Source organism: Lycorma delicatula, chromosome 1, assembly GCF_047948215.1.
Source record: "Lycorma delicatula isolate Av1 chromosome 1, ASM4794821v1, whole genome shotgun sequence".
NCBI lineage: Eukaryota > Metazoa > Arthropoda > Insecta > Hemiptera > Fulgoridae > Lycorma > Lycorma delicatula.
Window position 1 is genome coordinate 183,106,179 of NC_134455.1, and position 108,442 is coordinate 183,214,620.

At 29.8% G+C, this 108,442-nt stretch overlaps 1 protein-coding gene across 3 annotated transcripts; it reads right to left on the reverse strand.

Annotated features, from left to right (window-relative positions):
• Positions 1-8,207: 8,207 nt before the first annotated feature.
• LOC142326044 (zinc finger protein 385B-like) lies at positions 8,208-104,493 on the reverse strand. Of its 3 annotated transcripts, XM_075368159.1 has the most exons (10): positions 104,357-104,476; positions 74,438-74,520; positions 65,411-65,627; positions 56,075-56,164; positions 44,478-44,628; positions 42,399-42,467; positions 39,128-39,201; positions 28,658-28,802; positions 17,091-17,158; positions 8,208-11,894 (listed from the first exon to the last, which is right to left on the reverse strand). In XM_075368159.1, the coding sequence occupies exons 3-10, from the start codon at positions 65,561-65,563 to the stop codon at positions 11,634-11,636; spliced, it is 1,011 nt and encodes a 336-aa protein (XP_075224274.1). In that variant the 5' UTR covers positions 65,564-65,627; positions 74,438-74,520; positions 104,357-104,476; the 3' UTR covers positions 8,208-11,633. The 3 variants fall into 3 exon arrangements, with proteins under 3 accessions (XP_075224274.1, XP_075224257.1, XP_075224265.1); XM_075368142.1 differs by lacking the exon at positions 74,438-74,520 and having other exon boundaries at positions 104,357-104,493; XM_075368150.1 differs by lacking the exons at positions 74,438-74,520; positions 104,357-104,476 and adding an exon at positions 74,521-74,660.
• Positions 104,494-108,442: the final 3,949 nt, after the last annotated feature.

The window sequence follows — 108,442 nt, forward strand, 5'->3', positions numbered from 1 at the left end:
GAGTGGAATGTTAGAACTCTTAAAAAAGGTAAATGGACAGATTAAATGTAGTTCTAGTAGGAATTAGTGAAGTTTAGTGGTAAGAGAAAACAACTTTTGGTCAGGTGATTTTAGAAACACAGCTTCAAATAAAGGGCAAGCAGGAGTAAGTTTTGTAATGAACAAGAAGATAAGGAAGAGAGCAGAGTATTTCAAAAAGCTTAGTGATAGAATCAAAACCTAAGCCAACAATGATTGTTAACATGATGATGATGAGGTAGTGAGTATATGAAGAAATTGATGAAGGAATTAAACACATAAAAGGGGATGAAAATTTAATAATAATTGGAGATTGGAATGCAAGCATTGGAAAAGGCAAGGAAGGAAATATTGTAGGTGAATATAGGCTGGGCAAAAGAAATGAAAGAGGGAACTGATTTATTGAGTTTTGCACGAAGTATAATCTAGCAATTGCCAACACTCAATTTAAAAATCACAACAGAAGATTATACACATGAAAAAAGTCAGGTGATACTGCAAGGTATCAGATAGATTATATCATGGTTAAGCAAAGATTTAGAAATCAACTCGTCGACTGCAAAGCTTATCCTGGAGCAGACATTGATAGCAACCATAATTTAGTGATAATGAAATGTAGATTGGGGTTTAAAAACTTAAGAAAGGGTGGAATTTAGAGAAGCTTGAGGAAGAGGAAGATTTTTGAGGACATCGCAAGAGGTCTGAGTAAAAAAGATAAGGTAGAAAATGTAGAAGAAGAATGGGAGAATGTTAAAAAGGAAATTCTTAAATCAGCAGAAGCAAACTTAGGCGGAACAAAGAGAACTGGCAGAAAACCTTGAATTTCAGACGACATATTGCAGCTGATGGATGAATGTAGGAAATATAAGAATGCTAGTGATGAAGAAAGTAAAAGAACTATCGACAATTAACAAATACTATAAACAGGACGTGCAAACTATTAAAAGAAAATTGGATTAAAGTAAAGTGTTCAGAAGTGGAAAGAGAAAAGATCATTGTTAAAATAGAACATACAGGAAAGTTAAGGAAAATGTTGGGGTACATAAATGAAAATCTAACAATGATACACCAATTTATAATACAAAAGGAAAGGCCAATACATGGGTGGAATATATTGAAATTATATGGAGGAAATGAATTAGAAACTGGTGTTATAGAGGAAGAAGAGGATGAAAAGGGAGATACAATACTGAGATTACCTACAGAATTATTGCGCAAGGCAAGTGAGGAAGCGATAGATAGATTATACAAACTGGTGTGTAATATTTACGAAAAAGGGGAAGTTCTGTTACTGTTATTGCCATGATACCAAAGAAAGCAGGAGCAGATAAATGTGGAATAAATATGGATAAATGGAAGACGAGTTAGGAGAAAACCAATTTAGTTTCAGGAAAAGTATAGGGATAAGAGAAGCAATTTTAGAGCTCAGATTAATAGTAGTAGGAAGGTTAAAGAAGAAAACCAACATACTTGGCATTATAGATCTAGAAAAGGCATTTGATAATGTAGACTGGAATAAAATGTTCAACATTTAAAAAAAAATAGGGTTCAAGTACAGAGATAGAACAATTGCTAACATTTACAGGAACCAAACAGCAGTAATAATTGAAGAACATAAGAAAGAAGTCGTAATAAAAAAAGGGAGTCTGACAATGATGTTAAAGAACAATTTAGATCTGAAGTAACAGTGCAATGTGTAAAAGATAAGGATATTACGATTTTCTGATGATATAGTAATTTTAGTCAAGAGTAAAAAAGATTTAGAAGAAACAATGAACGGATGAAGTCCTACGCAAGAACTACCGCATGAAAATAAACAAGAACAAAACAAAAGTAATGAAATGTAGTAGACAATGTAGATGGACCACTGAATATAAAAACAGGAAGAGAAAAGATTACGGCGGTAGAAGAATTTTGTTATTTGGGGAGTAGAATTACTGGAGATGGAAGAAGCATGAGCGATATAAAATGCAGAATAGCACAAGTAAAATGAGCCTTAAGTCAGAAATATAATTTGTTTACATTTAAAATTAATTTAAACATCAGGAAAACATTTTTGAAAGTATATGTTTGGAGTGTAGCTTTATATGGAAGTGAAACTTGGATGATTGGAGTACCTGAGAAGAAAAGATTAGAAGCTTTTGAAATGTAGTGCTACGGGAGAATGTTAAAAGTCAGATGGGTGGATAAAGTGACATATGAAGAGGTATTGCAGGAAATTGAGGAAGAAAGAAGCATTTGGAAAAATATAGTTACAAGAAGAGACAGAAATTAAATATATTTCTACATATATTAAGGCATCCTGGAATAGCTGCTTTAATACTGGAGGGACAGGTAGTAGGGAAAAATTGTGTAGGCAAGCAACATTTAGAATACGTAAAAAAAAAAATTGTTAGGGATGTAGATATAGGGGGTGCACTAAAATGAAACAACTGGCACTAGATAGGGAATCTTGGACAGCTGCATCAAACCAGTCAAGTGACTGAATATATATTGATGAAAAAATGTATAAATAATTATGAATTAGAACATCTTGAGGAATTATAAATTTAAAAAAATAAATATATTTATGAATCAACAAATTAATTATGAGAATACTGGTTTGCTTAAGTTGGTAACACTGTTACAATAACATGTACAGAGAGATCTCGCTGTTCTACTAGCTATGATTGGAACAATTGTATAACAGAATGTTTTAAAATTTTGATGGAAGGATGTTTATTAACTTAGTTTTCTTAGAAATCTGAGTAAATGTTTGATCCTTTTTTTTTAATTTCTGGAATTCAAAAAATTTAGGAATAAGATTAGATGGTTTTTCTAAAAAATGTTGTTTTTAATTTAACAAGATTTACATTACAATAGCTAGTTTTTAAAGAAATAATATTGAAATTGAAACCAAGAAGATGATAAGGCTGTTTCTGCTATACTAAATCATGTAATATATAACAATATGGCATCTGATTTTAAATATTAATCATATTTACCTTTCATCTGGAAAGTCTCATTTTGGCTGGAATTGCTATTTCTACTACATTTTTTACTAGAGAAAGCTTTGATCAATGTGGTGGCTCATATACAATAAAAGTACAATAAAGTATATACAATAAAAGTACACAATAAAAGTACAATAAAGTATATACAATAAAAGTACACAAACAATTTAAAATATCAACACTTTTGCATAGACCTCCACAAATAAGAGGATTTTTGGAAGTGAAATGGATGTAAAAATCCATCTTTCAGGGAAGAATAGATTACTGAAGAAAGTCATTACTAACTACAAATAAAATGAAATAAAAAAAAATAAGCAATAAATCTCATACATAATTGCAATTTATCAAGGAGGGAAGGGGAAATGGCCCCCTGCTAAAACGAAGTTATAAAAAATAACTAATTGTAAGAAATGAAAAGATTTTTAATTATGTCTGCACCATCACCCAGAATGCTACTAATTTTGTATGCTAGTTTGGACTTATAATGTGTAAATTCAATTATATCTGATAACCTGAACACTAATGACAAAAGGCAACTTCCGTGATAAAACAGCAGCTTCAGATCATAACTTATGGTGAACGACTGTTATCAGTCATTCTGTCAAGCTGCTATCAGTCAACATGTTTTTAGTTATAGCCTCCTTAGCAGTTACTAATATGCTGATTGGTTAGGATTCCTACATGACAAGGTACCCAGAAAAATTACATATATATTACAGTTGCTGAGAAGAAATAGGTACATGAAATGTCTGCATTTATTTGGTGGTACATAAAATTTACACAGTAATTATAAATCACTGAATTACAGCTCCTGAAGCATATAGGGGAGTCCATCAGTGACATGACAAGGATCATCAGTATGACAATATGGTAAAGAATATCAAACATTCAATTGATGTGACCAACTAAAATAATAGTCAACATACTCATCTTGCTCAGAATCATTGAGTGTGTAATTAAGACTGGGTTTACATGGGAATGAAGTCAGGATGCAATATTCCTATTGTAGATAAGCACATTCATGAATGGTGAATATAGTATTTATATTTACAAAAACTTCAGACAGATATAAATCATATTTACTATATTAAATTCATTATTTTACTGTATTTCAATTAGTAACTTTTAAAATTCATTCACTGTAATACTACAGAAATATATTTATGTCATTATAATGAGATCTGGAAAATTTAAAGGTTTTAAACTATATCATGGTGTTTGGCAACAAAAGGATTATAATCTTATATTAAATAACAATAGTTTTTAAATTACGTGCAGTTAGACTGCCAATTATGTATGATGTACGAGGGTTATTTTATTTTCAAGGTCTGATCAGTCACGAAATTAAAACCACAGTGAAAATAAAAAATTTTTTATTAGTAAAAAGTACTTACATAGTTACGCTATTTCTCTACATAGTCGCCACTCTGATTTAGATATTTGTCGTAGCGTGGTACCAACTTTACAATACCCTCGTCATAGAACGGAGCCACCTGTGTTTTCAGCCATGTTTTTACGCTGGTCTGCAGCTCGATGTCTGTGCCAAAATGTTGTCCTCCTAGCCAGCGTTTCATGCGAGCAGAGGTGAAAATCGGATGGAGCCGAGTCTGAGCTGTACGGTGGGTGATCAAACACTTCCCAACGAAAACGCTGCAGGAGCTTCTTTGTTACAGCTGCAGTGTACGCCCGAGCATTGTCATGGAGAAATACAATGCCTAATGACAACATTCCTCTCTGCTTATTCTGAATTGCCCTTCGTAGACGTTGAACAGTCACGCAGTATGAGGCTACAGTGATGATCATGCCACATTCCATGAATTCCACCAAGAGAACATTCCGGTCCTAGAACACAGTAGCCATACATTTCTGTTGGAGAAGGTTTGCTTGAACTTCTTTGGTTTACTAGGAGAATGAGAATGCATCCACTGTTTGGATTGTTATTTTGTTTCTTCAGTTTCGAAATGGAGCATGTCTCGTCCCCTGTGACAATTTGTTCAAAAAATCTTCTCCTTCATTGTGGTAGCGCAGGAGAAACGTTAGGGAGGCATCCATTCTCATTGTTTTGTGATGGTCGGACAGCATCTTGGGAACCCATCTCGCACACAGTTTGTGGTACTCAAGTCTCTCACTCACAATGGTGTAGAGAGCAGATCTTGAAATTTCAGGAAACGAATCACTCAATACAGAAATTGTGAACCGATGATTTTCTTGAATTCCCTCATCCACTCGCTCAACGAGATCATTGGTTGATACTTGTTTCCTTCCCTGACTGCCTGCATCATGAACAACTGTACGTACTGCTTTAAAGTTCCTGCACCATTGTCGCACTTTGTTGTCACTCATTGAAGTTTCACTGTACACATTACTTATTCGTCTATGAATTTCAGCTGCATTATACCCCTCAGCCTGAAGAAATCGAATTACCGCACGTACTTCACACTTGGCGTGATTGAAGGCCATGCTAGAGACGCTGTGCAACACACATGTGCAAAGGTTCATCCTATTTTTGCACGGAATTTTATTTCGCGACCGATTGGACCTTGAAAAAAAAATAACCTTCGTATTACTAAGATAACAAGCAGTACCTATGAAATCAGATATGTTTAGAGTTAAATTGATATGATACAAAAATTTATTGGTGGAAAATAACTAAAACAATGCAGTGTTTGGATTACTGTTTTAATGAGAGAGTAAATTAAAAAAATGACCCCTTAATAAGTAGTTTGGATTATGAAGAATTAGTAACAATTATGCTTGATTATCCTTTCTGCACATTAGAAATCCTTCAGGTGGAAGAAAATGTAATCCTTCAAATGGAGTGTAGTATATGTTAGGAGAGTTTGTGATATTAGTTAAATATATTCATATGTTATTATTTAGGATAAATGTGAATTTAGAAGCTGACAAACAAATCTATCACCTAATCATTTATACTCAACTACTGTCTAACATTCAGCAGTTTCATGCACAGCATGAGTTAAGTGGTATACTTAACCAGTCATCTTTAACACCCAGAACAATTTCATTGCAGGAATGATATACAATAAAATTCATTTTCATCTACACATGTACAATTCACACGTTTACCAAGTACCTCCTTAATCCAACATTGAGAACAACATAAACGACTGGAAATTATTTAGTATTACGGTAATTATAGTGTTTTTTACTTCCTTGTACGAAGTAAAGTACTGTCATCATGAAAAAAATGTCAGTTTTCAGATTTCAATGGAGTATCCATTTTGACTAGTTTTGGCATGACATCTGTACATACGTATCTCACATAACTCAAAACAATTAGCAGTAGGGTGTTGAAATTTTGGATTTAGCACTGTTGTAACATCTACTTGTGCACCTCTTCTTTTGATTGCAATCGACTGGACCAGAAGTGTCCAAAAAAGCCCAAAATCAAAAGAAATTTGGATTTTGGACATTTTCTTAACTACAGTAATGTCCTTATTAAGAGTTTTTGCAACATAAGATGACAGCTTTTAATTAAATGGAATTTTTAAAGATGAAGTCAAATTTAGTGGCTTTACTAAAAATCACAAATTGTTTTTTGATAACTGATAGCATACTAAAAAAAAAAAAATCAACGAAACAACCTTAACCTTATTTTAGAATATTAAAGGACTGGAGAAAGTATGGTAGGAATTATATAAATATTTTCCCATATAGGAAAAGAAAATTTTTTTTTAAATTCCAACTTTAAAGTTATCACTGTTACATCTAAATTTACGTTTGAAGACAATAACTGTAATTTAGGTTAAAAAGAGTAAATTAAAAGAAAGAGTTAAACTAGAATAAAGAAACATTTAGTTCATTAAACATTTAGAAGACCATAGAAATTAGCTGTAGCGTAGCATTGCATAGAACTAAACTAACTGGTTACAACAAAATCAATTTTTCAAGACCATAGTTTTAAAAAAATGTAAATAATAAAAAGGGATTAGATAGTTGGAGGTGACACTTACTTAATCAATAGTGATGCAAAATCTTCATTGTTTAACTAATGTGGATCAATATCAAAAGCAGTTTTGAATTTAAATTTATTAACCCTTTTTTTTACGAGTTTTCAACATAAGAGCATTAAATGGTTATCCCTTTCCTTAAATTGACCTCATAGCTGGGGATATCTGCAACTGTTTGAGGTAATGCTACATTTTATCTTTTAATCAATTCAATCTATATTGCATTATATCATAATGGATAATCAAGATTTTTACACTTTGTAAAAACATCTGTTAATTAATATTTATTATTAATCACTTCTCTTTTATTACTGTATTGTCCATAGTGCCTACTCATAATGACTGTTTCAACAGTCATTCAACAATTTGAGTGGCCATGTGGATTTACAATTCAAGTTAAATTTTTTTGAATATTTTTTGAACATAATCTTGTTTCCCAATACATAACTTAAAAAATAATTAAATGTTATGTTTTTAACTACAGTTGAAAGGGTTACAAACCCTTTCTAACTGCTTGTAAATTGAATTCAATATAATAAATAATACATAACAATAATAAACAAAATTTTAATTAAAATAATTTACAGCTATGGCACTTATATGGAAGATTTGTGATATACAAGTTATGTTGGTATTTTAAAATCTCTTGGGAAATCATTTTACAATGAAATCACTGATTCATGTAATATGGGGGGGGGGGGGGGGTTGAAGCAATTCAATTGAGTTTAGTTACCCCATGACTATTTCAAGGTATACCTTAGAGAAATCCTGATAGGCAATAGTCAAATCAAAGAAAAGAAAACTTTGCACTAGACTCAACAATTATTCTAAAAAAATTGGAAAAATCCTTTCGGGATTTATGACTACTATTTTAACCAGGTAAAAACTGAGAAGTTTACTGTGATAACACTATTATATTTTATTTACATATTTTTAACATTTTAAAATAAAAGTTTATTAATTTTCAACCCTACTTATTTTTTAAATCTATAATTAATGAAAAATAATTTTAAATTATTCCTTTCGACTTGTAGAATACTCTTGCATTTACTTGTATTTTAAAATGTTAAAAATATTAATTTTCAAGAAATATTAATTAACTTTTACATAAATTCTTGGAAAGTTAAGCAATGCTAGTTTCAGTATTTTTTTTTTATGTATCATTTCAATTCTGTTGGTTAATATATATAAAATGAAATGAATTTAAATAAGAAAACAAACTACATTCCTCTATGTAAATGATATTTATTAATAATTTAGAGGTAATATTATTACATTTCTCTATTAAATTAAAATAATAAATTTTATGTGATCATCACTACATGTTACAAAAGTTGAAAACAAACCTAATAATTTATAAAAATTTTTAAACAATAAAAAGTTCAACATGAAACTACAAAATTTATGTCAGCAAAATGAAGTAAAGAACTTCAAAATAAATTATATATTTTACATTAATACATAATAAGACACTCAAGTCTGTTTAAAAAAAAAATTCCTCCGAAAATGAAAAGGTGAATTTATTTATTATTATTGGTAAATTTATGTCATCTAACATTTAGAGACAATTTACATATACATTTATATTTATAAACAAAACTGAAAATCTAATCACAACATTTAAAAATCAGCACTTCTGGTAAAACTAGTTAAAAATTATAAAAATAAATAAAACACAATACAAATTATAATATAATTTAACAGATTGACTCCCATGAAGTTTTGATTTTCTGAAGTTATTTCACCTAATATTAGTGAGTATTACGTGAAATAATTACTCACTAGATGTAACCCATGAGGTCCAAAATAGTTCCTCAGCTTACACTAATGTAAGCTGACCTCTTGCGGTACAAATTGGATGCTCAGTTTCATTTGATTTTATAATGAACTAAATGTAGACAGCTCACTGAACATTTCTCTCATAGCCAGGCTTCTTAATAGTACATTGGTTCTTTTGATACAGTTCAGGAAAGAGTTACACAAAATCATTCTCATCATTGAGGTTATGTGTAGAAGTATAGCATGAGTTTGTTCTTAGTGACAAACTAAGAACTTTGTCATTCTGACAAAGATCCAACATTTGTAAGATCAGTGAATGCTAACACATCATAATAGAGTGAATGTGCAAGTTCCGAAAATAGAACTTGCATTAAATTTTTATACAATTCAATATAAGATATATTCAGGAAAACAAATGTATAATAATAGATCTGAGATGCTTGTATCTATGAAAATTTTTATGGAATTAATGGACCCATATTTGGATTGTGCTTGCTCTTCTTGTGAAAGTGAATGTTGGAATAGATTACTATGACAGTAAAGCTTTAACAGATTGTAGAAATCAGTTGGGCTCCTATACCAAACCATTGTCGTTCTCTAAAATAGTATAGAAAAGTTGCATTTGATATACTTTTGTGTACCTCAATTGTAAATGCTTATCATTGTTCCATACAGCTATGATAAATAAAAGTGTATTACAGATTTTAAGGAATATATTATGAAAATGCTAGTGAATGATACCATGTGATGCACTTGATCTTCCTGCAGTTCCAAATAGTAATACTAATCAGATTTTAGTTAAATTCAAAACAGGAAGATGTACAATTATAAAATAATTACAGAAAAAGGATATAACGCAGCACGGAATAAATTCCTGAAACCTAATACAAAATAATGGAATAATTGTTTACAATGTTGGAGTGCTTTTTTGAAGACTATAGTGCTAAATTCTTAAAAAAACTTTAGTTGTTTGTTGTACTTTTCATTTTTACCAATTTTTGAAAGTTTTTGTCATAGTAATATGTAATTATTTCAATAATTTCATTCTTTTTCTAAGTAATAATATTGATTTTAATTTATATTTACAATATTAAGTAATTTGAGTTGAGCAGAGCTTTTCTGTGGTTTCTTTTATTACTAGAGTTTTATTGTGTTTTCCTTACAACTGTAGTTTCATTTCATATTGTATAATTTTTTTACAGTTATGTAAATTTCCTATTAATTTTTATTATAGTTTGTTAGAATTACGAGTTTTATTACTTTAAGAATTGTGGTTCTTCTTTAAGAATTTTTACAACTTTTTATTACTTTAATTTTTTGTTGAGAAAAAGAAAATATTAATTTTTATTGTTATAAGAAAATCATCGGAATTTTTATTTTATTTGTTGTCCGCATGAGGTACATGTTAGTTACACAAGAGTTCAATGTGAAAAAACTTTAGAATAAACTTTCTGTTTGAATTTTTGAGGGACAGACTCGTCCCTCCCTCTGACCAAGGCAAATTAACACTTTTATAGTATTTATGGGTTTAGATGTGGCAGGAAATATAACAGAATGATAGAAAATAGTCATAAAACTGGTATGATATTCCTAGGCAATAGTAGTAAATTATAGTTCAGTCACATTTCAATAGCACATGAGGGACAAAAAAGTATTTTAAAAGATATTGGCAACATGCAGCGAAGGACAATTATGACATTCATGGGAGTCAACCTGTCAAACATTATTTGAGAAATATAAAACAAATGAATACCATGTAACAAATAATACTCTTCAAGATGAAACAAAAAATCTATTTTATGCTTCACAAAAACATTATCTCTAAGGGGTACACATCTTTTGTTTTACAGTACTTTATTTCAATGAAATCACAATAATCAACAGTTTACAGCTACATACAAAATATAGTTTTTGTTTTTAAATAACTACATTTTAATCATAAGTTAAACATCAAAACATTCATTAACTCAATTAATTTTAATGGTGCTTGAAGCAGTAACAAATAAATTAATAAAGGTGATTTTAAATCAAAATAAGTTTTAACGATACAATTTACAATGCTGATAAAATTTAGCATTTTCATTACTATATACAATTTTTTTTTAGAACAACTTAGCAGTGGATTAAAAGAAATCTTCTTATTCCTATTTTTCTTGACATGTTAAAAAAATCATGAAAAACCATTTCACATGATTATACTAAAATTTAGTTTACATGTGAAAGGCATATAAAAAAGAAACTAAATCTTCAATATTCAATAAAGAAAAACTATACAATCTAACGTATTAAAAATATTACAAGTATGAAATACATTCCAATAAATAAAACACTAATGAAAATTAAGGGGGACTTCATTGTTGTATCTGAAGAGCTACTATCTACTCAGAATCTTCCTGTAACTTCCAACATTTCCTGAATTTTTATTTACCGAGATTACAACAAGATAACTTCATCATTATAGTTTTAAGTAATACTGATCATTCTGATATTCTAATTTACAGCATTGAAAAAACTTTCAATTAGTACTAGACACAATCAATCGGTAAATCCTTTGCTCGGCTACATTTATATACAGGAAAAGGCTTTTGCATTATAACATTTTTAAAATATTAAATACCATCGAATTTCAATCATCAAAAGGAAAATAAAAGATACAACAGAGAAGTGTATCATCACAGAATCAATAACAAAGAAATAAAAACAATTCCTACCATGAAGGCAGGGGACAATACTCTTTTCACTCAATAAAACAGAAGCGGTTGTATGTTGTAATCAGCGTACAGTGTTCACAAAGTAACACAATCACTTCTACCAAACATTGACATGTTCTTCTGAACAATATATAAAAATGAATGTTAATAAAAAAAAATTATTAATAACGATTATAACCTCCATGCTGTGATCGCTGGAATGATGGCCCAGACCACTTCGGGGTGTAAACGTTCATTGCATTGTATCCACCGCCACCACCTGGACCGGCAGGTGCATAAGAATATGAGCCGAGATCATTTTGTGGATTTATCCATTCCTTCTTTATGAAAGGTGGAGGTTGTAATGAAGGCTGCTGTTGTGTTTCCATTGGTTCACATCCTTTTTGCCCAAGCTTCTCCTTGTGTTTCCTTGAAAAATTATGCTAGAAAAAAAATTATGAGTATGGTAAATTGTTAAATAAATATTCTTTTCTATTTCAATAAACAATATTAAATCTATACATAAAGATAAATAAAACGTGCACTAAATAATCAGTTTGATCATACTTCATTTCACTGTGTAAAAATTAGAATGGTAGTGATTGTTATAATGAATAATTCTCTTGGTACAAACTCAATGCTACAAAGATAGTTATGATACTATGAAGAGATTTGGTTTACTGTAGTATATGTTGTCATTGTTAATTTACCTGAATGACGTTTACCGTATAATATATTAATTTTTTAATACTGTTTTTTCAGTTACACTTTCCAACCGTCGCCAAATTTTGTTTTATTAATTAATGTTTTTCTAGAAAAATACTGATTAATAAAAAAGATTTCTGTTAGTGGCACTAATTATTTACCAGGTATTAAAACATAACAGACCTTGCTGATTAAACCAGCTGTACATACCTGATTTAACCATACCTCTATACCAGCTGTACAAAAAAAGAATATTGGGTATTTAATTTACTACTATAATATCACTTGGATGAATTGTGCAGTATTGATTTAACACTAGACTTAAAGAGCAAAAAGGACAGTTTTAGTTATGCTCATGGCCAGAAATTGATTCCCTATTTGACAGTGCCACTAGCAAAAACTATTCCTGATCAGAAAGCCTTCTGTGTTTAACAATTTCTTAAATGTGATTCTGAAGTTGCAGTTTGCTGAGTGTTTTGTAGTTTAATTATGATCAACTGAGTGACAATGACATTTGTTGTCTGCATAATCTGCTTGAAACAATTGGATGTCTGTGTAAAGAAAAGAGTGCAGGATGACTGAGGGTTTCTGAAGAAAATGCTTTCACAGCTGTTATAGGCTTTGAAGCCTATAGACTGCACTGTGTTTAGAGATGAGTCGATAATTCATCTTGGTGGAATATGCAGTTTATATTTGGTGATCAGAAAATCCTCCTGAACTCTTACAATGTGAAAGGGACTCCGCAAAATTAAATGACTTCTGTGTAATATCCCGATGGCACGTTTGTGGGCTGTTTTTTTGTTGAAGTAAATGTAAGGAGTTGCATATTTGGATAGGCTCTTTCCTCAACTGCAAGAGGACCAGAGAATTATATTTGACAACAAAATGGTATTTTCTCATCGACATAACTCTTTACAGGATCAGTAGAATGATGTTTTTCCTAACTGCTTAATTGGTTGGCATGGACCCGATGACAGTGCTTGTTTGCGGTGGCCTCCAGGTTATCCAATCTGACCCCATCTGAATTTTTCTTCAGGGTATGTTAAAGTTTCATCTGAACATGCCTCCACCACCAAATGATTAATCTGATATGATCACCTAGATTGAAACAGCTGTCGCTTCCATTACTACAGACATGCTGGTTAAGGTGTGGGATGCACTCTCTTACTGGTTGAATAACTGCCATGTTATGAAAGGTGCTCATATTGAAAACATACAGGGGAAACTGTATGAGTTACTCATACATTTATCACTGCAAATCAACATTAAGGAACAGTAAATAGCTTTTTTAAAATTAAGATATTCTTTTTTGTAAACCTGTTTTTTAAAAGCTATACTGTTATGGTTGTAGGTGACCTGAGTTAAAAAAATAAGTCAGTCTTAAAGAGTAAAAAGCACCTAAAAATGGAAAATGAGGAATGAAGTAGTTTCCTTGTAGTATCTTCATTTTGTTGGAACAGACATCATAATTAACATCATTAATCTCACAAAAAAGCATTAATTGTTTTTTTGAGATTAAAATCAAAAATCTAATCTTTGAAGACTTTACATGCACCACAGCAACTAACATACCCCTTTCTTTTGTGAAAACAATGTGTAAAAAAATTAACATAAAAAAGTCAATATTTAAACCAACCTTCACAAAGAAAGGCAGTTTAAATAAAATTTGGTTTTGTAAATGTAATTATTAAATACTTTCTTTTATTATATAAAAATCTTTTTTAATCATTCAAATTTTATGTAACTTTTATACCTATGATAATTCATTATTCTTTTTTTTATGTATTATATGCTATATTAAAAAACTTAATCGAGATTATTTATCATTAAATATATTTTGTTGGTCCAATTTTTATGTATTTTTTACCTTTTTACATTACAAAACAGATTTTAATTACCACAAAAAAATTGGCTGTCACAATCAGTCTGGGTGGTTGATGCAGCTGAACATCTGGGCGAGTTCCTACAGTAATAGTTACATATTTTTTCTTGGTTACATTTTTCAAACACAAAGATAAGATATATATTCTAAGTTAATAATAATACAACTAAACAGTTTAATTTTTGGCGGCCTCCGTGGTAGCATCTCAGCTTTTCATCCGGAGGTCCCGGGTTTAAATCCCGGTCAGGCATGACATTTTCACATGCTACTTAATCTCATCCTTTGAAGCAATACCAAAGTTAAAAAAAAAATAGTTTAAATTAAAAGGAAAACCGATTAATTAAAAAAGGAATTTTATTTAAATTTATTGACAATTTTACTGCAGATTATATAATAGTTTTTATACTCAAGCTACTAACATAAACTTTATGTAAGTTTATTCAGATTAAGTCTGAATTTAATTTCACTTATTGTCTCCAGTGTAAAAATAGAATATGATCTAAAAAAAAATTGGAGATCAATAAAATATTGTTTTAGGGCTATTAAAATTTTAATTTTTGAATTAATAAGAGGAAATTTGTAGCAAGGACAAATTGTTGTTTTTTGACTACTGCCCAGTCTTTCAATTTGGTTCAAGTCTGGGGAGTTGCCTGGCCATGCGAGCTTTAAAAACTCACAGTGTGACAACTTTAAAAACTGAAAGTTACAAATCACACCAACAGTTTTTTCCAGTGAGGGACTGTTCAAACATCCATTTCTTTCAGAAGGAAAAACAGTAAGTAAGGAGGATTATCTTGAAGCAATTAAATATCTTTGCGAAGCTATTAGAAAGAAAAGCCACAAGCTTAGAAGTGAAACCATTGAATGCTCCATGCTGATAAACTTGCATATAAATCACTATTAATTAAGTCTCTATTAATTAAATCGCTAAGTTTTTGGTGAAATAAGAAACAAAAATTGTTCCACATTCTCCTTAATTATATGATTTAGCACCAGCAAACTTTTTTATTTCCTAAATTAAAAATTGTGTTGAAAGGTCAAAAGTTTTCTGTTGATTAACATGTTAAACAAAGATTCATTAGCCTAACTGTGCAGTCTCTTGAATGAAGAGTTCCAGAAATGTTTCGAAGGATAGAAGAAACATTGGGAATTGTGTATTCAAAATGGAGGATACTACTTCGAAGGAGACAAGGCTAAAAAGCTTCTAAGGTAATGGAGCATTTTTTATTTAATCATTTCAGGAATTCCAAAGGTAGGTGTACAAAGTGTATTTAACTTGCACACTTATTCTTCTTTGTTTTTACGGAAAAAAAAATTGTTCTAAAGAATGTTTCTCACTCACAGTTGAAACTCATGTTTTTCACAAACAGTAGCGTGCAAATTAATTTAAACACTTAAGTTATTTAATAAAAAGTAACTATTTAGAAAAAAAAAATCTTACCTGTATAATCTGTGAATATGTAGAAATTAAATATGCTCTCCTTTATTCTTATCTCACTTCATGTATACGATTTGGTATTGTTTCAACAAGTGTATATATATATATTTTTATTTTTTCATCATGAAACCGTACAGTTTTCATGAAAATCTTTTGGTACAAATCATTTTTGAGTTGTTATTTAACTAATGCTCAAAGTCAATGTTTTGACTTCCAAAAATTTTTCTATTTTTTTGGCAATATGATATGGTGCCAAATCTTGTTGAAACACTCTTGTTGTTTTATGAGAACTGTCGATTATGAGCCAACAATATATTTTCATCTGATGCTTTTCTAAAGTATGGAATCCTTTGACCCTGAACATAAAAATGTGACATCAGAAAATGTAACATTTCTCCAGTCTTCTTTGGTCCAGTTAACATACACCTTGGCTCACAAGAGCCTTTTTCACATTGCTGGTATTAAAAACTGCTTTTTAGTTGGCTAACGAGCTTTCCGGCCAGCTGCAAGATGTTGGTGTATATAGTTGATATGTGTATATTTGTTCACTGGATGGTAATTCATGATTTAAGTTCACAGCAGATAATTTTAGATCAATTTTACTTTTTCTCACTATAACTAATCCTATTTGGAGTAGTTTTCTTTTACAGCTACATTTTCCTTTCTTTTGATGTGAAAAGGAACCAGTTTCTTTGAATTGTTTTAAAATAGCATTAACTGTCCTAGTCCAATACCGTACTCAGGAACTACTATTTGTCATTTTGTCATACTGGTATACTCAAAAAGGAAAACAATTTCTAAACACTTTCTATGAGTTATGTCTGTTATTATATATTCAAGACAAACAGAACAAAAAATATGATTTAAAATTTTATAATAAAAAATGAAATAAACTTTCACAAAACACTATAACATGAAAACTGCTAAATAACAAAAGAACAATAACCTCACATTACACAAAAACTTAAAGAATGGGTATGGTCAAGCAGTGTAGCCACAACATAAAAATAAACAAAAAAATTCCTGTTGGATTAATTTGCACGCTTCTGTAAGTAATGTTCAATTGTACATAAAAACATTTATAACATTACTAGAAAAAACTAAATTCATTTTTAAGCACTTAACGCCTGAACAACCTATTTCTAGAATTAAGAAGAAAATAGTTTAGAAAAACCCACAGATGTCATAAACAAATAAACTTATTCAATTATTAAAGCTAAATTAACAACACGTTTAGCTAAGCACAGAGGTAACTGATGTCCAATTACGTATGTGTATAATCTCAAGTACAGAGTCTAAGGTAACAGTTTGAAGTACATATCATTATAATGATGTATTATAAGTCAGAAATAATGAAACTGAGCACAGCTTACTCCTTAATCATGTAATGAACTTCCTAAGAAATAAATAATTTACATTTTCTAAATGAAAAACTGGAATTAAGAAAATCTGAAATATGGATAATAATATCCTCCCAATAGTTTTTTAACAGTACGCATGGAAGAGGGATATATTTAACTAGAAATAAATGCAATACATTATTTTATAGTTTCTTCCTTTTTTCTATATTACTTATATATGTTTCTATAAATCTGAAAAAATATATACAATTACCTGCTGAAGCTGAAGAGCAGAATTTGCACTCACATTACAAACATTACATCTTAAACTTCCTTCTGTACCTATTAGAACATTAAAAGAAGTTTAAATAAGAAGCTGTCTATATCCTATGTTTTAGTTAGTAAGAAATCAGTAACATAAATCCCTCTGCCATTTTTAAGAAAAAAAAAAAAATTATGAAACATTTTTATAATATTCACCACAAGGCTAATGAATGATTAAGCAGAACAATTTTTTTTTAATTAAAAAATGTAGCAAACATCACAATTTTCAATTTTTTGTGTCAAGGAATTCTTTCATTCACTTTAAATGGTTTCACTGAAATCAGTTTTATTTTTTCAGATGATTTTTTTTTTAATAGTTCACTTTGCAACATACGGTTGTTATGTTGCAAGGTATAATGAGGTACTTTGGCCTTGATAAACTATTTAAGTGGAACACTAAAGTATGTAAAAATAGAAGTAAAGAATTATATAAAAAAAAAAAAAAAAAAAAAAAATTGAGTTACAGGGTGGTGAGTATAACCAAAATTAAATATCAGTGACATGTACTTAGAAATAATTGCACGATATTTAATAAAAATCAGATAATCCAATACAAAGACATCAACCAAAACAATAACTGACAAAAAAAGACCATATAATAGAGTTTTTTATTTAGCTCCTATCCCTGAATCAGACTGCCCAAATACATAACTGAAGAGACATACTTTAGTTATACATATGTATAACCTCAAGAGATTTACTACAGCAAATAGATTATTGGAATAGGTTCAGAAAAATATGTAAAATAAAAGTATATTAAAATAAACTATATTTAATATGTTAATTAGATTAAGAAAAGTTTCGCCAATAGTAGCTTAACTTACTTAAAAAGCCCCAATAGATAGCTGAGGAATTTCGCTTAAAAAACCTGCTGGGTACTTTTTACTATGAGCAAAACTAAGGGCAGTGAATTTTACAATACGCACCAAAATTGCGCTGCAGCTATCATAGATTAGGTAGTGTAACTCAAGGACATACAATAAATAAATTTCCATAACTATGTTCCTATTAGAGATAATTAAAAAATTCAAAAAGATAAGGACCCAAGCCTAAAAATTAGGTCAAATTTTCAAAGTATTTTTAATTTCTGATTGCCTGTTAATCTGGATCTACTGTGAAAAACTGTAAGTTTTTGATAAAACAACTATAATATATAACATGTAATAAACACAAATAATGTATAAAAAAGATTGCAAAAAATAAGTCAATATTAATATTCTGTTTTTGAACTACTACCTACTCAATCCATAATAGACCGATCAAAATAATTTATTTAGAAGGAAAAAACTGTTACCTGGACTTTTATAAGTGGAAACTGTAAAGGGGCTTATAATAAAAGTAAAAAAAAATAAAGCGTGAATGGTGGTGGTGATGGGTTGAAAAGGGGGTGCAAAATGGTATTATTGCCATTCTGGCGGAAGTTATATCAAAATAAAGTATCCAATACAAAAGTTGTACATCATGCAAAAATCTAAAACTTTTGTAGAGGTCACTTTTTAAACATAACATCAAAATTTTAAAGAAAAATGTGAAAAATATTTTTTTTTGTTTTTTATTTTTCATTTCCACAAAAATAATCTAATTTTGATGAAACTTGGTGAAATTATACCTTACTGTGTCTTTAAAACCACAAATTTTTATAGATAAAAAATTCAAGAAGTTTCTGAGATATTCATCTTTTCTGGACTGAAACTTTTAAAAAAGAAAATTCTACTTTAAAAATGTTCGTACAGAGTTCTGCCGGTGCTCATTTCTCATTTTTTTCATTTTGACATATACTTTTTGGTAAAATTTAAAAAAATCTATAATTACAATTCAAAAACATGATCAAAAATGTAAAAAAAAAAAAAAAAATGACTTACAACAATAAATTTTTCAGTAATTACTGATAATTTGTTTAAATTTAAAAAAATTCAAAACTGATTACACCATTCAATTGTGTGGAAAAAAATACAAAAGAAACTAAGTTTCATTGTTTGACCTGAAACTTTATTTTTGTTCAGTATTGCTATAAGCATCTAAGTCAAATAATTTTGTGTATCAAAAAATATTTGTCTTTTGTACGCAATCATTATGTAGACAATAGCTGAATAGTATTTGATGGTTATCTGGACAAAGAGACTGGTAATGAAAACTCAACTGCATCTTCAACAAAAACTGCTGAACACTTAAGGCGAAAAAATTCTTTTGTGTTCCTTTTTATAATATTGAACCGCACACAAAAATAACAAAAAAAAAAAGAAAAAGAAAAGCATTTAGATTTGAAGGATATACAATTAAAACAAGCAGAAGAAGATGCGGATTCATTAATTATTAATATAGCAATAGAAATTGCTGAAAAAAAAGGTTATAAATCCAGCAACAGGAGTTGCAGAATATAAAAAAACTGTCGTTGTTGTTGGCCAAAATATTGATCTTTTGGTTCTATTAAATCAATTAAATTCGATGAATGTAACAATTACCTTCTCAAGCCAGGTGCAGGTAATGTAAGCGATTCAATGTATTCGTCATATAGTCTCTTAAGTAGAAGATTATTGTTCTATTGTTGGTTTTTTATACTGTTTTATGGGCTGTGACACATTTGCTTTTGCAAGCAAAGAAAAAAAACAACTACAAATTCACTGATTAAAACTCCCGAGTTGACAGAGTTTGTAAAGCCTTTTTATCAGACTAATACAGACCCAAAAGTCATTTGCTCGAAATGGTTGTAAATTAATTTCATCTATTTACAAATGCACAAATGATAAATTATCTCTGGATGATTTGAGATTTCAGCAATAGAAAGTATTAACAGCAAAGTCTACTTTTAAATTAGAAAAATTGCCACCAACTGTTGGAGCAGCTACATAACACTCCGATAGAGCATACTTTGAGCTTCAAATGTGGCTTGGAAACAAAATAACTGCAACTAAGTGGGGCTGGAATAAAGTAATTGTGAATAATTCTAAAATATTCACGCCTTGCTTTACAGAAGTCTCAGTCATGTCTGAAGATTTATTAAAAACAATCTCTTGCAGCTGCAAAACCAGTTGTGAAGGTAATAGATGCGGTTGTCGAAAACATGGACTGCACAATGTACAGATTTATGTACAAAATGTCAATGTTCGGATAATTGTTCGAACATTGACAAAATTTTGGAAGATTTCAGTGATTCTGAAGACATTTCACATGAAATCAAGCAGCCAAGACTTTATTGAATCCAGAAAATTAATTACCCGAGGAATTTAGTGATATCGAAGAAACTTTTGAAGCTCAGGATGAAACCCAGTCTAATGAAGGATCAGACAATGGAGATTAAGTTAAAAAGTTGCCAAAAAGACCAAGATTGGCCTAGTATTATTTAATTGTAAATATCCATTGTAAAATTTTGAAAAATATAATTTTGAAAGCAAAAATCAAAATTTGAAATAATTTAATTAAAAAAAATCACTCATACATCTATGAATTCATCAAAATCTTTAAAAAAATAAGTACACTAATCGATTCTAAGATAAACAAATAAAAAAAAATTATTTTTTTTATTTATCTGAAGCTTCATTTATGAATTGAATATTTATAGCAATACTGCACAAAAATAAAGTTTCAGGTCAAACAATAAAACACAGTTTCTTTTGTATTTTTTCTGTATAATTGAATGGTGTAATCATTTTTTGAATTATTTAAAAATCTTAAATTATCAATAATTATTGAAAAATTCATTGTTGCAAGTCATTATTTGTATTTTTTTAAAATTTTTAATCATATTTTTGAATAGATTTTTTTTATTTTACCACAATGCATAAGTCAAAACAAACAAAATGAGCACTGACAGAAAAATGGATGATGATTTTTCTAAATAGAATTTAAAAAAAAAAAGTATTTCGAACCGGAAAAAATGAATCTCAGAAACTTCTTAATTTTTTTTATCTAAAAAAATTTATTGTTATTTAAGACACAGAACAGTATACTTTCACCAAGTTTCATCAAAATTAAATTATTTTTCTGGAAATGGAAAAAAAAAAAAACAAAAAAAAGACTTCACAATTTTCTCGGAAATTTTAAATTATATAAAGTGACCTCTACAAAAGTTGTAGATTTATGCATGATTACAACTTTTGTATTGGATACTTTTTTTTGATGTCAACTTTTGCCGGAAATTGTGATTTCCGGCAAAAATTTCTTTTGCCGGAAATCACAATTCTTTTTTTAGCCTCCGTTGATTCAGCTGGTAATGGAATCATCTTATAAGTATGAGAACATGACTTGAGTCCAAAAACAACAAAAAGAGAAAAAACTAATGTTTATGTTTTTCGCCTACACTCCTTTATTGGGGATTGAATAAGGCCAAATACTATCAGAAAGTGTCTTAGCTACCTAATGAGCATTAATTAAATTATGTGAAAAATTTACTCTGCTTTGAGTAAATATTGTATGGGAATCAAAAGGAGATCTGTTATCTTCCCAGGGAACAGGACTTGTAACTAAAAGGGATGCAAAATGGTATTATTGTGATAATACCATTTTGCATCCCTTTTCAGCCCAAATCAACCACCACCTCCGCTCACACATTTATTTTTTTTAATGTTATATAAGCCCCTTTACCATTTCCACTTATAAAAAGCCCAGGTAACAATTTTTTTCCCAAGTGTAATTTGATTGGATTAAAAGGGATATCTTTATATCTTATTTAATTGTTTATTTATCAACATTTGAAAATTGCATTTTTTAGAAAAGCATGTTTTGGTACCTTCCCTAACACTCAAAACCAATCATTATTAATTCAGTTTTTCAAATATAAAAGTATTTTAATTTTTACTTGTAAGGTAAAACATGTACTTTAAGACTTCAGAGACGGTTTTTCAAAAACTTAAATCATTCAATGAGTTTTAAGAAGTAATTGTTGGTATACTTTGCAAACACATGAAAATGATGCTATAAACATTATTATAAAAATTTTTATGAAAATAAATATTTTTATGCAACTTCGTAGATTTATGTAAAAATATATCATTTATCAATATTTAACTTTAGATTTGATTAATTTTGCAAATTTTTTGCTGTTTGTGGAGAAAACTGTTTTTTTGAAAAAATATCTAGTTTTTGTTTTGTTTATTTTTAATCTTAGGAAAAAATAAACACCACCGGAAGAAAACTAAGACAATTCTGCATAAAAAAGCTCCCAACACTTTTTTCTAAAAGAAAAATTAAAAGATTATGTATAAATTATTAACTTATGCGTTTAGTCATTGTATATGAGAAGGTACCCAGCTTCCAAGCTACTCTACCATAGTGCTATTTTGATGCTTATTGTAAAATTCACTAGCGCCCTTAGTTTTGCTTGTAGAAAAAAGTACCCGCATCGTTTTTTACAAAAAATTTCTTCAGCTAAATATTAGTGCTTTTTATTTTTACATGTGATTAGGAATAAAGCTGCTACTGGTGAAAAACTGAAATTTTTTTCTGAACTTGTTACTAAACAGATTAAATAGTTATTTGCTCATGTCTGCTAGGGCACACTTTTATTCTACATACTTTTCCAAACCCATTCCAATAATTTATTTGCTGTAGCGAATTTTTTCAAGGTCAAGACCTTTTTTTAGCCTCCGTTGATTCAGCTGGTAATGGAATCATCTTATAAGTATGAGAACATGACTTGAGTCCAAAAACAACAAAAAGAGAAAAAACTAATGTTTATGTTTTTCGCCTACACTCCTTTATTGGGGATTGAATAAGGCCAAATACTATCAGAAAGTGTCTTAGCTACCTAATGAGCATTAATTAAATTATGTGAAAAATTTACTCTGCTTTGAGTAAATATTGTATGGGAATCAAAAGGAGATCTGTTATCTTCCCAGGGAACAGGACTTGTAACTAAAATCAAATGGAATCAGTGTCCCCATAAACAGAAATTCTTGTGCTAAATTTCATTCAAATCTGTTCATCCAATCTGAAGATATCAAGCAAAAAAAAAAAAAAAAGAAGCCAAATACAAGATTCTTTTGACATTTTTCCATATTAAAAGCTTTTTTTTTATTTTTATTTAGAGGCCATTTGCAAAAAAACTAAACTTGTAAATTTTGATCCGATTAGCCCCTTCTTTCCCTTGAATAGTATACCGAATAACTTTATAATGTGGAAAGTAAAGGTTTTTCAACTGTGGCTGTTCAAATTTTGGTAAAGGAAATACATGAAAAAAAAGGATTTGTTAAAACAAAAGAACACTAGCAATGTGATCACAAAGCTTTATTAGTTACATAAGGTCATCCAGGTGGAAAGGGTTGGAAATTACACTGCCCTTTGTCTGATTTTTCCAAACATTTAACAGCATCAATCCCTCACCAACATGATTTATCACTAATTTATAACTTTATAATTTACTTTAATTTATAACTAATTTCATCCATTACACATTTATCTGATTCAGAAATATTAAGCAAGACATATGCCAACACATACATCCATAAATATATAATTATTCTTCAGTTTTGCATTTTTGTACCGAAGGATCCTTAATATGTTGAGAACTGCTACAGATTAGAAAAGTAACAAAGGCAAAATCTGACATATGAGTAAATATGTGTTGGCATCTTATTTGATTAATATATCTGAAATAGGCAAATATACAAAGTGTGTCCAGAAAGTTAGGTTACAAAGACCTTAAAGTTTTATTAAAATGTAGCCCTACAAATCTTTAACTGAAATTTATATACATAGATTCATTTTTCAACATAATCACTTCTACTGCCCAAACATTAAGTCTGGAAATAGCTTTACTTCTATCATATCATCATCATCATCATTGAGCTTTTTACCTTGTTAGATCTTTTTTAAGGTGAAAAAGCAAATATTTTAGACGGTTCAAAAGATATTTCTAATTGCTAGGCAATATTAAAGTGATTGCTCTACCAGGGTAAGGCAGAACACTGACGTGGTACAGTATAGACATTATATATCAGCATTGCTCCTCTTTTTTTTTTAACCCATTGAAGACAACTCACTGGCTCAAAATACATATCAGCAGTAATTGATATATATATATATATAGAATATATTTGTGAATGTAGCTGTTTTGGAATTAGGACTAAATTTTGTTGTTGCGAGCAACATTTTTTGGTGGTACATTGTGTTTACATTTGTCTTGAATTTTGAGACATTCACAGAAATTGGCTCAATAAAAGTAGAACTAGGCATGAGGTTTGTGCTTCCGCGAACTTGGTTAGCTAGTTCAGAGGGATACAAGGTAGGATTCAAGGTGTCTGGACGAGGCCTACAGCAAAGGCAAAATCTGAGTTAATAAATCACCGATATAAATGTTTACTGAAGCATTTACATCGGTGGCATCCCAACGAGGCCAGGCTTATTACTATGAAATGTAAAAAGTCAGAGGATGATAGATGACTCCCGTTAAAGCCCATCAGGAACAGGGGGGGGGCAACTGGAACGTCACTAAGCGGGTGTCTTCCCCTACGGGGTTGGGATGTTACCATCAACTACTCTGAATTCACTGTTATTGCTTCCTCTAACTTTTTGGTTTTCAAAGAAAAATTAAACTATTATGTCAGTTAAAGAAATGAATGTTCAAGCAGTGGCCTGGGATTTTCATTCGAATAGAAATGATTGTGTTGAAAAATGAAGATGTGTATAAATCCCAGTTAAAAATTTGAAAATGTATATTTAAATAAAATGTTAAGGTCTTTGTAACCTAATTTTCTGGACACACTTTGTATATTTTCCCATTTCAGATATATTGATCAGGTAAAATCTTTGATGAATAAAAATAATTCTGTATATCTTAAACTACTTAAATTGATAATGTGTTTCAGACATTCATTCACATATGATGAATTTACAATTGAGCATTTTTATTATCAATAAAAATCACACTTACTGCTTTTTGTTTCTTTAATATATATTTATATACATTAAAGCACTTTCATAGAGATCACTACTTCATCAGATGTAAAAAAAACATTTTGTTACAAAATTAAAACAGAAAAGAAGTTTGTTTCATCTTCTAGATCAATTAATTAAGTAGCAATTGAATGAATGATGAAAAATCACTGACAATAATTCCATAACTATTATTATTAGATAACCTTATATTAAATAAATTTTATAATTTGTTTAAACCATTCACTATCTTTAAAATTTAACTATTCATTTATAATGCCATTATTTTTTATTATGGTTTTTTTTCAGGAAATTATGTTTTTTACTATTTACTTCTAATACTTTCATGTCTTGTAAATTAATGCTTATTATTTTTTATATGGTTTGCATAATTAGATTTTTGTTTAATATACTTAAAAAACTTAGTGTTCAGCTGGTTATGCCAAGATAAAATTTGTTCAAAATTATCATTACCACTACTCATATTATTTAGGCCTATACCTGATTTATAATAAATATTTTATAATTTATACCATTTCCACTAATGAGTTTTTTAATTTTTTTATTATTGATTTAAGCTATTTTATAGAAATTAGAAAGATGTTTTTAAAAAAAAATTAAATGTGTTACATATTATAGGTAGAAAATATATATTATGGGTATATTATTTGAAAGAGTATAATATGTTTTACAGTTAAATTTATATATTAACTTAGATTATTAACAGTTTTTTATATTATATCCATTATTGATAGCTAGATATTTAATTAAATTTAATTCATTTTTTATTATTATTTTTTATATTTGAATGTTCTGTTAATCACAGTGTTAAATATAGAAATTTTTTGATGGAATGGAAGTATAGAAAATTTTGTTCATAGTTGTTATAGGTAATTTTGGTTTTCTAAAAATCTCTAATTTTAATTTATTATTATCTTTTTCTATATTTATATCAAGAAAGTTTATAATGTTATTTTGTTCAATTTGAACTTATGAGTTATATTTTGATGAAAATCACTGAGTTGATGAAATATTATTATATGTTATTAATTTATTTGTTTATTGAAAATGAGAAAAATGTCATATACATACATATCTGACCAATAATTTCATATATTGAATAAATTTAATCTTATTTACAATAATATCCACCATATTTTGTAAAAATATCTTCTACAAAATACTACTTGAAGGAGAACACATTGGTAAACACATTTCTTTTACGTAAATTCATTATTAAATGTGCAGTAATAATTATGATTAAGCGTTTTAAGTTTTATTTTTATATTGTAATTTTTTAACAATATTTGAAGTTTCTTTAATAGAGGTTTTATTATATAATTACTTATATGCAGTATAATTCAGTTTTATATTGTTTTTCAAGAAATTTTATAAAAATTTAGAAATTTTGTAGAAAGGTGTATTAATATAATTTATAAGTGGTCTAATATGATAATTTTCTTTATGAATTTTTATCAATCCTGAAAATTTTAACTTGGAAAGTTTAATTCACATATGAACATTAAACTCTTCATCTTCATACAGAGTAAAATCCCTTGAGAAAACCTTACCTGATTTTCAATGTCATGAGGTTTTCATTTTTGAACAATTAGGATTTAATATGGGTGTAAATGTAACACTTCGTACAAGATCCTTTGAACAGTAATTGCAGAAATGTTTACTTCTATTGCATGGTTTATAGCAGACCACCTTGTACTTCTGCTGATATAATTATGTTTTTTGGAAGAAAAACATAATTATGAATTCTTTCCACTTACAGACTTCTTTTCAAAGCAGATTGTAATGCTTCTACAAAAGTAAGTTTCTGACCCTGTGCTGATGGAATAAGAACTCAGTGCACAATCATGAAGTCTAAGACTGACAGTACAAAATACTTGCTAAGTAGCTTCATACTTGACAAATAGAACACTTTAACATCAAAAACATACTGTGCATCTGTTCACCAATCCATGACTAAACTAATAAGCATTAAATAAATTACAGTTTGAGTGTTATTCTGACAAAGCAGCATCCCACAAACTTCTTCTGTAATTATGCATGTCTATTTTTAAATCAACTGGTCGTTCACCTGGTTAACCTGTTACATGGGGCATTGATGCTGTTAAATTTTTGTTAAAAACTGAACAAGTAGAGGAGTAATGGCCTTTAAACCATGATTACTTATTTATATGATAGGAATTTGCTTCATGAAAACTTCACCATGGACTTTTCAAGACTATCATTAATAATAGTGTAAAAGTCTTTTTTTTCAAACAATCTTCCTCATGCCTACCTTTGCAAAAAAAAAAATTAATCCTTTTTAAAATGTTCAAAATTAAAAATTTTTCATTATATTAAAGTGAAATTCAGAGAATGTGGTAAAAAATATGTCACCAATCATACAAGCAGAAATGTATGCACACTCACACGTACACAGTACTCACACGTAGAACTGAGCCCTAGTTAATTCAGCACTTTCTGATTCAGAGGACTCCAAACACCTAGGTATAAAAAAAAAACATAGCTGAGAATTTTGGCTCATAACTTTTGTTACTAAAATAGTCAAAATAAAGAAAAAGAAAACTTGTAATAAACGAATTAAAAAAAGAAGACTTAAAAAATTAAATAAAACAGAGCAATACAATTACAATGGTCAACTTTAAATGAATGTGACTGAAGGTACTAAAAAAGACTTATTTTTTAATTATGTAATGGTACTTAATAACAATATGTCTCTGGACAGCAAGGTAGATGTTACTGTGTGTGGTAGAAATTTCAATTGCTAGTTAACGTAACATACAAGAGAAAATAATGAATGGAATAAACAAGTATCTTCTCCCTGGCCAGGTCAGTAGCTAATTTTTATAACAGATTTATTTATAAAATTATGTGGTACAAGATTGATAAAATATGACAAAAATAACCTGAAATAACATATTTGATACATTTTAAAAAGACGTATGAAAATTTTAAAATAGAATGGAGAAACATCTAGATGACCATTCACAGACGTAACAATTTTCATAAAAAATATTCATCTTTAATAAAATGTACTTGAAAATTTTCAAAAAATGAATTTCACAATGGTAAACACAAAAATATTTAATGAGAGAGCCCATTTCATTGGTATTATCAGAAACATAAATGCTAACGAAACTCAATTTATAACACAATGGGTGCTAATGTGGTATCATCAAGAAGGAGAGATAAAATACAGAAACAACTACCCATCTCTGTCACAAAGCAGTAGCGTGTCTCAGCCTTTCATCTGAAGGTTCAATTCCCTGTCATAAAATATAACATGATCAGAAATAATCAATATGGTTATGCATACAAGATAACTAGAGTTTATTTATAGATTGTTAATATAAACCTAACTGTTTATTTATTTTTTTAAATTAAATAAATAATGCTCTAATATTTATAATATTATGTAAAAAATTTAAAAATACTGAAACCGATCATGTATCTACAACTAGAAAATTGCCTCTAACTCGGGTAATTTATAACCTATATTAGAACCAAGATTAATATTTTAATAATACTTTCAGTTCAGTATACTAACAGTAATAGTATTTTTATGTAAAAACATGAATTTCAATCACAACAGATAAATATGTAAAGTGAAACTATAAGAAAAATAATTACCAGGGGCAGGAAACGGTGTAGTCATATTTCCTGTCCATCCTTCCTTCACAAATACTTTTCTCTGACTTTTAAAGTAAGGAGCAGATCGATTGTTCATATCACTAGAACCTGCAGCTCTACCACTGTGCTTCTTTGACATTTTATGCTGTAAAATAAAATTACAGAAAATTAGTTTAATTTGCTGCTCTTAATAAATTTATTTTCCTAAAATACTAACAATTAAGAATCCTCAAGCCTCAATCCAAAATTATAGATAAAAATATTTTTAATTTATATTAAATAATCTGAACAAAGTTTATCCACATATTTTTATTAAAGTCAACTTTACTTTGAAAAAAAAATGTTTTATTCAGTTTGTTAATATTTCATGTCTCAATCCAGAAAGATATTTAACATAACAAATGAGCATTAAAAAGATTAAAATAAATTACATGTGGCTAAAGAAAGACTTGATTAATGCTATAAAAACCTTTATTTTATATGCTTCACAGTTTTAAGATTATTCCCTTCAATATACTCCCTTCCACGATCCCCACATCAATTCATGTGAATTTTCCATTGGTCAACAAAGCAGTATTGGAAGTTATTTTCAGAAAGTATGTTCATGGTTTCCATTGCTTTGTTTTTCACAGTTTCAACTGTCTCAAATCTTGTTCCTTTCTGTGCTGATTTCACCTTTGAGAACAGAAAAAAAAAATGGGACAAGGTCCGGTAAACAGGGTGGATGTTCCAAAACAAGGATCCCATGCTTAGCCAAAAACATCTGACATACGATGCAGTATGGGCCAGGGCGTTGTCCTGATAAAGAATCTACGACTTGTTTTTCCACAATTCAGGTCGCTTTCTTCTTACTCGTTCACAGAGAGTAATTAGTAGAACCTCAAGGTAATATTGCTGATAATACCTATAACTCCTTGGGTACCTGAAGGTCAGACTGACCTTCAGGTACCCAATTTACGTACATAACCCCATGGATTTAAAAAACATGGTCATTTAGGACAGGGGTCATCTTCAATCTCTTCTCGTCCATCTTTTAACTATTTATACCTTTCAAAAACCTGAGAGTGATAAACATTCATCACCATATACTTCTCTTAATAAAGAATGAGTTTCTGTGATGGATTTTAAGAGTTCCACAAGAAATTTCACTTTAATGCATTGCTCTTTTAAAACACTTAACATTTTTCCGAAGGGCTGCAGACGCAAGGTCTGATATGAATGAAGGCCGTGGCCCAACTAAGGGGTCTGCAGTCAACTTGGTGGCAGGAATGGAGAGAGGGGATGTCATGCGATTTGGCCATATGCCATTTGACCTTTACGTGCGCGTTGCTTGTCTGTAGATCAATCAGTCCGGTTTTGTTTTTTAGCCACACCTCATATGTCCATATAAATAAATTTGGCAGAAAACCAAATGAAGATTTCCTTGAATAAATACTGTTACTACATGGATAAAGATATTACTTCAAACAATTAATAACATTATTTTTTCACAATATTTCTACTGTTGTTTGAATAACATTTTCAACAAATATAACCTAAATGACCGAAATATTAATGCCACTTAAATAAAGTAGATGTTTCAGAGATCTAAGTTTATGTGAACCAAGTACGTCTAAGAATTGAATCGCAAGGCAAATAAAAATAAGCCAAACATTAACACCAATGTGGTTTATATGTAAACCAAGAATCTTATTTTATTTGCAACAAATCAAAATTTATTACCTCAGATTCATGTAGTCTCCCTCAATTTCAATGGACTTCTTTCATTATGATGGAAATTTCTTACTTTTAGTTTAAAAGAAAGTTTTTAGTTCCCCCTGAACCATTCAGCTTTAATGAATTTTTATCATTAATAAATTTGTTTCCTGAAAATTCCTTCAGTGGACTAAATGAAGCAAAGATTGGATGGAATCAAATCAGATGAGATGAGCATCTTCATACTTGAAGGTATAAAAAGAGGTCTTCTTTATATGAAGTAATACACTAGGTTGCTGAATACACTTGCCCCACTCAATAGAATTTAGTGGAACAAATGTAGTACTTAATACTTTTAATACTTAATGATTAAGAATAGGAATCGATAAACAAATGAGTGCACTCCATCAACATAAAAGGAAGAAATGAACAAGTACAATATTCACATTCTTGGGAAACATATTAGCAGGAAATTAGAACGCAGCAAGATAAGACCTGAAGAGATGTATTTCTGTAACTTAGATACTTAGAAAAAAAAAACAGTTAGAATTTAAAATGTGGACTAAGAAAGGTGACTGGTGAAAAAAAAAGGATGAAAAATAAACAAACAAATAATGAGGAAAGAGAATAAATTTTAATTGGAATAATTCCAAATATGAAATCAATTTGTCTAACACATTTCTCATGAAAGGAGAAGGGTGATTAAAACAGCACAGACAGCAAACATTTACAATCTACTGTATAAATTCCAAACAACATAGAATTTATTGTACGCAATATAACATTATCTTATTCTACAAAATCCTACTATATGGGGTTCAAAATCCCAGCCGATCATGGTGCTAGGTTTTGCTATATCATCTGTTCCAACATGTTTTGCTTATGAAAGCAGTCAAATACAGTATAATTTACTGCATCTTTAAAAAAGTAGCATGTCCTCCACTTGTGGTAGGTGCTCTTGAAAGATTTTCTTTGTTAAAAACTTATAAACTTTTGTAGATTTGTTAAAAACTGTTATTATAAAAATAATCAGCATACTATTCAAGAACCAAAAGCGAACATAATTCAGAGGAGGCATGCTTTGAAGAGTAGCACAAATATGAAAAGAGACAGAATGCTTGGGAAGAGAGAATTTTCAGCACGTTTTCAAAACAAATGGAATTTTAATAACAAATCCACGTAATTCTATTTCAAGTTGTTACACTAAATTTTACTGCTTTACAGTCATTTAAAAAAAATAATATATATATATATATATATACACACACACACACACAAATACATAGGTTATTTATAAAAACAGTTTCAGGAATTGGTCCTCCACATTGAAATGAAGAAAAAACTTTATATTAATATACATTCAGAAAAACTTAGTTTAAGCTCATTAAGTTAAGATCATTCTTATTTTTAACATAAAAATTTATTTCTCAGTTGCAGTTAATCGTATAGGGCTGAAATTTCATATATCGCTAGGGTACCTAGAGGTTTACTAGTATAAAAATAATGAACCTGATTTCTCAATCCATTTCAAAATGGTGGCCATGTAAACTTTTTAATTGTTAATATCTTTGGAACAACTGGTTTATTTAAATATTATGTTTATTATAAACCATGTTAAAACATCTTTTGACATTTATTTAATCAAAATCGTTCATAAATAACTAAGTTAAGGTTGAGTCACTAGATTAAAAATCCTGTTTTCATTTCCTACTGAATAAAATGTAATACTGAAAATATTAATATTGAAAAATAATTTACAATAAAACAGATGTTATAATTGACAAGTAATTGTTGTAAATGTAAATAAAAACTGATACACAGTTTGTCTTCTGCTACTGACAAAGTGGAATACATTGATCTGGGCTGTACGCATTATTATTTTTTTACATTATCTTATTTACCACAGCAGGTAATGCGAATCATATTTATACTAACTTATAAAATGCATTTAATGTATGGTCTTGTATGTTGTAACATCCTTGAGGCGAGTCAGCTGTATCAGGAACACTTTCGCAATCAAGTGTTACTTTCTCACACGTTTTCATCCATTCATAGATGACTGTGACACAGGAAGCCTAAAACCTGAAAAACATGGTAAATCAGGACGACCACATTCTATACACACACCTGAATTAAAGGAAGGTGTGAAATGAAATATCTAATCATCCCAAATAAAGTACTAGAGAGCTGGCCTTGGGAGTTCAATGTTAGTAATGCAACAGTTTGGAAGTTTTCCTTCAACTTTTTTAATCAGCAACTCATCCCTATCACTATCAGCAATTATTTTACCTCAAAATTACACTCAATGTGTTCAGCTATACCAATGGCTTATCTGAAAATGTACTAATCAAAATTTTTTGAATATTTTCTTTACTGATGTAGCCAAATTTACATTACTGGACATTCTTAAAACCCACACCATGCATAAGGGTCAATTGAAAACCTTCATGCCATTTCAGAAAATCGTCATCAATATCAGTATTCTGTAAACTTATACGCTGGTACTCTGGGTAACCGCTTTTTTACCTGAAATGCTCACAGTGAAAGATACTAACATTTCTTGACGGCTGATCTTCCAATTTTGCTTGAAGATTTGTCACTTAACACATTCAACAAAATGTGGTTCATGTTCAATGGGGCTCCCACTCATTACAGATTAGAAGTTTGAGGTTACCTGATTGAAGCATATCCAAACAAATGTACTAGTCGAGGCCTGCAAGGTCTCCTGATTTCAATCCTCTTTTCTTATAGGTCCATTTAGACATTTACATAGAAGAATTGTGCACAAAATTCTAAATGGAATTGAGAGAATTTGTCAGACACCTGGCATCTTTGAAAAAGTCACGCAATCAACAAGAATATACCTGGGTGCATGTATTTTGAATGAGGGCTGCCATTTTGAACAGCTACTGCAGTTTCTTTTATTAATGTTTTATTATCTGATACGATAATTTTTTTAAAAATAAATTTTAATTGAAAAAAACCAAAAAAAAACTGTGTTTTAATAACTAGTGTCTGTTCATTAAACAAAAAAACGTGTAATGCAAACTATTTTTCAATATTATATTTATTACACGATGTCATTAATAAAATTATTCCAGCTGAGATCATCATGTCGAGTTAATTAATTTTATTCAAGAGAAAATGAACAGAATTTTTAATCTAGTGACTTACTTCAAGAAGCTCTGCCTTAACTTTGTTATTAATGACCGTTTGAATAAATAAGCTGCCAGAAAAGAGTTTTAACATAACATAATATAAAAGAGTTTTGTAATAACATAATATTCAAATAAACCAGTGTTGCAAAGATATTAACAATTTAAAAAAAATTTTTTATATGGCCACCATTTTGAAATGGAATGAGAGATCAGGTTCATTTTTTTTATACAAGAAACCTCTAGGTATCCAAGCAGTATACAAAATGGTGGATAGGTGGTATTACTAAGCATTTCAGGTCATTGTTGGTGAAGATTTTTCTTTATTTCAATATCGAGGACATCCCCAGAATTCTCAAAACTATTTTTATAAACATCCTGCATGTGTGTATATATATATATATTTTAAAGTCAATTTTAAAACTCATGTTTCTCTGTACAAATATAAATAAATAACTTGATCCACCAAGTACAGAATAAAGTTAAATTAGGTAGGATGACACTTACGTTATATTATTATATATACAAAAGAGTAATTTCACGATTTTCTCGAATCTTCAGTTGATAGAATTTTTTTATTTTTCACATAAAATTACATATGTGATGCGGCCTATGAAACCATGCCATAAGTAGGAAAAATCATTTTTCTGGTTTTCACTGTTTTTAATAGAACACAAAATTCTGAAAATTTTGACAGTAAAATCAACCTTCTATTATAAATATGAAATTTTTAATTGATTTTCAAATTTATTTTTGTTATTTTTGGGAAAATAACAAAAGTTTTTGAGAAGTAAAATTCAATAGTTGAGGATAGAAAGAATGTTTCCATGTGAATATATAAAAATATTCAGAATTTTGCGTAGAATTATGTTCTAAAAAAATAAACAAAATCATTTTAATATTTTTTAATAAAGAAGAATCACAGGAAGTAATGAAGAAATTACATTATTCTCGCTTCAAGAATTCCAAAAATTTTGTAGAGATTTCAATTTCATCGGCAGTACATTTATTGAATCCCAAGAAACAAATAAAAAATGACTAAAAGAAAGTGAAAGAACTGTTATGAATAAAGTGAAACAAAATTAATAACAAAACCACACAACTTTTCATAAAAAATTACTTAGAAAATCACAAACATCGCTATACACAACGTTAACAAGAAATGGAAACATCTGGCTGTCATTAACAACTTAACAAAAATAGTAGTAAAATTTGTGCAAAATAATTGACTGAAACTTGTAATTAATATTTTTTATTTAAAAAATAATTTTCTGTCTCGTAAAAATGGACTTACATTGTGACTTATGGCATGGTTTCTAAAATGTGCAGTACGTATTCAAGATCTGTTTTCAGTATTTTAAGAACTCTCTGCAACATTTGGATTTAGTTGAAAGTTTAGTTATTGAATTCATTCAACAGTTTAAACCTAAAAATCAATTTTGTTTTGACATTCTAGTTAATTTTTGCTCTACAGCAAAATAACGCGTGCCAACTTATGGCAAGGTTTATAGACTGTATGACATATTATAAATGCACACCATTAACAAAATAAATTCTTGATAAATACAATAAAACAGAATTTGCTAAAATTTTAGATATAAACTTTAAAATAAAAATTCCATATACATAAAAACATTCGTCAAATAATAATAATATTAATTAAACGTTAAAATGATAAATATATTAAAAAGAATGAATTTGTGTGTGTGTGATTTGACTAGCCAATATTTTATTACTGTAGGATAATAATATAATTATATTAATTTATTAACATTTGACAACCAATTTTTATAACGGGATTTTTAACCTTAACTTTTAATTTTGATTTTAAAGTTTATATCTAAAGTTTTAGCAAATTCTGTTTTATTGCATTTATCAAGAATTTATTTTTTTTAATGGTCTGTATTTATAATATGTAATTTTATGTGAACAATAAAAAGATTGTGTCAACTGAAGATGTGAGAAAATCATGAAAGTATTCTTGTGTATATATAATGATATAAGATAAGTGTTATCCTACCTAATTTAATTTTATTCTGTACTTTGTGGACCAAGTTTATATATATATATATATATATATATATATATATATATATGACTGTGTTAGCTAAAACTAAACATATTGTTTATAGAAAGATCCTGAACTTTTTTCCCACTGTTTGTCTTATGATCTTACCTTAATTTTGTCCGAATTTAGCAAGATTTTTGGTATCTACATCTCATATGCGTAAAATTATTTGCTCAAATGCAGGTCTGATCACTTAAAAATGTTAATATTAGATGTTACATAAAATTGTGGCAATACTGGTAATGTGAAAAGGACCAACATTTAAGACTTCTACGAATACATACTATCAATTCAATTCTTCTTACAATGTGACCAATTGTATTTCTTCTTAATATATATATATATATATATATATATATATATATATATAGACCATAAAACAAATATACTATACTTTCACCTGGTATAGACTAACTAATATCCCATTAAAATAAAGTAAGTTTTAGTCGTATAAATAATTACTAGTTACTTTCATATAATTCTGGAATGATGGAAATAAATAAATTTTTATGTAATACATACTACAAGTATTAGTATGAAATTCATCACTTTTATATTTAAAATATAAAATATAAATATAAATTCATCAGTGCTGCATTTTATAATTGTCAGAATAAAGCCTCATATCTAAAAGCAAATGTTTGAGGAAAAACTTTTTTTATATTACGATATAAATTAATGTAATAATATTCTATATAATAAGTACAAGTGAAAGCTCAGATGAATTAATAATTCAAGTATTCACATAATTTATTGATAAACTACATTTATCTATCCCATACATACAACAAAAGAAATTTGTAACGGTCACTGTTACTGAATCATATTATGAAAACTTAATTTATTTTTTATAGTAATTTATACTATAATAATAATATTAAATTATAACATCTTCTGCCCAATCATTAATAAGTTTTGACTGTCTATTCTCAGAAATCCGTACGGTGATCAAATGTGTAAAATTATTTTTTAATAAATTTTGTTCAATATTAAGTTAATAAAAAATTAATTTAAATGTAAGAGATCATGAATATAATTGTACTTTGCACTTGCTAAGTTTATAAAATCAATGAGAGCACTTACATAATTTTATTGTATTATATTTAATGCGTAATTAAAATTCACGAACCAAAGTAAACATAAAAAAACTTTACAAAAGCATTGTGCTTCAGTTTAAGAACAGAATTAATGGAATTTAACAAAAAAAATGGGTATAAAGTAAAAAATATTTTTCAACTTGTAAATGATTCAATAAAATTTCCGTTTTTCAAACACAATTATAAATACTATTAACCATACAGAAATTCCATGTCACTGAACATTAATCTTACAGTTTTCATTTAAAAAACAAGTATTACATAGATGGCAAATAAAGACAAAAAGCTAATAGAAATTCAAGGCAAAATTTTTTTTCGCAGTTGGAAATACTACCATGTCATAAGGCTCCACATCAGATAGCAAGTATACCAGTATAAGTATTAAATTGATAATTTGTATTTCAAATTGGTAAGCTTAAATTCCAAACCCTATTACGCACTAGGTATGTTCAAATTCCAGGTTCAACTCTCCTTCTGACCAAACAAATGCTAAAAACATTCATTGACAATTTATTTGTTTTTATACATGATAAAGGTCATCCACTGTTCAACAATATCTTCTAGTAATGAATGCATATTCGCAAATCAACTGATTTGGAAGTCGAAAGTTCCAGCATTAAAATCCTAGTAAAGGCAGTTACTTTTATACGGATTTGAATATGAGATCATGGATACCGGTGTTCTCTGGTGGTTGGGTTTCAATTAACCACACACTTCAGAAATGGTTGATCTGAGACTGAACAAGACTACACTTCATTTATACTCATACATATCATCCTCATTCATCCTCCGAAGTAATACCTGATGGTAACTCCTGGAGGCTAAACAGGAAAAAAGTGATAGTTCAACAATGATGAACTTTGTAAGCAATGTCTGAAAAATTAAGTGGTCAATTTTTGAACAAAATCTATGTGCTGATTTTTATAAAGGGGTGTAGGGTAAATCAAATACAACAGGATTTTATCTAAAAAAAATCATTTTTCTATATAGTTTCCTGCTTTAGAAATACAGTTTTCCCAGTAAGAAGGAAGCTGGTTGAGCCAATTGCGCATGAATCCTTCCACGCCTTCGTCATCTTCAAATCGTTGGCCTCCTAGAGCTTCTTTCAAAGACCCAAACAAATTAAAATCACAGGACGATAGGTCCGGGCTGTAGGGAGGATGATCAAGTTGTGTCCAGTGCATTTCTTCTAGTTTTGAAACTGTTAGAACTGCAGTATATGGCCTGGTGTTGTCATAGAGGATGGCTTCTCAAATCAATTGGTCTCGTCTTTTATGGTGATATGCAGCCCTCACCTCATTCAACAGCTCACAGTAGAAAGAAGCATTGATTGTGCGTCGCTCATGCAGAAAATCAATGAGCAAAATGCCTTACCGGTCTAAAAAAAAACACGGTTGAAATGGCCCCCAAGCATACTAGAAGCACGAGCCCAGTCCTACCAACTGTAGTCGCTCAGCAACAAAAATCCTGTTTATATTTGATTTACCCTTGAATATGTAACTGACCTATACCATTTGTCTGTTTAGTAGATATTATTAACTGTAATTGATTCTCATCTAAAAAAAAACAAAATGAAAAAAACCCTAACTAGCTTTTCAACTATACTATGCACTGTACTGAATTAATCAAAATTACCTGGGTAATCAGGTTTGTTCTTACATAAGTTTTTTTTTTGAAATAAGTTTAATTGTTTCAATCAATATTTAATTGAAATTCCATTAAAAAAAATCATTTATCATAATAAAATTATTATTTATTTATGCATAAATAAACATTTAAACAAATATATTTTATTAGCTTTTAAAATTTCAGGAATTTATTAAAAAAAAATGTTTGTCTTCCTTCCATGTTCTTCCAGTTCCCATTATTAATAAACTGTTTCTTCAGAGATCTTACTTTCTTGCCCACGACAAAACTTTTTTGTAAACAAAACCTGCATTTTTCTTTATCAAAATACAGTAGGAAAAAGAAATTTTGTTACATAACCGACATAAATAATTGCAGTTCTTTTTTTATTTACTTTAGCAAAATTTTAAAGATATAATCTTGCGATTAAGTAAAATAACCGTACTGTTTTTATCCGAAACGTATTATAACATGAGAGATTACTAAACAGTTTTATAAAATACTTAGTGTTATAATTTTTTATAAACAAGTGAAATATGCTCAGAGAATTACCAATCACGTATGGCTTCATACTTCTAACTGGATTATAAAATAATGGTTTTACCATAAAGCTATTTTTGTAATAATTAAAAGAATCAATTAAAAATGGATATTATGATTTATAAAAGTACAATTAAAAGTCGTAGACAGTTTCTTAATCAGGCAGATGATTCTATAATATAATATTCATTAAAAACAATTATATTTTATAATATAAAAATAATAAGCATAATATTTATGATTATAAATCTTAAATAATAAAAATATGATTATATTTGAGCTAACTTACTTGTTCTAACTGTGTATCCGAGTTGACCCTCACATTGCATGTACTGCAATAGAACCGGCTGGACATAGCATCACCTAAACCATGCCATCAACACTATCTTTTAATCACATCATCAACAAATGATGGGATCAAATAAATAAGTTTGATACACATGTCACTACTTAGGATGCCTTCATAATATAATTTAATTCTATTAATACTACTGTTATATCAGTATTATAGAATATTATAACAATTATAATATTATATAATTACGATATAATAAATAATTATTATAATAATATTCATAAAATACAATTATAATCATTATTTAATGTAGAATACCTTAGTATGTATTTCAAACTACATTTAATATAAAATTTATTTCATTTAAAAAAAAGCCAAAACTAAAAATTATTAGTGATAGCTACTTTATTAAGATAAATAATGCTATTAATAGTAATATATTAATTATTCACAATCTATCAATCTGATGAAATGAAATTATGTGGCTTATATGTTTTACCCATACATGCATGCATATTTCAGTTATTAATCCTTTCAAGATGATTTGTGTAAAAGAAATAATCTGTATAACTTTAACAAATGTAGCAATGCACAGGTGATTAGATTATTTTAAATGGAAATTCTGTGTTTTTTGTCTAAAGTAAAATGACCACAGACAGTTTTTTCATCTATGTCTTGTATTAGATAAATCTGCAAAAACTACTAATCTGCAGGGAATAACTAATCACTTTGAGTTTTTTTTTATGTAAACAAAGATTAGTTACCCTCTGATCAAAAACCAGAATTTCACAACAAATTTATTTAAATAAAAAACAATTAGACATTGCTGTATTATTTAATGACATTTTCCCCGCTACAAAAAATTTTAAGCATAAATATATTATTATTTTAATGAAAATCAAATCTAATTGAAATCAATGAAAATAAGTGGTTATTTTTCATTCAGACAACATTAAAGACCAGGAAAGTAGTAAAAAATTTGATCTATCAACATGAAAAGTTAATGAACATACAAATAGAAGAAAATAATTTAATAATTTAAAAAATCAGAAATTAGAGTTTTATGAGCCCTGCTGCAATTTAGCCACATACTAATACTATAAAAAAAACTAAATCTTTGATGCTGAAGAATAGACAATATAAACAAGGAAACTTACTAAAGGAGTCTTACATAAATTAATTGAAGCAAATATGCATTCATGTAAATTTTGGATTAGATATTTTAATTCTGTCCATTTTTATTTAGTTGTTTTCCTTTAAGTTCCTATTTTATTACTGCAGCTGAATAACTGATTCATATCACTTTACTTTAAAACAATGAGTTGACATAAAACTGTACAATTTTCTATATTTAACTTATTCATAACTGTTAAAAATGCAATATGCACAGACCCCCGTTTGTATGAGATTAACTACCAGAATTCAAAACAACTTTATGTAGTTTACAGATTCAATATCATTAGTGACAGTAAAGTTGGCAAGTGGTGTCATTTGTTTAAAGAATGGCAACATAGACACAACATCACAAAAAACTTTATTCATATAATTATTACAACTGTCTATTAAATTCTCAGAAGTTTCATTAAGTTTAGTTAAGTTTGCCATTAAAACAAAAATCAACTAATATTTGGGTTATATACTAACAGAGTACTACATGTGCATTAACAAGTCAAAGAAACAATTAGTGTTGCGATGGCACTCAAAAAAAAAGAAAGAAAGAAGTTTAACCAATTAACTTAATTATAAAAGTCTGTTATGTTCTTGGGTGTAAAAACTTTAATACTGATGCATACTGTGCTAAGTTTGAAAAAAATCTAATATGCATTTAAAAAATTATGGGCTGCTGTCTTGTGGGATTAGGCTTCAACTTTATAAAGTATAATCTTAAATTATAGCTCACACAGTTGAAATACTGTGCATTTGGAAATTTCCTGTTCAATATGGTTTAGAATTATGTGGTGCATTTTGTTCTTTTGCCATTAAGTTGGTTGCCCTGTGGGTTTGTTAGGCATTGCTCAGTAACAAACCAAGATGTCTGTTTCCAAGAGCTGTTGAGTTGTGATTGAACATGCTTTATTTCATTTAGTTTACCAGAATCAATAATTGCAAGAAACTTAATGGTTCTTTCAGTAGAGGAACGCATTTTTCTTGCTGAACACATCTTTTGTGAAGAAGACACAAGTGTACTGATTTAGTGAGCATCATTTTAAAAAGTTTCTAAATACTCTGTTCCTCATTGCAATACAGTTCCAACTCTTATCAAGAAATTTCAGTAAACAGGCTTGGTTGAAGACGCTGATTAAAGTAAAAGACCACCTAACTAAATGAAAAGAAGTTGATTGATATTTTGAATGCTGTAGCCAAAAGTTTATCAAAGTCAATGTGCAAGTTAGCACAGTAGCAAGATATTGGACTTGCTACTATACTATAAAAAATTGGTTACGTCAAAAATTTTATGGTAGTCACTGAACGAAGAGACAAAAAAACATTGCAGAAAGTCATCTTTGGATATTATAGATCATTTTTATATTTCACAGTTTTCCTAATCTCATACCAGCCAATATTTACTAATACACCTAACAAATCAAGGTAAAAAAAAAAATAATCAAAACATCTTACTATGTAGTACATAATATATACTGAGAAGAACCTGTTCAATGTAATATTTCAGGATTTATCTAATTTTCCTCTCAGTTACCAAAAAGTTGTAACTGAGGAAATTTGTCATAAATAGCCAGTGGAAAATTATCAACAGTTAACATAAATTGAATTTTCTTTTCTTCTTTTTAACAGACCATCTTAAATAAAACTTAAGGCAAATACTTAAATAATTTAAACTAATCACTTATTCAACTGATTAATACATCGTTACTTATAAAAGCATAAATCATAAATTTAACCTAAATATTTTGTCTACCTGCATAATTAACAGCAGAATATATAAAATAAAATTATTTTAACCACATTCGTCACATTTTCCCAAAGAAAGAAAAGGAAATATTACAGAAATGTGTAACCTATCTACAAAAAAAAAGTTGACAAAGGAAATTTATTTACGGATAATCACGTTCTCTTCTATAAAACTGTCAATATCAATAATCACAATCTCTTAAGAGACTAATAAAGGAGCAAAAATAAAGTCCACAGAATACTTCATGAATCCTGTTTATCAAAAATAAAGTAATAGATTAATTAAACAATAGAAAATTAGATTACCATACCTCTAATATCTATACAATAATCTTTAATACAGAAGCTACCTTACCTTTTTGTATATCGCCATTGGAAATTGAACCATTATCAGATGATGATACTTTACTCTTGTGTTTAGATCCTATAATTAAAGAAAACCTAAGTTAACAGACAATTAACACTTTAAAATTAACGGAGCAGTTTTCAATTCAATCACTTTAATATCACTTTTGATTTTTATTATTTACCCCAAAACTGCACACATTCAAGCACTGGAAATGGACTTATAACTGAGCCACGGATTTATTAATAAGAAAGCCATGAGGATTCAGTACTCCTAGACTGAAGAATGGAACAGGAAACATTTATTTGAGGTACACTCTACTCCTCACATTCATCATCAGGATGTGATCATCCGTCATCAACTGCTACTTGTTTTTTAAGTAAGATATTGTGACCTTGTGACTAAGACATATTTGAATAGGTTTAACTTAGCTAATTCATCTCTATGTCAAGCAAGTAACAAGAAAGCATTAACTACTGAACACACTGGACATTCATACGAAGAAGAAAGTAATAATAACTTTATTATTATTAAACATGGATTTAAATCCTCTGAAATCTATAATTAGTTACTTTTCAAAACATGAAATTACAAATTAATTTTGTAATTAAACGAAAAAAACTTAAACTACAAATTCTTTAAACTACCAGAAATAAAAAAATTCACATGACCACACATAAATTTTTTTCATCAAAATTAAAAGTTTTGTTTTAAAGGATAACAACTGCATATTTACAGTGGATTAAAATTGACACGACAAGATTGTATGAATTTGTCAATATAAAGAAGTATACAAGGTTGTTCAATAATTTGAAGTAGCAACTGCTAGTAGCAGAAAAACTATTCAATAGAGTAAACCGAAATTGTCTGATGTTCAAGTTGGCACTCCTGACACATAAATATCAGCTATTCAAAAAGAATTTCCTATAATGTCTTTAGCTCTGCTTGGACATGTAACATGGAAGAATAGCGTGCTGTACAATACATCTGAAGGTATAAAATCAGCCGAAATTCACTGAAGGATATTAAAAAAGTATGGAAAAAAGTATATTAACCAAGAAAAACTTTATAATTGGACAGTTTAAATTGAGCAGAACAAGTGTCCATTTTATTCACAATTAGTCATAATAGGCTCTTGGAAGTTTCAAATGACGATGCTTTCCAAAACTGCATTAACGATCATATTCACAAGGACAGATATAAAAATTTGGAAACTGCAGAAATTTATAATATGAGTACTGGCACATTCCCATCTGTTATCCAAGAAAGGCTGAATTACCACAAAATGTATTCAAAGACAGCTGACTTGAAATCACAAAGGTACAAGAATTCATGTTGTACAGAATTTAAACAACAGTTTTTAACAGAAGGAAATGCTTTTTGGACTGCATAATTCATAATGAAACTTATTATTTATTTTGAGTTATTATTTTGAGTCTTAATCAAAGCATCATATTATGGAATGGAAACATCAAAGTTTACCTACCAAGAACAATTCAAAACTTACACATTAGTGATAGTACTGGTGTTTTGGAACTATAAAGGCCAAATTTATGGTGATTATTCAGAAGAATAATGCACAGTCACAGTGTGTTTTATTATGATAAGTTAGAAAATAAAGCGATATACACAATAAGGAGGAAATATCCTCTTCCCTCTCAAAAGGCATACTTCTACATGAAAATGTCTACCCCATGCCACTCAAAAGTCAAGTCAGAAGAAGGCATTGCGCCACATCCACTTTACAGTCCCAATCTCATGTCATTAGATCTTTTTGTTGGTCCTCTCAGTAGTTTACATGACACCAAGTTTGGCAAAAATTGGCTCACATTGATGTTTTTTTTTGCTCTCAAACAGTAGAAATAGCTGTTTGTGAAATATACATAAGTCAAAATTGCATGAATTTGTGTGATATATGAAGGAAAGTAAAACATGTTCTGAAACAGAACAATTCATAAGAAGTACGTAGATGGTGATTTTGAAGCGGAATATCAGAATTTTCATGCAGCACCTTGTGTACTAAGTCATTTAGATAGTCCATGAAAATACACCTTTTTTAAAACAAAAGTAATAATTCAATACACGTACCCTGACAATGAACCTGCAACTGTTGTATGGAGTTGACAATTACATTACAAGGTCGACATGTATATGTGTTATTCTTCAAATCCAAACATGATGAGCTAGATTTATCAGAAATCATATTCTGCATTTCCTTCATTAATTCCAATGATTTTACCTGTAAAATAATTAAAACATATTTTTTGACAATAAATTATATAAGAGCAAAATATAAAAAGTTTATGTTAAGGGAAGAGAAGATTGATCATTAGGATAAGTTATAACTTAAGATTAAGAGTTTCCTTCAAGGTTAGGAAAGAACCACGTTTTTCACAAACTAAATATAGTATGTACTGCTAACCCTATATTTCAGACAGAACTATGTATGTATGTGCGTGTATATGTATATATATATATATATATATATATATGCAAGGGTGGAGTGAAAAGTTCTGAGCCTAGGTAAGAAAACAATTTTCTGGGTACATTTTAATACATAGTTAACATTAAGGTGTATACACTTAGCCCAGCATTCCACAAAAGCGCTTATGTCAGTTTAGAATGTAAATTTATCCTACTCCTTAGAATAACCACCTACGGCAGCAATAACTTCATTAATGGTTGAAAATCTTTTTCCTCCAAGCCATTTTTTTTTTTTTTTTTGTTAGTGACTATAATTTTAGTGACTGGGAGATAGACGAGTATCATCTACTGTACAAATTGATGTAAAAATTCCTCTGGAATGTGCCAACAGAGCGCAAGACAATTACTTAAATGTTTTTTCAGTAAATTTTTGGTTGGATGAGCAAGTGCGGCACCCATCTAACATGTAGGTCGTTCAAGCCAAGTATTGTGCATGTCTTCCGTTGATATGCTTACATTCTGCTAACTCGTTCACTGTCACTCGATCTGTCAAAACAATTTTATGCATTTTTTTTTATCACTTCTGGCGTAGTCAATTCACAAAGGCATCCACTGTGCTGTTCATTGTTAATACACATTTGACCCATTTTAAAATTTGGGACTGACTGTTGTGCTTGATTGAGAAGAGTTTCCCAATGTTGTATTAAGCTATTCTTTAATTTCCTTTGCTATTAAGCCTTTCAGAAATAAGTATTTAATCACTGCAAAAATTTTCAGTTTTTCCATTTCCCAAAAAAAACCACCCTAATTCTCCATTTTGAAAAGACTGTAAATACTATCTATAATAAGTGATGCAGCGACTTAAAACTCTTATAGTAAACTAATGGCGTCATGCGACACCTCCGAGAAATTAAGCAGACTAAACACCATCTTTGAGTGGGGTCCAGAACTTTTCAGCCCGCCCTCATACATACATATGTGTTTTTTTTTTATAATAAGAATTCAAAAGCTTACAGCCAATACAATTGAATGGATGGTTATTAATCAAACATTCATATACAAAAATCTCATTTCACCGCACACGATTGTTTTGTGAAAACAGGAGTAAAATAGAGAGAGTTATTCTACTCATCTCAACTGATATTCTTTCAGTAATTCAATAATGAAATTTTAAAAAAAATATCTAAAATAAACAAATAAAGTTCCATACATATGCAATTTAAAAAGTTCTATACATTTTAAACTTTTCTTCTAAGATATATCCTTAACAAATAAAATACATACTAACAATTTTATTTATAGCAAATTTTCTTACTGTTCCAAAAAATTTCAGTCAAACCTATGCTGAATGTGTTTTGCATAACAATATTTAAAAAAAAAGAAGGATTAAACGTATATAAAAATAATAAATTTAACACTATGAATAGAATTAACACATAAAACATTTTTTACCAATTAAACCTGAGCATTTTTTTTTCAACAATTATAATATTAAAATAGATATATTTTAATAGTTTAGAAATTTCTTAAATCTTAAAACATTCCTTCCTTATCTCATCACTAACAAACTAAACATTCAACCAATTTTATTTATTACAAATTTTTGTTATCATAAAGTGCGTCAAAAACCTCTTAGTTACATCAATTTTTTTAACCAGATAATTCCAAAAACTGTACATAAAAATTTACAGAACTTCTGAATATATAAGTTACAGATAAATTTTCATATTTTAATATATACCTACATCTCTTAATTAAAATAAAAGAATATTTATAAGCATTTTCTAATGAGACAAACAGTTTACAGTGTTTATCATTATTTTTACATCAACAACTAAAATAAAAAAGAAAAATACCTACAACAAAAACATTATTTTAAAAATAATAAAAAATAACCATAATCATATGATTATGGTTATTTTTTATTTGCCAGATTGATCCCTTGCACCATGTAACCTATATTCTCTTCTATTTCCAGCTAAATTTTTGATTTCCTTCTAATAGCTCTCATTTCCTTTTACGAGTATATTGGTATAATTTTTTCTCACTTCCAGCCTCACTTATTTGTATATGCTGATCCTTCTAGTACTGTTTTAATCAACTCTTCTCGTATATGTCTCAGCCAGTTGGTTTTCTTATTAAGAATTGTTCAAATTAAGCTCCTACGTTTACTATTACTATTACTTCATGTTTAATTCACGACTGTCTGTCCATTCAACCTTCATTTCTCAACGCTCACATTTCAAATGGCACCATGCTCTCTTTTTCCTTATCTCATAGTGCACATACATGTAAAACATAACAAATTATTATTATTCAAATTATAATAATTATACTGTATTGTAATTGTATCAAGAATAAGTTTGCTATTCCATGGATAACAAAAAGGACTGATCCAGCATCTGCCTGGAAGCACCAAAGGAAAAGCCATGATCAGACTGACGTTACAAAATGATTAAAAAATAGAGAAGCATCTACTGTGCATTAAATAAAAGTATTTTATGTAACAATAATGCTAATACAACCTAATATATAAATAAAATTCATGCAACTTAAAATCCAAATTTTAAAGATGATAACTGCTAAATGTTTGACTATGTGTTAACACAAAGTGTTAACTTAACACTTAAGTGTTTGACTATGTGTAAGCGTGAAACTTAATTTGTTAAAAAAATCATAAATAGAGTAATATTACTTGTAAAAGGAAGTCTTTTAATTGAATTTGAAATAATATGATTGAAAGATATTAAAATTGCTAGTTAATTCATTAAAAATAGAAAGTGAAGCATGATAAGATTATGAGGAAGATTCTTCTTCATATGCCAAAGTATTATGCTTATTAGATTGTATGATAAAAATGGTTATTGTCCTTAAATCTTGCTTTTATGTAGCCGCAAGATATATTACATTTTAACAAGAGTATAAGCAGGCATAGAAAATATTTTATGATCAAGCAGTGATAAATTCAGAAGCTTCAAAGTGAAATACGTTTAATTCTGTTTATACTGTTCACAAGAGAAAAACTAATTTTATCATTAATAACAATAGTAGTCACAAAAAACTCATAAGACATTTCAAATCTAATTATATCATATTAGATAAAAACTGTTTTCTTCTACTACATGTTTCCATTATCCCCTGATATTCTATTTTTCAATTTTGTATCTTTAGTTAATGTGGTACCTGGGTACTACTTTACTTATTCAATTCTTCATTCTTTTACTTACTGACTATTGTTTATTATATTCAAAACTTTCATTTTTTCAATTTTCATTCAATATTCTGATATGACTTAAAATTTTGAAATCGTCTGTTAACGTCCCGGGTTTTATTTCCTAACACAAAATCAGTTGCAAACACTTCTCCTTTCTTTTATGTTGTCCCTTCATCCTCTTTTAGAGCACGATTGATCATATCTTCTACATTAAATAAGGCTAGGAATACGAGCACTCTTGCCTTATTCCTCTTCCTGTATACACTCAATTTTCATAGCCAAATGTTTGTAATCTCAACTTATTTTTTGCCTTTTTAATATCTCCATTAGAATATCCCACTTGATTTCATACAATGCCTTTTCCACATCTATACAACACAACTTATTCCTTTACTTCACTTCATCCTATAAACCTTAAATTCATTAGCCCAATAAGGGCTAATGAGACAAGTTTTTTGCAAGTTAAACATTTTCCAAAAACCAGCTTATCAAATGGCAAAATTATATAATTTCTTTTTACAACAACTTTACTACTTTTAGCGCTGTAGGATTATTTTATTTTTTAACAAAGTAATTAAAAATAAAAATAAAAAATAAACGATAGTTAAACATTTTTTCCACATGACTAAATGTCCAACTGATCTATAGACTTAACTTCTTTAAACGTGTTCTTAATATGTATACTTTACAAAGTTATATATATATATATTAAACACAGTTATGTGTGCTAATATAATAAGTATTGGTCACATTTTTATTTTATGGATAAAAAAGTAACAAGGTAAACAATGTTACTACATTGAAACAATTCATAAGATAAGAGCAGACTTTTGGGAATGAAAAGCTATGGGGGTTACACAAGTAGTAACTTCAAAATCGCTGAACTTTAGTTGAGAGTAATCAGCATACCAGTAAGCTGCCAATAAGTCAACTCAAACATGATTAACAACATATGCAGTTTGTTAATGGGCAATCTCTGACTGACCATCTTGTGCAATTGCAAATTGCGATTAATGGTGGTTCAATATACAGTTCAACCTCTATAAAATAAAATCAAGAATCCCGGAAAAAGTGTTAAATAAAAGTTTTCATGGTAACAAGAATCCCAGTCTAATTTTTTTAACAAACGTTTTATGATAAATTTAAATTAAGTACAGTTATTTTTCTTAATAGTGCTACAGAAAAAAAATGTACATGTATTTTTTTTAAGTCTTGCATTACATATTAGTCTAACACATTATACCTACTATATAAAAAGTATGTATCTTAAGGTAAGGACTTACCTCATACTTAGAATGAATTAGGCTGTACTTAAAAGTTTGTTGTATTAAGTTGCAGGTTAGCACATTGTATTTTTATTTCTAGCACATGATTTTTTCACAACATTAACCAGAAAATGATTAAAAAAACTGACAAAAAAAATTTGTTTCAAAAATAAATTGACAAAAATTGATTAAAAAAACACTAATCCTATTGCAATCTTCAGTTATAGGTATTGATAGGTAATGTTCATAATACATAATTTTTAATGCAGTATTTATTTTTTATTAGAAAAAGTAATTTTCTGTTGTTTTCTGTGTTTGAATAAGGCACTATGTTCAAAAAGGTTTCACATTTATTTAAATACTCAAAAATACTGTCAGGTACCTCATCCTTGAACTGTAGTCCAGGCCTAATTGTTTTAAATGACAGTAAAACTTCTGGTAGGTTTTATCTCCTCTCCTGCTGATATTTGTCATTCTTTGTCACAATCACTTTCTTCTTCTTTTACTGGTTCAGAGGACTACTAACACTATGAAGTTATGTAATCATCATCCGGAAAATCAGAAACAGTAACCTATTAATCAGCAGCGATGAAATCTTCTAGAACTTTGTTACAACATTTCCAGTTGTTTGGAGGAAATTCCAGTAACTTTTTAACTGTACTAGTATCATATCACCTTATTCATTCCATTCTAATCATGATGGCACTGAAACCAGCCTTACAAAAACAATGAAATATTGTTTTATCGCTAACATCATTGGTCTACACTTTTGATGATTCAGAAATCTGGAGGTCAACAATATTAACAGGGCCAGTCTCTTTGTTCTCTACAGTGGTTACAATTATTTACTGGATTATTTCTTGGTAGTACAATTTAAGATTTTTAATTACCCCCTAATTCATTGGTTGTATAATAGACGTAAGTGGGAAAAATTACATTATTTAATAGAGCATTAATGTCTTGAGGATGTGCTGTACAATTATCAATAAAAAGAACAATTTTTTTGTCTGTTTGTTCAGCTTTTTTTACCCAATCTGTAAAAATGTTGGTAGTCATCTACACCTTTTTGTTAAATGTGCAATCCACCTCTAGAGGTTTAACTCCTCGAAAACAATGCAGTTTTACTTTTGCCAATAACCAACATTTAAGTAACATAACCAACATAAGTCTTTAAGTCCCTAGCATGTTTGTAGCCACTAACACTGTAATTCATAATTTACTTTGTTTACCACCAAAGCACGGATCATTTTTAAAATTTAACGTTTTGTTTGGTAAACATTTGAAGAATAGACCCATCTGCTTTGAAAATGTCTTTTCGCAGATATTCTTCTAAAATTGGTTTCAACACAGTCTACTTCCTAGTTCCACAGTCACTTACACCGGCACCTGTACTTTCTTCAGAAATTACTTTATGAATAACACAATGTCTTTTTTTAAACTTCTTTAACCACCCACTGCTGGCCTGGAAATCTTTGTGTTCTAATGTGGCTTTATTCCAGGGCTTTTTCTTTAACCAACGTCCCATATAACGGAAGCTTTTTTTTATGCATCACTGTGCATTTTACAATTGCTTCGTTGATATCATCATACGTGCCATCTTTTAATTTTTTTCTCACTAGATTTTCTTTACGCTGGTCTAGTTCTTGTAGTATCACATCCCGATTTTTCAAAATTTTTGCATGATATATTTTTTTTAACACTTTTGTCAACATTTTTTTGAACACTAATTTTTTCCGAAACAATAAGGGACTTCCGTTTTGACATTGTATATGGCACACAAAAGAGACAGTATAATACAGTATTGTATAAAACGAGTAACATAATCTAGACAGAGACCAACTGTATTAGTCCCAGGAAAAATTATTGCTGAACTGTATGTATGTAGTGAACAATAGAGGGAGTATGTGTAAAATGTTTTCTAAGAATTCTATTTGTTATTGTCTATGTACTGTAGGTAAATGAACAGTTTGCACAGTAATTAAAGTGCTCTGCATTAGTTAATGGATTTGGGGTAATTCTGCTACTTTAATCTATAGGCAGACAGTTAACTGCAGAACATGTGTTTAAATCTTTTGTTAGAATTTTATTGTTAATGGGTTATAAGAGAATCTTGGGAATTTTCGCTTTACCAGTTCAATAAAAATAACCAGTCATTCTAGACTCTTTCAAGAAGACTTTGAGTTTGTTTACAGGTATAATTTAGGTACAGAAATCAAAAGAATAACTACCTTAAACTCAGAGATGTCCAAAATACTAAATTTAAAATCATTTTTAAAAAAATTTCATAAAAATTACTACATACTGTATTATATTAATATGCAGTATGTCATCATTTTGTTATACAGAGGTATGAATACGTTAAATCGATGTAAATTTATACATAGTTTTATTAAAATTTCAGGGTACAGTAAAAAAATCTGTAAAATCAAAGTCTGCTTAATATCAAGGTTTGACTGCATAATTTTATGGACAATTTGAAATGCACTGTACAATGCAAAATTTTTGCTTTTGTTTCAACAAAAAGAGATTAGTCAATCTGACATTGCAAAGGACCATGTTGGAATATGCAAATGGTCATCCAATCTTTCTTGAGATCATACATAATTTGGTGATGAATCTTGGGGATGTGGGTATGTCACAAAAACCAAAACTGACATCACAGTGGAAGTCACCATCCTCCCAAGGATACAGAAAGTAAGATAAGTGACTAACAATGTGAAAGTGATAACTTGTTTTTTTCTACTACTGTGTTGTTATGCATTGCAATATGCATTGGAAGGCTTAACTGTCAACAAATAGTAATGTCTTGAGGTTATGGGTTATTCTCATGAGCACAGTTCAGTGCAGGAGATTGGACATTTGGTAAATCACACAAGGGACAGTTGCATCACAATTTGTAATGTCTAATCTAGAATTTCTAGGTCAAATTAGGAATTCCTGAGGTTCACCAGGTCCCTTGTGGTTTTAGGTTGTTCCTCATGCTAAAAATGCCGCTTACAGGGATCCAATTTGACAGCTGAGAATGACGAACAAACGCAACAGCACAACTAACAACCATTCCAAAAGAGAATTGTAGAAATGTTTCCAGCAATGGACAGGCTGCTTATCTAAGTGAAGTTGAAGCCATAAGGGACTATTTTGAAGGTGATTATGACTGGTAGCCAGCAGGTAAGCAATTTTTTTTCACTGCTCAATGGCCATAAAAAAAGTTTGGGAACAACTTTGTAATTCTTAAAAAAAATATCTCAGCAACACAAAAAACAAGCAAGATTTGTTTTAATAACTCACAATTGTCCTCAAATAAAAGTAAACAAATAAAATAAGTTTGTCAGAGCAGTGGCAGAAGCATTGTAGTAGTAAGCAGAAGGGAACATTGAAGGAGATTACATTATAGCTGACTAAAAACATAAGTAAAAATTATCACGTCAGTGTTAATTACTTTATTGTTGCACCTTCTATTTCTTACTAAAATAAGAATCATGAGACCTTGCCAATGATGAGGGGGCTTGAATGCTCAGTGATAAAGAGTAGCTGGACCGAAGGTGCAACCATATCTGAGAGATATCTGTTGAGAGCCAGACTAAGAAATGATTCCTGAAAGAGGGCAGCAGCTCTTTCAGTAGTTTTTAAGGGCGTAGGTCAAGACTTAAATATCCATATAAACATCACTCAATCTTGAGTACTGCACAGCTGAAATCAATGGAAAACTACAGCTGTTTTTTTTCTCAAAGAAAATGTAACTCTCTGCATTTTCAAGTAACAAAGATGAAAGTGTCTTCCTTAGTAAAGTGTTCTGAAGGTAAACTAGTCCCCCATCCAGATCTCAGGGTGGGTGGGGACTACTAAGGAAGGGGTCACCAGAAAATTAAAAAATAACATTCTATAAGTCGAAGAAGCGTGGAATGTTAGAAGTCTAAAAAAGGTTGGTAGGTTAGAAAATTTAAAGGGGGAAATGGATAGATTAAATGTAGATGTAGTAGGAATTAGTGAGGTTTGGTGGGAAGAGGAAAATGACTTTTGGTCAGGTGATTTTGGAATTAACACAACTTCAAATAAAGGGTAGGTAGGAAGGTTTCGTAATGAACAAGAAAACAGTTGAGTACTTCGAAATGCATGGTGACAGAATCATTGTAATAAGGATAAAATCAAAACCTAATCAGACAATGATTGATAACATCTATATGCCAACAAGTGCCCATGATGACGATGATGAGATAATGTGTCTACAAAGAAATTGACAAAGCAATTAAACACATAAAAGGGGATGAAAATTTAATAATAGTTGGAGATTGGAATGCAAGCATTGGAAAAGGCAAGGAAGGAAATACTGTGGGTGAATATGGGCTAGGCAAATGGAATGAAAGATTGGAACAGACTTATTGAGTTTTACAAGTATAATTTAGTAATTGCCAACCCCCAGTCTAAAAATCATAATAGAAGATTATACACATGAAAAAAGCCAGGTGATACTGCAAGGTATCAGATAGATTATTATATCATGGTTAAGTAAAGATTTAGAAATCAACTCATCGACTGCAAAGCTTACCCTAGAACAGACATTGATAGCGACCATAATTTAGTGATAATGAAATGTAGATTGAGGTTTAGAAACCTGAAGAAAAGGTGTCACATGAATCAGTGGAATTTAGAGAAACTTGTGGAAGAAGAGGTAAAGAAGATTTTTGAGGAGGATATTGCAAGAGGTCTTAGTAAAAAACTTAAGGTAGAAAATGTAAAGAATGGGAGAATGTTAAAAAGAAACTTCTTAAATCAGCTGAAGCGAACTTAGGCGGAACAAAGAGATCTAGTAGAAAACCTTGGATATCAGAAGATATATTGCAGCAGATGGACGAAAGTAGAAAATATAAGAATGCTAGAGATGAAGAAATTCAAAGGAACTATCGACAATTAAGAAATACTATAAACAGGAAATGCAAACTAGCAAAAGAAGAGTGGATTAAAGAAAAGTGTTCAGAAGTGGAAAGAGAAATGATCATTGATAAAAATAGACAGAGTATACAGGAAAGTTAAGGAAAATTTTGTAGTACATAAATTAAAATCTAATAATGTGTTAAACAAAGATGGTACACTGATTTGTAATACGAAATGTATGGTAGGTGGGTGGGTGGAATATATTGAAGAGTTATATGGAGGAAATGAATTAGAAAATGTTATTACAGAAGAAGAAGAGTATGTCGAAGAGGATGAAAGGGAGATACAATACTGAGATCTGAATTTAAGAGAACATTAAAAGCTTCCAATGGCAGAAAGGCTCCTGGGATAGACAGGATACCTGCAGAATTAATGCGCACTGCAGGTGAAGAAGCGATTGATAGATTATACAAACTGGTGTGTAATAGTTACAAAAAGGGGAAGTTCCGTCAGACTTTAGAGTGTTATTGTCATGATACCAAAGAAAGCAGGAGCAAATAAATATTAGGAATACAGAACAATTAGTTTAACTAGTCATGCATAAAAAATCTTAACTAGAATTCTGTACAGAAGAATCAAGAGGAGAGTGGAAGAAGTGGAGAAGACCAATTTGGTTTCAGGAAAAGTATAGGGATAAAGGGAGCAATTTTAGAACTCAGATTAATAGTAGAAGGAAAATTAAAGAAAAACAAACAAACATACCCGGTATTTATAGACCTAGAAAAGGTATTCGATAACGTAGACTAGAATAAAATGTTCAGAATTTAAAAAAAATTAGGGTTCAAATACAGAGATAGAAGAACAATTGCTAACATTTACATGAACCAAACAGCAACAGTATTAATTGAAGAACATAAGTAAGAAGCCGTAACAAGATTGGGAGTTTGACAAGGATGTTCGCTATCCCCGTTACTTTTTAATCTTTACATAGAACTAGCAGTTAATAATGTTAAAGAATAATTTAGATCCGGAGTAACAGTGCAAGGTGAAAAGATAAAAATACTACAATTTTCTGATGATATAGTGATTCTAACTGAAAGTAAAAAAGATTTAGAAGAAACAATGAACAGCATGGATGAAGTCTTGCGTAAGAACTATCGCATGAAAATAAACAAGAACAAAACAAAAGTAATGAAATGTAGTAGAAATAATGTAGATGGGCCGGTGAATATAAAAATAGGAAGAGAAAAGATTACAGAAGTAGAAGAATTTTGTTATTTGGGAGTAGAATTACTAAAGATGGATGAAGTAGGAATGATATAAAATGCTGAATAGCACAGGTGAAACGAGCCTTTAGTCAGAAATATAATTTGTTTACATCAAAAATTAATTTAAACATCAGGAAAACATTTTTGAAAATATATGTTTGAAGTGTAGCTTTACAAGGAAGTGAAACTTGGATGATCGGAGTACCTGAGAAGAAAAGATTAGAAGCTTTTGAAATGTGGTTCTATAGGAGAATGCTAAAAATCAGATGGGTGGATAAAGTGCAAAATGAAGAGGTGTTGTGGCAAATTGATAAAGAAAGAAGCATCTGGAAAAATGTAGTCAAAAGAAGAGACAGACTTACAGGCAATATATTAAAGCATCCTGGAATAGTCGCTTTAATATTGGAGGGAGAGGTAGAAGAGAAAAATTGTGTAGGGAGGCAAAGTTTGGAATATGTAAAACAAATTGTTAGGGATATAGGTTGTAGGGGTATACCGAAATGAAATGACTGGCACTAGATAGGAAATCTTGGAGAGCTGCATCAACCCAGTCAAATGACTGAAGACAAAAAAAAAAAATAAGCAAGTGTTCAATAATAAAACAAAGACAAAAATTTTAAATAATATGCTGAACATACTAACCTTCCTAGCATGTTTCGCACCAGCCAAATGTTCTTCCATAATATTTTGACCAAGAACTTGAATATTACAAATTTCACAAGATAATTTCACCTACAAATGGAAAAAATATTTACAATAACAACAGGAAACAAAATATTTTATATTACATTAAGGATAATCAAAGTATTCCAGATAAAATCTAAAGACACTGTTAGTTATTTAGATGGAGGTTTGGAAGTCCTTGGAGGTTTGATAGGTACTTCAGCCTTATTGTGCAACTGTCAAACAAAACAGTCTCTGAACCAGTCCACTGACAGACCTCCTACAAATACCAAGAAGGGCCTGACTCTACAGGTCCTGGTGTTCTTAGCATGAACAGACTAATAATACCCACTTACACACCAATAATGAGGAAAAGGGATCATGGATGAAGAAAAGGGATGCACAGTGAAAAACACATTCTATATGTCTGGATAAATCAGTTACCACTCACTGATCAGACAGTACAATAATTTATTTTCACATCACAATAAAAAATATACTAAAGTAATATAAAGAAGTAAATTAAATTAATATAGTTCAAGAGAAATTAGTATAATTAATTTAAATTTAATTATAATTAACTTAATTATTAATTAAAAATTACATTTTTATTTAAATCCTTCTTGAACCTTAAGAAATGTTTTAGGTGTAAATTTGCCTATGCAACTCCATAATGAAGTAAGCAAAGAGATAAAATATACAGAAAAAGTTTAATTTTACAGCTAATTATAACACGAAGTGATATTCTTGGTCAATGAATTAATAATGTTCTGTAGAAGATAATTTTACAATTGTCAAAAATGAAACTCTTCACAGTGACTCTATTATATACAAGTGGTATTAAAATCTTGTCTGTCAATTTGCTACCATCTATACTTTCATTATGCATTTGTATTTCATACTTTTTTCAAATAAAAACCTATTATTATGTAAGCATGCTACCTCAATTCTACCAGTTCTTCTCTTGTCAGGAAACACCATGACCAGATAAACTAATGTTAACAAAGCTGTCAAAAAAGCTTGCCTTAAACCTGATTAATTACAAAAAAAAAACGTTTTGGAGGTGCTTGCACTCTGACAATTCTCTGACAAGAGTAATAGTTTTTCAGTAATTCAAGATCCAATTAAAAGAAATCAACATTTAACATAAACTGTATAATACAATTTTGAAACAAAGGTTCAAGTAGAAATATATTTTATGATTTTCTTGCATTTAGCAAGAAAAACATTAAAAATAATTCTTCTAACCAACAAACATGGATGCTTTTTATGCAACATTTCAAAGAATGAAAATAATTTCCTAGAAAATTTTTATTCCATTCCAAATGGGATACAGGAAGTAAGTTACCTCTTTCAGCAATATTTCTTTCAATACTAAAGATGATTTTCATTAAAAAAAGTCCCATAATAACAATTAAAGTTGTTTAAAATTTAAACAACTTTCATAAGACTTACATTCCAACAATGGGCTCTATGCTTCTTGCTGTAGAAAGAATTACAAATCAATATTTTTTTGTCATTAGTTATTTAAATGCTACGAGGGTTATTTTTTTTCAAGGTCCGATCGGACACAAAATTAAAACCACAGTGAAAATAAAAAATTTTTTATTTGTAAAAAGTACTTACATAGTTACGCTATTTCTATACATAGTCGCCACTCTGATTTAGACATTTGTCATAGCATGGTACCAACTTTCCAATACCCTCGTCATAGAAAGTCATACAGCCGCCTGTGTTTTCAGCCATGTTTCTACGCTGGTCTGCAGCTCGATGTCTGTGCCAAAATGTTGTCCTCCTAGCCAGCATTTCATGTGAGCAAAGAGGTGAAAATCAGATGGAGCCAAGTCCAGACTGTATGGTGGGTGATCAAACACTTCCCAACGAAAACACTGCAGGAGCTTCTTTGTTATAGCTGCAGTGTGCGCCCGAGCATTGTCATGGAGAAAGACAATGCCTGATGACAACATTCCTCTCCGCTTATTCTGAATTGCTCTTCGTAGACGTTGAACAGTTACGCAGTATGAGGCTGTAGTGATGGTCATGCCACGTTCCATGAATTCCACCAAGAGAACATTCCGGTCCTAGAACACAGTAGCCATACACTTTCTGTTGGAGAAGGTTCGCTTGAACTTCTTTGGTTTACTGGGAGAATGAGAATGCATCCACTGTTTGGATTGTTCTTTTGTTTCTTCAGTTTTGAAATGGAGCATGTCTCGTCCCCTGTGACAAATTTGTTCAAAAAATCTTCTCCTTCATTGTGGTAGTGCTAGAGAAACGTTAGGGAGGCATCCATTCTCATTGTTTTGTGATGGTCGGACAGCATCTTGGGAACCCATCTCGCACACAGTATGCGGTACTCAAGTCTCTCACTCACAATGGTGTAGAGAGCTGATCTTGAAATTTCAGGAAACGAATAACTCAATACAGAAATTGTGAACCGACGATTTTCTTGAATTACCTCATCCACTCACTCAACGAGATCATTGGTTGATACTCGTTTCCTTCCCTGACTGCCTGCATCATGAACAACTGTACATCCTCTTTTTTCCCGTTTAGCCTCCGGTAATTACCATTTAGATAATTCTTCAGCGGATGATATGTATGAGTGTACATGAAATGTAGTCTTGTACATTCTCAGTTCGACCATTCCTGAGATGTGTGGTTAATTGAAACCCAACCACCAAAGAACACCGGTATCCACGATCTAGTATTCAAATCCGTGTAAAAATAAACTGGCTTTACTAGGACTTGAACGCTGTAACTCTCGACTTTCCAAATCAGCAACTGTACGTCCTGCTTTAAGTTCCTGCACCATTGTCGCACTTTGTTGTCACTCATTGAAGTCTCACTGTACACATTACTTATTCGTCGATGAATTTCAGCTGCATTACACCCCTCAGCCTGAAGAAATCAAATTACCACACGTACTTCACACTTGGCGGGAGATGCTGTTGTTGTAGACATGTTTATGAGCTAGCTGCGTGTTCAGAACTAAACGAAGTGACATGGCATGATTGAAGGCCATACTAGAGATACTACGCAACACATATGCACAAAGGTTCATCTGATTTTTGCGCAGGTTTTTATTTTGTGACCGACTGGACCTTGAAAAAAAAAACCCTCGTATATTGCCCTTAACTGTTCTGATTGCTTTATGCTAATCTTCAGCGGATTTGTTTTATATATTTTAACTTATTTTATCTTCACCAACAGTTTTTACCTTCTGCACCTTCTTCCATTATTAAATTAACTAACCTGGATATATCTTGTCTTATCAATCTAATCTTTCTTCTAATAAGATTTTTTCACAGATTTTTTTTCCAACACTTTAAAAAAATCTCTTTATCAGCTTATCACTTATTAGCTCTACTTTTCTTTCTAGCTGTGGTTTTCCATTTGCACTTTCATACTAAATTTGGATTTCTTTTTTCCAAAATGTTGATTTTCTATAAGCAAAATTTCATTCTCAAACAATTTTCTTTTCAATATTTTCTTCATATCTTTTGCTGCTTTTCACAGACAATTTATTTTATTTCTCAAAATGTGATAAATTTCCTTTAACTCTCATCTTTTTTACCTTTAGGGTTTGAGAGTTCATCAATCAATTCTAGCATCTGTTTATTTCTATTAGTCTTACCTTTCTATCCAAAGGTTCTTATTCTGCCTTAATTACTAATTTCTTCATATTTTACAGTACTTGATTAAAAAATTTTTTTATTCTAATCTGTTCAAACAGTTTACTCAAACTTCACCATAACATTATTATCTTTTAATCTGGCTGTGTCCTATTTCTTTCTTCCTGATGGTTATCAGATTTCTTTAACTTTATACTACAATCACCATAATTAAATTATGATCATAATCCATGTTTACTCCTGTATATCTACATGACATCATTCCTTCATATATTTTTTCCTTTTTTTATACATAGCTTTTTTTAAAATAAGACTATAATCTTGGGTTATGTTTTCAAATCGGACTCAAAATATCTAGCTTGGGTTTTGAAAATAATAATTTTACTAGAGTACTGTCTTATCTTTTAATTCAATATTACTCCTCATGCAATTCAATCATCAGATGTCATGTTAATAATCCTACAATTCCTACCCTAACTTAATCCTTTTTTTTATTTCATTAATACCTAATACATTTAACCCTAACCTATCCATTTTAAATACATTTCCTAGCCTACCTCTTGTCAAAGTTCTGACAAATCAATTTTGATGAAGGTTATATATTTGATGTCTTCACTGGAGCAACCCTACCCTAAAACAAATGGGGAGGGATCTATTTTTACTCTAGAATATTTTTTCCCAATTTTCATATGAAACAGTTTTTTTTATTGATTTTCACAACTTCCATAGAGTGTCATACTAGTACAAAGAGAAACACAGGAAATTCAACAATAAATTAATATAATTATTATTACTACATTTAGTTTTTTATATAAAATTTAAAAAATAAGTTCTATAACAAATCAAGCTCAAAAAATAACAAATTTGTTACTTGTTATAAATGTATTGTTTTAAATAATTTGAATCCCTGGATAAGGATTATTTTTTTCTGAAAATGACATATGACAAATTGGTTGTAATCAAAACACATTCACACAATTAAATAAAATTAATTCTAGCAAAGATGAAAATAAAATAATGGTTAAAAAAAGCCAACCATTTTACACACACAATAATGAAATCATTTTAAAAAAAATAAAGTAATTTATTATGTATAAACTTTTTACATTCATAAGTACACATGTAATGAAAATAAATTAATGAGATGGTTGCATTTGTTTTCCATTTAAAAGTTTCTTCATATGTGGATCTATGTTAGAAACACTAACATGATCCTAACTGCTTTCAAATGCTAACTGCTAGAAGCTAACTGTTTTCAAATGATGAAAGATGATTCCTATATATGCATCTATGATTATATTTCCATATTCACTCTGACGAGGAAGCCAAAATGTATCTAAACCTTCAGATGTGAATTGTGGTTGAAATGTTTTATTGGCAGACATTTCAATGAACTGGTCATGAATTTCAACTGGAAAATTAGTAGCAGCGTTTTCAGTAAATAGATTCAGTACCCATCTCTTCAAGAAATCATATTTATCTTCTGGGAAGTAATCCGCCAACTGAATTTTTAGCTTGCACAAATGCATATTCATGCTATCCAAACTGTGGTGAATAATAGTTAAGTGTCTTCTTCATCCAGAATTTTCTCAATACAATCAGAAGTGAGTGGAAACATATCAAAATTTTTTCTTTGAAGGCAATTGATTAATCCTTATCAAGCTTCTCAATGAAAGCATGAACTTTGTCATTAATAAAATGTTTTTACCACATCCTTGTAAATTCATATTCAAGTTGTTTAAATGCGAAAATACATCAGCTAAGTCATGTATACTTATTATTATGTAAAAATATTGAGAATGGTGTTTGTTTATCCTGGAAAAATATTAATTTATCTCACAATTCCAATAACCAGGTTAAGACATTTTCCCGCAATAATCATTTGACTTCTGTATGAAAAAGAAGAAATTTTTTTTCTGTCCATTTCATCGTATAGATTAGCAACCAGCGTATTCTATAATGGTCAACTTTTAATAAAATTAACCATTTTTACAGATTTACAAAAAATTTGATTTTCAGGCATATTTTTTGTGACAAGAGCATGTCTGTGAAGTAAGTGGTGCATCCAATCTGTCCTTGTAATAAGATGGTTTTTTAATTTTTTCAAAAATTCACTCTTTCCTGTTGTCGCCTTTGCACAATCACTACATACTGCAATACATTTTTTTCAGTCTATCAAATATAAACTAAAGAATTCACTCGCTGAGTTATCTGATCATGAACATCGGCAGCCATGTCATCAATTCGCATTGATACTGTGCAAGATTTTTTTCAATTTTTTTGCTTCTTCCACATTGACAGTATCAATTACAGCAGGCAATATGAGGTTCCTCTGCAATTGTATGGAGTTTAGACATTTCAGCTAATCCAATCCTAATGCTACAAGATAAGATGCTGCAAATGTATTTTTATCAGTATGGCTTGGTTAATAAATAATGCTTGTTGATTTCTCAAAATATATAATTTTCTTTTGAAAAATTCCAAGTTTGCTTTTATGATCTGGTTGTTTAGCTTCCGTGTCAAATTTATTTTGATGAATTCATGTTTTCATCAGAGAGGACTTGAAAGAAAACAACATAATTCAAAGCAACAGTTATTGAAATTATGGTTTTACCTAACTGTGGCTTTCCATCCATTTAAGTAAAACCATAACTTAAATAACTATCATTGTACAATCTTGTCTTTTTACCAATCGATTCACTGGAAAAAAACAAAAACAGTTACACTGTTTGACTGCACACTAATAAAAAGTAACCTCAATTATTGTTATTATTTTCAATGAAATTTTGCTTTTAAAAACTTAAATAAAGGCTTCACATTCGTAACTAAACTGACATTGTGAAACTTCTTACGCCTCTTTTATAATGTTGAGAACACGATATGTTCAGACATATTATCTGTATGTTCTAACACAACGGCTGTCACAGTGAATATTATCTAAGTAGACCAAATTACAAGGAGCACGTACACATCAAATTCAGACCTGTAAATTGCTCATGTTTGAACACTACATACATGCATGTTAATACCCTTCACTATCAACACAGAACGGCTTTAACTAGGTTTAATTGGATTGGGGGTAGGACAAAATATTCATTATATATCTTTTTTTACTTTTTGGGAGTCATGGAGCCTAAAAAGGTTGAGAATCACTGCTTTAGACTAATAAACAGAAATGGTTGAAAAGTGATCTCCATTCTCTTGTATCATTATTCAAAAAATATTTGACCAACAATATCTGATCAACAGTTGTTGGTGAAATATTCTTTAATGAGAACACACCATTTTTTTGTCAAAAAAAAAAAAAAAGTTAGTTCTGCTGTTTATGTACACATGAAGGCAAAACCAACCTTGCCATAAAAGTAAGCACTGTTTAAAAATTAATATGTTCAGTAATTAAATTGTTAAGCTGTTGTGAATAAAAATTTCTTATTAATAATAACCTAATTTCAGGTTGATGGGTAACTTAAATGACTAAAAGAAATTTCTAACACCGGTATCAGGTAAATCATATGAAATGTTCCACTTGCCTTAACTTCCTTAAAGAAACTTTTCTTTCAGATGTAACCATTTTCTCTTGAATGTTTTCTTTATGTCTCATTAAAATTTACCTTTTCCTGGTTTCTTTACATCCACAAACAGAACCAATACTGCTAAAATCCTTTTGACTGGTTTTTCAAAACATTTTTTTTTGTATTCCCTTGATAAAATACTATTCAACAATGAACATTTTTCCTTCAATTCATAAATACATTGCTTCACAACATCATATTAAATTATTTACATACAACAATATACAATTAAAACTCTAAGTCACTAAGTCACATGCTATCTAGTCCAATACTTCTTCCCCCCCACCACACACACACACACACACACCCATATATATTATATATAAAATATAAATTTCCACTTTTTAAATTTCTCTCATATAGATCTAACATTAATCAAACATTAAAATAAAGGAAACTAATTCAAACAAATAATAATGGAGTATATTTTTATTTGATTACTATATACATAGCATTCATTTTTTCAACAGCAGATTAATTTCATAGGCTATAACTAGAATTTACACATATACTACTTGTGTTTGCACACATATAAACATGGATTCCATGGTACAACTACTGCTACTGACATTCATACAAACATCAACTGCCAATGTTTAATAAACTAGATTACTATCTGCTATGAACCATCAATTTTTAAATGATATTGAGTGGTATTCATAATATGGATAAATGTGATGCTGCAATTACTACGTAATGAGTCAAGCAATTGTTACTGCAGAATTAAACACTAGATATTTATGATCAACCTAATCCTTGTAGCAGAAGATATAATGAAGAAGTAAATATATTTTTTTTTGTCATTAGGCTGTGAGAGGATGTACATAATGATTACTATACTGACCCCTGTAAAGAAAGACACCCACCTTGTGACGATCCCAGTTGCCACACCAACTCTCTGTTCCTAGCCTGATGGGCTTTACTGGAGGTCATTTTTTAGACCCTCTAAACTTGATAGCATAATACAGTTATCATTATCAGTTTGGCTTCTGTTAGGATGTCACCAATGTAAATGCCTCAGCAGAAATTTCCATCAGTGTATTTACACAACCTATTATCGCCTTTTCCAACCACAACCACCTAACATAACTTACAACCTTAACTATCAAATTAACCGATTCGCAGAAGTGTAATCCCCACACCTTCCTCTAACACTGAAGTTGTCACACAATATCTCTTCCTATATCTAACTTCAATTAGACAATACACTCAGATCATCACATGATTGAGCCTTTAAATACCAAAAATATTATCCTCATACCAATAAAACAGCTGGTTATCACAACAAACAATTTTGTCCTAAAATTCAATTTACTCAAGTTCTCTTGATTTACTTAAAAATAAAGAAACAGATTCACCAATTTAATAAGCCTCTAATGAAAACATACCCTATCTCCCTCTGCTCTGGTCCACTTTTGGGAGTATCATCAATGTTTATACCCTCCCACATCACAGAGTTCTCCACACATCCATCTCATCCTAACAATGAATATCTAAGCTAGGATTTGATAATGATAATCAGTTTAACACATCTAATCTAGCACATTTTTAAATTTATTTATCTTTTCAAAAAATCATATGCTGACACTCAATTATAATTTCATAATGGCATATAAAAAAACTGATATTACACTGGTATCTTTGTTTCTAATTCTTTAAAGCATATCATTATATTATTTACTTTTATTGAGTATTTTATAACTCTATAAATAAATAACAAAACTATGAACAATCATACTTAAAGTTAAACTAAGTATTATCTACTCAAATTCATTAAATTAAAAAAGCACAAAAATACTAGTAACATTAATACTATTTGATGGGAACAATCAAAATAAGGCTAAAAAGATTACGTAAGATTTATATTTCTTGGTAAGAGCTGTGATTTATTGATCATTTCCTTTTTAAAAATTTAAAGTATTATATCCATTAAGTGATGAAATATGATCTAAAATAGATGCAAATGAGGTGTGCCATAGCTTGAACTCTGACCACAACATTAAATTCAAGCACTCAAGTTCACCTGAAGCATACAAAGTAAAAAATAACAAAAAAATGACAGCTGTTTTCTAAATAAATAACCAGAAAAAAGTTCTCAGAAATCTTACTTGTGGTTTCTTCGAAGGTAGATTACCAACTATGTTGTCAACTACAGCCTTTGTGACAGGATCATTTGTATCGATATGTGTAGATGTCTGAGAGTGGTCCATGGTATTTGGGCTGGGATGAACAATTGTTGTTACTGACATCTGTTCGGTCATACCAGCTATAATCGCAGACGGGCAAGCAAGCGTAGCAACTAAAGGTCCACTCTGGCTGTCTGGACTATAAAAAAATTAAAATAAATTAATATTTTATAAATTAAAACCACATATATGAATAAATAATATTAACAATATGAATATTAGAATATATAATATTACAAACACAGTACAATAATTAATTAAACTAAAATTAAATTTCCTAATTTTTTTTTATTTCTTCTCTTCTTTCGTATTAGGTAAATGATTATATTTCAAAAACAAATATTAACTAAACCTGTTCCAATATATAACTTACTCATAGGACATAAGTTGTAAAATTACGATTTGCTTAAAAGTTTCCAGTAGAAGAATTTACATTAAGTTTAATTAGTGGAGTCAGAGTCATAAACATGACGATTTCTACTTAGCCAGTTTATCTGGCTAAAAGGTACGACATTTTTTCTCTCATTTTCCCCATTAAAATACAAAATGCATGGGCATCCAAAATCAAATCACAGGCTGGAGACTTCACAATATGCAATAAATGTTCACCAGGATATAGTTTTCATAGTATTACAGTAATATCACTCACACGATTTTTTTAAAATGCATTAGTATTATCACTAGAATATTCCTTGTTCTTTATTATTTAACACTACTATTATTTATAATACCAATTTTTAAACAAATAAAATTATTAAAACATGCTATTTCACTTATTTACAGCTCATATAAAGTGTGCAAATACAGCCTATGTAGTCTTTTTTGCGTAGAAAAACACATAATTCACAACAACAAAAATTAGATTTAATAAGAGCTGCCATATGGGGTCGGTAATCACCTAGATAAACCAAGAGATTATTAAATAGTACAATTAACTAGTACAGTGATGATCAACAAATGGCTGACTATTGGCCATGTTAAAGTACATTGGACTGCAATGTTAGTTTTATAGTGTTGAAGAATATTTGACAAAGAATCAAAATGTGTTACAAGAGAGAACTGTTAGTTTTATTTAACAAACTTACTTATTTCAGGGAAATTTCATGATATTTCTAAAATAAAGTAGATACCCTGTCAGTATTTTAAAAAAAAGCTGCAGAGGGCAAAATTATGCCCCCTAACAATTTTAAAAAAATCTTTAAAAATGGAATATTTCTGTTTCCCCAACTTTTGTGGTTGTTCCCCGTCATAACAAAGATTTTTCTACACTTTATTTACAATATTATATACCAATAAATTATTGTTTGTATTTTCTTAAATATTAAAAAAAAATATTTGTTAAATATAACATATTAACAAATCTTCAGCATGGTTTTAGGGGAAACAATTTTCTATTGACACAAACATAAATCTCAGTTTTCAGAAAATATTTTAAATACCATTCACTGGTAATGAAAGATACACTTTATGATTTATCTTTGAGGGTTTGTAGAGCATTTAACTTATTTCTACATTTCTCACCGATGGTAAACTCGTCATTGCAAATCAGTTGTTATCAGCTGATTTTTAAAGTCAAACGTTCTTACGTTCAAATCCTAGTAAAAGTTAGTTACTTTTATACAGATTTGAATATGAAACAGTGGATACCAGTGCAATTTGATGGTTAGGATTCAATTAAACAATCTCAGAAATGGTTGGTCTGAATCTGTACAAGACTACACCTTATTTACATGTCACCCTTATCTCATTGAAGCCATGGGGATTTGCTCATTGTTCACTAGTTGAACATAATAGAAATTTACATATTAGTTACAATATACAGGTTGTCCCACGCAGAAACTTTCAAGACATGTTCTACTGGTGAAAATAATAAAAAAAAATTACATAAACATAGGTCTGGAAAACATCTTGTTTTCATATTATGCCTAGCAAAAGATTTCACCCAGACTTCACCGAGACTTCACTCAGCTCTTCTAATAAAGAGGACCAAAACTGTAATTTTTGGGACACAAATTAAGGAGAAAAGTTGGTGGTTTCTTATGTAATTTGAGCTGGGAAATAGGACAAAACAGTTCCCAGAATTGTAATTCTAGTAGTTTTTTAAGATAGCCTATATAAAATACAAAATTTGATGTCGTAGAACAAGTTTCTTTAGATTAGTAGTACAGTAGCTTTGTTAAATGACTAACAATCATCTAGAAGCCAATGACAGAGGTCTACTGCTAGGGGGTAATCTGATGGCCACAAATTTTGAATCTTTTGCAGGCAGAAAAGATAAAGATTTTCTTTCCATAGGATGTCACACTTGTTTTTTGACAAACCAATATGAAATGAAATTCGCCTTGTTCTTGTGCCTGGGCAGATATGCTGAATCACACTATTCATCATTAAGATAATTTATTTGGTGGTTAACTAAAACAAACATGATGGAAATGACCCTTTCGTTCATAAATGCTGATACACTGAAGAATGTTTATTAGGTACAGAAAGAATAATACAATTTTCTGTCTGTTTTTGCTTCAATAAAAAACTTTAAAAGTTTTTAATTTTTATTGGCTGCATTTACTATTTACATTAATTTACTCAGAATTACATTTTCTACAAATTTTGTTACTAAATCTTCCACATTTGTCATTTAACAACGTTATTGTACTACAATCCTAAAAAAAAATTGTTTTTTGACACCGAATTTTGTGTTTTACATGGTTATCTTAAAAACTACTGGAAGCAGTTCTGGGACCTGTTTTATCCTATTTCCCAGCTCAAATTACATAAGAAACCACCAAATTTACTCCTTAATTTGGGTCCAAAAAATTACAGTAGGGCATTTTATTAGAATAGCTGAAATTTGGGTGAAACCTTTCACTATCCATTATTTGAAACAAAGCATTTCCAGACCTATGTTTATATGAACTTTTTCATTATTTTCACTAGTAGAACATGTCCTGAAAGTTTCTCCATTTCTTCGTGGTACACACTGTATATTTCTTAATTATGAAAAGACAAAGTTAATACAGCATTAGAGGATGTTTAAAATCACATATTATCAGCCATGAACAAACAGTTGAATTACATCTTTCTATAAGAATTACATGTAAAGTATACATGTAACTTTAAGGTATGGAATACAGAATGTTAAATGGTAGTGTTCTTGAGACTAAGCAACTCAATCCAAAGTAACAACTTTTTATTCTTGAAAAATAACAATATCTACTCTAACTAACCAGACAACACAACTATTTTTGTGTGAAAAATACTTAATCTTATAAGAAAGGGTTTAATATTCGCAATTTTTTTAAATTAAAAAAAAAATACCTACTCATTTAAAAGATCTTTTTACCAATTTTTTAAAAATAGGACTAAACAATTTTCTTTGCAAAAAAAACTTTGTAGAGTTTTTATTAAAAAAAAGTGCTGAAATAGTTTTTATTCTTATTAATTGTTATTATTTATTTTGTAGTTATTTTTATTAATCTAGCATCTTCACATAACTAATTTTTTGTATATATATTTACTGACTTTAACTGCAGATGAAGCTTTTTATTTTTTGACTTTAACTGCATTTTTCATTTTATAATTAATTGTTTATTTTGTAATGCTGTTTTCCCTTACTCTATACAGGCAAATGCTAGGGCAGGGACAGTTCCTTTTTTATCCATATAATTGCACACCTAACATCCTGATATCATCAATATTATGTATTGATTGGACAAAATATTTATAAATATAATCTGTTAAAAAAATAATAAATTGAATTAATACATCAATGAAATTAATTAAAAGGAATAGATTTTTTTATTTTGGAAACAATATCTCTTTTTCAATGTACATAAAAATTAAAATAATTATATATACGTACATATCAAACAGTAAGCTACAACATGTCACTAAATTATAATATATATTTTTTTAAATATTATTTTATACAACAATTGCATCATTATGCAAAATCTTGCTGCGACTGTTCTTTGTGTTATATATACCACTTCATATTCTGTTAACTCCTCAAAACCTTCATAACCCACAGAATTTATCATTGCTGATTTAATGTTACTTTTTCTTTACAACTACAGTGCACTCAGAAAGTCACTGTACAGTATACTTTATGATTATGCAGTGCATTCTGTTCTTTTGGTGTTAGGTTGGTTGCTCTGTGGGTTTGTTGGGCACTGTTCAGTAATAAATCAAAACATCAGTTGTTGAGTTCTCATTGAACAAGCTTCGTTTTGTTTATTGGAATCAATAGTCTGGATCGGTATGGTAGAACACACATTGTGGGTCCAATCTTTTTTGAAAATACAGTTAATAGTGATCATTACTGTGCTGTTTTAACAAACTTCAGTAGTCAGTTAACAGAAATGGAAATCAATCAGTGTTTGTTCCAACAAGATGGCACACAACGCACTCAGCTAACAGCTCAATGACTTTTTTTTTCAAAATATCTTTGGTGAACAAATCACTTTGATGAAGGGTTTGTGGCCTCCACGCTCGCATGACCTGAACCCCAGATTACTTCTAAGGGAGGCAGCAAAACAAGCATAGTATTGCAACAGACCAATTGATGAACTAAAAACCACAATAACGGCATATGTAATAGACATTCCAGTATATCAGCTGGTTAAAGTGTTTGAAAACAAACTGAAATGTGTGCAGTATTATATTGATGCAACTCTCAGAACACACTGACACAATGCACTTACACAAACATCTCTATTGAATGAAACTGTTTTATAAACATATTTTAATGTTCCTATTCCAGCTTGAATTGGAATGTTTTATGAAGTATAAAAAATTCACTTGGTTTGAAAGGTAATATACTTATGGATAAGTGATATCTATCTATTAGGGTGGAATATGTGATGTTAATTATGGCACTGCAGTGAAGGATTCAGACTACCTAGACATAATGAACTTTTTGTAAAGTAAAGACATCAAAAATGGCAATTTCAAAAGGAAGTGGCATTTGAATCTATTAATGAAATCCAAGAGGTTACTATATTTACAAATCTTCTAAGATAATAATTGTCAGATACAGTAATAAATGTCATGCAAGAATTGTAAAATACAAGAAATTGTAGAAATGCCACCTCTGAGTACTATAACAATTGTCAAATGAGGATAAACAATATCCCATGCCACTGCTAATACTTGTATAGAATTAATCAAAATAAAATTGAAAATTACAAAAAATTAAAAAAAATATTTTCATTAATAAAGATTTATAGAATATTTCTTTTTTAATGATTTCATATTATCTGTAATTAAATTAATGTCATCAATAATTTTATTATTGTTTTAATATTAGAATTACTGTTCTAATTGATTGTATCTTATCCAACTTACAAAGGTACATTTTGATTTTACACATTTTTATTTTAATTACTGCTTTTTTTCTGTTTAAAATTCCAATCTGTATTAGTACCTTAAAAAATAAAGAGGATTTTACTGTATTTAAATTACAAAAGAATCGGATAAGAAATTTATTGCTGCAATATTTAAGGTTTTAATGCATTCCAAATTGATACATGTTCATGTCTAAACTGAAATTATTGCTTGTAATACTTAAAACCAAACCTGCAGTATACTTTCGTAAAACTTTGTAGGGTCTTCTACCCTACAAAGGTTTTCATCTCACAAAAATGATAGGCACTGAATCCACCATAAAAAAACAATAAAAATCAAATCTTTACAAGCCCTTTCAAAATATTTGTTAAGATGTAGTCTAAAAAATAAACATATACTATGATAATAAGTTAATCTAAAATTAAAGTTGTAGTATAATGTAACGTTCCTGATGTTAAACTATTTGCAAAGCAGTTTTATATAAAAGTAAAAAATAATACTTGCAGTACATATACTAACACAAAATGTTTGTTAGACAGTGCATTCTGTTTGAAAATTATACTTTTTCAAAAATCAAACATGACTTTTGTTTTAAAATACTTTTACATAAATTGTTAATGTGAATCACAAATTTTTCCACTAAATTCTTTATAACGCTTCATCAAAATCTTTAATCTAGTTTCATCATGGAAATTCAAAATGGAAAGCAGCAATTTATGAGCTAACTAATGAATTGCTGCTTCCTAAGAATATACCAATGAGTTCCAATCTCAGAATATTAATTCATATCAGTGGCTAACATCTATTTTTTTAATAAAAATTGACTTAAGTCTTTTCATACTGTCAGACATAATTGTCTTGTGTAAATCCAAGAAAATGCATCTAGAACTGTTACTTTACACATTAAATTCTTGAACTTATATACAAGGATCAATGTTAGCAATATATAGTTCTGTTTTTCCTTCTGCTAATAATGTTATTATTTTTTGTAATATTTTTTGCCTCTACATAAATTTGATTAAAAGAATTAAGAGAATTTGATAAGATTTCTTCTAACTACCCATTAGAAAATGTTTTTAAAAGAAAAACCCCCAATCCAAAAAATTGAACTCATAAATTCTTTTGACTTAAAATTTCAAACCTATCCATGAATATTTTGTAATCAACTTTCTCTAGATAGGCGTTATCCTAATCCTAATTCTCTGATGATGGTTGAAGTCTTCAATTCTTATCAGAGGATTAAAGCTAATTCACTTGATTACTTTTGTAACAATGTACACATTAAATAAATCGCTCTCACCATTTAATGGTATTTGTAACATTTTTGTTTTTTGTTACTCAAATTTTTTTTTAATACTTAAAAAACGTAATTAATTCTATGGATGATTCAGACTGTAAACTAGTAGAATTTTGTGAAAAGAGGGTGTTACAACAACAATCATATGAGAGCGGATAGTACACACATGTTAAGATTAGTGTATTATCTATAAGCAGATTATCAGTTTCACTGGTAGTATTATTTCATATTACAGGTGATACACTTCACATTCTTTTTCAATAAATGTTCTTTTGTTAGTTTTAAGATCATTCAGTGTAATAATCTTGATTTTACTAATAGTAAATGATGAAATTTTAAGCTTCACACAATTATGAGGAAACTTAACAAACATCAACATTTTTTTTTCAAAAAAAAAAAGCTGTAACAATAAGCTGTAACCATAATTAAAATGTGAAATTTGATTTTATATGACCTCATAGATGATATTTTACAGCAGTAACTTTAATTAAACCCAAATGATTAAAATGTGACAGTCAAGGACAGTCAGTTAAACCTCTTACTTTACCAACTACGACTTGTCTTCCCTATGGGGTCAGGATGTATAATTAACTTGTTCAACAAAATACGTATTCACTTGTTCAGCTGAATTACTGATATAACCTTTACCACACACAGAAATATTATTTAAGTAAATAAAAGACAAAAATTATATAAACAATCATAGGATTTATTATATTTTTCTACACGTTTCCAAGTATCTATGAAATTAAAAAAACAGTATTTCTAGATCATATATGATAATATCCCATACAGCTCTCAAAAGATTTTATTTAAGAAATCGTATAAAGAAATCTAAACAAAATATATCAATTTGAATATCAAAAGTTCACTGCAAAAATTAAAAAGAACATGTTTTAAGACAAAAGCCTTATAAAAAAAGTCGGTACTTGCGTATTAACGCCACCGCAGCTACAGCTATATTTAAAAACAAAATAGTCAATCGGATTTCGGTGGAAAATGAACAGTCTCTTTATTAATTATAATAAATGGTTATTTATATTTATTTATTTTATAAATGTAATTTAACCAAACTTAACCTACGCTCACTAACCTTGACTAATTAACAATATATTAATAATTTACTAATAAATTCAGTAATTATTGCAATTACTTATTATTTAAATAATCAAAACACTCCTGTTAATTAGTCAAGGTTAGCGAGCGAAGCGAGCGTAGGTTAAGTTTGGTTAATAAAATAAATAAATATAAATAACCATTTATTAAAATTAATAAAGAGACTGTTTTGAATCTATGTTAAACTCTATATCGGACCATTTTCCACAGAAATCCGATTAACTACTTTGTCTTTAAATAAAGCTGTAGCTGTGGTGGCGTTAATACGTTAAGTACAAAAAAGTCAATATTTTTAATGACAGAAGATAATATGTAAACAGTTGGGTTATGGAGGATTAGACAGACATTGAGATACTGTACGGCCAACTCGAAAGTAATAACAACATAAAAAAAGAAAAGAAAAAAGAAAAACACAAATAACAAAATAACCACGCATATATTACACATTCTGTATACTGATAATTCCCTTTCATAGTTAATAAAATTGTTACATGAAACATGATTCAAATACACAAACAAGTTAAGGATAATGTTACAATCTGCTCAAGGATAAATTGTAATGTAAATATAATTTTTTTATCAGATAACCATGTGTTATCAAGAAGTGCAAACAAACCACAACATAAATAAGGGTGTGGTCATTCATATGTAGATTGCACTATTAATTATAAAACGATACTAATGAGTATGCAAGTATGTATGTGTGTGTTTGTGTGTATATATATATATATATATATATATATATATATATATATATATATATATATATGTGTGTGTGTGTGACCCATTCAAATTTATTAACCTTGAACTTAATGTATTTTCTAATAGTTAACAAAGCAGAAAAACCATACATAATATTCATATCACAAAATACTTTTCAATGCATCTAAGTAAATTCAAATTATTTGTAGAAAAACATGGTTTGATTATAAATTAATTGATAAATGAATTTAATTGTAATTATAGATTACAAGGGACTAACCAATAACATCAAGTGAAATGAATTATATATTAAAAACTAGAATTAACTTAAGCATTAGTTATTCATAAAAAAAAAGCCTTTAAAACAAATAAATAGCTACTACACTGTTTAAACATGAACAATCAAAGGGTGTTATCTAAACAAGTGCATGGTAAAATAACAAATAAAATACATTACACACAGTTTATCTACAAAAAGTAATAAAACATACTATAAATAACAGTTGATAAAATATAATCAATAATACGGACAACAGAAATAACATTCATTAAAAAATGCAGCAAGATCAAGTACCTGAAACAAATTTGAGGTTAAGTTAAGCTTGTACATAATTACACTAAAAAAAACATAATAAATAAATAATTACACTGGGCAAAAATACATGGGGCCATCATAATACCCATAATTTCCATCCCACTGGTACATTACATTTAGTCTAAATTCATTAACTATAACCAAAACATTGAATTTCATTAGTAGACTGACAGAATCATTAATAACATAAATAAAAACAGCTGGCATCAGTGTTACCACCACACCATATAAAGAAGGTCAACTTATCAAAATCAGATAAGAGTAATATCTCAACCTCACCAAACTACTGTTGAAGAAATTCAAAATAATTTATTTTAGATATTAAAACAAACTAATCATTTGTTTATTAATTTTAAGTAATTCATAAAAATACAAGGCCTGTCATATAAAAAATATACCTTTATGTAATAAATCTAATCTATACTGTAATTTTTTTTTTTTTACAGAAATAAATAAAAATGTTATTAGACTGATAACATAATCTTCAGTCACACTAATGATGTGTTAATACTTTTAAATATCCAATAATAAAATAGTTAAAATTTATGATAGTATATTAAAAAAAAAAAAAGGGTTACAAAAGTCATTTATAAAATGCTGAACCCAACCAACATGCAATAATGTAAATTCAGAATATAATTAAATTACACCGAAGTGTAATTTCTTATTCCTTTTTAAAAATAATTTTGCCTAGTAAAATTTAAAACAATTAGCAGTTATTACAGACAGTTTTGGTATACTATTCATTCATCTCTACTTACAGATTAATACCATACATAACTTAAAAAAAAAAAAAAACAAAGTGTAATCAACTCCAAAGAAACAAATCCAACGGAGCTGAACATTTATTTATGTTTTGGGTGCACCAACATTTCAAACATGCAATATTTATGGATAGATATAAAAAATTAATTTTAATATAGGAAATAAAAACAAAATTGAAGATAAATTCTGAAAAATGTAAAATATCTTTCAACTGCTTAATTGGAATTAATTATTTCTAATTAATAGTTTTTGGATTTTGGGTTAAGCTGAGAGGAGGTGATACATGTTGCAGTCCCCATCTTTAAAGATTTCAGTACCTTGGTTCAAAATGAACAAAATCCAATAACTGCAATGCTATATTAAAGACCTCACAATTTGTCATTAAAGCTAGATCAAAACCCTTTTATTTCCATATTTATTTGTATCGATACATTGCTTAGATGGGGAGATATGCAGCATTAAAGACTAAAGTGGTGTTCTCTCTTTAAAGTTGAATATTTTGGTTCAGCAAAATCGTAGACATACAAAAAAAAGAAATTAAAGCTAAAGTCTTAAGCTTTCAAATGATTTTAATGCAGTTTACTGAAAAAATTTTGTTTCCCCCATGTTCTCGATCAAACAAAAGAAAAACTTTCAAATTTTTAAAACTCTTCTTCTCAAATGATTTTTTTTTAAATTTGATGATTTTTGAAATCTGAAGTGCACTGTCAAAAAGTAGAGTATTCAAGTTTTAATTTCTTTTTTTATTCGTCTCTCTAAGCTTCTTGGTTGCAAGCAGTTTGAATACAATCATTTTTTATCATAACATATAGGTGTCCCTTTAATTTTTTCTACCACTGTATAATGTAGCAGTAGTACAAAATAAAAAAGATTTATATACTTTGTTATTCAGCCACTTTACTAACGCAAGTTCGAACCTTACTTTATTCTGTGTAGCAGTCACCAAATGTGTCATTTTGATAACTACTTGATATACAATATCAATATGCAATAAATGACAATATACAATAAATAAGAATACATTTACAGTAAATGACAATATACAATAAATATGTCAAAACAAATGACTATTTATTATATACAAAGTAATATTATTCAATATCAACAAAGAAATGAAGAAAAGGCGACAGGAAATGCACATTCAATGCAAAATTAAATTGAAGTAGAAAAAAAACAAATATATTTTTAATTTTTGAACATGAATTATAAACAAACCAATTGCACTGATAAACATAATTTTTGTTTCCTAACATGCGATAAATGATTTTAATCTGTTTTTTGATGCTGAAAATGAATATACTAAAATCTTTTTATCACCCGCCAATTTGAAAAATTTTGAAATTTTTAAAGGATTTTTTTCATTTTTCAACGTACAGTTAGCATTTTAAGCGCCTATATTGTATTTTGTTAGTTCATTTTTTATTGTTTAACTTTGTTAACATAATTTGTAAGCTATAAATAAACAACACTGGACAAAGAATTAAATCATTCATGGTCACATATTATGACATCATATATAATACTGAAGAGTGAGCCTTCATGGACAAGATTAATCAGGTCTGTGCAGCTAAAAACAGAGCTGTGTTGTTCGTATTAAGAGCTGGATTTAAGAATGAATTAATTTTGTTCAGTTTTATTGCTGTCTTAAGTTTGTCAACAGTGCAGTGACGTAATGCCTTAAAACTGTGTAAATGATGTGGATGCCTTTTGTTAGGTATGTGGTGGGTTTACCATACAATCAAATAGAAAAAAACATTACACCTTTAATTAAAAAAGCATATCATTTGTACTTTCAATGTAAACCTGGTGATCAGGATAAGACATGGGCTCCTCATATATTATGCATTAATTGTTCTGTGTATTTAAGAGGATGGCTGAAAGGTACACTGAATGTTTTGCCATTTAGTTTACCAATGGTTTGACGTGAACCAAAGGATCACACAACCGATTATTACCTTTGTTTAACAAGTGTCTGGAATTTCTAAAAAATGTAAACATAATATAAACTATCCTTCATTGCAATCTGCAATCAGGCCTGTACCTCACTGTGAAATTATTCCAGTTCCTGAGCCACCTGTGAATGTATGTTTTGAAAGGGGCGATGAAGAATCAGGCAGTACTGAAGAAGACAACAATGATTCTGATTTTGATGTCACTTATCTTCCAATAAGTGATATCTTACATCCCAAGGTGAATATTTAAATGACTTAATTAGGGATTTATAAATTTATCAAAAAATCAAGCTGAACTGTTAGGATCAAGACTGCAAGGTTGGCATTTACTTCAAAAAAATACAAACATTTCGGGCTTTCGAAGCTGACAAAAAGAGCTTTCTCAGTACTTTATTGTGATGAGCTTATGTTGCATTTAGGACAAATTCATAAACCTGAGGACTGGCGCCTTTTCATAGATTCATCCAAGTATAGTTTAGAAGTGGTTCTACTACACAATGGTAACAAATATTCTTTGATACCAATCGTTATAGTATTAATTTGAAAGAGACATACAATGTGATGATTTAAAAGTTATAGCTATTTATTAGGCATGCAGTTAGGCTATTCTAAGTACATGTGTTTTCTTTTTGAATGGGACAGCCGAGCTAGGGATAAACACTATGTTACCAAAGAGTAGAAAAAACAAGACAACTAACTCCAAATGCAAAAAAATATTATTCATGAGCCCTTAGTTGAACCCAAAAAAAAATTTTACCTCCTCTCCATAACTATGACTTGTGAAAAATTTTGTAAAAGCAATGAAGAAGTCCCAGAGTTTGTACATCAGGCAGAAATTTCTAAATCTGAGTGAAGGAAAAATTAAAGAAGGAATATTTGTTGGTCCTCAAATAAGAAAGTTAATCAAAGATGATGTATTTAACTCAATGTTAAAAAATGTAGAACGTGCAGCTTGGGCTTCATTTAAAGATGTTCGCAAACATTTTCTCGGCAAAAAAAAATCTGACAACTACCACGATATTCTTCTTACTTCACGATAACTTCTTACTTCATACAGAGCTATGGGATGTAATATGTCTTTGAAAATACATTTCCTCCACTCACAACTGGATTTTTTCCCGGACAATCTCTGAGACGTAAGTGACAAACACTGTGAATGTTTTCACCAAGACATTTTGGTGCTGGAAAGCTGCTATACAGGGAACACCCCCTTTATAAGGAATGATATACTAACATGCTAGCAGATTTCTATTGGACATTAATTCAGGATGTGCCTGAGGCTATTTATAAAAGAAAAGCATCAGCAAAATCATTCTAACACAGGTATGGCCATGCAAAATAATAAATTTTACATATTTGAACTATATTTTCCCTTAATTTTTTTTAAGCATAATTTTTTAACACTGATAGAGAAATTGTTTTGTTTAAATCTTTAATGTACACAAAAAAAAGCAATTCAAGAAATGGTATCACACTTAGAGAAACATTAAAATTTTTTTTTTGTCTATCAGTATTATCGGATATTATAAAACTACCAAATTACAGCTTACGTCATCCTGTTTAGTTTATGAATAATGCAGCATTTCTCAAAAATGCATTAAAATAATTAATTCATCAATGCGCAAGTCAATTTTATATTACCTTAGTTCTGTATGAGTTAAACAACACGATTTATCCAATCCTGCATGAATTGTCAGAATTTCAATGCTTGTTCTAACATGCTCAGTACGAATTCTGTCACATATGGTAAACGAGTATTTGCATGTTTATTCGTGTCTGTGTGTGTTGCATTTCAAACCTATATAATTGTAATTATATAGGTTTGGTTGCAATTATAATAATTGTTTCTAGTATTTTCATTAGCATTTTCCTATGCAATTGGTGGCAGGCTTTTTAAAGTCATTCTTTTACTCACGTATTTGTGAAGTCAAAACCATGTCGGAAGCAAAAAAGAAGAAACGGCTGTACAGTGCGGAATATATCATATCTGGATTTATAAAAAAATCATATGTAATATACACACAGGTTTTTGGGGGAAAGGAAATCCTTTTGAAGAATATTATGGCAATTGCTACTAATGGCGCTCCAGCTATGACAAGGCATCACAAAGGCTTCAAAGCGTACTTAAAAAATAAAGTTCCAGACATGCTTGAAGTACACTGAGTCATTCATCGTCAACATTTACTTGCGAGTAACCTGAGTGAACACCTACATACATCACTGCAATATGTTACCAGAGCAGTTAATAAAATCAGAAGCAACTCACTAAATGACAGAATATTTAGTCAGCTTTGTGTTGCCAATGATGAACATTTCAATTGCTTGCTGCTTCACATAGAAGTGCGCTGGCTATCAAAAGGTACTAGTCTGACTCTATTTTAAAATCTGTTTGAGTTCCTGGAAAACAAAAACAGAGTTGCACAACAACCTAATTACATCAAAGAATGATAGTGTATTTGACAGACCTATATTAATTGTTTAATGATGTTAATCTCCAGTTTCAAGACGATGACTTGAACTTGATTAAAACAAAAAATGTCATTGCTGCTTTGGTAGCCTGACTGCAATTACACAAGAGAAATATTGGCAGACGTGAAATTAATAACTTTCCTGGTTTTCAGCAGTATCCTTCAATGACAACTTACTTATTTACTGCCAACACTTGGAGAACCTCCATGGTGATTTCAAAGAACGATTCCAGGACATTTTAATAATGGATATACCAGAGTGGGCGTTAATCATTTTTCAAATGTCAACTGAAACAGTGAAAAACACTTGCAAGCTCACAACTGATCTTGTTCTTGCAAGATTTTTGAACTGTCGGTCACATTTTCTATTAAAACATTTGCAATCTTCAAACACATAAATTTTTATTGCACCAATCTGTTTTGAAATTATTAATTAAAAGATTAATCTGTCTTTCTGGACCATTCTCTACACATTTTACCATATTATTTTCACTTCTTAAGTACATATATTGTTTGATAGGTTTAGATGTTTTAGGATTAATTGGAATAGTATCATTTGTAGTTTAAGAACATAATTTACCTAAAATTTTATCAGCTCCTAATATCCATCATCAAAGTTCTGTATGTAATCCTCACCCATTTTTATACATCTATTAAATCTAAATCATATACACATACTTGTTTAAATTTAGAAATATCTGAAGAATCTTGAACCCAATATAACCTTCAGTGTTTAATTGAAGACATACAGGATGATAATTTTTTAATTTATATAAATTTTCCTCAACTAGATAAAATATTAAAATTACATGTTGACCTAATAATTTGACTGTCTCCTTCGGTTACACATAATCTGTTTTCTAATGGATCTTTTATTTTTTTTAATTGCTGATGTATTTTGGTATGACATGGCTGGTTATACGTATCTGTTGGATATATTTCTTTAATTTCAGTACTTGTAGATATATTCATTTTTCTTACTTAATTAAATTATTTTATTTATTTATTTTTATCATTTATTATTTTGTTAAATTGAAATTGCTGTTATGTTTACGTAACTATTTTCTCGGTGTTTATGTTGGATAAAGATTATTTTATTCTATTATATTATTTGTTAATTTATTTCTATGTTGATAAAATATTTTATAATAGCTTGATGTTTTCTATTTAGATTAATTTTATCCAATGTGATTTATGTAATTAGTACTGATAACGTGATATGAGCTATTTTAATTATCTGTTTTCTACAGTGTATACAATGAGATTTTGCTTTTGTATTCATAATCGTGAAGATAATATTTCTTAGTCTTTCTTTTGTGATAAAAATCTGTATTCTCAAGGTAAGTACTTAAAATTAATTCTTTTTAAAAATTTTTAAATTATTTCTATAAATTTTAATAGTGAGTGATTATCAGGACAAAATAGATCCTTTATTTAATAGAAAAAATACTCAAATTTTTTAAGTGTATACAAATCTTTATTCTCATTTATTTTTTCATCCAATTTGTAAATTTGTAACTTTTTAACCAATTTGTAATTCTTTTATTCATTAATGTATTAAGATATTTATCATTTCCTAAGGAATTTAAACATATATAACTTATTATTACAATTATGTACAATATTTTTTCCTAATAAAACTACTAAATATAAATTATCTAGATGATCATTAACTTTTCTTTTTCATTAAGATTTTGTTAATGTTATTTATACGTAATTAATTATCCTGTTATAAATTTTGCATAATTATTTTTTGATTTGTAGCTTACTTAAATAATGGAATTTTTCCATTTAAGTTTAGCATGGGTTTAAAATTTTCAGTCAACAGGAATCTCAAAAAATGAAATGCAAAATAATATTGATGAGACAAGGGATACTTTAATGTTTGCTTTTAGTAGCAAAGGTTTTGTTCAAACTGCTTTTCTTGACTGTGCAGATGTTTTATCATAGCAACAAGGTTTTAAAGTCTATAACTTTATCAGAAAATTGACACTTTTGTCAAATGCTGAAAATAACTAAAGTTTAACACTGTCGTAATTTATTTTAGCTAAAACCACATTTGGTTTTAATAGATATATATTCTGAATTTTTCTTCCTTTATTAATATTTTATAGAAATTAATATAATAAACTATTCATTTGACTGCACTGGTAGAGTTTTTATATTGTTTTAGAAAAAAAATAATAAAATCTCTAAAATATTATTTTACGAATTTCACAAATTAGGCTATGGTTACAATAAATTTTTAGATTGAGCTTTTCTTTTTTGTTGTAGGGAGAACGGAATAAAGAATATGAGGTGACACATTCAAATAGGCTGTTAACTTACACGTGCTTGTAGACATATGTTTGTTGATTAAGGAATTTTTCAATTACAAACATGTACTAATAACATTGTTCTGGTAAGTCCATAAATATGGATATGGTATGACGGTTCTGTGAGTTGCATGTATTTGGAAATGGACCAGAATTCCAAAACAAGACATATACAACTACAGAGTGTTCAGTGAAAATTTACACATACAAGATCTGAAATACGCCTCTTTCTTTTGTGACATTTCGGCAAATATCCTGTGATTTATCTTGATTTTAAGTTGTGGATTGGTACATTTGCATACAAATTTTTGGATAGTTTTTAGCAAATTTTTTCAAAAGAGTTTAACCAACATTATTATTTAATAAATATCAATGTTTTGCTATTTGGAAACATTTCACAGGAAGATAGATAAAGATAGCCTTACTAACACAGATCTAATAACAGGATTAACATTTTTATGTGATATTCTGTATGCACATTTTAAAACAAATGTGATTGTGCTAATAGATTAATATGATGTAAAAAATCTATTTAACTTAATAGATAAGTTAAATAATGTATTCTCTATTAACTTCATGGAGTCCAAAATATCTGAGAATTATTGCGCACAACCAGATTACTTTTTAAATTTGGAAAAAATATGTTTACATGACACAGCATATACTAAAATTATGTCAGCTTTAATATTCTTCCATAGGATTCCTGTCATTAAAAAATGCGTGTAGCATATTGTTTACTTGAAAGATTTAACTGTAAACCCAACAAACATGATGGACAGTGATGATACAGATCTGTTTTAAAATTTAACTTAGAATATTTTACTGTTGCAAAGACACAAAAGGAAATCTATTTAACTATTCCAAACTGTGAAATACGTTCTGAAATTTTGAGAAGCTTGGCTTCGTAACAGTTTTTAAAAATAAAATATAATGTATCTGAAACAGATGAAATCATATACATGAAATCTACAATAAATTTAGGAAAAGAAAAAAGTTCTAACGAAGAATTTGGAGAGAATGCCTGTTTAAAAAGTTTAAATTTAGATGTAAAGGTAAATGTAATTTAAGTTACTTATTCAACACTACAGAAATTAGTAAAGCAGTAAACATTAATTATTGAGTATACGTTCTACTTAGAAAGCTGAATTTTTTACTTGATTATGGTAGAATAAACAAATTTATTTAATAAGATAATGTAATTTTATTACCTGTTTCTATTGTTAAAACCTAAACCTATACATTCTTAAAATGAGTCGATCAGAAAATGATCTACGTGATAATGGCAAATGGTTGTTTCATATAATATACAATTCTTTTGAATGTTTTTCAGAACATTTATATTGTGGTAACGTAACATCTAACGATTCTACTAATGGTTATTTATCGAATCTTAACTTTTAATAATCATTATTTAAATTTTTATTAAACAAATGTAATGTTAATAATGTTAACTCAGCATTCTTTTTAATGCCATCTTAGCGTTCTTTTATCGTTTTAACTTTTAGAATACATTGTTACTTAACTGAAATCGGCTACCCTTTTTGCTAATTGAATTTGACCAAGAATTTGATGGAAAACCACACAACGGTAAGTACAAGTAAATGTTAAGAGTTAACTCAAAAGCATATGCTAAACGTATGATGTGATCTAAATAGCTAGGTTTTACCAAAATTAACATTAATTTCTACAAAAATATATTATAAATGTAAAATATGAGTAGAAACCACTAAAAATAGATCTTAAATAATGCCTTGTTACACAAGATTACTCAAGTAAGCTTAATATTAAGCCATTTTTCATGTTTTAAATTTATAAATTTCAAATTTGCTTTATTTAAATAATCCCACTTGGTTGCACAATTAATTTGACAGATTACATGGCAAAATAACTATCTTTAAAGAAAATTCCCCCTTGCCTAACGTGTAACACTGAACATCTAACATTTCTGAATGATCGTAATCGAATGTTTGAAGTTTATTGTTCTTAACCAAAAATTTTCTTTAAACCTAATATAAAAATTTGAGAGCCATGTTAAAAACAAAAATATTAAAGGCAGACGTCTACATAAATGGGTCTAGAAAAATGCAATGTTTAGAAGAGAGAAGATTGTACAAAAAAAAACTTAACAGAATAAAAAAACAAAATTGTATGCAAGTAGAAGGCGAAAGACACAAAGTTGGTGGATAAATTTGATAAAGATTTTTGGGAAGCAACACCAAAAGACATTATGGAATGGTATTTCAAAAGAGATTACCAATTTAGGCAAGATTTAGTTACAAATTGCGAATGTTTCAGATAGGTAAAAAAAAAAAAAATACTTAAAAAAGTTAAATGTCATTTAAAAAAAAGGAATTCTTACTGCGACAACATTATTAATACTTCTTTATTTTTTGTAGGTGTTGTTCTAAATTTGTATATTTTTACATGGAATTTAAAATTTAAATTTACAGAATCTCTTTTTTCCTCCATTACTTTTTCGAACTAATAGTTAAAAATAAATAATTTACATAAATTTTTAATTTTAAACATCCATAACTTTTTACCACTTAACTGTACTGGTTTAGTAGAAGTCACGATAAATTAATTTCCTTCTTCTAAAGAATCTAAGCGACTACAATTTTTTATAAGACGAGATGTATTTATAATGTCTTGCACAGCCACATCTTGTATCTCATCTTGTGCATTTTTGAATATATATACACTTCCTTTAGATCCTGGAATACCTCAAACTTACTTATGCATATTATATTTGAGAACACAGTGCCCTTATAATTTATACTGCCTTTGTTTCTATTTTTAAAAATGGTGTTTCTTTAAGTCAAAAATAAATTTGTAATTCCGAATTAGATTGCAATAAATATGAGATTTTAAAAAAACTTTTTGTTTTAAAATTTCAGTTTAGCAAATTCTATAAATTTTTACATTAATGGTTCCTTAAGATAAAATAACCTTAAAATCTTGTTCTTTCTTTCTTTTTTACTATATCACTAACATATATAAATCTACCTTTGTCGATTATCGAAAAATCGTACAAATAGAATTTGGAATGTGATTGAAATCTTTCCATTGTGATTGGAAATGGAATTTAACTTCTTTAACAATTTTAAGATATTATTCTCTTATTGCTAAAGCTTCTTTAGCTTGTTCTAAAGATATTATGTTTTTCCTCTCTTACTCCTTTATTAATAAAAATTCTACTTCTTCCTGTTCTTTTTTCCTTTTCTTTAAGCAATAAACTTCAGGTTCTGCAAGTGTGGCCATTTCTTACATAGTGTAAATACTTAAACTGCTGTTTATGTTTAATCTTTTTCTGTTTACAAATGACATGCAACTTTCTGTATCTATTAAACATTTTGCTAAATCTCTGGTATAGATGGCAATAAACTTCTAGGTTTAGAAAAGTATGTTTTACCGAATTTAATGTAAGCCCTATGCACAAGTTCTAGTCTCTTTTTATCTTTTGGGTTCTCTTAAAATTTCTAGATAAATTTTTGGGTTCGATAAAATTTCTTATTATCGGTAAAAGATTAAAACTAAACGCATTAATTATAAAATAGATATGTTTTCTCTTGTGCATATTCTGGAAGCTTAATATTGTAATCCATGTCTCTTGGAATTTTTCATTTTTGAAAGTATCTGCTAATCTCTTATCTCGACAGTGTAAAAAATTTACAATTTTTTTTTGTTTTTTTTTTCAGGGAGAAAAACACTTTCGTGTTATCATTGCCCGAGTACAATATTTGTTCTAAAAACTGAAAAGTTAAAAATTAATTAAAAACTAAAAATCCCGACACACAAAAATACATCTACAAAATAAAAAGCCTGTAACACATGTTAAAAGAGAAATAACAACACAAAGATATATCACATTATAATCTCGGGGAAAAAACCGCTATCTGCATTACAGCAAATAACATGAATATTTGGAACACTCAAGAGTAATATATATATATAAAAAATTTACGATGTGATTACCTAACGTTTTAATTACTCCAGCAGAAGTTAACTGACAAACTTTTTATAAATCTTAGTTCTTGAGCTGGAATTTAGCCAGGTTCAGCAATTTAGTCCTACACTTTTGTGGTGTTATAATCAAATTTATCCCCAGCTATGGAAAAATTGTAATTTTCACTTAAATATATTTCCATTCTCTTTTATTAAATATCCTTGTAAATTCATGTGTAACAATAATTCAATAATTCTCTCTCCTAATTTGATTTAAAATTCCAGGTAATATTCTAAAAGTTGTTCTATTTTAACGGCTGCAAGTTCCATTTTGTACATAATTATTATTAATTCATCTCTGTATCTGTCAAAAACAGCATTCAGTTCTTCTCTTAAAATGTGTTTTAATTTTATAAATTCTTATTTACAGTATATTTTAGGTTTTTTTAGCTTAATTCCACGTCCTGCTAACTTGTACTTGAAAAATTGACCACATATGTTACAAGATCCACAAATTTCTTTTTTTAACCATTATGTTGTCACAAAAAGGGTCTGGAAAGGCTTAAATAATCCTTTTTGTTTATTGTAATTATCAGTATAATTTATATAAATTATCTAAATCTGTAGAAAGATGTCCCATATTTCCTGTAAAAAGTCTGTTAATTATTCCAGCCTTGGTTACTCTTTTTAAATCCACTCCAAATAAATATCTTTTATAGTTGTTTTTGCAGTAGTTGGAACATTATTTATAACTACACTTTTTCTTCATTCATATCTTTGTTTGTTTATTAACATAAAGATGCTGACTTAAATGAACGTATGGATTTAGTGACTGCACCTACCAGGTGGGCAAAGAGAAAACTTTGATTCGGTTTGCGTATTTCTTCATGCATGCACTAAATTTTGATTTTAATAGTGGTTATACCATTAAAATTGTCTTCTATATCATGAAGAAAATACATGGATTTATATAAAGTCAATTTGACAGACAGGCAAAAAAATAAAATTAGAAATGTGGTGAAAAAACAGAAGACTGTTAAATTAGGTTTACGTTTAGATCAGTCATCTTAACAGTAATGATGAAATTCTGCTTACAAATAAACTACATAAAGCAGCAGTCAGATCCTTGAAAAATAACAAAGGTTTAAGACTTACATTACTGCACAACCAAATTGGCAATGGATTATTGAATGATATTTTGACTATGTCTGAAAATAAAATCCCTTTTGTGGATAAAATTAGTGCTTTGGTAAGAAATAAAATTTCACTTCTACTGAAAGAGAAGCTTGTGCCTTGGTTAAAATACATGATTGATAAGGAATTGGGTGACATAATTAAGAATTATCTGAAAGTTTCTGATTTGAAAAGCCTTCATAAAAAAATAGATTCTTTACTTTCTTAAAAAAAAAAACTATATTTCTTTTGTCATCTGATGATTTACATAAATTTGTTAAAAGATTGAGCATAAAATATTTTAAGGAAGAATTCATGAAAGATACACACTAACTAACACTCCGAATAAAACTGAATGTGGTTATTATTAATTTGGATAGCATATTTTCAACAGGAAATCATTGGATGTGTTATATGAAGAAAGATAATGTGGTTTATTTCGATGGTTAGGGTGATGCGCCTCCTCCATTGGAACTTTAGCATTATTTAAAAAAACAAAAACATCTTGTATACCACAGATATATTCAAAATTATGATAATCCTCTAATCTGTGGTCATTTTTGTTTGGAAGCTCTTAAATTATTTTCAAAAGGTTCGAATATGAAAAAGCTTTTCCCATATAATAAAATACAATAAGTATGGATTAAAAAAATCATGGTTTCATTTTTATAAATTTGGGAAAGAGATGTAATTAATGATGAAAGTGAGAAAATCAGAGAATGATTTAAAGACCTTAGCATATAAATTTGACAGAATTTAGAATGAACTAGATGAAGCAAGGAAAAACTTGAGAATGAATTTCAGAGTAAATCTAGAGACATATTTGATAGAATTAAGAATGAAAAGAATAAGTTAGAGAATGAATTTACTGGAAAATTGAAAGCCTTAGAATATGAATGTCAGAGTAAATCTAAAGAAGCATTTGACAAAATTAAGAATGTATTAGCTAAAGATTTAGATGACTTAGAATAAAAGATAATCGATAGGAAAGTCAAAGTACTGATACTCTTTCTAAATTTGAAGAGGAACTTAATAATAATCCTAGATTAGCTAGAACACTGCAGTAATATTTAAAAATTTTTTTTATAGAATAAAAGAGATGTCAATGAATATTGATACTATAAATATAAACAACAATACTGTATTCAAAAAGATTCGTTAATTGGGAATTAATAAAGAATATGAGAAAATTTATATCTAGTTATAACTATAGCTAGTTATGGAAATTAACTAGCTACAGTTAATAAATAACTACAGCTAGTTAAAAACAAAGCATTTTTCACGCTTTGTTTTTTCAACATCTGAATTTAAAATTTATCTTATTTGAAGTTGGACAAACAAGTTTTCTTTCAGCAGATATGAAAATTCTTAATAGCTCATGTCCATGGTTAAGACTGATTTATAAAGAACAAGTGAATTACCTAGTGAAAAAACAAAGCATAATTTAGTGATTAATAAAGCTTAATTTTAAAGAATAATATTCTTTAAAATAAATAATGAATGATTTAATGATAGAGTTAGAAAAATCTGGTTTTGATGATGATGGTTGTGATCACAAATTCGTTTGATATAATAATGGAATTCCTGTATGTAGTAATTGTTTTGTGGAATAAGTTTTTGTAATAACTTAATAGGATGATCATTATAAAAAACAATATCTAGTTCCTGACTATTCAAACACTTTCAAAAAGAGTTATTAGAGGTATGTTGTCGATTAGGTTTTTACTTGTACAATGTTTACAAAGATAGTATGAATAAATGTTATTTCGATTTTTATTGCGTGTTTAATGACTTAAATAACAAATGGAAACGAAAGAATTCATTAATAGCGAGCTAATAATTTACTATGTTCTTAAAAATTTAGGATTCAAGTGTTTGTTCTCTTTCTGATATTAAAATAAAGCTTAAACATGTATACCAATATGCAGAGAATTGGATGATAAACTCAGTTGGGAAAATATTTTTCTTATGTATAATAAAGATAAAATGGAAGAGATGATTAAAATGTTTGTTAGTCAATTAAAAATAGTCAATGAAAGATATCGAGCATGTAGTTAATTAGCTGTTATGTTAATGGAAAAGAAAATATAGTTTGAAGTTCAGAGATGTAATTATGTGTTTTTAAAAGGTTCTAAAAAAGATCAGAAGGTCAGTATAAGAATTAAAACAGATTAGTTTTCATGTTATTTCATGTTTGTCCTCAAATCTTGCATCCTTAATTTAACATACTTACTGACATTGCCGATAGATGACATTTTTGTTTTTTGAAGAAATTTTGTTTGATTCCTTTCCAAGATATATCTTATCACTAACAAAGTAAACAAGCTACAAATTATTATTTATTTCAATTACCTAACTGTATTAAAAACTTTAAATAATAACTAATAATCTTAACAAATAAACCTCAATGCAAACAAGAACAAACTAGCTAAAGCTCAAAAATTAACCTGGTACACCCACAGCAAAAATTTCTATCCATAGATACAAAAATAAGACACCACAACACAAATGCAACAGAAACATTCTTTCACCTGACTGAACAATCAAAGACCAACAAGATTCCAGAAAACTGAAAGAACCTGCATCAACGAAAAGTAGCATGAAGATGGGCAGTGGTGGACTGTGTCCAACAAAGTCATCTACAGACAGAACAATCACTGATACCATGCGTAAGATAAGATTAAGATTCTTTGGACACATCATGAGGGGATGCAAGATTCAAGACTTATGAAACAGTACAATGTGAAAACAGTACCTTCGAAGAGACTTGAGTAATGGACTGACTAAAGTGATCCTATACGTGGTATAGTATGCAGCTGTGTATGGAATTGCGTTTTTGTGAAGAACAATTCCTGTCCTCAGCATTCCTTCGTCATCGGCACAACACGGTTTAAAAAGTGTTAACAATAAATAGACTTCTGATGGATGTTCGGTGAAATCAATCAAAAAGCTCACTCTTTTGGTCCCACAATACAGTTGCCATGGTTATACTTCGAAACTGGGCTTGTTTCAATTTTTTTGGTTTAGGTGAACCGGAGTGACACCACTGCATAAACTATTGTTTTGTCTCGTAGGCCCGTATATTTCACACAATTGACTGTAAATTTCAGCAACATTATATCCTCTTATGCTTAGAAATTTAATCACTGACTGAACTTCATAACTGGCGGGATTAGTTATTACAGCACTCATTTTAACACATGGTCTCGCTTCTTTTTTTTTCTGGGCACACAACAAAGTGTAAATTATCAGCATCCGGACACGACATCTATGTTGTAAATAAATAAATGTTAAAAACTAGCAATTAATAACTAAAACCCAGCAACGTAAAAATACATCTTAAAAGGAGAAAGCCTGTAACGTATGCTAAAAGCGAAATAAAAACACAAAGATATATCACTTATTAATCTCAATTAAAATAATGAAATTACCATCTGCTATATGGCAAATGGCATAAATGTCTGAAACACACTGCAGTAAACTCACATATCTGAATATAAATTCATGGCCCTAAGATATTTTAAAACATAGATAACATTTAATTTTCTCCTAGCAACGGTTCGCATTTAGGTTTACTGACAATTCTCCCGCCACCAGACCCCATTCGATTGCCCTAAAGCATGAGAACGAATGTCTGTGCCTCAAAATATTTCATGTGACCAAGTTCCTAATAGCTCCTGAAGCTAACCAAATTGCATGAATGGTATATTTCATCAGTTCATATGTCATGTATTTTCTAAATGAGTAGGCGCATTCTGTCTATTACAAAATATATGAAAAATTATAGTATAAAACTATTCGTCAAAAAAAGGAAACAATACATGATTGATAAGGAATTGGGTGACATAATTAAGAATTATCTGAAAGTTTCTGATTTGAAAAGCCTTCATAAAAAAATAGGTTCTTTACTTTCTTAAAAAAAAAAAAACTATAGTTCTTTTGTCATCTGATGATTTACATAAATTTATTAAAAGACAAATCTTCACTGACGCTGCAGGGATGTTTTTCACAAGCAGAACACGGGTGGCTATGATTTTCTTCAGGAAAACAGCTACACCTTCACATCCTCTGCCCTCAGTTGGAGGGCAGACAATCTCATCTTTTACAGAAGTATCCGCGAAAGGACACATCATCCTGGGGACAGAGGTCAGTTTCCTGCAGACAAAGTATTATTTTCTTGCTTTATTAGGATTTCAATATGCTCACAAAAAGAATGGAGTGCAAGCATTCCACTGAATATTTGTAGCAATAGGAAATATTTTTTTTCTTGTTATATATAAAATCTATGCGTGCAGATTAGTTATCGAATACTATCTGGTTTTCTTTTTGGACTTTATGATAAGATAGACTTTCTTTACTTTACTTTACTTTCTTTACTTCTTTACTTTCTTTACTTTTTGGACTTTCATTGCATGATAGACAGTTAGACACTCTGTATTCTTTGAATATTGTTAGAAAGAGCCTGTAAAAAACATAACACCGAGTGTTACAAGATTTCTAATGTTGAGAGATTTATATATTCCCGACAAGCCACAGGAAAGGATACTTTTTGCTCAATACATATAGCCTGTTCCTCTTTATAAACAGGACATTCTCAAGATCTTGCCGAATGCGTATCCTTACAGTGTTAATACACTTTTCAGCTTCTGTTGCTCTAGCTTGAAACTTGAACAAAGTACATGGTAATGAATGTTTATAATGTACACGGGTTTTTGAGTGGTTTAAGCGTGTCCAAGATGGCCGAGAAGACGTTGAAGATTATGTTTGCCCGGGTTGCCCTTACATGTCAAAAATTGATAAAAATAATGAAAAAATTGGTAATCTGTTCTGATCTGACCATCGGTTAACTATTTGTGCGATTGCTGAAACTGTAGGAATTGACAAAAAATGTGTAAGGCAAATTTTACATAACAATTTTAACATGCAAAAAGTGTGCCTAAAATTCTTACAATCGAACAAAAAGAAGCTCATGAAAATGTTTGTTCTGACACTTTGAATGCTACTGAAAATGACCCACACTTCTTGGAAAGAGTGATATGTGATTAATCTTGGTTTTTCACTTATGATCCAGAAACTAAGCATGTATCCATGCATTGGATGGCGCAAATTTCACAGAGAGCTGAAAAAGCTTGAATGAGCAAATCAAAATTCAAAGTGAAGATGATTGTTTTTTTTTTCAATATACATGGAATTGTGTACCTTCACTGGGTTCCTGAAGGTCAAACTATTTATCAGTATGACTACCTTGAGGTACTTTCTCAATTCTGTGAAAAAGTAAGAAAAAACGACCCAAATTGTGGAAAAACAAGTAGTCATGGGTTTTTCATCAGGACAATGCACTGGCTCACACTGCATTGTCTGTCAAGACGTTTCTAGTCAAGTATAACATCCAACATCCCATCCGCCTTATTCGCCTGACCTGGCACCATGTGACTTTTATCTGTTTCCTAAGGTGAAGACTGCATTAAAAGGAACAAGATTTCAAACCGTTGAAGATGTGAAAGAAAAAGCAGCACCGCATCATGAAAGAGCTCATAGAAGAAGACTTCCAGCATTGCTTTGAACAATGGAAAATTCGCATGGCGGGTTGTAAGAATAGAGAAGTGTATATTGAAGGGGATAATAACTAAATATGTATAAATTTAAAAAAAATATTTTACAGCATTAGTCTCATTAATAGCCACACCAATTTAATTCCAAAGACGATGCTGAAATAGAATATATTTTAGAAGTCGATCTAAAATATCCTAAAAATGTGAACAATCCCCATAAAGATTATACTTTAGCGCAAGAAAAAAATTAGTCACGAAAGAAATGGTCTCCATGTATTTTAAAGTGTTACAAAACACGAGTCATTGTAAAACTGATATCAGAATTATATAATAAAACATATTATGTTACACATAACACACTTATTCTTAAAAAAAAAGTAAATCGTGCCATAATTTAATTTCAATAACCCAAACGGATTATATCGTTTTAAATATTCAAACATGAAAGAAGGGGATATGTGAATTAGGGAAAATGTACAAATTAATGAATACTGCGCACAACACAAAAATAAGAGATTGATCTTTTCTCTTTTGGTAACAAAATGTTAATTTCAAGATATTAGAAATCCCTACCTTCGCTGTGGAAGACCGTTAACATCAGAAAGTGATGACAATGTTGAGCGAATCAGAGACATCATGACAATGCACCTTGTCACACTGTACTCGCAATTGATTAGTTTTTGGCAAACAAAAACATTCATGTAGTTCCTCAACCACCTTATTCACATGACTTGAGTCCCTGCGACTTTTTCCTGTTCCCAACTTTTAAAAAAAAACACCTCACAAGACATTTTGGAACAGTAGAACATTAAAAAAAATTTAACCGACCATCTGAAGGATATTCCAGTTTCTGAATTCCAACACTGCTATGAATAGTGGGAAAACCGTTTGAAGTGTTGCGTGGCTTCCCAAGGGAACTATTTCAAACGTGATACAGCCCATGTATAATTGGATTGTAAATAAAATGTATTTCTGAACCAGTCTCATTACTTTATTAACAGGCATCGTATTTATTACTTATTTATCAATTTGTGTGCAAAAATGGATTTCTTTAACGATTTAAATTAAGGTAATAGCATATCTACCCATTTCTTATGGCTGTATACAAGGCAAAGAAGAAGTAACTGTCCAAGATGATTAAAGCTAGGAAGAGAGAATGTTGGAAGTGCTTACTTCAAAAGATAGAGGAGGACCCCTGAGAGAAACCATACAGTTTGTAGTCACGGTGCTGAAAGCGAGGTCCCCAGTTACCCGTTATGCCTCAGAGGTTGCAAAATAATTGAGGAACTTTTTCCCGTTGGGGATGTTGCAATGGAGTGTGAGGAGATGGATGCGGGGACAATACTGATGTTCGCAGTGGAGGAACTTAAGGCAGCCGTGCAGCTAGTTCCCTTGGAGAAGACACCTGGTTCTGACCGCCTACTAAATGCGGTTGCAAAGCGGCGATTGTAGCTGAGCCTGATATATTTTTAGGGATATATAATGCATGCTTGGGCGAGGGCGTTTTTCCTGCGAGGTGGAAGCGACAGTGCCTCGTCTTTATACCGAAGCCGGGGAGGGATCTGGCGTTCCCGTCGTCCTACCGTCCATTATCAATGATTGATACGTTGGCGAAGATATTCGAGAGAATAAAACAACGGCTCGCCTGTGCCGTGGATGAGCTGGGGGACTCCACATCACTGAATACGGCTTCAGAACCGGCAGATCTGCTTTAGACGTTGTGGCGAAAGTACGGAGCTTAGATAAGAGCACAATTGCGAGTCACCAATATTACAAAGGAAGGATGTGCGTCCTGGTCGCACTTGATATGCATAATACATTTAATAGTATAACCAATGTTGCGATCAGGCATGCGCTGCAGGGATTTCGCTTACCATAATATTTAGTGCTTATTATTTGTTCGTATCTTGCAAATAGACAATTCATATGCGAGATGGACGGCGATGTGATTGAGCGGGTGGTCGACAGGGGTGTTCCTCAGGGGTCGGTCCTCGGACCAACCCTATGAAATATTACTTATGATGACGTTTTTAGCATCCCATTGCCCCTTAAAGTAACGGTAATTGGATTTGCAACGACATACATAGTTCTTGTCATAGAGGCCGCCAGCATAATAAGACTCTTACACTGCAGTTGGTGCTTGGATGGTTGAGGCAGGACTCAGCTTGGGTAAGTCCTCAGTGTGGAAAATTGAACGGCACCTACCATGTTCTTTATGAGTTCTCGAAATACGTGTTAATGCGTACGGAGACCATCCGTCGGCTTGATCTTATTGGGTCGGCGCTCGATCTCCGTGTAAACTGGAGGAGCCAAGCCGAATGGGCAATAGTGGAGAGTTTTAGTAGCAGAGGAAAGGATTGCTGAGGGGATCTAGAGCTCTGCTTGGATTTCTCTTTTATTCTATTTTTGTTTTTTATAAATTATGTTATTGTTGTTCTTGTCCTTGTTTCGTTTTGTTGTGTTATTATTCCATACAATATTTTTATGTTTCGTGTTGTGTGTTGAACTCACTTTTACCTTCTACGGGTAGGTAGTTCAATTCCTTTGTTAGTTAGGTATTTTCAGTCTTGCTTAAGACTCTGTGAGCTGTGTGAGATTGTTTTGAGTTCATTAATTAGTAGTATACCGATGGGAATGTCACTCGTGGCATTCGCATCGGTGGCATCCTGGCCGAGGCGGACTGGAATATGTCAAAAGCCGAGGTTTCAAAGATGACCTCCGGTAAAGCCCATAAGGGCTCGGAACGGACGGGGTGGCGGAGGGTGTCTTCCTCGATGGGGTCAACTGCGAAGGTTGCTTACAGGAGTTAGGTATATCACGCTGCTATACGGTGCAGAAATCTGGGCGGACGTGGTGCGGTACAGAAAGTACAAAGGGAGGATCGAGGCCTTACATAGGAGGTGCTGCCTCCGGATTGTAACAGCCTACAGAACTGTTTCTCTGGAGGCTGCAGAGGTCTTGGCGGGGATTCTTCCCGCAGACTTAGCGATCGCACGCAGGAAAAGGCTACGAGAACTTGGTACCTTGAATCCGACTGAGAAGAGAGAGGCGAGTTCGGCGATCACGGACGAGTTGATAAGGGCATGGCAAGAAAGATGGGACGGATGTGAGAAGGACAGGTGAACCTATAGAGTAATAAAGGATGTTGGAAGATGGTCCAGAAGAATCCATGGCTCGCTGGATTTTAATTTAACTCAGTTGCTGGCGGGCCATGGGGGATTTAGAAAATATCTATTCTGTTTTGGGTTGGATTATTCGAATGGATGCCCCGAGTGTGAGGTTGAGGAGTCGGCGTTCCATGTGCTTTCTTTTTTTCCTCGTTTTAACACAGAAAGAGAGATGATGGATGCCATTGGAAGAGACGAACTAATGGGGATTATGCTGTATGGTGAAGAATATTGGTCTGCCGTTTCCGGATTTGCAAGAGCGGTAATGACGAGCGGTATATTACGCACTATCGAGGAAAATTGTAGGCCAAGAAGGGGTCGTCGGAGGATGCAGAGGCGGACAGGCACGCTGCTGAGAGCCTAGGAGGTTCCCCGCACGTATGGGGGTCGCCTGAGTGCAATGAGGCCGTGGCACTCCGCTCCCGCATCCGATGGTGACCCGTGAGGTAAGCATGCTATAGTGTTCAATTGCCTGTGAAGTATTTGTTTACGTGATTGATGTAATGTGTGGACTGTGGGGCATGAGATACATGTATTCTGGAGCGATGATTGGATGTAGTGGAATGTGTGGTGTGATTTTAGTCTGATGTGAGGTACCTTGTGGGTGGGTGAGGTCGGCGTCTGTTGACTGTGGTGTCTGCATGTGTGTGAGGGCGTATTTTCCCCTTCTTGAAGTAATGCACACCAGCTATTATTATCAGGAAGGATGAGTAGCCAGGGATGGAGGTTTAGTCGGTAGTGCGCAGGAACACATACGCATTTAATAACATCTTGCAGAACCTGTTAGCAAGCCCGACACTGCCTAGACGCCCGTAAATGGGGTTTCTCCACCTCTTTAAAAAAAAAAGTACAGTTGAGAATAGATTTATTATTCACTATTAACAATTCCATGTCAAAAGCAAATGGGGTTCCTAAGATGCGTGCGTTTTACATAAAAAAGTCTTTTAGATACGATAGATAGATGTGGTGAATTAACAAGTAAAATGTAAAAAAGTCTTTTATTAACTAAAAAATTAGCAATCATTATAAAATTGGTTATTAGTTGACGTTTCATAACCATATACCTCCCCCTCTTGCATCTCTTCTAGGCCAAACCAGTAGTAAATCTGTAAACATTTTTCATAACCAAACCTTTCATTTATTTCTTATCTTTTCAATCTACTTTTATCTTTTTTCATTAGAATATTCTACAATTTCGTATTCTGCTTTATAAAACACCTATAAAACATAACTTATCCCTTTACATCATCCTATAAACCTCTATCACTCGCCCAATCACATAATTTGTGTCTCTCCTTTCTAGAGTCCATATTACTCATTTTTAAATATTTTTTTTGTTTATCTACATTCAGAACTCAAGTAAAAGAGAATGGTAAATGCGTAATTACTTAATTTACTGAACGTAACTCATAAACTGCCAAAATTTAAAAAGTAATAAATAATTTATTGTTTTTAATAATAAATTACAAAATTTCCAAGGTCTGAGTAAAGCCAATCATAAACATATGTAATTTCCTACATCTTAAACTTCATAACTTGAATTATACATCGTTACCAAAATAAACACATTAAAAATTCTCAAAATATGTGTACAATTACTCTAAAGAATAACTTACTTCATCTGTCCTGAATCTTAATTTTTCAGATGCCGGTGATAAAACGATCCATTAAATAATATTATCTAAACATTACATTTAAGAAACCATGAAAGTTGCAATATACACATGTTTTTCTGTTCATACTCAGAAACCAGCAGAAAAACAAATACATTCCTGACAAACAGATACTTATGAATTTTTCAGGCAAAACTGGGCCGGAAAACAACCTTAGGTACTTTAGTTAATGATCATTATAAACCCCAATGAATTTTGAATCGCCTCCTTCCCCAATGTAGACGATCCTACTCTTTTTTCCTTAATCAGAAGGTTATAATATATTCATATTTCTCTGTTTCAATGGTTAATCAATTTATTTAATTTATAAACACTTTATTGTAATAGATAATTAACAAATAAACTACTGAACACTTCAAAAATAATGCTTTCAAAACATAATTTACAATACATGGCGATCTTCTTGATGAAGAGTATTGTCTTGGCTTTTCAACCGGAGGTTCCGGCTTTGAATTCCGGTCAGGCATCAAATTTTTCATATGCTACAAATCTCCATTTTCATATTCCCATGTACAAACTTCTGCGTGAATTAATTCATCAGAAAAAAATGGTTGTAACTATTTTTTTTATTCTATTACTCACTGTTCGCCGACTAGAGTAAAATAGAAAAAAAATAAATACTTTTAATCACAGTGTAACACAACTACACAAAAGACTCCTGCTACAGATTGCTTTTTCATTAGATGAAGTGTGTGGCCGGAAACAGTGTTGTGTACTCATTAGCATTTAATCTTTTGAAATGATACCTTTTATTTTATGGCGTAAGCGTACAAAAAATTTCATCGGTAGTATATCTATGAATGACGGCTCTGGAGATCTAAGTAAATAAAACGTTTTAAAGAGAAAAGAATTAAATTAAACAAAATTTGAAACTTTTTCATAATTTTCATACATTTCCTTCTAGATAATAAGAGAGAGACAAAAAGCAGCAATTCAACAAGTAAAAAAAAATATTTGTTGCTAATAAATCACAGCAGGAGGATAAACAGAGCGATCCCAAATTGCAAGGTTATCTCTCAGGAGATGATTTTATAGCCAAAAAATAAGAAAAAAAGTTCACATAAACGTAGGTTAGAAAACTGTTCGCTAGCGAGTTTCGGCTCGCGAAGTATTTTGCCCAGGCTTTCTGCTCCCTCTGTGAAATTAAACGTACTAAAATTCTTTGGATACAAATCGAGGGGTAAATTTGGTGCTTACTTATTTTTTATCTAAGAAATTGAATAAAAGTGGTCCCAGACCTCTACCTCACTTAGGTTTTTAAGAGAAAGGAGTAAAACAAGAAAGGTTTTGTCGGAAAATAACTTCATTAATCTATCAATAAACAAATAAATAAAAATTTCTATTTACGTTTTTAGAAAATTTAATTCTGAGAAAACTGATTTAAATAACGTCCATTAAAATTAAATGTGAGAAGTTCAACTTTAATAAAAAACAATCTACACAAATTTGATCGGAAAAGAGACATGATTTTAAACAGAACAATTTACAGTCCTAAAAGTGGTCGGCTGTTCCTTGGGTGGTCGACCATGCAGAAGTACTCCGGTACTTCAATTGTCTAGGCTTTGGTCACACCTCTATCCGTTGCAGAGCGTAGTCAGAGATAAGTGGTCATTGGCGCCCTTGCTGGGCACAGGGCAGGCAATTGCCCTAGTTAAGACCGCGCCTGCAAAGTGCGCTCCTTGTGCCTTTCACCATTTGGTGAAAACAGTGTATGGTACAGTGTCAAAAGAACTCATTAAAATTTGTGAATTTAGTGATGAAAACCAACAGCTTATCTTTTTACGCGTTATTTCAGATGTCTAGCTAGCGTTTGTAAACATCATGAAAAAAAGTTTTTGTCAAAATTCAGTCACCTGTATGGACAGTTTTGTTGTGACCCTTTGAGAACTTATACAAAAACAGTTTAAAAAAAAACTTAAGACAAATAACATTAGAGAGAACTCTTAACACATTTTTCCAAATTTAAATTTAGTTCTTGGAATGTCTCTTTGCATTAACCATTTCAAAGGTATTTTTTCTACATGAATGTGAAGACCAACAGCAATACATTACCCCGCATCACAATTTTAAACAATTGATGCTGCCAGTAGCATTTTGTAGCATTTTTTGTAGAATTTTTTGGGTGTATCACCTCCATCAAAATTGAAAAAAATAAGCACGGATCAAAGGCCATCAACATTAAAATAAAAAAGCTATCTGAAAAGTTAAAAAAATCTTTAATTGTGTTTTAACTCAAAAGTTTCTAAAAACGAAAATCCAGCTTAATCTTCTTCACATGAATATAATGATCTTATTTTAAAACTACAAGAAAAATGTGTTCTTCCTTCTAAAGAAGGTAAGGTTAAAATTATATGTTTACTTCCCCAATCTTGGACAAATTTAAAATAATATCAGAGTTCTAAGTGTCTGAGCGTTTGGTGACTTAGACAAAAAAGGAATTAGTAACGACATAATTAAAAAAGTTACTTTATAAAAATGATGATAGTAGCAGGCTGTGCCCAGATAAAAAGGACTGTGTTAGCACGCGTGTTGATGGTGTCAAACTGCATAAGCAAAGGTGCCTTGTTCTGGTAAACTTAAATGATTTATATGTCTCCTTTAAAAGTAAAAACTGTGAGGAAAAAATTGGAAAATCAAAGTTCTGCCAACTCAGTCCAAACTGGTGTATCTGGGACTCGCATAGTTTGTGTCTGCTACCACATCAAACTCATGATTGATGGTCCCAAACTTAATGCTGATTATACGGACTTCATACACATCTTTGTTTGTTAGGAGGATAACTACAGCTGTATGAAGAATATGTGCATCAAATGTCCAGGTAAGCAGGCAGTGCTCAACTTTTCTGAAAGTACGATGTATTGCCAGATGCAAAAATGCACAAACAGCAGGTAACAGCTGATAGGGGAGTGATGATTACTGTTCTTTAGACTGAAGATGAGTCTTTTGAATCATTAGTGAAAAAATTAGAAAAGCTGAAACTCACTAACTTGTGTCAAAATCTCAAGCTCAGTTTTTCAGCAAGAGAGAATTAGGCAAAGAAGAATGTTTGATGTTGGCAGACTTTGCAGAAAACTTTTTCACTTCTTCTTCAAGATGAGATACAAAGCTTCCATCGGGTCAACAGCCAAGCCACAGTTCACCCTTTCGTTTTATTTATTTATTTTTTTCAATAGCATTTACAAAAATAAACTGATATAAATATAACAATGAATTCTTGAAAAAAGATGAAGGCTAGTTATTTATCAGAATTGTATTAGGTCACTGGTATTGGTTAAGTTATCATTAAATTAAAAATTAATAATTTAAAAAAAATTATTTTATAAATATTGAAAACATCAACTTCAACAAGTGCAAAGAAGACAAGAAACCCCCTTGGAGCACTTATTTAGCGAGTCAAAATGTTATTGCTTTTAACAAGTTTTTCATGAGTTTTGAGAGATTATAACTTTTTCGTTATTACAAAACAAAGAAACTCTTTTATTTCCATAAACACCCACAAAAAGACTGAAAATTATGCAAATTAAAATTTTCTATCACCAGTCCCATCAAAAAATTTGAATTTAAAAAAAAAATTAGTTTTCAAAACTTCAAAAAAATTTAGGTGTTAGTATATCACCGTTAATATTATTTATGTAAATCTACTAACAACATATACCTACATATAAAAAATAATTCAAACTATGCCATCCCTGCCTCTTGATTACCAAAAGTGAAATTTCATTGTTTTTCATGTTCAACTTTATTGGTAATTTTTTCCTAGAAAGAAGAAAGATAGGTATATAAACCATTAGATCAATCCTTTCTTGAGAAAATATGATTTAATTTCTTTTTGTTTCATCCTTCAAGGACAAATAGTGTTTTAGTTATGATCTTTTCCATAAACCCTTACAATCATAAAAATAGGTGTGTGTGTGTGCCATAACGAAAATGGATGCCACAGGTAAACTGCTTAAATAAAAAAAATATAGTTTTAAGGTCCTGAAACAAGTAGGAAACAGGTGGGTAAGTTAAAATTTTTTTGGAGTTGATCAAACAACCAGCTTATGTTTTTTTTGAGCCACTTCAAATGGGCTGACCCTACGTTTATATAGTATATAAATTGGAATTTTTTGAGTATATGTTTGTTATGTATTTATGTATATAAGTACTGACGTTTGAAAAAGATAAGACTGATAGTTTTAAGCATAATTTTCCATCATTATTGGATAAAAATAAAACGTATTAAGTAGGTTGTCATATTTTACAGAACTGCTTTTTGTTTAGTAATAATTTAAAATATTTTCAACTCTAGTAGCTGATTAAATCATGTTCTGTAATACACTTCAGACTTCACAGCTCTTATGAATAAAATTTAGAAAAAAAAATTTATTTTGTTCTGTATCAATCAAAATCAGATATACTTATTTAGAAAGATGACGCACACTCAAAGATCAATAATCTTGGCATATGTTGTTATGGTCATCATGTAAATCAACAATTAAAAAGAAAAAGGTGTCACTCTAATGTGGTTTTTAAATTTTACCACCTTTTTGTTATAATAATGATTGAATTTTTTTAACTTTTTTTTTTATGTATGACAAATACGACATAACCCCAAGTATTCAAACAACTATATTATTATTCTATTCTAATGAAAATTAGTAAGGTATTGCATCAAAATAAGTGTCAATAAGACACCTTTCACTTGAGTTACATCCAGTTATACAGTACCCTCACCAAAATTTTCATAACAGTACTGTACAAATGTAATATAATTATTGTCAGGATAAATAATTGGTTAATGTTAAAATTATTGACTCGGTCTACCAATCAGCTAATTTAATATTTAAGGTTAATTTGACGAGGTCTGTGAGCAAACTGAGCATTAGGTTATATTTGCTGATATTGTATAAAGTTCAGAAACTCATTTAATTGTATTTTTGTAATTTAATTGCAGTAAAATTTCATTACAATCTATCAATAACTGTAAATTAAATCAAAATACACAAATTTCAATGAAATATATTAAAGAACGAATAATAAACATTTGATATAGATTATACAAAAAAAGAATAAATGTTAATACAAGACTATTGATAAAAATTCAAAACATTACCCTCCCCCCCCCTTACAACTACAGAAATATGTAATTATTTGATTTAAAAATCTTTTTAGTCAAAAACTACAACAAAGCCACTGTTTTTGTATATTTACAATCAGCACCATGAAAAAACAAATATGCAGAGATTATTAATTTTGAATGCATTTCATTTTTCTAAATAATTAGTATGTTTTTGAGGTATCAGATATAACATAAATTTTCTAAGTAGGCAAATGACATTTTTTGTAGCAATTAATATAATAACATTGTATGTTTAATTAAGTTATATCTTTAAGTAATTGCTAGGATGTGTTTAAATTTCATACTACCTATATTAACCTTTATTTTTTTATCTTGTCCCCAACATCACTGGCCTCCGCTGTTAGGCTATGCACAGCGATGTCAGAATGCCATGGTTGACTGCCCCCCCCCCCACGTCTTGTCCAGTCCTATGGGCGTCCTGTCAGGGACCTATATTAACCTGGGTGTTCCATACAAAAGTACATGAATAAGTCTCTTTGATTAATGAATTTGTTTATTTCAATTTATGCCTATTATTTTTGTTTGCGCTGTATGTCCTTAAACAAAGTAATTATTCTCGACAAACATCACAATTTACATGATAAAATATTAACATTTTTAAGTTCTTAACGTGACAAAAAATACGCTATTCGCATAGACAAATAAAAAAAGGGTTAACCATCCCCTTCCTTCGTACAACTTTTTTTATAATTAACTCAACAGGGATGTTAGAAAAAATTATTAAAATCAATAGAATCATATGCAAAATTTATAGAAGTTTTTTAAAATTTCCAACATGGGTGCCTTCACTACCACAAATGGGCAGTTTTTTAATATACAACTGAAGTTGAATATTAGTAAAAAATACCAAAGGCACAACAAATATGTTCCAATACTGTACAAAATTTCTAAGAACAAAGTGGATAGTAACAAAGCACTGCAGTATAAACAAATCAAATTTTGTACATACCACCATCAGAAACATAATTTGGTGTGAAGGAATCCCCCTCCAAAAAATTCCCTTGATTTGAAAACATGTTATTTATATAATTCTTTCAATTTTAAGGGTTACTATATTGTATGTTGTTATAACATACAACAAACGGAGTAAAAATGAGCAATTGGTAAATCACTAATGTCCATTAATTTCTAGTTATCTTCTAACAATGCTAACATTAAATATCTGATTCATAATGCTATATAAACTGTTTGGTTTACAGTCCTTGAAAACAAGTGACTAATTTACTAAACGTGAAAATAATAATTAAAAATAATTAATAATGTGTATAATTCTATATACAAACTGTATAGAATATAAAAATGCACCCAAAATTACTTTACTGCATTTTAAAGGTCGATCCACTTTAAACCAACAGTTTATATGCTTCGTTACATAATAACAAGAATATCTTTAATAACAGCTCACATAATTACGTTTTATTCCAACCAACCAATAACGACAGACACCAGTCGAACGTGAACGAAGAAAAATTAATCAACGTCTAAAAAATAGATTCGTAAATAGACTAATTGACTAGTTAAACTAATTTTAACAACTTTCAAATCACAATACACTCAACCACAACAAACTCAAACGTGTAGTTTCAATCCAACACATGTAACTTCAACCCGGTAAAATTATCAAATGTAAAAGGTTCATTTTTTCACATATTTACAAAATACATAGTTAAATAAACTACTTACGTAAATCCAATAACTGTAGCAACTGTCGGAAACGCGGCAGCAGAAGCCGAATGATAATTCATAACATAAACTAACAAAATTTAGATTGTTGATTAGCTTCCTACCGTAACCTTACCCTGGATCCGAAAAGCTACTACGCTAATACCACAGCCACCAAAATTAAATAAATACAGAGCGGAAAACCGAACGGAGAAACACTGCTTCCATAAAAAATACAAGTGCCTTATTTTATAATTTTTAATTATATATTTTTTGTGTACTGTCCGACTGAAAAAGGTTGATCAAGTAGTGAAGAGTGAACCTGATAAGATAATTAGAGGACATTGATGCACATATTATATACTTTTCACTATTACTTATTACTTCTCACTTCGTGGTTCATTTGTATACTCCAGCGTCTACAAAAGCACCCATTTGAATTATGTATCTTATTTGTAATCTGCTTTAATTTTAAGTGCTTTCTGATATTTTCGACAAATGTACAATCTGTATAATAATCAGGAAGTTATAAGAATAGATGAACACTTTGTAGACGTTATGATGAAAATTGTTTTTTTTTTTTTTTTTTTTTATAAAAAAATCTTTATAAACCTATTTTATTATTTTGTCTTCAATCATCATTCATTATAAAGCGAGTTGCATCACAGATAGTAATTCAGGATTAGGTTTTCCAATTATAAATTTTTGTTTACTCTATAATCTAAATACAGTTACGTTTTGTTGCTGTTAATTAGACTGGCGATTCTACGATAATTATCGAACAGCCAGTCAGTCCTACTGTCATGAAAGTTTTTACCCCGCAATGTATTTTCAATATTTTAGTCGAATTTGAAGATTTTGCTGGATTTACTAGTTTAAAGTAAAACATGTAGATGATCGTGGCTGAAGACAAGTATCTAACCTCCCAGCCAGCGTTCAAAGAATTGGAGGATCGTATCTCACTTTCAAATAAAATAAGATTAAATGAAGTGCAGCAAAGAATGTGTATATGTAATTTAATAGGTGTACAAGGAAGTCATATGATGTCTACATAAAACATTTTATATTAATTATTATAGCAGACAAAGTTATGATTTCAATGAAAACAACTGAGTAGGCTAATACAATCACACCAGTTCGTGAACTGTATGAAAATGACGTCATGGATTTCATATTGCGGGAGTCCAAATGATCTGGTTATTTTACTCTTTTAAAAACTTTAGACATCATTGAAACTATGAGTTATTATTATTTACGCTTAACTCTATTTGTTTTCTTACCTTTACATATTCATTTTCATTTCTTACAGTTTTTCAAATTATTTCATTGTAAGAATAAAAGATTTTAAAGTTTAATTTAAATTAGTTCAAAAAAATGTAAACTTTAAACTCCTTTCCCTAGATTGTATTAATTTTGCAGGGCAAATTTTTAAGCTCTTTTTGTTTCCTCTTCAGAAACACTGTGCTACTTTTTTTCGTGTGGATACAAAATAATATTTTGATCTTTAGTTTATGATGATAGTTTTATCCCTTAATAACACAAATAGATACATTCAGTCCCCCCAATTCATCACATTTTTTATTAATTGATGAAAAATTTCATGCCTTTCAGAATGAATTACTTTACTTTTTGAAAAGAAATTTTAAGTTTAAAAAGAATCAAAATTAATTGATTTGTTGCTGTGTCACTTCTGCCCTTGGTAAGGGTATCAGAGCCCTTACAACTACTGACAAGATAATGCATTGGTATTGTGGGTCACCTGACTCTCCAGCTCATGGTAAATTTGTGGGAGGTGGCTGACAGAGAAAAAAGGCAGGATCAATGATCCAGGGCATGAGAATGGTAATATTACTAGCAAGATAGTAAATTTACATTCATAGTGTAACTACACTTAGGAACAAAGAATCTGTGCAAAATTTTAAAGATTACAGGGGTCAGAACCAACAAGTCAATTTGTTAATAAGCATAGGCAATAAAACTGTTTGTCACTAGGCACTCTTGGGCAGATTCTTTGCTCTTGCTAATACTTTTTTTTCCTGTTTAGCCTCCAGTAACTACCGTTTAGATAATTCTTCAGAGGATGAATGAGGATGGTATGAGTGTAAATGAAGTGTAGTCTTGTACATTCTCAGTTCGACCATTTCTGAGATGTGTGGTTAATTGAAACCCAACCACCAAAGAACACTGGTATCCACGATCTAGTATTCAAATCCGTGTAAAAATAACTGGCTTTACTAGGACTTGAACGCTGTAACTCTCGACTTTCCAAATCAGCTGATTTGGGAAGACATGTTCATCACTAGACCAACCCGGTGGGTTTCTTGCTGAATACTGAAAATTTTCAGCTGCACTCTTAAAAATACCACACTCAAAAGGGTAGATTTCATTTGTAAATTTACTAGGGGGGTAGTAATATTACTTTTGGATTTTTATAATATAGAAACTAGAAAATTTTTTTTGGTTATAACTTTTAATAGACTGTCTTTAAATTAGGCATTAGATCAAGTATTGAATTACCAAATCAGGCAATTTTTCTCTAATAGTATTAAATGGGTATATTTAGTGTAATAAATTAATATTAAAACTGTATAAAAACTAAAGAGACTTAAAAATGAACTAAAATAAAAATTGAAAAACATGAAAAATATTTAATATTAATGGTTAATAAAATATTAATTAGTAAAATGGGTTTTCAATTATTATATATTTGTGCTCTGAATTTGTTTTGAAAATATACTGTTCTGAAGGAGTAGCTAGGGCAGTTTTATTCTGGATAAAATGAGCTTTTCTAAAATATATAATCTTGAGCTAGTACAAGCTCCTTCCTTCAATTCTAGTACTCTCATTTTTGTGTTATTTCTCATTGATTTATTTCACTGATTTGTATTGTTTTACTTCATTGATTTTGTAAATACCATTGATTTAGTAAGTACAGATTTGTCCCAACTGGAAGGTTTAACATGTTAAACGTTTTCCTTGCAAGAATCTACATAAGTTAATCTAAAAATAATTTTAACCACCTTTTCTGTAATCTGAAAACTTGTACCACATTTGTTTTAAGTTTTATCCCCAAATTTTAATTCCATAATTTATAACTTACTCAAAAAATTAGAATATGTTTTATATATATATATATATATATATTTTTTACTCTTACTAGTTGAAAGATGCAGCATTTATGATCAAAAATTTTGACTGACGTCCACTCAGTCCTAATATGAAAGGTTGAGATGTTACAACTCTACTGTGAAAATAGGCAAATTAAATTTTTTGTACATGATACAATATTTACATTTTTAATAATTTTTTTACAGTCTAAGATATATATTTTAATATGTGTTGATTTCAAGTTTACAAATTGTAGGGAAGGATTCTATTTTATTATGTAGTTTTACATTACAGTAATAGCAAATATTAAAAATGAAAACAAAATTTAATTAAGAAAAGAAAACATGACAAACATAATTAACTAATTATTAAATATGTAATTATGATAAACGTCTTTAATTATTGTGTATACATTCAAATAAACTAATTTAATTTTAACTCATGAAATTATATTTGTTCAGATTTAAAACAAGCAGAAATATATTTAAATGTTATTTATGAAAACTTATATTATAAATTTTGTTTTTAATTGCTAAATTTAATTTTGTTAAAATTACTGTGCGCAGAAACAAATTCATTGAGGTCATTTCCATTGCTGAGGCAATAAACAATGGATCAAATTTATCATCCTTTATATTATAAGATTCTATCAGAGAAACTTGTAGATTAAAAATAAGCATTAAACTAAAAAATATTATTCCTATATATAAGTTAATATACACTAAAAAAACTTCAAAAAGATTCTCTGGCACGTTAAAACAGGAGACACAAATAGATGCTGCCAATACAAGTCCATTTATTTTTGTTAATAAATATACTAATTTTTCATGTAACTTTCTACTTGTTATTAGAGAGGTTGAAGTAAGGATGAATATTAACAGAAATGTAGATAATAAAGACTCTGAAATGATTTCTTTGCCCGTAGTCCATACAGCTGGTGACTGTAAAATAATGAGCACAATAAAACTTATTAATTTTAGAGTATATTTCTTCTTGTAA

Bases quoted from the DNA above. Each gene is read 5' to 3' on its own strand.
- LOC142326044 (XM_075368142.1), bottom strand. From the start codon at position 104,418: ATGAATTATCATTCGGCTTCTGCTGCCGCGTTTCCGACAGTTGCTACA. The intron at 39,202-42,398 runs GTAAGGTAGCTT...GGCATGGTTTAG, and splicing joins CAATGGCGATATACAAAAAG to GTGATGCTATGTCCAGCCGG. The intron at 17,159-28,657 runs GTAATTATTTTT...ATGTTCTAATAG, and splicing joins TACACCGTTTCCTGCCCCTG to GTACAGAAGGAAGTTTAAGA.